Source organism: Triticum urartu, chromosome 6, assembly GCF_003073215.2.
Source record: "Triticum urartu cultivar G1812 chromosome 6, Tu2.1, whole genome shotgun sequence".
Classification (NCBI taxonomy): domain Eukaryota; kingdom Viridiplantae; phylum Streptophyta; class Magnoliopsida; order Poales; family Poaceae; genus Triticum; species Triticum urartu.
Genome location: NC_053027.1, coordinates 126,642,173 through 126,786,351, shown reverse-complemented (window position 1 = coordinate 126,786,351; position 144,179 = coordinate 126,642,173). Strand labels below are relative to the sequence as shown.

The 144,179-nt window shown below is 46.6% G+C and overlaps 1 long non-coding RNA gene across 1 annotated transcript; it reads left to right on the top strand.

The window, feature by feature from the left end:
- The first annotated feature begins 71,369 nt into the window (after positions 1–71,369).
- On the top strand, positions 71,370–71,810 carry LOC125512804. The gene is made up of 3 exons (XR_007285556.1): positions 71,370–71,400; positions 71,516–71,688; positions 71,773–71,810. It is a non-coding gene; the product is annotated as an uncharacterized LOC125512804 (long non-coding RNA).
- Positions 71,811–144,179: the final 72,369 nt, after the last annotated feature.

Sequence of the window (144,179 nt, the reverse complement as noted above, 5' to 3'; positions counted from 1 at the left end):
TTGTAGATAGATGGCCCGTGATGTTCTTCCATTGAATTTTAATGCGTTCCTTGAGAAAGCAAAGTTGAAAGATGATGGTAGCAATTACACGGACTGGGTTCGTAACTTGAGGATTATCCTCATTGCTGCACAGAAGAATTACGTCCTGGAAGCACCACTGGGTGCCAGGCCTGCTGCTGGAGCAACACCAGATGTTATGAATGTCTGGCAGAGCAAAGCTAATGACTACTCGATAGTTTAGTGTGCCATGCTTTACGGCTTAGAATCGAGACTTCAACGACGTTTTGAGCGTCATGGAGCATATGAGATGTTCCAGGAGTTGAAGTTAATATTTCAAGCAAATGCCCGGATTGAGAGATATGAAGTCTCCAATAAGTTCTATAGCTGCAAGATGGAGGAGAACAGTTTTGTCAATGAGCATATACTCTAAATGTCTAGGTATAATAATCACTTGATTCAATTGGGAGTTAATCTTCCAGATGATTGCGTCATTGACAGAATTCTCCAATCACTGCCACCTAGCTACAAGAGCTTCGTGATGAACTATAATATGCAAGGGATGAATAAGACTATTCCCGAGCTCTTCGCAATGCTGAAAGATGCGGAGGTAGAAATCAAGAAGGAGCATCAAGTGTTGATGGTCAACAAGACCACTAGTTTCAAGAAAAAGGGCAAAGGGAAGAAGAAGGGGAACTTCAAAAAGAACATCAAGCAAGTTGCTGCTCAAGAGAAGAAACCCAAATCTAGACCTAAGCCTAAAACTGAGTGCTTCTACTGCAAGAAGACTGGTCACTGGAGCGGAACTGCCCCAAGTATTTGGCGGATAAGAAGGATGGCAAGGTGAACAAAGGTATATACGATATAAATGTTATTGATGTGTACCTTACTAATGCTCGCAGTAACACCTGGGTATTTGATACTGGTTCTGTTGCTAACATTTGCAACTCGAAACAAGGACTACGGATTAAGCGAAGATTGGCTAAGGACGAGGTGACGATGCGCGTGGGAAATGGTTCCAAAGTCGATGTGATCGCAGTCGGCACGCTACCTCTACATCTACCTTCGGGATTAGTATTAGACCTAAATAATTGTTATTTGGTGCCAGCGTTGAGCATGAACATTATATCTGGATCTTGTTTGATGCGAGACGGTTATTCATTTAAATCAGAGAATAATGGTTGTTCTATTTATATGAGTAAAATCTTTTATGGTCACGCACCCATGAAGAATGGTCTATTCTTATTAAATCTCGATAGTAGTGACACACACATTCATAATGTTGAAGCCAAAAGATGCAGAGTTGATTATTTGTGGCACTGCCATTTAGGTCATATCGGTGTAAAGAGCATGAAGAAACTCCATACTGATGGACTTTTGGAACCACTTGATTATGAATCACTTGGTACTTGCGAACCATGCCTTATGGGTAAGATGACAAAAACACCGTTCTCCGGTACTATGGAGAGAGCAACAGATTTGTTGGAAATCATACCTACAGATGTATGTGGTCCGATGAATGTTGAGGCTCGTGGCGGATATCGTTATTTTCTCACCTTCACAGATGACTTAAGCAGATATGGGTATATCTACTTAATGAAACATAAGTCTGGAACATTTGAAAAGTTCAAAGAATTTCAGAGTGAAGTTGAAAATCATCGTAACAAGAAAATAAAATTCCTACGATCTGATCGTGGAGGAGAATATTTGAGTTACGAGTTTGGTGTACATTTGAAACAATGTGGAATAGTTTCGCAACTCACGCCACCCGGAACACCACAGCGTAATGGTGTGTCCGAACGTCGTAATCGTACTTTACTAGATATGGTGCGATCTATGATGTCTCTTACAGATTTACCGCTATCGTTTTGGGGTTATGCTCTAGAGATGGCCGCATTCACGTTAAATAGGGCACCATCAAAATTCATTGAGACGACGCCATATGAACTGTGGTTTGGCAAGAAACCAAAGTTGTCGTTTCTGAAAGTTTGGGGCTGCGATGCTTATGTGAAAAAGCTTCAACCTGATAAGCTTGAACCCAAATCGGAGAAATGTGTCTTCATAGGATATCCAAAGGAAACTATTGGATACACCTTCTATCATAGATCCGAAGGCAAGACTTTTTGTTGCTAAATTCGGAAACTTTCTAGAGAAGGAGTTTCTCTCGAAAGAAGTGAGTGGGAGGAAAGTAGAACTTGATGAGGTAACTGTACCTGCTCCCTTATTGGAAAGTAGTACATCACAGAAACCAGTTTCTGTGACACCTACACCAATTAGTGAGGAAGCTAATGATGATGATCATGAAACTTCAGAACAAGATACTACTGAACCTCGTAGATCAACCAGAGTAAGATCCGCACCAGAGTGGTATGGTAATCCTGTTCTGGAAGTCATGCTACTAGATCATGATGAACCTACGAACTATGGAGAAGCGATGGTGAGCCCAGATTCTGCAAAATGGCTTGAAGCCATGAAATCTAAAATGGGATCCATGTATGAGAACAAAGTGTGGACTTTGGTTGACTTGCCCAAAGATCGGCAAGCAATTGAGAATAAATGGATCTTCAAGAAGAAGACTGACGCTGACGGTAATGTTACTGTCTACAAAGCTCGACTTGTCGCAAAAGGTTTTCGACTAGTTCAAGGGATTGACTATGATGAGACCTTCTCACCCGTAGCGATGCTTAAGTCTGTCCGAATCATGTTAGCAATTGCTGCATTTTATGATTATGAAATATGGCAGATGGATGTCAAAACTGCATTCCTAAATGGATTTCTGGAAGAAGAGTTGTATATGATGCAGCCGGAAGGTTTTGTCGATCCAAAGGGAGCTAACAAAGTGTGCAAGCTCCAGCGATCCATTTATGGACTGGTGCAAGCCTCTCGGAGTTGGAATAAACGCTTTGATAGTGTGATCAAAGCATTTGGTTTTATACAGACTTTTGGAGAAGCCTGTATTTACAAGAAAGTGAGTGGGAGCTCTGTAGCATTTCTGATATTATATGTAGATGACATATTACTAATCGGAAATGATATAGAATTTCTGGATAGCATAAAGGGATACTTGAATAAAAGTTTTTCAATGAAAGACCTCAGTGAAGCTGCTTACATATTGGGCATTAAGATCTATAGAGATAGATCAAGACGCTTAATTGGACTTTCACAAAGCACATACCTTGACAAAGTTTTGAAGAAGTTCAAAATGGATCAAGCAAAGAAAGGATTCTTGCCTGTGTTACAAGGTGTGAAATTGAGTAAGACTCAATGCCCGACCAATGCAGAAGATAGAGAGAAAATGAAAGATGTTCCCTATGCTTCAGCCATAGGCTCTATCATGTATGCAATGATGTGTACCAGACCTGATGTGTGTCTTGCTATAAGTCTAGCGGGGAGGTACCGAAGTAATCCAGGAGTGGATCACTGGACAGCGGTCAAGAACATCCTGAAATACCTGAAAAGGACTAAGGATATGTTTCTCATATATGGAGGTGACAAAGAGCTCATCGTAAATGGTCACGTTGACGCAAGCTTTGACACTGATCCGGACGATTCTAAATCGCAAACCGGATACGTGTTTACATTAAACGGTGGAGCTGTCAATTGGTGTAGTTCTAAACAAAGCATTGTGGCGGGATCTACATGTGAAGCGGAGTACATAGCTGCTTCGGAAGCAGCAAACGAAGGAGTCTGGATGAAGGAGTTCATATCCGATCTGAGTGTCATACCTAGTGCATCGGGTCCAATGAAAATCTTTTGTGACAATACTGGTGCAATTGCCTTGGCAAAAGAATCTAGATTTCACAAGAGAACCAAGCACCTCAAGAGACGCTTCAATTCCATCCGGGATCTAGTCCAGGTGGGAGACATAGAGATTTGCAAGATACATACGGATCTGAATGTTGAAGACCCGTTGACTAAGCCTCTTCCACGAGCAAAACAAGATCAGCACCAAAGCTCCATGGGTGTTAGAATCATTACTGTGTAATCTAGATTATTGACTCTAGTGCAAGTGGGAGACTGAAGGAAATATGCCCTAGAGGTAATAATAATGTTATTATTTTATTTCCTTATATCATGATAAATGTTTATTATTCATGCTAGAATTGTATTATCCGGAAACATAATACTTGTGTGAATACATAGACAAACTAAACGTCACTAGTATGCCTCTACTTGACTAGCTCGTTAATCAAAGATGGTTATGTTTCCTAACCATAGACATGTGTGTCATTTGATTAATGGGATCACATTATTAGGAGAATAATGTGATTGACATGACCCATTCCATTAGCTTAGCACCCGATCGTTTAGTAAGTTGATATTGCTTTCTTCATGACTTATACATGTTCCTATGACTATGAGATTATGCAACTCCCGTTTGCCGGAGGAACACTTTATGTGCTACCAAACGTCACAACGTAACTAGGTGATTATAAAGGAGCTCTACAGGTGTCTCCAAAGGTACATGTTGGGTTGGCGTATTTCGAGATTAGGATTTGTCACTCCGATTGTCGGAGAGGTATCTCTGGGCCCTCTCGGTAATGCACATCACATAAGCCTTGCAAGCATTGCAACTAATGAGTTAGTTGCGAGATGATGTATTACGAAACGAGTAAAGAGACTTGCCGGTAATGAGATTGAACTAGGTATTGAGATACCAACGATCGAATCTCGGGCAAGTAACATACCGATGACAAAGGGAACAATGTATGTTGTTATGCGGTCTGACCGATAAAGATCTTCGTAGAATATGTGGGAGCCAATATGAGCATCCAGGTTCCGCTATTGGTTATTGACCGGAGACGTGTCTCGGTCATGTCTACATTGTTCTCGAACCCGTAGGGTCCGCACGCTTAAGGTTTCGATGACAGTTATATTATGAGTTTATGAGTTTTGATGTACCAAAGTTAGTTCGGAGTCCCGGATGTGATCATGGACATGACGAGGAGTCTCGAAATGGTCGAGACATAAAGATTGATATATTGGAAGCCTATGTTTGGACATCGGAAGTGTTCCGGGTGAAATCAACATTTTATCGGAGTAACGGGAGGTTACCGGAACCCCCGGTAACCTAATGGGCCTTAATGGGCCTAGCGGAGAAAGAGGAGAGGAGGCCTAGGGGCTGCCGCGCGCCCCTCCCCCCCAAGTCCGAATTGGACAAGGAGGGGGGGCGGTGCCCCCCCTTTCCTTTCTTCCCTCTCCTCCTTCCCCCCCAAGTCCTAATCCAACTAGGGAAAGGGAGGGGAGTCCTACTCCCGGTAGGAGTAGGACTCCTCCTGCGCGCCTCCTCCTAGGGCCGGCGCACCCCCCCCCCCCTTGGCTCCTTTATATACGGGGGCAGGGGGCACCCCTAGACACACAAGTTGATCTCTAAGATCGTTCTCTTAGCCGTGTGCGGTGCCCCCTTCCACCATAGTCCTCGATAATATTGTAGTGGTGCTTAGGCAAAGCCCTGCGACAGTTGAACATCAAGATCGTCACCACGCTGTCGTGCTGACGGAACTCTTCCCCGACACTTTGCTGGATCGGAGTCCGGGGATCGTCATCGAGCTGAACATGTGCTAGAACTCGGAGGTGACGTAGTTTTGGTGCTTGATCGGTCAGGACGTGAAGACGTACGACTACATCAACCGCGTTGTCATAATGCTTCCGCTGTCGGTCTACAAGGGTACGTAGATCACACTCTCCCCTCTCGTTGCTATGCACCACCATGATCTTGCGTGTGCGTAGGAAATGTATTGAAATTACTACGTTCCCCAACAGACTCCCACGCGTTCCGTTGCCTCCCGATGAACACAACGCATTCCGTTGCCTCCACATGAACACGACGCATTCCGTTGCCTCCCCATGAACACGATGATGACGCTGTTTCTCCGTTCCGACCCAGCCATGTACACGAGCCCTGGCCGTACGTATGCGCGAGTAGGCGTTCGAGACCCCGCCCGTATGTGCACATATGTGGCCGTATTTTCTTTCTTGCACCCTGGCCACTGTACGTACGTGTACATGCTACGTGCGCGCCTCTACTACGACACGTGCGCGCCTCTACATCGACCAGTATGTACGTACACGTTCGCGACCAGAATAACAATGCTACGTATGCTTTGACCAGGTGGGTCCCGACTGTCAGGCACTTCCTTGCCTGCTAAGATGTAGCTAGTGGGTCCCAGCAGTCAGGGGGCGAATCGTTTTTTTACCCGGATGAACTTCCTTGCGTGCGAAGGTGTAGCTGCTGGGTCCTAGCAGTCAGGGGGCGAATCGTTTTTTTTGCCCGGACGCACTTCCTTGCGTGCGAAGGTGTAGCTGGTGGGTCCCAGCAGTCGGGGGGCGAAACGTTTTTTTCTAGACGCACTTCCTTGTGTGCGAAGATGTAGCTGGTGGGTCCCATCAGTCAGGGGGGCGAATCGTTTTTTCGGATGCACTTCCTTGCGTGCGAAGATGTAGCTCGTGGATCCCAGTAGTCAGGGGGCGAATCATTTTTTTTCATGAAATATGCTGGCCTGTCCGGTGGGTCCCCGCTGTCAGGTGGAGGAATAATTATTTTGCGCGTAATAAGGAGGCACTTCCTTGTGGCTACCCTGGACCCAGCTGTCAGCCTCTCCACATACAGTCCATGTCCGATGGAAGTCGTTCCTTGATAACGTTGACCACGCCGCGCCGAGAGCACCAGGGCGGTGGACGACGGTGAGGCCTAGGAAGGGGACGACGCGGAGCCGGGGAAGACGCGGCAGTGGATGCACACGCGGAGAGGAGTACAAGGGTTCACTGGTTTGGCTGCGCTGCCGTCGCCGCAGAATAACAGGGGGTGTGGGTGAGTGGAGGGATGGCCTGGCCAGCGGTGGGAGTAGTAGGGGGCGGTGAGGCCTCTGCGGCAACACAGCCGGCCACGGGAGGCAGGAGCAGGCGGCACGACCGGCGCTGCTTTGGGCGGCTAGAGCAAGAAGACCAGAGGTTGAAGAAGCACGACGGCCGTTGGATGGACATCGTACGGTCACTGCAGCTAGAATCATTTATATTGACTAAGTTGACAAAGCCCTTGGTACGTCAACTTAGTAGGCCCATAGGTTAGTTTCTGAAACGGTGCGCCCCAGATGTCAGGGGGAGGAATCATTTTTTGGGCGGGTGAAGCTAGAATATCCGAGATTGAAGAAGAAGCAGGACATCCGTTGGATGGACATCCAACGGCCACTGATGCTAGAACCGTGTGTTGACTATAATTTGACAAAGCCTTGCATACGCGTCAACTCTGTTTTTTTAGGGGACGCATCAACTTAGTAAGGCCAGAAGTGTGTGTCAGAGAACTTATAGCCCATTTGAGATTTGTAAGAATGTGTAGCCAATTTTTGAATTCTAATGGAATTTACTACAGCCCATTTATAGTTTGTTAAAATTACAGCCCATTTGAACCAACCGTTCAAAACAGAATTCGATAAAATTTCCCACATTTTGATGGGATCCGAAATATTTTTATCCCGAAATTTCTAGTCAGATTAAATACAATTTCAATATAATTTTATATTACGTAAAAATCCAATGAAACATTGCGCTCGCAACAATTAATGAAATTAAAATTTTCAATATCCAAAAATAATATTTTATAAAGTAATCACGTGTTTGGTGCATTTTTTTATAGTTACTACCTAGTTTTTATAACTACATCCCATTTATTATTTCTTAAAGCCCATTTTCTTGTTAAGCCTAATGCATCCCTCCTAGGAAAGATTTGCAGCCCAGCGGGGCGGAGAATAACAACTTGACCTTGCTTGGGTATTCCTAAAAAAAGTATAGCTGGGCTAGCCATTTTCAGCTTGAAAAAAATTAATATCTGGGCTGGATATCTGGCCTGGGCTAGACGGGCCACAGCCCGCCCAATTAATACCTGCAGCGATGTTTTCGTTGTTGTTCAGAGGAGAAAAATTAATATCTGGGCTAAACATCGAAAAACTCTGCAGTGCTCACACCTCGAAAACACAAATACTGCTCGAGCTACTTGGTCCCAGCTGTCGGCCCCTTCTTGTGTAATTCTCTCGTTTATTGACTACTACATAGGTTGACAATGGTGTGGGACCGTGATGTCAGGAAACCAGGAGGAGGCAAAATAAATTATAGTTATATATATATATAATAAGGAGGCACTTGCGTACATGAGGCTATGGACCTGGTGGGTCCCCATTGTCATCCTCTCCAAGTAAAGTCATCTCCTCGCCCGCGCATGCTTTCCGCTCGAAACAGTCAGCGCCGCCCGCCCCGCTTCCCGGTGCAGGCAATTGCTCCACCTTCATACGACACAAGTGTCGTATGTCCGTCCATCTGCCGCCCACATTAATGATACACGGTTGCCGAGGCGGCTACTCTGGCGCCACACGTCCGTCCCTCCGCCCGCCCACCATTGCTATATAAACTGCTACGCCGGCCATAGCCGCAGTCATCCGCATCCGTTCCCTTTCTCCTGTCCACACCACTACTGCCCACCATGGCTGCCTCGCGCTCCAGCGCTCTTCGGGATGGGCAGACGACGGACCACAAGGAGATGGCAGGCATTGCTGCCGACCGGCTGGCCGGCAGGCAGCCAGAGGACGACGACGTGCCAATGGAGAACATGGTAGTCGATGATCCGGCGCCAACCCCCTCCTCCGCGCCATCCTCGCCGGTCCATTGCACCATGACCATCGGCGAGGCACGTGCCCAATATATGGACAGGGTGAGGCAGATGCGTGAGGAGCAGTTCCGGGAGGCGCAGGCCGACGCCGCCTACAACCACCATCTCCTCCAGGAGCACCTGCAGGCGGAGGAGCAGATCGCCACGGAGTGGGCGGAGCAGGAGGTGCTGCTCGACTCATACCGCTCCGCCTGCAAGGGCCGCCTCGAGCGCTGGCGGTACCGCATGCGGGTGGCGGAGGCTGCGGCCGCCTACAAAGAGGCTAGCAAAGAGGGCGATGAAGCGGGCGAGGCGCTGTTTGGCGAGACCGAGGACGAGGCAGAGGACAATGCCGGCTCTGATGAGTCCCCGCTCCGCTGGCGTCGACGAGGCCCTGCTCCGCCAAGGCCCCGCGGCACCAACAACGAGGCAGAGGACACCGCCGGCTCCGTCGAGGCCCCGCCCCGCCAACAATGAGGTAGAGGACATCGCCGGCTCAGCCGAGGCCCCATCCTGCCGGCAACGTGGGGGAGGATTTCCACCGCTCCGCTGAGGCGCCGCCCGCCAGCAACGAGACAGAGGAAATCGTCGGCTTCACTGAGGCCCCGCCCCACCACCAACGAGGCCGCGCCACACAGAAAACGAGGAAGAGTAGAACACGGTAGGTCACCGCCGCTCGGATCCAAGTAAGGCTACCGCTGCTACCCTCCGGTTGAAGCCAAGCTAGGCGGGTTGACCATTAACGGCCGGTTAGCTTCTTGGCGGCGACGTGGAGTCGGAGAGCTGCGCTAGAGAAGAACGCCGCTTCTACTTAACTGCTGGTGCAGTTGGCTGACTGACACATGGGCCCAACAGGCCACATGTCAGTTACGCAACTGCACCTGCAGTTAAGTCACTGAAGCTTTTGTTCGGCTCAGCGGGACATGGGTGGGTAGCTTCGGTTAATTAATTATACCTCTAGCGCACCCCTTTTTAGTTGAAGAATGTATGAAATGTAATGAAATCCAGCATGTTTATATGAAATCCGACCGTGTATGAATGAATTTATTTTGATTAGTTCGAATTCCTATATCACTGGCATTGGATGAACATGCAAAACAATACGTACTAGCATTATTCCCAGGGTGATCACCTCGTTTGCAGCAGTTTCACATGTACTCCCTCCGGTCCTTTCTAGTCTGCATACAAGTTTTGTCTGCAGTCAAAGTATCTCTACTTTGACCAATCTTATACAAAAAAGTATGCACTTTCACAATGTGCAAAGTAAAAAGGAACAGAAGGAGTACAAAGAGTTTGAGCAGCTTTTTAGCGTTTCTGTACATTGCAATCAAACACACAGGCCTGGCAATTCATAGAGAACATTCAAAACAATCGATGATTATGCATCTCAGCGACTCACATGTCAGAGGCAATATTTACTTCACAACTAAAGAATAAAGAAAAAATTGATCGACGCTACTGACAGCAAAGGGCGTCCCATTCGAAAATATCAAACGCATGTGTTGCTAAAACCAATGAGCAAAATATGACAAGGTTGTCCCATTCCAAAATATCACATGCCTAAGATTGTGGAATGGGCAGGGTTTGCCATCAGTCCGGACATTGACATGGAACCTCGTGCTAAATAAACCAGCTGTTCTTTTTGTGAAGTTCCACCAAAATCAACCAAATTCGTGCGTAGCTTGTATGATTTCGCCCTTATAAGTTGCAACACCTTGAACTTATCAGCACCTCCTTTCTTGTGGTGGAAATGAATGATTCGATGTATTCATGAACATTTTGTGCAGTTCCCATTGAAATCAAGCTGAGCACCCCTATTTGTACAAATACAAAAAAGTGATTAGTATAAAGCAAACTGTACTATGAATTGGCAGTTTCAACAGGCACATACATGGTCCATGTAGAGCACACTTTTAGAAAAAATGGAACTCACCAGAAAGAATCCTAGAACAACATTGTACTCGTGCATCACAGCAAAAAATGGAGATTTGTCAGTCCTTCTAAGATGAAGTTAGTTTGGTCTTGTGGGGAGTAATGTAACCATCCTTCAACTACTCCTTCTGATGAGAAGATAGACATGGCTTCTTCATCCTGGCATAATCGGAACTAGTCACTTCACGTACTCCATATTCTTCTTCAGAGGAAGATGATCCTGTTGTGCAAAGACAAGAGGACTACTAAATGCTAGCATCCCTGTTTGCTCGAAAAAAAGGAAATGAAATATTTAAAACAGCACAGATGAAGCACTACTCAAGGACAATACCACTTTTTCATGACAGTAATTAAACAGTAGCACAACACCAATAGAGATGACAAAGCTCAATCATATGGATGAAATCAGTGGGCGAGTACCAACCTTTGTCAGGAGGCTTATTGTGTAGAGCATACAGATGAAGCACTTCTCCGGAACCATCTGTTGCTATCTACGGTGGTGGCCATGCTTACTATATACTCCTCGATTAGTTTAATGTTTCCAACATCTTCTTGTGCAGTTCCACTAAAATATATGGTATCTTCAAAGAAGATCCCTGTTTGCACAAGTAGAGATAATTACATATTACATTAAGAGTGGCATCAAATCAGTGGCAAAACAATTGCTCGTTCCAGCCATAGCAATAAATTAAGATGCAAAACTATATCATTACTTGTGTCATCACTGTTCCAGTGCTTCATTATAGCACCGGGAGTTGATTTTTGTTTTTCTTCCGCTTGTTCTTCCCCTTCATCACTTGGTTCAATAATAGACAAGCTTCGCCTTCAATGTAAGATTTGGCATGTTAATTAGGGAGCACAAGTATAGTACTAAACTTAATTTTCTGATGAAAGTGGCAAAATACAGGCCAGCAGTTGTGAAATATCCTTATCTTACCTCAATGGGATATTACCGTGCACATATAGATTGGAAGTCTTGTCTCCATTTGTGCAGTTCACTAAAATCAAGCAACATTATCGTACAAGTAGCACAACATATGAAAGCACACTACAGAATCATGTGAAAGAAGGCTAGTACTGACCTCTCATGATGCGGAATTCAAACAACTCACAAGAAGAAGATCTGAACCAAATTCGCCTTAACGGATAGGAAGTAAGATCTCCTCTTGTGCAGTTCCACTAAGATCAAGCAATCAAGCAACATTGTTGGTGTGACATTTTGGTTGAACTGCACAAAACACTCTTAAAACAAAAAAGTGTTTTGTGCAGTGCAACAAAAGGTCACAATGGCAACGAGGTGAAGTAGATAACCCTGTTTACACAGAGGTGCAAAGGAAACAATTAGTGGTCAATAACGGTGGATGACACAGAAGCCAACAAAAATAAGCATCTACCTTATCTAAATGGGAAAGAAATTAAGACAGTAGCATTTCTCAAATGGTGGCATTGATTAATATTAACAGAGAGATTATATTAACAATAAAATTCGTTAAACATGTAATTTGCTTTTAACTATGGCATTGCATCAATTTTCCAGCGGCATTATTAGAGGGTGTTTGTTTACAGGGACATTTTGGTGTAGGGACTAAAATAACTCCGTGTCAGTCCCATCTAAACCAAACAGGAGGCACTTTTAGGGACTAAAAGTGGGCATTTGGGACTAAAGAAAGAAGACCCCGAGAGAGTCTTTTTGGGACTTTTTTCCAATAGTTGCCCCTGCCACGCATCTCACCTTGTCTCTATTAGTTCATTACTAGGGGTAACATGGTATTTTAGCATATCATTTAATAACCTCTAGTCCATGTTTAGTCCCTGGAACCAAGCAGGTAGGGACTAGGGAGTTTTAACCAAATAGGGCCTTAGATTAACAACAGCTAATGAGTTGCACGGGACAGTGGATGCACCAGCACCATGTGCATCTACCGATGTACTATGGTCACGCACAGTCTGTTGCAACAAAGAACAAACAACCAAGGAGCATATTTGTGTTGGTCCTAGTTTTGTTATCTTTAGACACCTTTCCCTATGTGAGCGCAGCAAATCTAGTCATGCTCAAACTCTACAGCCTTGTCCCCTCCTTTCCTTTTTGAACTAGTACTTTCGTCCCTTCCATTCCTCTTTGAACCATGTCCTAGATTTATGCGATACAACTTTCCCCACAACTTTCCCCCATTCCTTTCCTCTTTGAACCACGTCCTAGATTCATGCTATACAACTTTCCCCCTTCATTTCCTCTTTGAACCACGTCCTAGATTCATGCTATATACAACTTTTCCCACTACTTTCCCCCACTCCTTTCCTCTTTGAACTACGTCCTAGATTCACGGTATACATGCAGCTAGAGCAATGCATGTGGGGTAAGTAAATTATACCTTAAGGTTCTTGGGGCGTGGTTCGGTGGGCGACGGGACGGCGGCGAAGAAGAATGGGTCGGAGGCCCTCCCGCGCCGCTGCTGGGTGGAAAGTGAACAGCTGTGCCGGTTGTCCCTCGCCGACGGCGACAGCGTTAAGCCTCCTTCCCTTCCCGGCGGACGGATCCTGCCGGCTCTTTGAGCAGCAGTGAGGGGAGAGAGAGTCCAATGAAGTATTGTTTAGATCTGGAGAGGGCGAGAGAGTGTGAAGAGAGCAACTACAAGCGCTGAGGCTCCAGCGGGAGAGGGCGAGAGAGTATGAAGAGACCAACTACAAGCGATGAGGCTCCAGCGTGTATATATATACTGGAGAGAGTGTGTGAAGCGTGCAAACCCTAGAAAACATTTTGACCAATCAAAGAATCCTCCTGGCACAAATTATGCTCAAGTGTAGTTATCGAACCCGAGACCTCAAGTTTGATGAGCGAACAGGCTAACCAGCTACACAACCCTCTCGTTATGTTCAACGAGAGGGAAATAACCTTTTATACATTCCTGCATTCGTGTGACAAACATGCCGTGTTTTTTTGTGTGTGTGGGAGTCATTGGGATTTCAATCATAATCGTGTCATGTGCCTTTGGTGGTAAGACTATCCACAGTGGTGCAGAAATAATGCAGCCTTAGTCACCTTACCTCTCTCCACGTAGTATGTTGGGTCCCACCAGTCAGAGGGTGAAACAAACAAATTAATAAGAAAAATTAAAAGCGCCAGCGGTGTATCTTACCTCACACATCTCGCTACTGCTCGGGAACACTGTCCAATTGATCCCTCTGTTCGCTCATATACTATTTTAAGTGAATCCTTATGATAACATGCACACAAATTTTGGGCACTTGTATTCGACTTAAGTCAGTGTGCCACCGTATATCGTATACTTACTACTCCCTCCGTCTAGGTGTAATAAGTCACGTTAGAAGGTGCAACGGGACCAAGGTGCATGTGTGTGTGTGTGTTTAACAAAACTGTGTGTTAGAGAGAGCGACAGATCGACCTACTCCTACAGAGAGATGTTGTGTAGTGTACGATTTTATCCGCGAGAGTCGGTGCATCCTCCCGTTTCCGGGCGTGTCCGGTAGGGACATGCGGACAGCTGCCACACCCGCTCCTGACCAGCTTGGCCCACCCAAAGCCCCTCCATCGCCCGCATGCGCTTCCGCCTGAAATGGTCAGCGCCGCTCCAAAGAATTGGTGCCGCATTCATGCCCGGGCAAAGCGGACGCGACCTCTCACTGGCGCAAGAGTGATGGTTGCTTCGCCCGTCCAACTTACTATTGGGTCTATGTGATTTGACGGCTCATTGGTCTTTATTACTGAGGTGGTAGGACTGCTGGATGTCCCACGCTTTCGGCGAAAGGAGGTACTACTACTAGATTACAATTTTCTCCATTCTTACAGCGGAGGCATGCAAGAGCAGTGAAAACACGCAGGCTCAGTGATTACATGGCCCACCTCACACTATCACCGTGCGACACCTAACTCTTTACATAGTACTCCCTTCGTTCCTAAATATTACTAGATGAGTCCCGCGCGTTGCCGCGGAACAATAGTATATCTCTCTGCGCAAGATTATCGATTTCATAGAACTAAAAAAAACTCTATAACCTCATGACAAATGTGGTAGCCAAACTAAATAAACACCCATCATCATTTAGATCATCCGACTCCTACTGCATAATGGGATTATAATTTTCTTTTTGACATGTTAATGAGACTTAAAAGCTCACTTACATGCATGCTACTGGTGCATGCAGACATGTTGATGTGATTTAAAACCCACTCACATGCATGTGCCACTGTATCTCTACATGCTTGCATGTGGCTTAGTGGGGAGCCTCTCAACGTCTAGATCAGACGGCTATTATGGACTGATTTACTTCATCCAACGGCTACATCAATTTTGATGATGTGGATCAAGGAGAGGATACAGAATTCCTAGTAGTGGGGCTAGCTATTACTAGTAGATAAGTCTTTATAGAGATTCCACTACATACGGAACAAAATGAATGAATCTACACTTAAAATGCATCTATATACATCCGCATGTGGTTCATGGTGAAATCTCTACAAAGACTTATATTTAGGAACGGAGGAAGTACTAGTATAGTACGTACTGTAATTTATCAGCGAGATAAATTTGTACAATGCTATGAAGCTTCCAACTTCTGTTACATGTATCTTGCGTCCAAGGTTGCCCGTTGCAACATTTCATCAAATACAAAGGAGACTAACATGCATGCTATTGCATCTCAATGATTGACAGATCATAGTAAGTATGTACCTACCTCCGTTCCAAAATAAGTGTCTCAACTTTGTGCAAACTTTAGTACAAAGTTGTGCTACTACTAAAGTTGACACTTATTTTGGAACAGAGGCAGCTAATGAAAAAAAGATCCATGCAGTCCCTAGCCCTTGAACCGTGAACCCTGACCAGGCTTCAATTTGCTGGCAACGTTCGAGCTTCCTAATAAATGAAGTTTGCAACTTTTGACCATCGGATCGTTTTGTGCAGTTTCACCAAAATCGAGATGAGCATCCCTGTGGCAAAGAAATTGAAGAAGTGTGATTAAAATAAGATTACTGGGACTAGTTGATGAGACATAAACTCATCACAAATACAGTACGTAGAAGCCAGTAGAGGTATGTGCGGGGGAAAGAAGTAGAGAAATATCCACAGGGACTGATGTGGGCAGCTGGAGCAGTGGTGCAAGCCGGCTGTAAAGGGAGTTGTACCTGAGGGACGTAGCTCAACCTTGAGGAGGGCGGCGGGAGGCGGCAACTTCCCACGTCGTGGCAGTGAGCAAGGGACGAAGGCAACCTCACCGGCTTTGTGAGAGAGAACGGCGGGGACCCCTGATCAGGACGTGCCGACAGTGGGTTTTTGCCGTCGGCGACGGCCACCGCATCTACACTAAGCATCCACCCCTTCCCTAAGCGGACGTGATCCGCCGGGATGTTAGAGATGTGGCCACAGTCGTTTTGTGCGAGAGAGCGTGAAGAGAGCAACCCCAGCAAGCAACTGTGTAGGCTGGCCCGACCTGACTATGTATATAGTGGAGCGGTTTCCTTTTCTCTCCATATGAACCTATCATATTGCGTACGTGCCACTGAAGAAAAAAAACTTTATTTATAAATGACGCGTCACCTACTACTCGTTCTCCTATAACCTTGCGCTTGGCATCTACAAAATATTAACCTTGCGATTGGCTCTTCGCCTCTTCGGGAAGTCGAGCAATAATGGTAGTGCAGTATATATCGTTCTGGATATATGAGACCGAATGAATTGCTGCACATCCTCCACGTGGGCGAGGGTCGAGGTGCGAGGGAGAGTGCTACATACGGAGCAAAATGAGTGAATCTACACTCTAAAATACGTCTATATACATCAGTGTTTGGAGTATGTACTAGTAGTTCATATTGAAATCTACTAAAGGACATATATATTCCAAACAATATGATATAATCACTATAACCAAGGTAGTAGGGGCGAGGAGTAAACAGAGGGAGTAGTAAATTTTTCTCCTCGTCCTACGAGCCACCGCGTGCATGGGCGAGGGAGCGGGCGTAAGGCGGAGCAAGCTTCACCTCATCCTGCGAGCCACCACGCCCGTGGGCGGGGGAGACGGCGTACTAAGCAAGCTTCTCCTCGTTCTGCGAGTTGACGGGACACATCAAAAGTACTCCAGTGTATAGAGTCTTGTCTCTAAGGTAGGCCCCACATGGTTTGCCTCTTTTTTTAACATAACACGTCAAGTCGCAATTTGTTTGTTCACCCGTGGTAGAAGATCCTCCCTCCACCAAGTGGAAAACCAGTACACGTGCCAAATTACCACGTGGGCTGCCTTTTTCGTACAAAAATGAGCTCCACTGTGTACCCGCGCGGGTGTGGTTGGGAAAGAGACGGGAGTACGTGCACCGTGCATGCACCTCTTCTCTTCGTGCACGTCCCCCACCTACGTGGGTGTGTGTGATAGATACAAACCATGTTCGTGTGTGTTTTTTGTTTTGGGGTGGGGGTGGGGTGGGGGGTTGATTTCGTGAATTATTTGTGGGAATATGTGTCGATGACATCTCAAACAAAATTTTGCATGCAATGTGTGTGAAATGGAGGCCTATCCATATCATACATAGAGGGTCAGGCAATCCATGAGAAGAGAGGGAGGGGTCATAGATATCGATAGAGTCGAAGAGAGGATCAAGTGGGTGGGTGCGAGATCGATGAAGAGAGCCATCGAAATTGTGTGTGTGTGTGCAAGTCAAAGATATAGGGCGACTAGCCTACCGGAACGTTAGAGGGCACATGTCAAGTTTGTGTGTGGCAGGGAGACATGACTAGAGCGCTCGATGTATCGGTGTGTGTGTGGGAGGGAGGGGGTGGGGGGAGGGGTAGGCAGAGGCCTAACTATAGAGGTAGAACGACTCGTATATGTGTTGAGAAGGAGAGACCCAGCTATGTCTTGAGGGAGATCGGTCGACATCCATACATAACTGAAGGACGGGAAATATGATGGGACAGAGAGTGAGAGAGAGGGAGGGAGAGGGAGGGAGAGGGGTAGAGTGATGGATGGGTGATGGAGTTGCTTCTCGAAGATGGTGGGAGAGGCCTACTAGACAAACTGAGGGTGGAACCGCAATGTTATCAATAAGAGTGGGGATGTGTTTCTGTGTGTGCCTGTGCATGATAGATCTGTGGGGACGCATCCATGGATGATGAAGGGGAACCATGTGTTTGGTAAGAAAACCTAACTAGATCGGTAGATCAATTGTTGTTTGTCAAAGGAAGGGAGAGACATAACTAATGAGGTAGATCGATTGACGTGTGGGTAAAAACAAGTTATAAGGACCTAGCTAGCTCGGTCGGTGTACGTCCATTTGTTAGAGGCAAATAAGGCCCAGCGAGACGGATAGATAGAGAGAATGGAGCTAGGAGGTGGTGCGAGAGGCCCAACTACTAGCTAGATAGGGGGAGGAGTGTGCGGTCGTGAGATCGATGAAAAGAGGGGCGAGATTTTACACGTGTGTGTGACCGTATGAGAGACACGACGCAAGGACACATAAAGGAGGAGATTGAAGGTGTGTGTGTATGTTGTAGGCAGGCATCACTGGAGAGGTTTATCGATCGGTGTGTGTCGGAAAGGAGTTGTGGAGACTCTGGGAGAATGACCTAAAGAAAAAAAATGAATGTGCCCGGTGGATAGAATGCCGAGGGAGGGGGAGGGCGATGAGGGTGTGTGCATGCACGAGAGAAAGTTAGTGGTAGCTACAAATGTTAGAGGATTGTGTGGGTGTAAGAGACTAACAAAGATCATAATTTGATATGAAAGCGGATTCATATATTTGAATAGGAGATCATAGTGTTTTAAACATTGCATGCATGAATATAGCGGCAATACACGTGGTGTGCACATGTTATACCATAATGTGATAATGCATGGCGTTTGCAACTCACAGCTAAATGCCGAACAATCTAAACCATACTATACATCAAACAATCTCACATTTTATTTGAATTTGTGATAATGTGTGGCGTTTGCAGCTTACAACTAAATATCGAACAATCAAACAATACTATATATCGAACATTCTCACATTTTATTTGAATTTGTGGTAATGTGTGGTGTTTGCAACTCACATCGAAATACTTGTAGGCGTAGGGGGCGGGGCACCATACATAATGTGATAAACACATTATACATATGAGACATGGTTTAGATTATGAAGATCTAGCTAGAGCTAGAAATGTAATGTGATTTGAAATCAAAATAAAGTGGATTCAAAAAATCTAGTTCGAGTTCATATAGTACACATAGTTCATATGTAACTCGAGACTAATCATGTGGTGTGCTGTGAAGATAATACACAAACAATGGTTTAGCTTAACAATAATGATGATTGTAGATCTTACTAAAATGGAGAAACGAATTCAAATGCTTTGACTTCACAACAATCATTACTATAGATCTTATTCAAATAGAGAAACGAATTCAAATTTAGTTCATATTGAAGCGGTAGTATATAAGTTTGGAATGCACTAAAACGTTCATTTGAGTAGTAGGTTGCATGCATTATACACGTAGCGAAATATTTTACTTGAACATAACATGAATTCAAAGTTTTGAATGACATTTTTAGTGCGCATTGATTTGGTACAGTACATGTTAGGCTTGTCTGGAAATTTCAACCCGCGCCTTGTTAGCCCGAAATATTCAAGATATATCTTTGTCTCATTGTGCTCCGACAACTCCCTCCATCTCAACCCGCGCCTTGCTATTCTGAAATTACAACGCGTGCGAAAACTCCCACCTCCTATGAAATCCCGACATGCGAAATGCCCGTGGTACCCCTGAATCGAAAGAACCGCCTCAAATCGGTGGGGGTACATTCGTAACTTACCCCGCATTTCAGACAAGCGCGTCTCTAAGACATGGTTCCCCACTGCCATCCCAACCGCCCACCCATTCATACACCGAGGCCGCGAAAACCCGCGACGAAACCCCACACCCTGCTTCATCCGCCACCCAGCCGGAGCCTCTTCCCCGACGACGTCGTCCACAGCAACACCTCGACGTCCCTCATCCACCGTACCGGATGAGGATCCGTCGTCGATCTCATCGTCCCGCCGGTTCAGCCACCCCGTCCTCCACCTCCAAGGAGCTGCCCCGATGTTCCCCTCGTCTTTCGCGCCACCTCCATTCCCACACCGCCGTCTTCACCTGCACCATCGGAAGAGCATCATCATCACCATTTCCTCAAATGAAGCTGCGGCCTAATCGGCGCCACCAAAGAGGTTGTACACTAATCGCCGCATTTTCTTCTTGATTCGATCTCATGGTGCTACCAACGCTCGGTCCCGAGCCGACACGGCGCGGCTCCATCCACGGCGGCGTCGCCGGCCACTTCCTACACGGCGTCGCTCCCTCAGCGGCGACGTCCACATCAGTAGGAGCTGCTGCTGCTTTAGCTCTTGCTTGCGCTGTTGCACTGCTCTTGCTCTCGGTCCCCTGCCTAGTCTGCTCTTGCTATTGCTCTTGCTCCGATTTAGCTACACTTCAGTCGACTGAATCGACTTTTGGGTTAGTCAATTTTCAGGGGGTGGGGGGCTCGCCAGGGTGAAGGAAGAACCAGCCGCAGCGGGGAGGGGGGCTCGCCGGAGAGGTACCCCACTATCTATCTTAGGGTTCAGGACGAGGGTGGTGGTCGCAGGCGGTGGCGAGCATTGGCGGGGCGGTGGCGTGGGGATCGCGGGAGAAAAAACACGGCACGGGGGAGCCTAGCGGGATGGCCGGGGAGGCGGCGGACCGGCGGTGGGGAGTGTTTTTGGGGCGGGCGGGGCGGCGCACCGTCGGCCCCGGGCGGCGGGGGGCTGCTGTTTGGCCAATGGTGGCTGGCGGCTCAGGGGGGTGGAGGTTGAAGATGAACCGGAGGCCCTTGATTTTGTATCCAACGGCTGCAAAATCGACTGACCAGAGATGAAAAAGTCAATTGACCGACATGTAGCCTCACCTTGCTAGTGCGGTCAGTTTCGACAGCAAAATTCAGTTTCGACAGTTAAGTTCAGTTTCGACAATTAAGTTCAGTTTCGACAGTTAAGTTCAGAGATGAGCGGCTGATGTATTTTACATCTAGCACTTTGTGGTTATGTATTTTACGTCATGTATTGGAGATGCTATTAGAATTCCACTCAGGTTAACGTTGTTCGTTGTCTCTCTTGTCCTGCTTCAGCCTCGACATCGTACAACTCACCGGAGCTGCTCCAACGACGAAACCCTCCATCACAGTGGAGTAGTACCTCGGGCTCCATCTCCAGACGCCTAAGATCTTCTTCCCCTCCTCCGACAGCAAAGTCAGCCGGAGCATCCTCACCGGCCAACCCAATCACGCTGAGATCGACATGGCTTCGCCAAAGAGGCTGTACACTTGTTGCATCTCTTTTTTACTCTACATGTTATATATATTGTCCACTGAGCACACGGATTTGTTCCTTTAGTGTCTCCTTGAAAGAAAAAAACGTAGGAATTTTAATTTTCACTTGTCCTCCTTTTCAAATTCCTATTCATGAAGCACAAGACTAAGAGATAGTAGCATAATAGCATTATAACCGTACATTTTCTTGTGGTTTGACTTAATCTCACCATGCTTCTTTGCATCCTATGATCTTCCAATTTTTGTGAATCAAACACAAAGACTGGCATAAATTCTGTGTTTTTAAATTCTCTATTTTGCACGTGCATTCCTATCCGATTCCTGTCTATTTCCTATCCCTGCATTGTTGGAATCCTCCAATTCAAACGAGCCCTTACAGAATTACTTCTCTTACAGATAGTTGTCAAAGAAAACATTGCGTGGTTTGTCCCGCTCCTGCTATGCCGTCGTCCACCCCAGCTCAGCTACTCCAACAACAGGGGGGTCCAGCACAGTAGGGATCTGGCCTCCAGACTATCTTTCGCCGCCTCAGATCTTCTTCCCCGCCGCTGGCAGCCATGAAAACTGCATTACCATCATCAACCGAGCAGATGACCTCGAGGACTACACGGGTCCGCAAGAGAGGTCGCACTCTTTCATGTCTTCTTACGTTATGCATCGCTTAATATTACATGCTACTTTATCGTCCTGTTCACCGATTAGACTCGGAGTCAGCTCCAAACTAATGGTCAAACTTGAGTTTTTAAATGGTTGTGGGGTACATATCGGGGCCGCTATCAATAGTATCTATCTACTATCTGGTTAATCTCCGGTGTCTACTATGAGTTTCATGTTGGGTGGGAAACAAATAGTAAAGAAGCCATTATCTGTATTTTTAACTGAAGCCATTATCTGCCTGCTATTATTGGTTTTGCGTCTATCCATAGGTTGCTACCATGGATTTCTGCATGCACTCCTTACATAATCTCACTATGTTTTATTCCTATGCATGACAGTTATTGTAAACAATGGAACTCAACATGTAGAGCAAAAGAGACGAGCCTTGCATGGCAATAAAATTTCATGCAGATGTCGCTCCATGGTAGGCGCAAAGGCAGCCCCCCTCCACGCATTTCGGATTGTAATCGAGAGGAAGATATCTGTTCTGAGGGGGATTCAGAAGGAGAAGACAACTCCTATTTACCCCCTGAGGTCTTCGCTCTAACTTGGCATGCTGATGCTGGTTATATCATGCATATGGTGTCTTGCATTTCTTACTTTATACATCAAATATGCCATCTGCTTAGTTTAGACATCCTTTGTGCGAATGCCATCTGTTTAGTTTATTCATCGTTTATGTGAATTATGCAACGCCATCTTGTTTAGCCAGGCATCATATATGTGAATTTTGCAATGCCATCTTGCTTAGCCAGTCATCTTATATGTAAATTATATTAGGCCATCCTTTTTTTCATTACATATTACATTTGTCAACAATGTTAGTACATTCAACTTCTCTTCGTGTGCATCAGCCATTTGACACGGTGATGGAAAATTCTGGAGTGAAAACAAGGTCTTCAGAGCAGACTATGCTATCTGACAAAGCGCATATCTCGCTGGTTACGGATAGCTCCTCAGAGGAGGATTCAGAGACAGATGACCAGTCCTATTCCCCCCCCGAGGTGTATGCTCTAACTTGGCAGGGTTATGTTGCTCATATCGTGCGTATGGTGTCTCGCATTGCTATGTCATTTGATTAGTTTAGACATGATTTGTGTGAATGCCACCTGTTCAGTGTCTAATTACCATATATGTGAATTATGCATTGCCATCTTGTTGCAAGACATTATATATGTGAATTATACAATGCTATCTTGTTGCAAACGCATTATATATGTGAATTATGCAATGTCGTTCTGTTTAGCCAATCATCATGTATGTGAATTATATCATGCTATCATTTTTTTGTATTACGTGTTCCATTTGTCGACAATGTTTGTATATTCACCTACTCTTCCTGTGCATCAGCCATTTGAAGCGGTGATGGAAGTATCTGGAGTGAAAACAAGGTATTCAGAGCAAACAATGCTACCTGCTGAAGCAGACATCTTGCTGGTTACACAGAGCTCCTCAGAGGAGGATTCAGAGACTGATGACCAGTCCTATTTCCCCCATGAGGTCTATGCTCAAACTTGGCAGGGTTATATTACCCATGTCATGCATGTTGTCTTGCATTGCTTAGTTTTTACATCATATATGGACTGCCATCTGCTTACTTGCTTACTATATAAATCATATATTTGAATTATATCATGCCATCATGTTTACATAGTACATACACATCATCTATCTGAATTATGGCATGGCAACCCATTTAATAAAGACATCATATAGTTATATCATCTCATCCTGTTTATTATTTATAGTCATCATATTTTGAATTATGGCATTCTATCCATGAATGTATGTGAATTATGGCATGCCAACCTATTTAATAAACACATTATATAGTTATGTCATGTCATCCTGTTTACATAGTCTCATATTTTGAACTATGTCTTTCCATCTTTTTTAGTTAGCCATCATAATGTGAAATTGTGTCATGCTATCCTGTTTAGTTAGCCACCATATATGTGAAATTGTGCCATGCTATCCTGTTTGGTTAGACAACATAAATATGAATTATTTCATGCCCTCTTTTATTCCCCACTATCCATTGCACCTGTCTATCATACAATGTCTATACTTTCAATTACTTTTCTTGTTTATCAGCCATTTGAACTGGAGAGCATGATGGCAGTATCTAAGGGAGTAACAACACGGTCTTCAGAAAAGATAGTGCTACCAGTTGATGCAGCTAGAACCACGGTTGTACTTTCCCAAGGACCAGATCCACCACACATAACCCAGACTCTCGCATATTGTACCCCTACCCAGTTGGATAGAGAACCAGCTACACCCCTTCTAACCCCAACCCCGGCAGATAGTAACCCAGTTCTAGTTGACACACCACCGTCTCCACCACAGAGCACCCAAACACGAGCAGTTAGTAAGGGAACTACAGTGCCCAAAGCATGAGGACCACCACTCCGAATCCCAACTCAACGCTTAAAGGAGAAGAAGATTTGTTCTCAGGTCAGGTTCTGTAGCTATGGTTCATACTCCTTTGCTCTTGCATTACTGTATTTACTCATACCAACTATTTTCAAATTTGGAGGATGGAATTGAAACTCCAATGGCGCAACAGGTATGTTTTAAACCTGTTTCTTTAACTGGTTTGCTGTTGTAACCTGCTCTATGTTCATTTCAGTTTCAATTGAATAAACAGTTATGTTCTCATGTCATGGACATTACAAGTGTTGTTATTGCTCTATAGTTACCCACACTTATATTTTGTCTATTCTGCTTTGCCTTGAACAAATATTATTTGAACTGTGTCTCTATCTTGATTTGTCAACAAAAACTAGAATGATATAGACCATAAAGTAACCATGGTACATAGATATATGTTTGTTTCATGTTGTTATCCTGTCCACTTTACTACTGAACTCATTTACCAAAATGAGTTTCATATCCAACATTGTAAACATGTCATGTGTCTGCTTGTTTCTCTTTTAGAATGCACACAAAATATTGGAGAACAGTACCGCGTTATCCAATCGTAAAGCAAGTAATGTAGATAAGGTTCAAGATAGTGAGACATCCCTGTTGGTCCCTAAGAAAGCTGATAAAAACTATCTTGACGACAGTGAGGGAACCCAAAAGTCCTATCTTGATGTAGTGTTCGAGTTACTTGCCACTACTGCTGGGACAAGCTCTACGAACTTGCTGCCTGAATCAGTTCATCCTCTTGAGTCTCAACTTCAAGTTGAAAGACATCGATCAGATGTGCTGCGATAGGAAGCTGAAGGACTGAGGAAGTCCCTGCAGAATTCAGATGCATATTTTCTGGTGCAACATCAAGCGCTGGAGGATTTAAGCGTCAAACAAGAGAAAGTTAATAAGCTTGCTAAGAATCTTGCCAGCATTATGGGTACCCAGGATATTGTTTCTTGAGATCTTCTGAAGTGGTTTCAGTTCTGTATTTGTTTTGCTGCGGCGTTTATTTGCACTGGTCGCCAACTTTGACAACCAGTGTATATGATATGCTGCTTTGTTCCCTATATTTGCACTGGTGGCGAACTTTGATGCCCAGTGGATGTAATATGTGTAATAGTCGTGATAGCCTAGCGTTAGTTGCTTGCTTATTTATTTCCTTGTTGTCTTGTTTATTTGTTTGCTTGTAGTCATTGTAGTTCTTTTTCCGCGGTTAGCTAGTGGCTGCAATAACCTATTTTTTAAAACTAGGCCACAATAACCGTGGGCTAATATTTACTGTAGTGACACTGGTACTCCTACTGGCTGTAGAAATAGTGGGCCTTCTACGGGCCGTAGAAACAGTAGGCCTTCTGCGGGCCGCATCATCAATGGGCCTTATACGGGCCGTATGATTGATTGGCCAAACATGGGCCAAACAGACCGCATTATGGCCGTAAATGGGCTAGAGTTGGAATCGTTCGTTCATGGGCCGACCATAACGGGCCATTGTTAATAGGCCATATCTGATGACGCTATGAAAACAGCCCAACGTATTAACGGACCATAAACGGGCCGACTGTAACCACGGGCTGAATTTGGCCCACAAGCAGAAAATGACAGTAACGGGCCGTAAGTAAACGAATGCTGGAAATGAGCCCAAGAATAAATGGGCTCTGAGAAGGCCGAAAGATAACATGGGCTGGAAACGGCCCAACGGAATAACGGGCCGTTAATGGGTATAAAGTGATACACTATTCCTTACGGGCCAGTTTCACCACGGGCCGTTAATGGGTGTAAAGTGATACACTGTTCATTGCGGGCCAGTTTCACCACGGGCCGTTAATAGGCCAAGAGTTACATAGGGCCTCATATGGGCCGAAAGACATCATGGGCCATACATGGGCCAGAAGTGAAAACGGGATGGAATCATATTGGATGGCCCAGATGACACTACTGGGCCTAATTCGGATAGGGCGTAACGGGCCTTGGGTTAGCGGGCTGTAAATGGGCTATATGCGAATAGGCCGTTAACAGGCTTTTGATGGGCCGGCCCGCCACCTTTTGACCAAGTCAAATGGGCCGACCTTTTCATAGGAATGGGCCTCTGTTGGGTCGTGCCACGTGTCGATGTATCATAGGCACCTTCCGTCCAATGAGTGGATGACATCTGTCCCAACGATGAGTCGATACGTGTTTCCTCCAGCCAATGATGATTTTACACGTGGAAAATCCCCATTGGTCGGGGCTGTTAATGGGTTATCAGATCCAAAACCCGACCTGATAGCTTAACGGTATTCCGTTATGGTGGATGCCACGTGTCGGTCACCCTTGACGAAAGCACTTCTGTGACGCATGATTTATCATCATGGAAGTGGACACTTCCATGATGATAATTTTGGTAATGTCATGGAACACTTCTAAGACAGCACAGGTATGACTATCTTGATTCTGTCATAAATTTGTCATGGATGTACATGCATGAAAAAAAACGTGACCTACTGTGACAAACACGTATCATCATGGAAGTGTATTTTTTTTGTAGTGTTGCAATCCGGTTTCTATTGTCCCACTCTCTTTAAGGATGCCCGTAAGTTTGCCTTTTCTTGTGATGAATGCCAAAGGATTGGTAATATTAGTAGATGTCAGGAAATGCCCATGAATTATTCACTTGTTATTGAACTATTTGATGTTTGGGGCTTTGATTATCTGGGACCTTTTCCTTCGTCTAATGGGTATACACATATTATAGTTGTTGTTGATTACATTACTAAATGGGTAGAATCTTTTCCAACTGGTAGTGCTTATCATAACACTTCTATTAAAATGTTTAAAGAAGTTATTTTTCTGAGGTTTGGAGTCCCTAGATATTTGTTGACTGAAGGTGGTTCTCATTTTATTCATGGTGCTTTCCGCAAAATGCTTGCTAAATATGATGTTAATCATAGAATTGCATCTCCATATCATCCTCCGTCTAGTGGTCAAGTAGAATTGAGCAATAGAGAGATTAAATTAATTTTGCACAAGACTGTTAATAGATCTACAAAGAATTGGTCTAAGAAACTTGATGATGCTTTGTGGGCTTATAGAACTGCTAATAAGAATCCTATGGGTATGTCTCCATATAAAATGGTATATGGAAAAGCATGTCATTTACCTCTTGAACTAGAACATAAAGCATATTGGGCTATTAAAGAGCTCAACTATGATTTCAAACTTGCCGGTGAGAAGAGGTTGTTTGACATTAGCTCACTTGATGAATGGAGAACCCAAGCCTATGAGAATGCCAAGCTGTTTAAAGAAAAAGTTAGAAGATGGCATGACAAAAGGATACAAAAGTGTGAGTTTAATATAGGTGATCATGTTTTTCTATACAACTCTCGTTAAAATTTTTTGCAGGAAAACTTCTCTCTAAATGGGAAGGCCCTTACATTATCGAGGAGGTCTATCGTTCCGGTGCCATAAAAATCAATAATGCCGAAGGTGGTAAACGGTCAAAGGCTCAAACATTATATCTCTGGTACTCCCATAAATGTTGAGACCAATATAATTGATACCGTGGCACCGGAGGAGTACATAAGGAACACTTTCCAGAATGTTTCAGACTCCGAAAAGGAATAGGTATGTGGTACGGTAAGTAAACCGACTCCAAAACGTTTCCAATGATAAATTTTCTCCATTTTGGAATATTTAAAAAATTAGGAAAATTAAAAGTAGTCCGAAAGAGACACGAGGCCACCACAAGGGTGGAGGGCGCGCCCTACCTGGGCGCGTCCCTTGACCTTGTGGCCACCACGTGTGCCCTCCAGACTCTGTTTTCTTGCAGAATACTTCATATGGTCGGTAAAAATTCATTATATAATCTCCCGAAGATTTTGACCACCGTACCACGACAATATCTCTTTTTTTGTTTTGAGCTGTTTTCTGCGAGAGTTTTCAAGGCTAGGCATCATGTCGTCTCCCTCCTCTAACAGCGGGGGTGACGATGCTTGACTAATGAAGATAGATATGAAGAGAGAAGAACTTGGGGAGATCAACAAGGGTGATAAAGATCAAGAAGGCCGCGGGAGATCAAGTTTTGGCAGTAGAAGAAGAAGACATCCTGCAACCTTACTATAATCATCTTACTCCTACTAAAATTGAAGCTTTCAAGATGATTGAGATAGTTTGGGTGCAGAACTAGTATCTAACTCGTGAAAATATTCTATTGCAAGCATATCACCACACTCAAGGGCATTATTTGTAAGCTGGAGCACCTCCTGCATTCGATGTTGGAAGACAAGCCTGCTTCATCAACAACTCCATCATCACCACCTCCGAAGAAAGAGATCTAAATACATGGGTATGGGCACTCCCCTTGGCAACTGCCAAGCTTGGGGGTGTGCCCCGGTATCGTATCACCATCACATCTTTATCTTTATCGTTTTTATTAGTTCGATCCTTTTGGTTATATCTTGATCTAGTGGAATAAAGTTTTGAGTTTGATCTACTTTTGAGTTTTGCTTTATGCTCTATCTGTGTAATCGAGTCTATGAGATATAATAAAGAGTAGTTTTGAGTTCAGAGCTTTGCTTTCTTGCTGTGATCTTGAGGGAATTAAAAAAAAGAATAAAAGAAATAAAAGATCTTATGGAGAGTAATGACTTCACATATAAAGAGTATGATGAATAAAAGTTGTTGAGACTTGACAAATTTAGTTTTGGTCATTTGTTGCAATTAATAGGAAGTAATAAAAAAAGAGGCCTCACATATAAATATACTATCTTGGACATCTTTTATAATTGTGAGCACTCATTAAAGTATGACATGCTAAAAGGTTGATGTTGGACAAGGAAGACAACATAATAGGTTATGTTTGCTTATATCCAGATAGAAGTTATATTGTCATGGATCATCCAACATGTTGAGCCTGCCTTTCCCTCTCATGCTAGCCAAATTCTTTACACCAAGTAGAGATATGTGACGCCCCCAATTCAATCATACACTAATCATGCACGCAAATGTGTACGATCAAGATCAGGGACTCACGGGAAGATATCACAACACAACACTAAAACATAAATAAGTCATACAAGCATCATAATACAAGCCAGGGGCCTGGAGGGCTCGAATACAAGTGCTCGATCATAGACGAGTCAGCGGAAGCAACAATATCTGAGTACAGACATAAGTTAAAAAAGTTTGCCTTAAGAAGGCTAGCACAAACTGGGATACAGATCGAAAGAGGCGCAGGCCTCCTGCCTGGGATCCTCCTAACTACTAATGGTCGTCGTCAGCGGGCTGCATGTAGTAGTAGGAACCTCCGATGTAGTAGGAGTCATCGTCGACGGTGGCGTCTAGCTCCTGGACTCCATCGTCTGGTCGCAGCAATCGGGTAAAGAAAAGGGGAAAATGGGGAACAAGACAACCATGAGTACTCATCCAAAGTACTCGCAAGCAAGGAGCTACACTACGTATGCATGGGTATATGTGTAAAGGACCATATCGGTGGACTGAACTGCAGAATGCCAGAATAAGAGGGGGATAGCTAATCCTATCGAAGACTACGCTTCTGGCAGCCCCCGTCTTGCAGCATGTAGAAGAGAGTAGACCGAAGTCCTCCAAGTAGCATCGCATAGCATAATCCTACCCGACGATCCCCTCCTCGTCGCCCTATTAGAGAGCGATCACCGGGCTATATCTGTCACTTGGAAGGGTGTGTTTTATTAAGTATCTGGTTCTAGTTGTCATAAGGTCAAGGTACAACTCCAAGTCGTCCTGTTACCGAAGATCACGGCTATTCGAATAGATTAACTTCCCTGGAGGGGTGCACCACATAACCCAACACGCTTGATCCCATTTGGTCGGACACACTTTTCTGGGTCATGCCCGGCCTCGGAAGATCAACACATCGCAGCCCTACCTAGGCACAATAGAGAGGTCAGCACGCCGGTCTAAACCTAAGCGCACAGGGGTCTGGGCTCATCAGCCTTAGCACACCTGCACGTTGCGTGGGCGGCCGGAAGCGGACCTAGCAACCTCCATTACAAAGGAAGTCACGTTATGCGGTCCAATCTGGCGTGCGCCGCTCAGTCGCTGACGTCATGAAGGCTTCGACTGATACCACGACGTCGAGTGCCCATAACTTTCCCGCGTAGTTGGTTAGTGCGTATAGGCTAGTAGCCAGACTCAGATCAAATACCAAGATCTCGGTAAGCGTGTTAAGTATCCGCGAACGCCGACCAGGGCCAGGCCCACCTCTCTCCTAGGAGGTCTCAACCTGCCCTGTCGCTCCGCCACAAAGTAACAGTCGGGGGCCGTCGGGAACCCAGGCCCACCACTACCTGGGTGGAACCACCTGCCCCTTCAACCCCCATCTCCGAACAGTATCATAGGTGATGTAACAGTGTAAAGTATATAGTATATGCCCGTGATCACCTCCCGAAGTGATCACGGCCCAGTAGTATAGCATGGCAGACGGACAAGAGTGTAGGGCCACTGATAGAACACTAGCATCCTATACTAAGCAGTAGGATAGCAGGTAAAGGTAACAGCAGTAATAGCAAGGACAGGCTATGCAGCAGTATAGGATTAACTTAAAGCAATAACATGCTACACTACTCTAATGCAAGCAGTATAGAGAAGAATAGGCGATATCTGGTGATCAGGGGGGCTTGCCTGGTTGCTCTGGCAAGAAGGAGGGGTCATCTTCAATGTAGTCGAACACACGGACATCGGCAACAGTCTCGGAGTCCACCGGAAAGAAGTAACGGAGGGGGAACACAATAAATAATAGAGCAATCAATGTACACAAAGTAATACGCGGCAATACGTTGTGCCAGGGGTGACCTAACGCAGGGATTGCTGATACCGGCGAAAGGGGAAACATCCGGGAAAGTATCCCCGGAGTTTCACGTTTTCGGATAGATGAATCGGAGGGGGAAAGTTGCGAGTTTGTGATACTAGGGATGTGTGGCGGACGAACGAGCTGCATATCCGGATGCGTCTCGTTGTTCTGAGCAACTTTCATGTACAAAGTTTTTTTCATCCGAGCTACGGATTATTTTATAATAATTTTTAAAGTTTTTATTCATTTTTAGAATTAACAGAATTAATTAAATCAGAAATCATTTTGTGACGTCAGTGGTCAACTCTGACCGTTGACTGGTCAAACTGACACGTGGGTCCACTCGTCAGACTTAGATTAACTAAACCGGGTTAATTAGACTAACTAAGCAATTAGGTTAATTCATTTTAACTAGATTAGTTAAACATGATTAATTAACTTAATTAACTTAATTAACTCATTAATTAATTAAATAATAATTTATTTATTCTAACATTTTTTATTCTTTTTTTTGTTCTGGGGCCCCCCTGTCATAGGGCCTGTGGAGGGGGCTTAACAGGCGGTGGGCATCGGGCAGATGGGCACGGCCACATGCGCCCGACGGGGCGAGCCTGCAGCACGGGCGCTGGCGAGGCAGGGCGCAGCTGCGGCGGGGGCGACGGATGGCGCACGGGTCGGAGGCGAGGCCAAGGGTGACCAGCAACGGCGGTGGGAAGGCGGAGCGCAGGGGGGGGGGGAGAGCGCGGCGCATGCAGGCGTGGCGTGCGGGCGGAAGCGAGGACGCCGGTGGGCAGAGGCGGCTAGCGGGTGAGGTGAAGCAGCGGGCAGCGGCAGCGGCCTCGGCTACGAGCGGCGACGGCGCCGCGAGCAGGAGCGGTAGCAGCAGAGCAGCGTGGTCGTGGGGTGCGCGGGGTCGAGCGGGGAGTGGTCGTGGCCAGGTCGGCCAGTTCGTGGGCGGGGCACGGCCAGAGCTGGAGCCGACGGGCGCGGACGTGGCCAGGGGCGGCTCGGTGAGTGTGAGGTCGTCGCGAGCTTCGGGCGCGAACGGGACAACGCCAATCAGCGGTGGGATTGACGGGGAAGAGGGGAGTGGACATGGCTCACTGGGAGGAGGTCGATGGAGAGCTCGGGACGGTCAGAGTGGTGTCGGAGAGGTGGGCCGACGCGGTGGTGGTGGTGGCCGAGGCGGACGGGGACGACCGACGAAGGAGAGGCAGGGACGGGGAGAGTTGGGGAAGCGGCGAGCGACGGCGTCGGGGGCGGCTCCGGGATGGCATGGCGGCAGACGAGGGCGAGGTGGAGGGGTCGAGCACGATCCCTATTGGATCGGGGAGAGGGGGAGTGGGGGCGCGAGTGGGGGTGTGGGTGGTTGCTAGGGTTGCGGGAGTGAGGGGATAAGGAGAGGAGTGGGGTTTGGGCCGGCCGGTTGTTGGGCTGGCCGACTGTGTGGCTAGTTGGGCGACCTGGCCAAGGGGAGAGGGGGTTCTCCCATTTTCTGTTTCTTTTATTTTATTTTTCCTGTTAAATAGTTTTTCTATTTTATTTACTATTCATTTTAGTTTTGTTCACTATAAAGCAACACCTAATGTAGTGTTACTAGTTATACCATTGCCAATACTAGTTAGGCATTAAAAAAACAGTTTGTAATCTTATAACTTGAAAATGTATTTAATTAATTGTTCTACTAGTTGTTTTGGTTAATTTAGAGCATATAAACATTTTATAAAAATGTGGTTTCTCCATCATAATTACTTATGCATTATTTGACACAACCCGAACAATTTAGTTTTGATGTTCGAAAACTTTTGTTGTTCGCCATATTTTAAGTTTGAATTTTGAATCTGTTTTGAACTAACGTGAGGTTAACAACAGTAACCGTGGTGACGTGGCATCATTAGCAGGGAATTACTGTAGCTTAATTATCCGGGCGTCACAATTCTCCTCCACTACAAGAAATCTCGTCCCGAGATTTAGGACCGGGTGTAAGGGGGAAAGGGTCTGGTTAGGTAATTCTAACGAATCTCCTCGGTCTTTGTTGCTTTTCTCGAAGAGGTCAATCCATTACATTGATGTCTTCATTCCACTACTTCAGGTCATCATTATGAAGTCTTCATCCTTTCTTCGGGGGTTCCATCGTTCTTACAAATAGGTAACGGGGCAGACTGCCAACGACAGAATGCTACAAGGGTAATAATCTGGGATTAACCCATGAATGATCATACGAGTGCCTCTCGAGTTGAACAATTAAAACACATCGAGAGTAAAGTTCGAAGGTACAATAAGATGTTTCAAGCAGATAGATAGTTGCTCGAAGTCTGAACCTGAGTGAGAAAGGGGTTCAGAGTAGCGAGAGTAAGTATTGCGTCTAATACCAGAATAGAGCACTAGGAAGGTGGTCCATGAATTAAATACGAAGCCAAGCATGGGGAATAACCATTAGAAACAGGTTTGTACATGAGAGTCAGGTTTCGATCCTGTGGAACTATGGGTTATGGGCCCACCATGTGGGTTAAAAGTAGGAAGGGCGGAGATGTCTTGCATGATCATGCAAGAAAGGCATGTTAGAGGGTAGCATGTCGATTATGTCAGCAACAACGTCGATACCAAGGGCGAGGGACTGTCGGCGTTCTGGGAATGGGGGTCCCCAGACTTGCCTGCCTGCGGCCTGCGGCGTGGCTCAAGTGGGGGCCCAGCACGGCCCATCTTCATCAGCTCAAGCTCAAGACCCTCGCGAGGGGCCAAGCCTTGCGGGGCGGACGACGGAAAGCTTCTTCAAGAGCGGCCTCATCAGGCAGGCTCGCGAGGAGGCGGAGAGATCAATGCAAGGGTACCTCGCGAGGATCCCGTGATGCAAGCCATGATGATCAAGGCCAGGCGGGCGCCGGCCTGCGCAGAGTCCTTGTTTCCCCTTTGGTGCAAAGGGGGCAAGCACAGGCCGAGGCATCTGGCAAAGGTTACCATTCCGATGCAACGAGACCAAGACTGGCCGGATGGCCGGACGGAGGTCACCATGGAGCCCAAGACGGTGTCACCACCAGAGCTTTTGGCAGCCGAAGACCGCCTTTGGTCAGGATAACTTGTACTAGATGTTCCCCTTCAAAATGGCCAATTGTTGGCGCCCTTCCCGCTCAATTATTTAGGGAGAGGCCCAGGGCCTCTATAAATAGAGCTAGCCACCACAAAGTAGGGGCAATCTGACCAGATTAGACAGAGCCCTACCAGAGAGAGAGGCGATTGAACTCACCCAAGCAGTTCATCGCACCAGCTTAAGAACACCTCTCGCGAGGCTGTTCTTCCTCTGTACTGTTCATCTTCAGCCCCTGAGGCAATCCACCACACCACACACTGGAGTAGGGTATTACACCACAATGGTGGCTCGAACCAGTATAAACCTCGTGTCCCTTGTGTTGTTTATCATTTTCATCTTAGTTCGCACGAGAGGATCGGGCGTAGATCGGTAGGGGAGAGATCTCGGCGCGCACCCCAGTGTTCGAACCTAAAGGGTGTGCCGGAACCCGAAATCCGACATTTGGCGCGCCAGGTAGGGGTGCGCCGAAATCTTTCTTCCTCCGCATCGCCTTCCGCCGCTTCACCACCCAGATGTCAAGCAACCCGGCTGCCAACGCCGACCGCTAGGCTGCTTGGCCCGCCCATGCCGTGTCGCCGTCTCAGGGCGACCTCAACCTTGTGCCTCAGGCAGCGCGCGTTCCGCAGGGCGCTGCGGGGCGCGGGCGACACGGCCAGACGCTGCCTGCCCTCACGCTGTGGCAGGTGCGGGCCACAGCAAGGGCCTCGAACCACGCCGCTGCCATAGCGCCATACACCTGACGGGAGCAGGCGAACTCCAGGGCCGCGCTCACGGTGGCCAGAGAGCTACTACGGTGCCGCTTGTTGGAAGGCAGCTGTGACGTGTTGTTGTAGCAGGTGGCCGAGCTCCTAGACGCCGCCGCCTCAGGAGCGCCTCCTTTCTGTGTCCAGCTGCCGCCCCAGGTCCAAGACGGGTCGCACGACGGCACTACACGCGCCCACGCGACTTCAGGCGGGCCCCAGGGCAGGTCCGGTGCCGACACCTCCGCTAGTACCGGGCGGCTGGTCGCACCGGCCCTTCCCCAGGCCGGCGAAGGGATGCGTGCCGCGGCCTTTGGTCCCGGCGGACCACCACGTCATCACCTGCAAGGCGACGCTCCAAGCCAGACTGCATGGCGTGCGGGGCGCTACAGCGAGGTCCATGAAGTGGTCGCCCCGGAGGCTTATGTACCTCACATGGTGGATCAAAGGCGCGAACTGGAAGAAGACCACGGCTCGTTCCTCGGGCCCGGCTGGGACGAGGAGGCGCCGGAAGCCGAGCTCTTTCAGGAACCCCAAGGGAGCATCGACAACTGCGCCGATAGCAGCATCTATCGGGTACAACTCCTCCCTCAGGAGCAAACTTACGCTAACCATGGGTCGCAGGAGGTACAGGTCGCCGCAGCGGATGGCTGCCCCAATGCTGCAGGCTCTCACCCCTCAGGACGAGGGTGCAGGGGGCTGCAGGAGAGGGGCCGAGATCCAAGCTCACCCTTGCGGCGGTCGGATCAAGGTGTTCTAAGGAGGGAGGCCCTCTGCCGGGGAGGTGCCCCATGGCCTGCCTCCGGCAGAGGACCCGTGGTGGATTGCCTCAGGGGCTGGAGATGAATAGTACAGGGGAAGAACAGCCTCGCGAGAGGTGTTCTTGAGCTGGTGCGGTGTGTTCTACTTGGTCTGGATCTCCCTCTCTACCAGTTCGATGGATGCCACTCGATGCCTCTACTCTGTGGTGGCTAGCTCTATTTATAGAGGCCCTGGGCCTCTCCCCAAATAATGAGCGGGAAGGGCACCAACAATTGGCCATTTTGAAGGGGAACATCTAGTACAAGTTATCCTGACCATAGGTGGTCTTCGGCTGCCAAAAGCACTGGTGGTGACGCCATCTTGGGCTCCACGGTGACCTCCGTCCTACCGTTCGGCTGGTCTTGGTCTCGTTGCACCGGAATGGTAAACTTTGCCTGATGCCTCGGCTTGTGCTTGCCTCCTTTGCACCGAAGGGGAAACATGGACACTGCCAGGCCGGCGCCCGCCTGGCGCCCGCCTGGTCTCAATCGTCATGGCTTGCGTCACAGGCTCCTCGCGAGGTGCCCCTGCCTTGATCTCTCTGCCTCCTCGCGAGCCTGCCTGATGAGGCTGCCTCTGAGGAAGCTTCATGTCGTCCGCCCCGCGAGGCTTGGCCCTTCGTGAGGGTCTTGAGCTTGAGTTTATGAAGATGGGCCGCGCTGGGCCCCCACTTGAGCCACGCCGCAGGCCGCAGGCAGGCAAGTCTGGGGACCCCCGTTCCTAGAACGCCGACAGTAGCCCCGGGCCCAAGGCGCGCGCAGTCTTGGCTTAGCAGAGAAGCGAAGGGGCAAGCGCAAAGTGCCGCGGGCCCCAATAGCCTACAGCCTTGGGCGCCGCGTGGCGATTGATTGGACGTGGGCGTCTGTGCTTCCCCACGACCCCTTGTTACGCGCCCGGCTAAGCGGACTCGTAGTTGCACACAGTTGTTCCTCCTTTCCGCTGCTCTCTTGCCTCCTACCTTTCCTTCTTCTTCGAGCTCCAACCTCCGCCGCCAATCCGGCTCGAGTTCTTCCCTCTCTCCACCGCCATGGCGCCGATGAAGAAAGGAAAAGGAAAGAAGCCCGAGCCTTCGCCTTGCACACCTCCGGCGGTGGCCCCCGCCGTTGATCGGTCGATTATACTCAATCTAGAAGCTTTGGACAAGGTCCGCTCCGCCCTTGCTACTATCTTCAACGAGTGCGGTAGGACCTCAGTTTGGCCTGCATCCCATGCCTCCCTTGTTAGGATTGCCACGGAGGTCCGATTCTTTGCCGATGCCTTATGGGCGGGTCTGGTTCCTCCCTTTTTCGTCTTCTTCAATGTGGTGCTTTCCCATTATCAGATCTGCATGATGCACCTCGGGCAGGAGTCCATTACCCTTCTGGCTGTCTTTGCTTTCGTTTGCGAGGCGATGATAGGCATTCCTCCTTCCGTTGCAAAGCTACGCCACTTCTTTTCTTTGCGCCTGAGCGACTCCACTCAGTGCTCAGGGTGTGTGAGCTTCTTTGCCGTGCCAGAGACGGCTGCTTCGGGGATCGACTTTGGCCTTCCTCCTCCTGAGGCCAGTTTCAGAGAGGGGTGGCTGTACGTGGGCGTCGGAGTGCCCAACCCCTTGCTCTCGCATCTGACCTCGCCTGCTGTTCACAACCCAGGCTGGGATCATGAGGTGCTCGCGAGCCCCCGGCTCGCCTTCGTCTGGCCCTGCTTCCAGAGTTTGAGGGCGCTCAATGTGTCAGCACCCAAGGTGGTGAAGGAGTTCTTCCAATGTCGCATTGCTCCTGTCCAACGCCACTCTCGCCGCATGTGGGACTTTGCGGGGCACAGAGACCGCATGCGGCTTCAGGAGGAGGACTTGGCGCCTGAAGCGCTGCGGACGATGCTCAGGGTCTTGACTGACGATCCTTCTCCAGGTAGCCTTCGGCATGGTGGTGTCCTCTTGTATCTTTGCTCTGGCAGGGCCGATTTTGTGAGGCAGATGCCCAGCTTTGACGAGTGGGGGATGCGCCCGGCTGGCTTCATGGGGCCCCGCAAGAATCCAGTCGATGTGGTTGCTCCCCCTGCCGCCCATAGCGGTCCTTCCTCAGGCGACAGGGCGGGGAGACGAGAACCGGCTGGAGCTAAGGCGACTGATGTAGATGTGTCGATGCCGCGAAAAACTCCAAAGACGGCGTCTCCCGAGGCCCGCACTGGAGCGGCGGCAGGTGCGGAGTTGCGGCCTGTGGTTCCTGAGGCCGGGTCTCCCAAGGCCCCAGCAGCTCCTCGCGAGGCGACGCCTGACGGCGCCCCCCAGGCAGACCCCTCTGGCGCTGATCATCTTGAAGCTTCTTTCGTGCCACAGGCCGCCCCTTGCCCCCCGCGCTTGGGCCGGTTCCGCGTAGACTTCGAGGCCCTCCGCAAGAGGAAGGAGGCCTTGGGTGGCAAGGACCGCCCTTGTCCCTTGTTGAAGCGCAGGAAGTACTTCGCTATGGACGAGTAAGTCTTCTTCTTTCTCTGCTCATTTACTTTTCTACCCCTGCGACTGATTGTGGCCTTTCAGGCCCTGCCCTGCCAAACTCGTTGAGTCGGCCAGGGAGCCATCCCCCCGAACTTCGCCTTCTTCACTGGCCTTGGGTGCACCGAGCTCGAGCGGCACCCCTGCAACCGGACCAGTTGGTGGAGTGGTCCATTCCATAGGGCACCTCGAGCCTGCACCCTCGCTGTCTTTTATTCATGAGTCCTCCTGGGGCACATCCGGCTTGCCCCGCGTTCCTCCTCTGGTCATAGATGGTGCATGGCTGAAGTCTGTCTTTGGCTCCTCCGTGGGTGGACCGACGCCCGGTTGGATTCCCAGAGAGGTCCATTCGGCGATGGCTAGGGCGCCAGCCCCCAGCCCTGCGCTGGGAGGGGGCGTGCCGCCTCGGGGCCCTCCGCATACCCCGGTGGAAGAGGGTGATGCTGAATACGTGCTCAGGCGCGCTCGGGAGCGTCGCGCCCTTCGCGAAAAGTTCCTCCAGGGGGGCAGCGGATGCGGTGAGCTGGATCGGGGCAGAGCTTGCCGTCGAGGATGCGCGCCTCGAGGCCGAAGGTTTGCGCCTTGCTGAGGAGAGGCACAAGCTGAAGGTAGCCATCGCCCTCGCGCGTCACCAACGTGATCTCGACAACGCGAAGGCTGAAGCGTCGCTGGCGGCTTCGCGGGAGGCCTGCTCCCAGGCCGTCGAGGAGGCTCGGGAAGCAGACCGACGGCGCAGGGACGCGGAGGAGCGCGCATGGGAGCCTCGAGCCTGGAGCAATTCCCTGGAGCAACAAGTGGAATTGCGCCAGGCGACCCTTGAGTCGATGCAGGGGGCCTCTGTTGAGTGGGCGGAGCTCTTGAAGCGCGAGGAGGCGCTGACGCTGGAGGCCGCCGAGCACAATCTTGACCTCGAGCGGTTGGAGACGAGGGAGCGCTTGGTGGCCCAGGCGGAGGACGACGATGCTGCGCGTGAGGCCCAGGTCCAGGAAGAGGTCGACCGTCGCGTGGCGGAAGTTCGCTCGGCCTTCGAGCACGAATATGAAGTGAGGTTGGGGCTGATTAGGGCCGAAGCTGAGGGCAGGACCGCGGCCCTCAAGGCCAAACTGGATGAAGTGACGCGGTGTGCGGACTCCTCCGCAGCCGCCCTCGGCGCAGCGCAGGCGGAGCTGACCTCTTCCCAGGCTGAGCTGCTTCTTTTCCAACAGAGGGTTGATGACGCCGAGGCCATCGCGCAGCGGAACGAGGACGAGATCCGTGAGTGGAGGGTTCTGGAGCATGAGCATGTTCCCATGCTTCGAACGCCTAGGGAGAGTGCCAACTCAGCTTTGGGCAACATTTGCGAGGCTGCCGCTGAGGAGCCGCATGAGGCCAACTACGCCAGCAACCTTCAGTTTTTCACCAGTGTGGTGACGCTTCTGGAGAACCGCTCCGAGAGGTGCCGTTGGCTTGTTGAAGAGAGGAGCCGAGCCTTGCTCGGGCGCGCCTTCTCTCGTGTCTTCAACTATCTGCAGGAAAGGGACACCCACTTCGACTTCGATGCTGCCATCGCACCCGTGCCCATAGCCGTCCAAGGCGACCTGGCGCAATGGGTGGAGAACAACGTGGACGCCCTCGTCAGGGCCTTTGCGTCTCATGATGACGGCGTGATCGTGGCCGCCGATGAAGGCGGCGTTGTGGATGAGCCTGGCGCTGGCGGAGATGCTGGCGGTGGCGGCGACGATGTCAGCGACGCCAGTGACGCCTCCGAGGGTGCCCCAGAAGACGTGGAGAGTGATATGCCTGACTGATTGCGTGTCACTACTGTTTATCCTGCACGAAGAAGGTTCGGGCTCGGCCCTGAAGAATGTAAGAGCATTTTGGGAGGGGAGGCCCCTCATGTAAAGATCTGTGATTAGCATCCTGGTAAATATAACGTTGCGTGCGAGCTTAGCCGCTAGCCCAGCGATGGTTCAGCTGATTTGTTTACCTTTCGACCCCGACGAGTCCTGAGCGGGCCCACGGGGGCCGCCGTGCCTCGGGCTTCTTCTGATTAACCTGTTGATCCTATGATGAGAACCTCCGGAGAGGGTGTGGCGACAGCGGTCCCGGCTGTAGACGTGCCTGGGCCGGCCCTGGCTCGCGAGGGGCTCGTGAGGGGGGGGGGCAGCCGACGCTAACTTTGGACGTAAAGCCAAAACCAGAACACGAGAGATTGCTCGAATGAGACTAAACACCCCTTCCCCAAACACACGCAAGTCTTGAGCTCAAATCCAACTTAAATCCAAATCAAAGAACCTTGTCAACAAAAAAGAAGCAAAAAGCAAAAGGCTGCGTCCGGCACCTAGTCTAGTCTTCGACGTCTTCTCACCAGCGTGGAGCTAAGTGCTACCACTGGGCGTGGGCGGGAGCCCTCGAAGCCCGAGGGCGGCTCTCCAGAGACTTCGGGGCATGTACAGCCCCACTCATTATTACGTGAGAGTGTCACGGGGTGGCGAGCTTCACAGGCACTAGGCCTTCTTCACGGGTACCGGCCTTGCTTCATATCGCCAGGCGAGGGCCCCGCCTTGCGCCTCACTCTGCCGCCATTGACGGCGACCGGAAACCAGGACGACGCCAATGGGGTAGAGCGGTCGCCAGCGGTTCCCCAGACGACCACGGGTCCTCTGCTGGGGGCAGGCCCTGGGGCACCTGCCCGGCAGAGGGCCTACCTCTTGAGAGCGCCTTGCTCCGACCGCCGTGGGGACGAACCTGAATCTCAGCCCCTCTCCTGCAGCCCCCTGCGCCCTCCTCCTGAGGGGTATGAGGCTGCAGCATTGGGGCAACCATCTGCTGCGGCGACCTGTATCTCCTGCGACCCATGGTTAGCATAAGCTTGCTCCTGGGGGATGAGTGGTACCCGATAGTTGCTGCCACCGGTGCGGTTGTCGAGGCTCTCTTGGGATTCCTAAAAGAGCCCAGCTTCTAGCGTCTCCTCGCCCCAGCCTGGCCTGAGGAATGAGCCATGATCTTCTTCCAGCGCGCACCCGTGATCCACCATGCGGGGCACATAAGCTTCTGGGGCCACCGCCCCATGGGTCTCGCCGAAGCGCCCCACATGCCACACAGTCTGGCTTGGAGCGTCGTCTTGGGAGTGATGGCGCGCCGGTCCGCCGAAGCCAAAGGCCGCGGCGTGCACCCCTTCGCCGGCCTGAGGAGGGGTCGGCGCGATTTGTCGCCCGGTGCTGACGGAGGTGTTGGCGCTGGACTGGCCCGGGAGTCCGCTTGAAGTTACGTGAGCACGCATAATGCCACCATGTGGCCAGCCCTGGATCTGGGCGGCAGCTGGACGCAGAAAGGGGGTGCTCCTGAGGCGGCGGCGTCCAAGAGCTCAGCCACTCACTCCAACAACACGTTGCGGCTGCCTTCCAGCAAACGGCACCGTTGCAGCTCTCGGGCCACCGTGAGCGCGGGCCTGGAGTTTGCCTGCTCCCGTCGGGTGTACGGCGCTGTGGCCGCGGCGTGGTTTGAGGCCCTTGCTGTGGCCCGCACCGGAACGCGGGCTGCCTGAGGCGCAAGTTGAGGTTGCCCTGATCCGACGATACGGCGTGGGCGGGCCACGCCGCCCAGCGGTCGGCGTTGGTGGCCGGGTCACTTGACATCTGATTACAAGGCGACGGAACGCGATGCGGAGGAAGAAGGATTCCAGCGCACCCCTACCTGGTGCGCCAAATGTCCGATTTCGGGTTCCGGCAGACCCTTGAGGTTCAAACACCGGGGTGCGCGCGGAGATCTCTCCCCTACCGATCTACGTCCGATATCCTCGTGCGATGTAAGCTAGAAACGATGAACAACGTAAAGCACACGAGATTTATACTGGTTCAGGCCACCGTTGTGGTGTAATACCCTACTCTAGTGTGTGTTGTGGTGGATTGCCTCAGGGGCTGGAGATGAATAGTACAGGGGAAGAACAGCCTCGCGAGAGGTGTTCTTGATCTGGTGCAGTGTGTTATACTTGGTCTGGATCTCCCTCTCTACCAGTTCGATGGATGCCACTCGATGCCTCTACTCTGTGGTGGCTAGCTCTATTTATAGAGGCCCTGGGCCTCTCCTCAAATAATGAGCGGGAAGGGCGCCAACAATTGGTCATTTTGAAGGGGAACATCGAGTGCAAGTTATCCTGACCAAAGGTGGTCTTCGGCTGACAAAAGCACTGGTGGTGACGCCGTCTTGGGCTCCACAGTGACCTCCGTCCTGCCGTTCGGCTGGTCTTGGTCTCGTTGCACCGGAATGGTAACCTTTGCCTGATGCCTCGGCCTGTGCTTGCCCCCTTTGCACCGAAGGGGAAACAAGGACACTACGCAGGCCGGCGCCCGCCTGGTGCCCGCCTTGGCTCGATCATCATGGCTTGTGAGGGAGTCCTGGATTAGGAGGTATCCGGACAGCCGGGGTATAACCTTTGGCCGGACTGTTGGACTATGAAGATACAAGATTGAAGACTTCATCCCGTGTCCGGATGGGACTCTCCTTGGTGTGGAAGGCAAGCTTGGCAATACGGATATGTAGATCTCCTTCCTTGTAACCGACTCTGTGTAACCCTAGGCCCCTCCGGTGTCTATATAAACCGGAGGGTTTAGTCCATAGGACAGAACAATAACAACAATCATACCATAGGCTAGCTTCTAGGGTTTAGCCTCTCCGATCTCGTGGTAGATCTACTCTTGTACCACCCATATCATCAATATTAATCAAGCAGGAGTAGGGTTTTACCTCCATCGAGAGGGCCCGAACATGGGTAAAAACATCGTGTCCCTTGTCTCCTATTACCATCCGCCTAGACGCACAGTTCGGGACCCCCTACCCAAGATCTGCCGGTTTTGACACCGACATTGGTGCTTTCATTGAGAGTTCCTCTGTGTGGTCATCATCAGGCTTGATGGCTCCTTCGATCATCGCTAGCGATTCAGTCCAGGGTGAGACTTTTCTCCCTGGACAGATTTTTGTATTCGACGGCTTTGCACTGCGGGCCAATTCGCTTGGCCATCTGGAGCAGATTGAAAGTTGCGCCCCTAGCCGTCAAGTCAGGTTTGGAAGCTAAAACGACACGGCCGATATCCGCGGAGACTTGATCTTCGACGGATTCGAGCCCTTGCCGAGTGCGCCGCACTATCAGGATGGGCATGATTTAGCTCTGCCGTCGGACAATGTTCAGGAGGTCGCACCTGCAACCGCTCCGACCTTCAATTCGGAGCCAATTGCGTCATCCATGGACGGGTGGTTGAGCCCCATCATGGAGGCCGCAGCCTCGATGGCGATCGAGCCGAATTCCAGCCTCACCCCTCGCGAGGTCAATGACTCCAAATTGCCGGACTCCCTTCCGGACTCCGAGACGCCCGCGCCCCAGCCAATCGAATCCGATTGGGTGCCGATCATGGAGTTCACCGCCACGGATATCTTCCAGCACTCGCCCTTTGGCGACATACTGAACTCATTGAGGTCTCTCTCCCTGTCAGGAGAGTCCTGGCCGGATTATGACCGGCAGGATTGGGATGCGGATGACGAGGAAATTCGACGCCCACCCACCACCCACTTAGTAGCCACTTTCGATGATCTGACCAACATTCTCAACTTCGACTCCGAAGACATCGACGGTATGGACGACGATGCAGGAGACGAACAGGAACCACTGCTCACAGGGCACCGGACAGCCATCTCATCCCACGATGTATACCTGGTAGACACACCAAAAGGAAGCGACGACGAGGAACGTAAGGACGCAGCAAAGGATCGTTCGCTAGAAAAGCACTCAAAGCGGCGGCGCAAGCGCCGCCCCAAACCCCGCCTCGACAGAAATAGTGGTCATGCGGACCCAGCGATAGAGTAGGGTAAGCCGGCGGACGACGAACATGGCATCGAACAACCGTCCGACCAGGGCGACACGGATAATCAAACCGAACTACCCGTCTCCGGTGAAGATAACAGCCCAGATGACCTAACGCCGGACAAGCTCACGAAGTAGCAGAACCTCCATAAAAGGCTCGTCGCCATAGCGCGTAGCCTGAAAAAGCAGAAGTGGAAGCTCAAGACTGTGGAAGATGCACTCAGAATCAGATGGAGCAAAGTACTCAAACCCACAGACAAATATGGCAGCAGTCACCACATCAAGAGCTACCCAAAGCGAAAGCTACTGCCTGAGTTCGATGAGGAGGCCTTAGAGCCCCCGCAATCAAAAAACCAAGCAGCCATATGGTCGGATAGACGACCTCATGGCCAACATAGGGAGGCAAATAATGCTGCACACAGGCCAGCACACGATCCACATAAGGGCTTGCATCCAAAAAATGGCCCAACTAGATCTATCTACGGGCCAAGAAGGCATGCTCCAGCAAGCAATGCAACACAAAGAAAATCCGAACACCTCGGTACACCCAAATACAGGGGTGCCGCCCATCCCCTATGTTTCACCGATGAGGTGCTGGACCATTAATTTCCAGAGGGATTGAAACCCGTAAACATAGAGGTATACGACGGAACGACAGACCCTGGGGTCTGGATTGAGGACTACATCCTCCATATCCACGTGGCTCGAGGAGATGACCTCCACGCCATCAAATACCTACCCCTCAAGCTCAAAGGGCCAGCCAGGCATTGGCTCAAAAGCCTCCCCAAAAACATTATTGGAAGTTGGGAAGAGCTCGAGGACGCCTTTCGGGCAAATTTTCAAGGGACCTATGTCCGACCACCGGATGCAGACGATTTAAGTCACATAACTCAGCAGCCCGGAGAGTCAGCCCGAAAACTTTGGAACATGTTTCTTACTAAAAAGAACCAAATAGTCGACTGTCCGGACGCCGAAGCCTTAGCGGCTTTCAAACACAGCGTTCGAGACGAATGGCTCGCTAGACACCTTGGCCAGGAAAAGCCAAGAACAATGGCCGCATTAACAAGCCTCATGACCCGCTTTTGCGCGGGCGAGGACAGCTGGTTGGCAAGATGTAGCACCAGCGACCCAAGTACATCCGAAGTCAGGGACGGAAACAGGAAGCCACGACGCAGCAAAGACCAGCGTCGGAATAAGGAAAACAGCCCGAAGAGCACGGCCGTTAACACCGGATTCAAAAGCTCTCAGCGGGGTCAGCAAAAGCTGCCTCTCAAAGACAACAGAGACGAACTATCTAGTCTCAACAAAATTCTGGACAAGATATGTCAAATCCACAGCACCCCCGATAAACCTGCAAATCATACCCATGGAGAATGTTGGGTATTCAAGCAATCCAGCAACCTCAACGCCGAACACAAGGGGCTGGATACACCAAGTGAAGACGATGACGAACCCCGTAAGCAAAGCACTGGGGAACAGAAGAAATTCCCATCAAAAGTAAAAACAGTAAACGTGCTACGCGTGACAAAGGGGAGAAGCAAAGTGGTGCCCATAGAGATATGTGCCCTAGAGCCTATCACAATGGAGTTCCGCCACTGGTCATCCAAACCGATTACCTTCGACAGTCGGGATTACTCTGCAAGTATCCGGCACGCAGGATGGGCTGCCCTGGTGTTAGACCCAATAATTGACGGATACTACTTCACACGAGTCCTGATGGATGGCGGCAGGAGTTTAAACCTGATATATCAGGACACGGTCCGCAAAATGGGTGTAGACCCAACAAAAATTAGCCATAGAAATATTTCCTTTAAAGGAGTAACACCAGGCCGAGGGGCTCATTGCTCAGGCTCCCTCCTACTAGAAGTCATATTCGGCTCTCCCGATAACTTCCGTAGCGAAAAGCTAACCTTCCACATCACTCCGTTTAAGAGTGGCTATCAAGCACTATTTGGACGCGACACTTTCGCTCGCTTCAACACAATACCGCACTATGCGTCTCTCATGCTTAAGATGCCCGGTCCACAAGGCATCATTTCAGTAAAGGGAAATATTGAACGCTCCTTACGCGCGAAAGACTGTGCGGCTGCCTTGGCAGCCACACACTAAACTGCCTCACCAACCAGAACGCCTAATAGGTCGTTAAGACCACGGACACGGCTGGACGAGTCCGGCGTAACTGTATAATTATTAAAGGTTTGATGGTTATACACCCCTATACAAGGCGCTCCGCGCATATAAACAAGCAGCAATAAAACTCAATTCTTCCCACCTTGGATCATACTTTGTTTACTTATTATAACACACATTTCGCACGACTACTTTTTCAACTAAGTTCCTCTCTTTTACAGATGAACATCATGCTACACCTGTCTAGGATACGACACAACGGAGACACAGGCGCAGACGTGTAGCAGGGACCCGTTCCAAGGATTATTTTTATATTAAGGCCCTGCGTAACCCTTTTTTTACTGTCTCTCATTGATACACATCTCCCGTATTCTCAGAATGACCGCGGGGGAGGCTGGCGTTTTGGCATGTGGCCACGTTAGAGTATTGCATGTACCTGGACACCAGGGGCTTATTGCAAAGGGCGCCGTTCAGCCCGTTTTATATCAAAAAAGACCGAATACCCTAGGGAGTATTCGGCGTCACGAGTTTGGCCTTATATGCATCAGCTCCGAATCATGTCTTTGGTCAAATGTTGGGTTTGCCCGGCTCCTGTGTTTTGCTGCCTTATGTTCCGCTCTATCGGCTAAGGCGGCACCAGGAGAACTACTGCGATTGTGCCCCGGTTCAGCCAGGCGAGCACCTCAGTAGAGAAAGCCAAAAACTGACTGTCATGATATAGCGTGAGACTGGTCAACCACTTAATGACCTCACGGAATCTTCGAGATTCCTCCGCCTTAACGAAGGGCCGTTTCCCGACCAGGCAAACACGCGCCCCGAATCCGGGTGAGCGCGGAGCCACCAGGGGCTATATAGTAGCCCCACTTTCAAACTCCTATGGCTAAGTGAAAGTGATAAAGCATCATAGTCTGATTGCCTAGTTCGGTGCGCTATCACCTCCTTAGTGGACCAAGACGTTGGATCAAGTGTGAATGTGCATCTTCTGCGAACACCCCCACATTATATGCGTGGGGGCTGAAGCCGACGACTACCATCTTTCAGGTTATATACATATATACATAAACGGCCGCACAGGAGGTATAATAATTCTTGAAGGCACAAGTATAAAATAGCCTTTACATATTAGCAAAACATTGTTTTCAATGGGAATACATGGCATTAGAACATAATATTCTTCGAGCACTGCGCCTCTATCGAACGAGCGCGCTCCAAAACTTCTTGAAAGTAGTGCTCGGCAGGTACACGGCTTTTGACCGAATGATGGGCTGCAATGGCGGTGGCTTCCTTCTCTGCCCAGTATGTCTTGACACGGGCAAGGGCCATCCGCGCGCCCTCCACGCACGCTGACCTCTTCATCGCGTTGGTATGCGGCACTACACCAAGGAACTGCCGCACCAAGCTAAAATAACTGTTCGGCTTTGGCCTTTCTGGCCACAGATGATCCACAACATACCTCATGGCAATTCCGGACAATCTATTCAGCTCGGCCCATTCGGCCAGCTGATCAGTCAATGGAAGCGGACGCTCCGGATCATTAAATTGCGACCAGAACAGCTTTTCCACTTCGCGATCCTTTTGATCTCGGAAGTGTTCGGTCGCATCAGCAGCACTCACTGCTAAGTCCAGATATGTGTCCGCAGAGCTCCACATCCGGTCCAGAGGAGCATATTTAGGATCGCCGAACTTCATCCGCAGCATAAAGGGCTTCCCGGCCGCGATATCTCCGGCCTGACGCGGCTCCTCCTTCAATGCTCTCATCGCAGAGCGAGTATCCTTGGCTGCCACCGTGGCCTTCTCTAGGTCCGACCTCCTCGCTTGATCTTCCTTTTCAAGAAGCTCGTAACGGTCAGTAGCACTCTTCAACTCCACAGCCATTTTGGCCATTTTCCCCTTGCTTCGGCGGTGAGCAGCCTGTTCGGCTTTCAGCTCCTCGATTGCCTTTAGGGTAGCCGCATCGCTTCTCTTTGCTTGTTCCTTGGCTCGGGCAAGTTCCGCCCGAAGGTTCTCCATGGCCGCAGCTCCATCTGCATTTAAAACATATGTTATACATACTGGCATCATGCTCCTCTTATCATGTGTCACCGGAGAATTACATACCTTGCGCCTCGTCAAGCCGTTTGTTGACAAGTACGATGTCGGCATCCGCCACGTCAAGTTGCTGCTTCAGCTCGGCAAATTCGTCAGTCCGGCTGGCCACCGGACACTTCGCTGCCTGCACATTAAGGCGGCAGGATCAAACCTGGGAATATGATCCTCTGCGCACTGTCGTCTACGACAGCACCCAGAGTCTCAGGGGCTACCATCTACACAGGACGCATCTTAAAGTATGCGGCATCACCAAAAAGGTACAGCATTTCACGTACCTCAAAACCTGTCAGTAGACTCATGACAGCTTCATGCAATCCGCTCTCCGCGGACGAAATTCTTTCAGTTACTATACACATCAACGTACCGTGCTCTTCTGAGATGGACGCTCGGCCTAGCAGATCCCTCAGCACTCCCGACCATGCACCATACAGTGCCAGACTCATTCGGCTGCTTCTTCCGACAGCCGGATATTGAGGGCTTCAGGTGGCCATATGACTGCCTTCTGGCCTTGCCGGATCAGGAGAAACCCTCCGTGACGACACCTCGGGGTCGCCCGCCTCATGAGGCGGTACGGTAGGGGGAGGTGTTCCGCTCTCCATCATCTCCGGAAGAAGATCCCCCAAAGACGAGCTCTGCTGAGAAGGCCTAAGATCCGAACTGCAAGATAAACGCTTCGGTTATTTTCCTCAGAAGTAAAACAAGGGTCTCTCTCATTATTAAAACACCCTTTTACTTACGGCTCGGTGGAGGGCTGACCCCCTTGAGGGCATAGTACGGCTGGGATATCCCTCGGTGTAGGACCCTCTGGCGAAAATTTCATCCCCCGCTTTGAGACCATTGTCTCCGGGTCTTCAAAGGTGGTCCTCTTTTTCCCCTGAGGAGGGGAATTTTTGATTCCTCCCTTCTGGTGAACCCCCTTCGCAAAGGCGGTAGCTTCCTTGTTCCCCCCTTCATCTTCTCCCGAACGTGCGATCTCCAGCATCCTGGTTAACACGGGATCCATCGAGGTCTCAGGGAGGGGGGCCGGACACCTGATCATCTTTGCCTTCGCTATCCACTCCTGGTTCAAGAGCGGATCTTTTTCATAGAAGCAATGTTGCGGTAAATGAATGAATAGTGTGTTCGGACACAGAGCTACTTACTTGGGTATCCGGACGGTTGCAGCTTAGGCCTGCATCCTCAGTAGAGTCCGGACACATAGTTTGTGGTCCTAAGAACAATTGGTGCATCTCCGCGGGCGTCATACCGAGGAAATGCTGAAGAGCTCGCGGTCCCTCTGGATTGAACTCCCACAAGGAGAGGGGCCGACGTTTGCAGGGGAGAACTCGGCGAATTAACATAACCTGCATCACCACGACCAGACTGACATCTCTCTCCAAGAGGTCTCGGATGAGGCTCTGCAATATAGGAACGTCCTTTGCCAGCCCCTAGTCTAATCCCTTGCTGACCCATGACGTTAGTTGTGGCGGGGGACCCGAGCGAAAAATAGGCGGAGCCACCCACTTGGTACCCCTGGGAGCTATGATATAAAACCACTCTTGTTGCCATAAGCTGGACTCCTCTAGGAAAGAGCCCTCGGGCCATGGGGCGTCAGCATTCTTGCTTATTACGGCGCCTCCGCACTCTGCTTGCCGTCCCTCGACCGTTTTCGGCTCCACCTTGAAGGTCTTGAGCCATAATCTGAAGTGAGGGGTAATACGGAGGAAAGCTTCGCACACGACTATGAACAATGAGATGTGGAGGATAGACTCCAGGGCTAAGTTGTGGAAGTCCAGCCCATAATAGAACATGAGCCCCCTCACGAAGGGATCCGGCGTCAAGCCTAGCCCTCAGAGGAAGTGAGAAACAAACACGACGCTCTAACCGGGCTTGGGAGTGGGAATAACCTGCCCTTGAGCAGGTAGCCTATGCGGGATTTCGTCGGTCAAGTACCTGGCCTCCCTTAGCTTTATTATGTCTTCCTCTGTGACGGAGGAAGGCATCCATCGACCTTGGAGGTTGGATCCGGACATGATTGAAGGTCCGAAGCGTCTGAATCTGAAGCTTCGGGTGTTGGAACTCGAGGTGGCAGGCGGATTCGATTGAGATCGAGAGAAAAAGTAAGGCCTTGGTCTCTTTATAAAGAGGTGGAATACCGAGAGCCCTCCATATGACCGTTTGGGACTTACCTTCGATCGAGGAGACATACCAACGGGCACGGCTGGGTTACCCACGTCCGTATTGATGAGAATCCCGTGATAAGGGGACACGATCTCTGCTTCGACAAAACGTGCCAACGAAACCGCCTCGCAAAACGCACTGAGGTGGAACAGTAAAAAACGATTCGAATAAAGGCTTGGCTGTGGTGTGATGTCATGCTACAGAATACGTCAGCATATTAGATTTGTGAGAATATTACTCTCTCTACGGTGGTATGTGGAACTTGTTTTGCAGAGCCGGACACAATCCTCGTGTTCAAAATCTTCTATGAAGTATTCGGAGGAGGAACCCGCCTTGCAATGCCGAAGACAATCTGCGCGCCGGACTCATCTTCATTGAAGCCTGGTTCAGGGGCTACTAAGGGAGTCCTGGATTAGGGGGCATCCGGACAGCCGGACTATAACCTTTGGCCGGACTGTTGGACTATGAAGATACAAGATTGAAGACTTCATCCCGTGTCCGGATGGGACTCTCCTTGGCGTGGAAGGCAAGCTTGGCAATACGGATATGTAGATCTCCTTCCTTGTAACCGACTCTATGTAACACTAGCCCCCTCCGGTGTCTATATAAACCGGAGGGTTTAGTCTGTAGGACAGAACAATAACAACAATCATACCATAGGCTAGCTTCTAGGGTTTAGCCTCTCCGATCTCGTGGTAGATCAACTCTTGTACTACCCATATCATCAATATTAATCAAGCAGGAGTAGGGTTTTACCTCCATCGAGATGGCCCAAACCTGGGTAAAACATCGTGTCCCTTGTCTCCTGTTACCATCCGCCTAGACGCACAGTTCAGGACCCCCTACCCGAGATCCGCCGGTTTTGACACCGAGAGCTTGCGTCATGGGCTCCTCGCGAGGTGCCCCTTCCTTGATCTCTCCGCCTCCTCGCGAGCCTTCCTGATGAGGCTTCCTTTGAGGAAGCTTCCTGTCGTCCGCCCCACGAGGCTTGGTCCCTCGCGAGGGTCTTGAGCTTGAGTTGATGAAGATGGGCCGCGCTGGGCCCCCACTTGAGCCACGCCGCAGGCCGCAGGCAGGCATGTCTGGGGACCCCCGTTCCCAGAACGCCGACACCATCATATGCATATCATATTTTATTTGCATTTTGGTTGCGATCCTAAAAATCCTAAGCAACTCAAGGACCCACGGAGAGAGTTGGGGATTTCATTTATTTTCATATTTGAATTTTTCTCACATTGGAAAAAAGGATCATTTTGATTTTAATAAATTTTCTCTCCGAAATATTTCTGATATTAAAATAAAAAGAGAGAAGATAATATGAATTCTTCAAAAAGAGAGAAATATTGGAGGAAAGAATTTTAAAATCAAATAAATATTTTATTTGGATTATATTCGAGATTTATTTGAATTAGAAAAAAAATATGCATTTTGCAAAATTGCATTTTTAGGCAAGAAAAATGTTCACTTTGTTCTAAATATTTTATTTAGACGGTGAAAATTGTTTTTGGTATTTTTAGAATTTTTCTTAAATTTATTTAGGATTTTTCTTCGGCGGAATTTATTTTTAAAAAAAGTTCTCGACCGGCCCGAGCCGAGCTGAGCCAAGCCCAGCCGCGTCGCCGCCTTGCCCGCGTCGCCCGCCGTGGAGTCGCCGGACTCCCGAAGGAGTCCAACTCACCGTCGCCTCGCCGACCCCCTCTCCAAGTTGGAGAACGAGGGGGGCTTTATAAGCAGCCCCGAGGCCGCCGCCTCCTCCTCGTCTCGCACCGCAGCCCCGCCGCCAGCGCCGCCACCGCTGCCTTGCGTTGCCGCCTAGCGCCGCTGCCCACGCCGCGCCGCCGCTTCCCCGCACCACCGCCCCGCCTAGCCGCCGAAGCCGGAGCCGCCGGATCTCGCCGCCACCCGCCGGATCTCGCCGCTGGTTTTCTCCCGTTAAACAGTATAAAATTAGTTTGGTTTTTTTGGTTTATTTTTTTAGATCGGTTTAGGTTAGATCATTTTTTTTATTTGTTCATTAATTAGCGAACGTTCGTCAGATTAGTTTCTGTAATGAAGGAATTCGTTCATTTAGTTCTGTTAGCGAACGTTCGGTCGTTAGTCTTTTTCTTTTTGTTTTATTTTCGGCCAGGGACTTATCCGTGATTATTTTTTATCGCAGATTAGCCCCTAATCTTCAAACCCTCGCAACTTTTTAACCATTCGTCCAAATCCAGTGAAACCAACGCCAAAATATTCGACTCGAACCCCTATTTCCCGTTAATCAACTTGAAAATGATTTTGACAATTTAAAATTTTCTTGCAAGCAAACTTGAATTTGAACTTCTTTTGATCGTAGTTTGAGTTTCGTAGCTCCGATTGGAGTGATTCTTTTTTCACATCGAAGCTCTTTAGTTGAACTTTCAGTTTAGACTTTCTCATCTGAGCTTTACCCTTGCATCTATGCTTGAGTGCGTATGTATGCTATTGTTTATTTGTGATAGAATTTCTAGAGTGCGAAGCATGCTATTACGAGTCTCTAGGGTTTGCGAATCATCAGCAAGGCAAGTAACACTTTGATCATACCCCGTTTTTACCCAAGTTTTTATGCATTAGTTTCAACCCTCAAACATTGCATGAGTAGGATTGATAACATGTGGGTATTGGGAAGTAGATGATGAGGTAGAACCTATTGTCCTTTATATCAAACCCTGGGAGTTACTTCTATGTTATGCTTATACTGCTATGCTATGCTCGTAGACTTGGTTTGGTTTAAGTGATCCATGACAGATGTGAGAGATGTTAATTAATGGTTAACTTAAGGTGGCTACTTTAATACACATCTGGGTGGATTGGTTGCGGGCACCTGGAGAATCTAGTGTTGTCCTAGGATATCCCGGAGTAACCGTGTGATCATCCTATGGTTCGCCACCCAGGCTCAAAGGGATCATAAGATTATTCATGCTAGAAACTTCCGTGTGCAGCCACAAGCCATTACGGGCTCTGACATAGTTGAGTATGTTGTGTGACCTCTTTCAATGGTAGGCTAGCAGATGTAGAGGATGTAGGTGGTACTATCTACCCAGAGTAAAGATTTAATGCTTCTGAAAGACTGTGTTTTGGTCATTCGTTTCTCAAACACCATGTAGTGTGAGAAAATCCAACAGAGGAGATCGAGTCTTGTGGGGAAAAGTGCGCAAACCTCTGCAGAGTGTACAAACTAATCATGATTAGCCATGTCCCCGGTTATGGACATCTTGAGTATCTGGTTCTTGAATTATTGATTTTGATCTCATCACTTTAAATTAATTTGTTGGGTACTAAATACTGTTTAATTGGGATTGAGTTGGAGGAACCTTCTCAATGTTTATCAACTACCATGATCATTAAACAAAATATATTCCTTTGTTGTAGGGAAAAATTGGCTTTATGCAAAAATTTAACTTAGAGCTTTCACCAGCCAAATATGCATGCAGTGATAGCTATTTTTCATCATTATCTTATGGTGTGAATTTGCCAATACATTCAATATACTGACCTATATGGCTGCAACGTCTCATGTTGCAGGAATCTTACGACAAGTAAGTGATACGTTAGGGTTACGATTTCTACACTCAACTTTGCCGTTGGTGTTGATGGGAATCCACAACCTTGTTGTTACTTCCGCTATTTGGATTGAGCTAATAGTATTTACGTTATTTCATACATGTGATTTATCTCTGTTATAAATCCTCGAGTATTGTGTGTGTCAGCATACCGATCTAGGGATGACACTTAAGCATAGAGACTTGACCCATTCGGGTCGGGTCGCTACAAAATTGCTCTCTCTAAATATGTATGATCTATTAGTGTGAAGAAGATAAGCTTTATACGAACATGTGATATGTAATAAATAAAAGCGATGGACTGCATAATAAAGGTCTTTATCGCAAGTGGCAATATAAAGTGACGTTCTTTTGCATTAAGATTTTGTGCATCGAACCATAAAAGGGCATGGTAACCTCTGCTTCCCTCTGTGAAGGGCCTATCTTTTATTTTTATCTCCTACCCGTATGCAAGAGTCATGGTGATCATCACCTTTCCTTTTTACACTTTTTCCTTTGGCAAGCTCTATGTGTTGGAGCGATCCGGATATATATATCCACTTGGATGTAGGTTATCATAAAGTATTATTGTTGACATTACCCTTGAGGTAAAAGGTTGGGAGGCAAAACTATAAGCCCCTATCTTTATCTGTGTCCGATTAATACTTTGTACCCATAAGTATCACGTGAGTGTTAGCAATTGTGAAAGTTTATATGATAGTTGAGTATGTGGACTTGCTGAAAAGCTATTATATTGATTGTTTTCGATGTTACGATAAACTGCAATTGCTTCAATGATTGAGATCATAGTTTGTTAGTTTTCAATGAAGTTTCTGATTCGTAATTCGCCTTGTGAATGAATTGTCACTTTATCATAAGAAATTATATGGCAATATATGTTGTTGTTCTAAAGATGATCATGATGCCCTCATGTCCATATTTTATTTTATCGACACCTCTGTCTCTAAACATGTGGACATATTTATCGATATTGGCTTTCGCTTGAGGACAAGCGAGGTCTAAGCTTGGGGGAGTTGATAAGTCCATTTTGCATCATGCTTTTATATTGATATTTAACACATTATGGGTTGTTATTACACATTATATCACAATACTTATGCCTATTCTCTCTTATTTTACAAGGTTTACATGAAGAGGGAGAATATCGGCAGCTGGAATTCTGGACTGGGAAAGGAGCAAATATTACAGACCTATTCTGCACAACTCCAAAAGTCCTGAAAGTTCACGGGGCTTATTTTTGGAATATATAAAAAATATTGGGCGAAGAAAGAACTAGAGGGGGCCACCAGCCAGCCACAAGGGTGGAGGGCGCGCCCCCCGACCTTGTGGGCCCACTGGCAGGCTTCCGGTGCCCATCTTCTGCTATATGTTGTCTTTTACCCTAGAAAAAATCATAAGGAAGCTTTCGGGATGAAGCGCCGCCATCAAGAGGCGGAACCTGGGCAGAACCAATCTAGGGCTCCAGCGGAGCTGTTCTGTCGGAGAAACATCCCTCCGGGAGGGGGAAATCATCGCCATCATCATCGCCATCATCATCGCCATCATCATCGCCATCGATCCTATCATCAAGGGAGGGTCAATCTCTATCAACATGTTCACCAACACCATCTCCTCTCAAACCCAAGTTCATCTCTTGCATTCGATCTTGGTCCCAAAACCTCAGATTGGTACATGTGGGTTGCTAGTAGTGTTGATTACTCCTTGTAGTTGATGCTAGTTGGTTTACTCAGTGGAAGATCATATGTTCAGATCCTTAATGATAATTAATACTCCTCTGATTATGAACATGAATACGCTTTGTGAGTAGTTACGTTTGTTCCTGAGGACATGGGAGAAGTCTTGTTATAAGTAATCATGTGAATTTGGTATTTGTTCGATATTTTGATGAGATGTATGTTGTCTTTCCTTTAGTGGTGTTATGTGAACATCGACTACATGGCACTTCACCATGATTTGGGCATAGGGGAAGGCATTGGTAAGTAATAAGTAGATGATGGGTTGCTAGAGTGACAGAAGCTTAAACCCTAGTTTATATGTTGCTTCGTAAGGGGCTCATTTGGATCCATATGTTTCATGTTATGGTTTGGTTTAGCTTAATACTTCTTTTGTAGTTGCGGATGCTTGCGAGAGGGGTTAACCATAAGTGGGAGGCTTGTCCAAGGAAGGGCAGCACCCAAGCACCGGTCCACCCACATATCAAATTATCAAAGTAATGAACACGAATCATATGAGCATGATGAAAACTAACTTGACAATAATTCCCATGTGTCCTCGGGGGCGCTTTTCTTTATATAAGAGTTTTTCCAGGCTTGTCCTTTTCTACAAAAAGGATTGGGACACCTTGATGCACCTTGTCTACTTCCATTACTTGTTACCCGTTATGATTTATCCTATCACAAAACTATCTGTTACCGATAATTTCAGTGCTTGCAGAGAATACCTTGCTGAAAACCACTTGTCATTTCCTTCTGCTCCTTGTTGGGTTCGACACTCCTACTAATCAAAATGACTACGATAGATCCCCTATACTTGTGGGTCATCAACCACCTTTGGATCTGTGCCTTCGGCGTTGTTGATTTTTATGGCACTGGAACGATAGACCTCCTCGATAATGTAAGGGCCTTTCCCATATAGAGAGAAGCTTTCCTTCAAAAAATCTTAAATGAGAGTTGTATATCAAATCATGATCACCTACATTAAAGTTGCACTTTTGTATCCTTTTATCATGCCATCTTTTAACTTTTTCTTTAAACAACTTGGCATTCTCATAGGCGTGGGTTCTTCATTCATCATGTGAGCTAATGTCCAATAACCTCTTCTCACCGGCAAGTTTGAAATCATAATAGAGCTGTTTAATAGACCAATATGCCTTATGTTCTAGTTCAAGAGGTAAATGACATACTTTTCCATAAACCATATTATATGGAGACATACCCATAGGATTCTTATAAGCAGTTCTATAAGCCCACAAAGCATCATCAAGTTTCTTAGACCAATTCTTTCTAGATCTATTAACAGTCTTTTGCAAAATTAATTTAATCTCTCTATTTCTCAATTCTACTTGACCACTAGACTGAGGATGATATGAGATGCAATTCTATGGTTAACATCATATTTAGCAAGCATTTTATGGAAAGCACCATGAATAAAATGTGAACCACCATGAGTCATTAAATATCTAGGGACTCCAAACCTTGGAAAAATAACTTCTTTAAGCATCTTAGTAGAAGTGTTATGATCAGACACTACTAGTTGGAATAGCTTCTACCCTCTTAGTAACGTAATCAACAGAAACTAAAATATGTGTATACCCATTAAAGGCAGGAAAAGGTACCATATAATCAAAGCCCCAAACATCAAATGGCTCAATAACAAGTGAATAATTCATAGGCATTTCCTGACATATACTAATATTACCAATTCTTTGGCATTCATCACAAGACAATACAAACTTACAAGCATCCTTAAAGAGAGTGGACCAATAGAAACCGGCTTACAATACCTTGTGTGCAGTTCTATCTCCAGCATGGTGTCCTCCGTAAGACTCGAAGTGGCACTTGCGTAGGATCTGTTCCTGTTCATGCTCAGGTACACAACGTCTAATAACACCATCTACTCCTTCTTTATAAAGGTGTGGATCATCCCAAAAGTAATGTCTTAAATCATAGAAAACCTTTTTCTTTTGCTGGTATGTGAAACTAGGTGGTATAAATTTAACAACAATATAATTAGCAAAATTAGCATACCATGGAGTATTCCGAGAACCATTTATGACATTTAGTTGCTCATCAGGAAAGATATCATCAATAGGTACTGGGTTATCAGGAACATTTTCTAACCTAGACAAGTTGTCTGCAACGGGGTTCTTAGCTCCCTTTCTATCAATAATATACAAATCAAATTCTTGTAGCAAGAGAACCCATCTAATAAGTCTAGGTTTAGCATCTTTCTTTTCCATAAGATATTTAATAGCAGCATGATTAGTGTGAACAATTACTCTGGGATCAACAATATAAGGTCTGAACTTATCACATTCAAATACAACTGCTAAAAATTATTTTTCAGTGGTAGCATAATTTCTTTGAGCAATGTCTAGAGTTTTACTAGCATACTGAATAACATTCAGTTTCTTATCAACTCTTTGACCTAGAACAGCACCAACAACATAATCACTAGCATCACACATGATTTGAAAAGGCAAGTTTCAATCAGGTGGCTGAACAATAGGGGCAGAAATCAAGGCTTTCTTTAGTATTTCAAATGCTTCCACACAATCATCATAAAAAACAAAAGGAACATATTTTTGTAAGAGATTAGTGAGAGGCCTAGAAATTTTAGAGAAGTCTTTAATAAACCCCCTACCTCCTATAGAAGCCAGCATGACCAAGGAAACTTCTTATACATTTGATATCTTTAGGACATGGCATCTTTTCAATAGCATCTACTTTATCTTTATTAACTTCAATACCTCTTTCAAAAATTTAATGCCCCAAGACAATGCCTTCATTAACCATAGAGTGTCACTTTTCCCAATTCTAACTACTGCAGGATGCTGCTAACGTGACACTACGATCAGAGACCCTTCAATGAAACTGTGTGCGATGCAATAATCGTAAATGGTGGTGTAAAAGAACCATCAAAAAGGTGCAAAATGTTTGCTATGGCGGAGCCATCAAACACTGTTCATATTTTAGTTGCGTGTGCGATCCAGGGCATACGGTTCAGTCCAATGAACTGTTTGCGATGAGGCAGAACAAAAGAAACGGGCAACCTGATGAAGGCGTGTGCGATATAGAGCATACAATTCACTCAGATAAACTATTTGTGATTAGGCAACACAAAAGAAACGGTCAGCTAGGTCAAGGTGTGTGTGATTGAGGGCATACACTTCAGAAGGATTAACTGTTTGCAATTAGGCAACATAACAGAAACGGGTCAGCCAGATCAAAGTGTCTGCGATTGATGGCTTACACTTCACATGGATGAACTGTTTGTGATTGGCCACAACAAACTGAAACAGCTAGATAGATCAACGTGTGTGCGCTAGACGGGCACACACATTCTAATTAAAAGAAGCATGTGCGATGGTAATAACGAGCATGCACGGTTGTTGGAACAAGACGTGTGTTGACTAATGTCTACTACACAACCTTCTTCTTGTAGACGTTGTTGGGCCTCCAAGTGCAGAGGTTTGTAGGACAGTAGAAAATTTCCCTCAAGTGGATGACCTAAGGTTTATCAATCCGTGGGAGGCGTAGGATGAAGATGGTCTCTCTCAAGCAACCCTGCAACCAAATAACAAAGAGTCTCTTGTGTCCCCAACACACCCAATACAATGGTAAATTGTATAGGTGCACTAGTTCGGCGAAGAGATGGTGATACAAGTGCAATATGGATGGTAGATATAGGTATTTGTAATCTGAAAATATAAAAACAGCAAGGTAACTAATGATAAAAGTGAGCGTAAACGGTATTGCAATGCTAGGAAACAAGGCCTAGGGTTCATACTTTCACTAGTGCAAGTTCTCTCAACAATAATAACATAATTGGATCATATAAATATCCCTCAACATGCCACAAAGAGTCACTCCAAAGTTACTAATAGCATAGAACAAACGAAGAGATTATTGTAGGGTACGAAACCACCTCAAAGTTATTCTTTCGGATCGATCTATTCAAGAGTTCGTAGTAAAATAACACGAAGCTATTCTTTCCATTCGATCTGTCATATAGTTCATACTAGAATAACACCTTAAGACACAAATCAACCAAAACCCTAATGTCACCTAGATACTCCAATGTCACCTCAAGTATCCGTGGGTATGATTATACGATATGCATCACACACTCTCAGATTCATCTATTCAACCAACACAAAGTACTTCAAAGAGTGCCCGAAAATTTCTACCGGAGAGTCAAGACGAAAACGTGTGCTAACCCCAATGCATAAGTTCACAAGGTCACTGAACCCGCAAGTTGATCACCAAAACATACATCCAGTAGATCACGTGAATATCCCATTGTCACCACAGATAAGCACATGCAAGACATACATCAAGTGTTCTCAAATCCTTAGAGACTCAATCTGATAAGATAACTTCAAAGGGAAAACTCAATCCATTTCAAGAGAGTAGCGGGGGAGAAACGTCATAAGATACAACTATAATAGCAAAGCTCACGATACATCAAGATCGTACCACCTCAAGAACACGAGAAAGAGAGATCAAACACATAGCTACAGGTACATACCCTTAGCCCCGAGGGTGAACTACTCCCTCCTCGTCATGGAAAGCACCGGGATGATGAAGATGGCCACCGTTGAGGGATCCCCCTCCGGTAGGGTGCCGGAACAGGGTCCCGATTGGTTTTTGGTGGCTACAGAGGCTTGCGGCGGCGGAACTCCCCGTCTATTCTGCTCCCCGATGTTTTTAGGGTATATGGATATATATATATAGGCGAAAGAAGTCGGTCAGGGGAGCCAGGAGGGGCCCATGAGGGTGGGGGGCGCGCCCAGGGGGTAGGGCGCACCTTCCTGCCTCGTGGTATCCTCGAAGCTTCCCTGACGTCTACTCCAAGTCTCCTGGATTGCTTCCGTTCCAAAAATAACTCTCCCGAAGGTTTTATTCCTTTTGGACTCCGTTTGATATTACTTTTCTTTGAAACACTGAAATAGGCAAGAAAACAACAATTTGGGTTGGGCCTCCGGTTAATAGGTTAGTCCCACAAATAATATAAAAGTGTATAGTAAAGCCCATTAAACATCCAAACAGGAGCCTATTACTACTCGGTTATAAATACTACTACTCCAAGATGACTGCACATACCTCCTCAACTCCTCATCCACAAAAACAAACAAGTCATTCATCATCGTTCCCTTGCGTCCGCCATGGCCAGCGTGAGGTTGCCACCAGGGGGAGGCGAGTCTGGAAGCAGGATCACGAGAGATGTCTCGTCTTGCCGCGAAAGCAACCAACATGTCCCGCTGCGCGGCCGTAGCACCAAAGAGGTCCCGCCGCGCCGCCGAAGCAGTAGGGAGGTCCCACTGCGTCGTCGATGCAGCAGACTGGTCCGGCCGCACCGCAGAAGCAGAAGAGATGACCCGCCACGCGGCGAATGCAGCAAAGATGTCCTCCCGTGCCGCGGCAGCCTGGGAAAATGTCTCGTAGGTAGGCGAGGACTCTTACAGGCGCATGCGTGCCCTCGTCCTTAGGCAGCTGGACTAGATCTCCAGTTGGGCGAGGTTGCAGGATGACCTGAAAGCCTCGTTTGAACAGTCTACGGCGTCATCCGACAACTAAATGAGAGCAATGTGAAGCTCCGGGCCGAGCGCGACCTGCTGAGGGCGAAGATCGTCGGAAGTGTGGAGCAGCAGGAGCAGACCACTGCCTTGATGAAGAAGACCGGCGTAATCATCGAGAAACTTATAGACGAGAATGCCATGCTGCGCATCGAGCGCAGAAGGCTGGTGGAGGAATCCGTGGATGCTCTCAAGCAGCATCTGGAGGACAAGAAAGAGCTCATCACCGCTTGCCACGGAGACTAGTTCCCGCGGCCTGCAGCAAGGCATCAAGGAAGTAGAGATCAGCGAGCCAGATCGTTCTCTTCCTTCTTCTTTTCCCTTGTGTATTTCGGGCGTCACCACATGTGGCTTTTTTAATTATGTTCCTAAATATGTAAGACAATTATTATCCACTGTCATCGTCCTTATATTCATCATGCTTGCTATAAGTCGCAGTCGATGCTATATAGGTCCGTCGGATCTTACATCAAGATCCGTGCAAACCTTTCTTTTCAGATTTTCATTTTTCTCTCTTAAATCTCAGTCCAGTGAGACATATAGACACGCCGTAGAACAGGTGCTCGGGCGCCATTAATGCAGACGTTGGGAGGGAGGTGCGCGGCGGGTAGCGGTCAAAGGGCTCTCCTCCCGATGTGCACACGCAGGGGTCTGATCGCACGCCCCCCGTACTCAAATAGCTACCCCACACGGCACCTCCTAGCCAATAAAAAAAGGGGACGCGTGGCGGCACGTAATTGGTAAGTAGAACGCCCACGGTTTCAATAATACTTGTTTTTCCGATTTGTAACGTGACAACACTTGTTCCAAAATGACTTTGTGATTGTTAATGTGTGCGCCTTCACAAATCGGATAGAAAAATTACCACAACATGTTGCTGCCATGTCATGACACCATGCCAAGTTTCATGACTTTCAAGCGTGTTTTGGGTTTATAGGAATTAAAAAACCAAGTTTCACAATCTTTCCGGCCGAGCCACAACGCTTAGTTGTTTGAATTTCATTCCCATCTCTTGCATACGACCTAGAAATTCACCCAAGGACACCCATGTGATTTTTCAAACAACTTTGGTGCACTGGAGCATGTGCTTGTAGTTCCAAAATTTGAATTATGCACATTAAATGCGCAGAAACTCAATTAATGTATAAAAAGGCCAAACGAATCCGGAATAATTCCAAAATTTAGCACGATACTTCTATTCGGTCTAATATGCCTGTGTAAAAAAATTAAGGCGGGAGAAGGCAGTGTACGTATGTCGTTTCGCACATGGAGGTGACATGTTCCCTCTTGGAACCATGAGCCTTCTTGAGGGAAGCTCCAGTTTGCAAGAAGCTTACGCGAAAGCTTGTCTCAATTCGGCCAAATAAATTACCGCAGCATGTCGGTGCCATGTCATGACACCATGCCAAGTTTCATGATTTTCGGGCGTGCTTTGGATTAATAGGAATTAAAAAACCAAGTTTCTCAATCTTTTAGGCCGAGCCACGACGCCCAGATGTTTGATTTTCATTCCCATCTCTTGCATAGGACCTAGAAATTCACCCAAGGACACACATGTGATTTTCAAACAACTTTGGTGCACTAGAGCATGTGCTTGTAGTTCAAATTTGAATTATGCACATTAAATGCGCAGAAACTTAATTAATGTATAAAAAAGGCCAAACGAACCCTGAATAATTCCAAAATTTAGCACAATACATCTATTTGGTCTAATTTGCCCGTGTAAAAAAATTAAGGTTGGAGAAGGCAATGTATGTATGTCGTTTCGCACACGGAGGTGACATGTTCCCTCTTGGAACCACGAGCCTTCTTGAGGGAAGCTCCGGTTTGCAAGAATCTTACACCAAAGCTTGTCCCAATTTGGCCAAAAAAATTATCGCAGCATGTTGGTGCCATGTCATGACACCATGTTGAGTTTCATGATTTTCGGGCGTGTTTTGGATTTACAGGAATTAAAAAACCAAGTTTCTCAATCTTTCCGGGCGAGCCACGATGCCCAGATGTTTGAATTTCATTCCCATTTATGGCATGGGACCTATAAATTCACCCCAGGACACACATGTGATTTTTCAACCAACTTTGGTGCACTGGAGCATGTGCTTGTAGTTCAAATTTGAATTATGCACATTAAATGCGCAGAAACTCAATTAAAGTATAAAAAAGGGCAAACGAATCCGGAATAATTCCAAAATTTAGCACGATACTTCTATTTGGCCTAATCTTCCTGTGTAAAAAAATTAAGGTAGGAGAAGGCAGTGTACGTATGTTGTTTCGCACACGAAGGTGACACGTTCCCTCTCGGAACCACGAGCCTTCTTGAGGGAAGCTCCGGTTTGCAAGAAACTTACACCAAAGCTTGTCCCAATTTGGCCAAAAAAATTACCGCAGCATGTTGGTGCCATGTCAAGACACCATGCCAAGTTTCATAATTTTTAGGCGTGTTTTGGATTTACATGAATTAAAAAACCAAGTTTCTCAATCTTTCCGGCTAAGCCACGACGCCCAGATGTCTGAATTTCATTCCCATTTCTGGCATGGGACCTATAAATTCACCCAAGGACACACATGTGTTTTTTCAACCAGCTTTGGTGCATAGGAGCATTTGCTTGTAGTTCAAATTTGAATTATGCACATTAAATGCGCAAAAACTCAATTAATGTATAAAAAAGGCCAAACAAACCAAGAATAATTCCAAAATTTAGCATGATACTTCTATTTGGTCTAATTTGCCTATGTAAAAAAGTTAAGGCGGGAGAAGGCAGTATACGTATCTCATTTCGCACACGGAGGTGACACGTTCCCTCTCGGAACCACAAGCCTTCTTGAGGGAAGCTCCGGTTTGCAGGAAGCTTACACCAAAGCTTGTCCCAACTCGGCCAAAAAAATTACCGCAACATGTTGGTGCCATGTCATGACACCATGCCAAGTTTCATGATTTTCAGGCATGTTTTGGATTTACAGGAATTAAAAAACAAAGTTTTTCAATCTTTCCGGCCGAGCCACAGTGCCCAGATGTTTGAATTTCATTCCCATTTCTTGCATGGGACCTATAAATTCACCCAAAGACACACATGTGATTTTTCAACCAACTTTGGTGCACTGGAGCATGTGCTTGTAGTTCAAATTTGAATTATGCACATTAAATGCCCAGAAACTCAATTAATGTATAAAAAAGGCCAAACAAACCCGGAATAATTCCAAAATTTAGCACGATACTTCTATTTGGTCTAATCTGCCAGTGTGCAAAAATTAAGGCGGGAGAAGGCAGTGTACGTATGTCGTTTCACACACGGAGGTGACACGTTCCCTCTCAGGACCAAGAGCCTTCTTGAGGGAAGCTCCGGTTTTCAAGAAGCTTACACCAATGCTTGTCCCAATTCGTCCAAAAAAATTACTGCATCATGTTGGTGCCATGTCATGACACCATGCCAAGTTTCATGATTTTCAGCCGTGTTTTGGATTTACGGGAATTAAAAAACCAAGTTTCTCAATCATTCCGGCCGAGCCACGACGCCTAGATGTTTTAATTTCATTCCCATTTCTTGCATGGGACCTATAAATTCACCCAAAGACACAGATGTGATTTTTCAACGAACTTTGGTGCATTGGAGCATGTGCTTGTAGTTCAAATTTGAATTATGCACATTAAATGCCTAGAAACTCAATTAATGCATAAAAATGCCAAACGAGCCCGGAATAATTCCAAATTTAAACACGACAATCATGTACTAGTTGCATGTTCACTGTAGGTAAATGTTCTAGCAATTCAAACACCATCCTTCCCCTCTAACACCATTTTGTCTTTCAAAACATAATGAAAAAAATCAGGTATACCATAAACAGTTTACTTGAAGGAATCATGTGGGATGCGATATAGAATATATTGGCACACCGTCTTGTCTGGCTTACGCAGGAAGCTTCGTCGTCTACAGTCCATCGCCCCCGCTTGAACCACACTTGCGCGCTAGTTTCTCGTGGCACCGAGCGAAGTTTTTTTTCCACCACGGATATATCTATCTCCCCGCCCCCTCCCTCCTACCAAAAGCCACATTTCCATTGTTCCTCCTTGCTTTCCAAGTTCAAACCTTCACTGCTGCTTACTGGCAGCTCAACCTCCTCACCGGCGATCCTTCTTCTTACAGCGCTGCCTCCTCGCCGGTGACCCTTCTTCTTGTTGCACGGCCTCCTCGCCGCCGACCCTTCTTCTTGCTGCGCGGCCTCGTCGATATGGTCAGGTAATCCACACCCCACCCACACCATCCTCCTACTTTCCCGTCCCACATGCCCCGACCGACGGAGCGACACCTTCTACCAAAATCACTGCCCCCCATCCAATTAAGCGCTGCCCACAGCCATTTTGCACGCAGTATAACATGGAGCTCAGTAGCATGCGGCTACACATGCGAACGAGGTCGCTATGGCTGCCATGCGTGTTGACCGCCAGATCTTGGAGGAGCACCCCGTCTTCGAGGCCACCGCCGACACAGCCATGCGGTTGTCTACTTTATAATACAGTTCGTGATGATTTCTCGAGGCCACCGCTGGTGCCTTCTAGTGATTTGTCCTCTGTAATGTTAATACGCAATCTAATGTTCAGTTAACAGTTTGGTCCTCTGAAATGTAATGTTTAGTTAACACTTTAGTCCAACAATTGCTACATTTCGTAGTATTGTTCTCAAGCATTCTTTGGTTTGCTAACTGTCTTATCTTCTAGTACATGTTTCTATTCTGCAATGTCGTGCTCGGTTAACTATTTTGGTTCATTTGGTCTGTTGTCCATTTAACTGTTTGGTTTAGTTCTGCAATTTGATTTTCATTTGCTATGGGTACAATTTTGTATTGTTATGCATGTGACACCAACCGAATTTGGTTGTACTCAATATATATTCTACTGATAGTATGGAAACTCTCAGTTAACCTGATCAAGATCTTCCTTATGTGTGTTGAAGGGAAAAAATGGGAGACACTGCGGTTTACCATCGAGGTTTGTTCAAGCAGGGTCCTTTGGCTAATATCACATTATTGTGCAGTTGCAGGAATCATTCTAATATTTAGATTTCTTACAATCTGGTCTTGCACATGTAGGTCCTGCTGTCAGAGGCTTGGACCCACTATTCGACCCATTTTGCATATGCGGAAATGAGATGTCCATGGATATCAGTCAAGTCAAGAAACTCAGAAAGATTGTTAGGATGAAGAAACTTGCGACAAATAATAGCAAGATCTTTGTTTGCACAATGAAGAAGACACCAGTCAACTATAGGATGGTACGAACTCTATTACCTTGTTTTTACCCCATGCACCATTTCAAAATTTACAACAGTGATTTATGCATAGCTTTGTTTTTAGTACTTTTCAAAGTAGTTCACCAATGATTACCTCTCAAACCACCTGCATGGTCAAGAGGCGAGGAAGGTATTCATTCAACACCCACGGTACAATATTGAAGTCTTGCTGAAGAGGACGAAGGTTGGGCGGGCAATTATCCATAGCCACTGGCCTAAAGTTGCAAGGACATTCAACGTCACTGAAGGCTCAATATTTGCCTTCCGCTTCTGTAGTTTCCAAGATGAGATTCATCTGTCTATTTACCGTGTATGATGCTACTTTCCAAAGGTTTTTGATGCTGCATGTGAAACTTGGTGCTATTCTGTAATGGCGTAACTGAGTGCCGAAGCTATCTGATGTAATTCGATTATGAAATCCTGGTTGCTTTTATACGAATATGAAATATTTGGCGTGTTTTGTAAGAAATATCAGTTTGATTAGTACATGGATTATCAATAATAGGCTAATTACCCTGCTTATTGGGATTTTCTATTGCAAGCGGTTACTCAGACAACACTGTGGGCGTTGAACTGAAACAACCTGCATGGTTTCTAGAAAGTAGGCATGTTCGATCAACTAACAATCACACATGGCTTCCGGCAGCGAACTGTTTGCGTTAGACCACCTTGCACAAACGTTTCCACACAAAGAACTGTGTGTGATATACATACCTACGGAAATGTTTTTCTAGGATTCACCATGTGGGATGTACATACCTACGGAAATGATTTTCTGGGATTCACCATGTGGGATGTACATACCTACGGAAATGATTTTCAGGGATTCACCGTGTGGGATGTACATACCTATGAAAATGATTGGGTTTTGATGCCTCGCCCGATCGCACACGGCCCCAGCCTGGGTCCCAGGAGGGCCTATCCCCAACGATTTCTGGGTCATGTGGGAAGGACCCCCTATCGCCCACACTCACTTGGCGATGGTTCCAAATGCCGTCACCGAAAGGGGTTAAAAACTATTTGTTTAGCACGTTGATGTACTAGTGTCAAGACAAGATTAGTTTCTTCACATCTCTGCAAAACTCGATCAAGGTTGCTTAAGAAATCATCAAAAGAAGTTCCGTAAACGGAGAAATCATCCATGAAAACCTCAACAATCTTTTCACAAAAGTCAGAGAATATAGCAGTCATACATCTTTAAAAGGTAGTAGGTGCATTGCATAAACCAAAAGGCATACGTCTATAAGGAAAGGTACCGAAAGGGAAAGTGAAAGAGGCTTTCTCTTGATCCTCTTTTGACACAGGTATTTGAGAGAAACCAGAATAACCATCTAGAAAGCAAAATGTGTATGCTTGGATAATCTTTCTAACATTTGATCAATAAAATGTAGAGGGCAATGATCTTTTCTAGTGGCTTTATTTAATTTGCAAAAATCAATTACCATTCTATAACCTGTAACAATTCTTTGAGGAATCAATTCATTCTTATCATTAGAAACAATAGTGATACCTCCTTTCTTAGGGACACAATGAACAGGACTTACCCACTGACTATCAGCAATAGGATAAATTATACCTGCCTCCAGAAGCTTTAGTATTTCATTTCTTACCACTTCTTTCATCTTAGAATTTAACAGTCGTTGATGATCAACAACTGGGTTAGCATCTTTCTCCAATTTTATTTTGTCCTAACATAAAGTGGGACTAATGCCCTTAAGATCATCGAGAGTATATCCAATAGCGGCACGGTGCTTCTTCAGAGTTTTCAATAATTTCTTTTCTTCATGCTCTGAAAGGTTAGCACTAATAATAATAAGATATATCTTCTTTTCATCAAGGTAAGCATATTTCAAGGTATGAGGTAATTTTTTAAGCTCAAACACGGGATCACCCTTGGGTGGAGGAGGATCCCCGAGGATTTCAACAGGCAAATTGTGCTTCAAAATAGGCCCTTGATTAAAGAATACTTCATCTATTTCTCTTCTTTCATTCATAGACAAATCATTCTCATGGTCTAGCAAATATTGTTCTAAAGGATCAGAAGGAGGCACGACAATAGAAGCAAGACCAATAATTTCATCTTTACTAGGCAATTCTTTATCATGAGGTTGTCTATGAAATTTAGGGAAATTAAAATCATGAGACATATCTCCTAAACCAACAGTAGCAATATCTTTCTCACTATATATCTTAGCATTAACAATATTCAAGAAAGGTCTAACAAATATAATGGCACAAAAATTATCTTGTGGGGAACCCGGAACAAGAAAATCAGTAGGATATTTAATTTTTCCCACACAAGACTTCAACATATCTAACAATCCCAATTGGTGATATGGTATCTCTATTGGCAAGCTTAATAGTAACATCAATATCTTCTATCTCCGCAGGTGCAATATCATTCATAATTTCTTTATATAAGGTATAAGGAATTGCACTCACACTAGCACCCACATCACATAAGTCATGATAACAATGATCTCCTATTTTAACAGAAACAACAGGCATGCCAACAATAGGTCTATGTTTATCTTTAGTATTAGGTTTAGCAATTCTAGCAGCTTCATCACAGAAATAAATAACATGCCCATCAATATTATGAACCAGGAGATCTTTAACCATAGCAATACTAGGTTCGACTTTAATTTGCTCAGAGGTTTTGGGAGTTCTAATATTATTTTTGTTATCCACAATTGAAGCATTAGCATGATCCTCTATTCTAACAGGGAACGGTGGCTTTTCAATATAAGTAGTAGGAACAATAGGATCAACATTACAAGTAATAGTTACTTCTTCAACTTTAATAGGTTCAACTACTTTAACTTCAATGGGAGGACGATATTTAAACCACTTCTACTTAGGGAGATCAACATGAGTAGCAAAAGATTCATAGAAAGAAGCTACTATCTCAGAGTCAAGTCCATATTCACAAAAATCAACCCCTTATGAAGCAACGCATAAACTAGGGTTTAAGCTTCTGTCACTCTAGCAACCTGTCATCTACTTATTACTTCCCAATGCCTTCCCCTAGGCCCAAATCATGGTGAAGTGTCATGTAGTAGACATTCACATAACACCACTAGAGGAAAGACAACATACATCTCATCAAAATATCCAACGAATACAAAATTCACATGATTACTTATAACAAGACTTCTCCCATGTCCCCAGGAACAAATGTAACTACTCACAAAGCATATTCATGTTCATAATCAAAGGAGTATTAATTATCATTAAGGATTTGAACATATGATCTTCCACCGAATAAACCAACTAGCATCAACTACAAGGAGTAATCAACACTACTAGCAACCCACAGGTACCAATCTGAGGTTTTGAGACAAAGATCGGATACAAGAGATGAACTAGGGTTTGAGAGGAGATGGTGCTGGTGAAGATGTTGACGGAGATTGACCCCCTCTCGATTAGAGGATCATTGGTGATGACGATGGCTCGATTTCACACTCCCGGCGGGATGTTTCCCTGGCAGAATCGCTCTGCCGGAGCTCTAGATTGCTCCTGCCCAGGTTCCGCCTCGAGACGGCGGCGCTTCGTCCCGAAAGCTTCCTTCTTATTTTTTCCAGGTCAACAGTACTGCAGGATATCGCTAACGCGACACTACAATTAATGACCCTTTGCCGAAACTGCGTGCGATGCAATAATCGCAAACGGTGGTGTAAACAACCATCAAAAAAGGTGCAAAACATTTGTTGTGGCGGAGCCATCAAACACGGTTCAGATTTTAGTTGCTTGTGCAATGCAAGGCACACGGTTAATCCATTCCAACTGTTTGCGATGAGTCAGAACAACAGAAATGGGAAGCCAAATGAATGTGTGTGCGTTGCAGGACACACGGTTAATCCATTCGAACTGTTTGCAATGAGGTAGAACAACAGAAATGGGCAGCCATATCAATGTGTGTGCGATATATGACATACGGTTCACTCGGACGAACTGTTTTCGATTAGGGAACACAAGAGAAATGGTTCAACTTAACAAGACGTGTGTGATATGCGGCATACAGTTCACATGGATGAACTGTTTGCGATGAGCCAAGAGAACACAAAGGACTCGTGTAAACAAGATGTGTGTGGTACGGGGAAAATAGCTGACTCGGATGAACTGTTTGCGATGATTAATTACAACACAAACGGTCAATACAGTTACTTCGTGTGCGATTCTTTGTGTAAAAAAAACTTTGAAAAATGCAAACTAGTTGCTTGCGGTGGCTAGGAGTATCACACACGATGCGTCTACGAGTACTTGTGTGCGATGCTTAGTATGCTACACATACGTTTTCTTATGTTAACATGTGTGTGAATTTGCAATATGGACAGTTAATATGCAAATGCCTTCTGGACATCGGGCACACGCTTAAACTCAATGAACTGTGTACGATACTAATACTTTCCATGAAAATTTATGAACTTGGGTAACAACATTTGAGTAACATATATATAGTGGTTACACTATTCGACAAAAGGAGGATCTTCATAACAGGGTTTTGACAACCATATGGTCCATATCTACATACTTAACATAGTAACAACTATCACATTTTAAGAGGCTAAGGGCCAACAACCATATGGTCCATATCTACATACTTAACATTAAGGATAGTAAAATTGAGCCTAAACCGAGCTCTCTCAGCGAATTAGCTTCTTCGGCCGTCCGTTTCATGATCTGATCTTTCCTGACCGTCAGATTCCGTTTAAAAGCCAATCTGTCCCATAATCTGGGTAACTTGGGCCAGTTGTCCTATGGGCTGCTGCTCCAGAGGCTGAAACGAAGGCCTCCGGTGCACTGGGCCGTCGGCCAGCCCATTCTACCACTAGGCCTCGAGGGATGGGAGCAAAAAGCTGCCGATGCGAGCCGCACAGAGGAGCCACCGGTTTCATCGAGTACTGCTGCAGGCGCACAGAGGAGACGTGGGCGATCATCCGACGCTGGTGGAGATTAGGCCAGGTTCGCGAGGGATTCCGGCGAGGTGGGAATCGACTCGAGGCGAGGCATCTAGCCCGGATCGACCGGACGTGACGTGCGCGAGGGTGCGGTGCGGCGAACCCTAGCGCCGCCGGGTTGCCCTCCTACTCACGAAGGTCACCCCTCCTCCAAGGGAGGCAAATCTCTGATAGCTATTGTAGGTCAGTGTTTGATAATTTGTTTATTTGGCAAATAAATCTGTCGTTGTATGCTTATACTTCCACTGCTTCCCATCCACAATTATCCACATCGACTAATATGACTATTTTCGTACAGTCTTGCTCTCGATGCCATATCAGATTGACTATGCATACGCGGGAAGACACCTAGCGGACTGTAGACCTTCCTTTCTATCGGCTGGATCTTCAGCAGCAGAAGACAGTGCTGCTTCCAGCCTCACCTCGTTCCGCTGGTGTTTGTTTTACCGTTGCCCCACCCTGCCTACCCAGGTACCCAACAAATCATTATCATTAGTACTGGTTATTGTTGACTAGACAACTTTCAGAATTTGAATTGTAAGGGTCACATTACAGAGCAAGTAGCAGAAGCAATAATGGCTTACATCTCTCAGTTGTGTTCTTTCCTTTGAGAATTGAGGTTCCAATTCCAATGAACAAATAGCTCCACATTTGGTGTTATGAGGAATAGTAGATATCTTAATGGTGGCAATTGTCGGTGTTCTGGGAACGGGGGTCCCCAGACTAGCCTGCCTGCGGCGTGGCTCAAGTGGGGGCACAGCGCGGCCCCTCTTCATCAACTCAAGCTCAAGACCCTCGCGAGGTGCCAAGCCTCGTGGGGCGAACGATAGGAAGCTTCCTCAGAGGCAGCCTCATCAGGCAGGCTCGTGAGGAGGAGGAGAGATCAAGGCAGGGGCACCTCGCGAGGAGCCCGTGACGCAAGCCATGACGATCGAGACCAGGCGGGCGTCGGCCTGCGCAGTGTCCTTGTTTCCCCTTTGGTGCAAAGGGGGCAAGCACAGGCCAAGGCATCAGGCAAAGGTTACCCTTCCGATGCAACGAGACCAAGACTAGCCGAGCGGCAGGACGGAGGTCACCGTGGAGCCCAAGACGGCGTCATCACCAGTGCTTTTGGCAGCCAAAGACCACCTTTGGTCAGGATAACTTGTACTAGATGTTCCCCTTCAAAATGGCCAACTGTTGGCGCCCTTTCCGCTCATTATTTGGGGAGAGGCCCAAGGCCTCTATAAATAGAGCGAGCCACCACAGAGTAGAGGCAGCTAGATCTAATCGGATAGAGAGACCAAGTAGAACACACCGCACCAGCTCAAGAACACCCCTCGCGAGGCTGTTCTTCCTCTGTACTGTTCATCTTCAGCCCCTGAGGCAATCCACCACACCACACACTGGAGTAGGGTATCACACCACAACGGTGGCCCGAACCAGTATAAATCTCGTGTGCTTTGCGTTGTTCATCGTTTCCAGCTTACATCGCACGAGGAGATCGGATGTAGATCGTTAGGGGAGAGATCTCGGCGCGCACCCCAGTGTTCGAACCTCAAGGGTCTGCCGGAACCCGAAATCCGACATTTGGCGCGCCAGGTAGGGGTGCGCCGTGTTGGAAATATGCCCTAGAGGCAATAATAAATTTGTTATTATTATTATATTTCATTGTTCATGATAATCGTTTATTATCCATGCTAGAATTGTATTGATAGGAAACTCAGATACATGTGTGGATAAATAGACAACACCATGTCCCTAGTAAGCCTCTAGTTGACTAGCTCATTGATCAATAGATGGTTACGGTTTCCTGACCACGGACATTGGATGTCGTTGATAACGGGATCACATCACTAGGAGAATGATGTGATGGACAAGACCCAATCCTAAGCCTAGCACAAGATCGTGTAGTTCGTTTTCTAAAGCTTTTCTAATGTCAAGTATCATTTCCTTAGACCATGAGATTGTGCAACTCCCGGATACCGTAGGAGTGCTTTGGGTGTGCCAAACGTCACAACATAACTGGGTGGCTATAAAGGTACACTACAGGTATCTCCGAAAGTGTTTGTTGGGTTGGCACGAATCGAGACTGGGATTTGTCACTCTGTGTAAACGGAGAGGTATCTCTGGGCCCACTCGGTAGGACATCATCATAATGTGCACAATGTGATCAAGGAGTTGATCACAGGATGATGTGTTACGGAACGAGTAAAGAGACTTGCTGGTAACGAGATTGAACAAGGTATCGGGATACCGACGATCGAATCTCGGGAAAGTATCATACCGATGGACAAAGGGAATTGTATACGGGATTGATTGAATCCTTAACATCGTGGTTCATCCGATGAGATCATCATGGAGCATGTGGGAGCCAACATGGGTATCCAGATCCCGCTGTTGGTTATTGACCGGAGAGTTGTCTCGGCCATGTCTGCATGACTCCCGAGCCCGTAGGGTCTACACACTTAAGGTTTGATGATGCTAGGGTTATAGGGAATAGATATACGTGGTTACCAAATGTTGTTCGGAGTCCTGGATGAGATCCCGGACGTCATGAGGAGTTCCGGAATGGTCCGGAGGTAAAGATTTATATATGGGAAGTCATCATACGGTCACCAAAATAATTCGGGGGTTACCGGTATTGTACCGGGACCACTGGAGGGGTTCCGGGGGTCCACCGGGAGGGTCCACCTGCCCCGGAGGGCCTTATGGGCTGTGTGTGGAGAGGGACCAGCCCCTTAGTGGGCTGGGCGCCTCCCCCCTAGGGCCCATGCACCTAGGGTTTGGGGGAACCCTAAAGGGGGGGCGCCCCCCTTGCCTTGGGGGGCAAGGCAACCCCCCTGGCCGCCGCCCCCTCCTCAGATTGGATTTGAGGGGGTCGGCCCCCCTCTCCCTTGCCCCTATATATATGTGCGGGGTGGGAGGGCAGCCGCACCCTAGTTCTGGCGCAGCCCTCCCCCTCTCCCAAGTCCTCCTCCTCTCCCGCGGTGCTTGGCGAAGCCCTGCAGGATTGCCACGCTCCTCCTTCACCACCACGCCGTCGTGCTGCTGCTGGATGGAGTCTTCCCCAACCTCTCCTTCTCCCCTTGCTGGATCAAGGCGTAGGAGACGTCACCGGGCTGCACGTGTGTTGAACGCAGAGGTGCCGTGGTTCGGCGCTTAGATCGGAATCAACCGTGATCTGAATCGCTATGAGTACGACTCCTTCATCCGCGTTCTTGCAACGCTTCCACTTAGCGATCTACAAGGGTATGTAGATGCACTCTCCTTCCTCTCGTTGCTAGATTACTCCATAGATTGATCTTGGTGATGCGTAGAAAATTTTAAATTTCTGCTACAATCCCCAACGGTGGCATCATGAGCTAGGTCTATGCGTAGTTTCTATGCACGAGTAGAACACAAGTTGTTGTGGGCGTCAATTTTGTCAATTTGCTTGCCGTTACTAGTCTTATCTTGATTCGGCGGCATCGTGGGATGAAGCGGCCCGGACCGACCTTACACGTACTCTTACGTGAGACTGGTTCCACCGACTGACATGCACTAGTTGCATAAGGTGGCTAGCGGGTGTCTGTCTCTCCCACTTTAGTTGGATCGGATTCGATGAAAAGGGTCCTTATGAAGGGTAAATAGAAATTGGCATATCACGTTGTGTTTTTCGCGTAGGTAAGAAACGTTCTTGCTAGAAACCTATAGCAGCCACATAAAAACTTGCAACAACAATTAGAGGACGTCTAACTTGTTTTTGCAGCATATGCCTTGTGATGTGATATGGCCAAAAGGATGTGATGAATGATATATGTGATGTATGAGATTGATCATGTTCTTGTAATAGGAATCACGACTTGCATGTCGATGAGTATGACAACCGGCAGGAGCCATAGGAGTTTTCTTAATTTATTTATGACCTGCATGTCAACATAAATGTCATGTAATTACTTTACTTTATTGCTAAAGCATTAGCCATAGTAGTAGAAGTAATAGATGACGAGACAACTTCAAGAAGACACGATGATGGAGATCATGATGACGGAGATCATGATGATGGAGATCATGGTGTCATGCCGGTGACAACGATGATCATGGAGCCCCGAAGATGGAGATCAAAAGGAGCAAAAATGATATTGGCCATATCATGTCACTATTTGATTGCATGTGATGTTTATCATGTTTTACATCTTATTTGCTTAGAACGATGGTAGCTTAAATAAGATGATCCCTCACTAAAATTTCACGAAAAGTGTTCCCCCTAACTGTGCACCGTTGCGAAGGTTCATTGTTTCGAAGCACCACGTGATGATCGGGTGTGATAGATTCTAACGTTTGAATACAACGGGTGTTGACGAGCCTAGCATGTACAGACATGGCCTCGGGACACATGCGAAACACTTAGGTTAACTTGACGAGCCTAGCATGTACAGACATGGCCTCGGAACACGGAAGACCGAAAGGTCGAACATGAGTCGTATAGAAGATACGATCAACATGAGATATTCACCATTGATGACTAGTCCGTCTCACGAGATGATCGGACACGGCCTAGTCGATTCGGATCATGTTTCACTTAGATGACTAGAGGGATGTCTATCTGAGTGGGAGTTCATTAAACAATTTGATTAGATGAACTCAATTATCATGAACATAGTCTAAATTGTCTTTGCAAATATGTTGTAGATAAATAGCTCACGTTGTAGCTCCCTGTTTCAATACGTTCCTAGAGCAAGATTAAGTTGAAAGATATTGTAAGCAATGATGCGGACTAGGTCCGTAGTCCAAGGAGTGTCCTCACTTCTACACAAAAGGCTTACGTCTTTGATGCACCGCTCGATGTGCAAACCCCTACAACGTCGTCTGTGGATGTTGTGAACACCTGTCAGACACATCCTGATGACTACTTGATAGTTTAGTGCACCATACTTTCCGGCTTAGAATCGGGATTCCAATGACGTTTTGAACGCCATAGAACATATGAGATGTTCCAAGAGCTGAAATTGGGATTTCAGGCTCATGCCCGTGTTGAGAGGTGTGAGACCTCTGACAAGTTCTTTTGCCAACAAGATGGAGGAGAATAGCTCAGCTAGTGAGCTTGTGCTCAGAATGTCTGGGTGCTACAATCACTTAAATCAAGTGGGAGTTAAACTTCCAGATAAGATAGTGATTGATAGAGTTCTCTAGCCACTATCACTGAGCTACTAGATCTTCGTGATGAACTATGACATGCAAGGGATGGAGTTGATCCCGGAGCTGTTCGCGGTGCTTAAGACCGCAAAAGGTAGAAATCAAGAAGGAGCATCAAGTGTTGATGGTTTAACAAGACCACTGGTTTCAAGAAGGGCAAGGGCTAGAAGGGAAACTTCATGGATGGCAAACCAGTTGCCGCTCCAGTGAAGGAACCCAAGGTTGAACCCAAACCCGAGACTGAGTGCTTCTATTGTAAGGGGAACAGTCACTGGTAGCGGAATTACCCCAAATGCATGGTAGATAAGAAGGCTGGCAACTTCAACAAAGTATATACGTGTTATTAATGTGTACCTCACTAGTACTCCTGGTAGCACCTGGGTATTGGATACCGGTTCAGTTGCTATTATTGGTGACTTGAAGCAAAAGCTACGGACTAAACGGAGACTGGCTAAGGGCGAGGTGACGATGTGTGTTGGAAGTGTTTCCAAAGTTGATGAGATCACCATCGCACGCTCCATCTGCCTTCGGGATTAGTATTGAACCTAGATAAATGTTATCAGGTGTCTACGTTGAGCATGAATATGATTAGATCATGTTCATTGCAATACGGTCATTCATTTAAGTTAGAGAATAATGGTTATTCTGTTTACATGAATAATACCTTTCATGGTCATGCACCCTATGTGAAAGGTTCATTGAATCTCGATCGTGGTAATACACATGTTCACGCCAAAAGATGTAGAGTTAATAATGATAGTACCACTTTCTCATGGCATTGCCGCTTAGGTCATATTGGCGTAAGATGCATGAAGAAACTCCATGTCGATGGATGTTTGGAGTCACTTGATTTTGAATCACTTGACACATGCGAGCCATGCCTCATGGGCAGGATGACTAAGACCCCGTTTTCAAGTACAATGAAACGGGCAAGTGACTTGATGGAAATCATGCATGCTGATGCGTGTGATCCAATGAGAATTGAAGCATGCGGTGGATATCGCTATTTTCTCATCTTCACTGACGATTTAGGTAGATATAGGTATATCTACTTAATGAAGCACAAGTCTGAAACGTTTGAAAAGTTCAAGCGATTTTAGAGTGAAGTTAATAATCATCATAACAATAAGATCATGTTCCTACAATCTGATCAAAAAGGGATTTTCTGAGTTATGAGTTTGGCAATCACTTAAGACATTGTGGAATTGTTTCACAGTTGAAGCCAACTGGAACACCACAAGGTAGTGGTGTGTCCGGACGTCGTAATCGAACCCTATGAGATATGTTGCGATCTATGATGTCTCTTACCAATCTACCGTTTTCATTTTGAGGTTATGCGTTAGAGACAGCTGCATTCACTTTAGATAGGACACCATCTAAGTCCGTTGAGATGACGTTGTATGAACATTGGTTTGGCAAGAAACCAAAGTTGTCGTTTCTTAATGTTTGGGGCTGCGATGCTTAAGGCTTCAGCCGGAGAAGCTCGAACCCAAAGCGGACAAACACATCTTCATAGGATACCCAAAGGTGACAGTAGGGTATATCTTCTACCTCAGATCCGAGGGAAAATTGTTTGTCACTAAGAACGGGTCCTTTCTCGAGAAGGAGTTTCTCTCAAAAGAATTGAGTGGGAGGAAGATAGAACTTGATGAGGTTGTCGAACCTTAACTTCAACCAGAGAGTGATGCAACACAGAAAGATGTTTTCTGTGGCGCCTACGTCTGTTGAATAGGAAGTTAATGATAGTGATCATGAAGCTTCGGATCAAGTTGCTATCGAACCTCGTAGGTCGACAAGGATATGTCCTACTCCTAAGTGGTACGGTAATCCTGTCTTAGATATCATGTTGTTAGACAACAATGAACCTACGAGCTATGGAGAAGCGATGGTGGGCCCCTATTCCGACAAATGCTTAGAAGCCATGAAATCCGAGATAGGATCCATATAACAGAACAAAGTATGGACTTTGGTGGAGTTGCCCGATGATCGGCAAGCCATTGAGATAAATGGATCTTTAAGAAGAAGACGGACGTGGGCGGTAATGTTACCGTCTATGAAGCTCGACTTGTGGGAAAGAGTCTTTTCACAAGTTCAAGGAGTTGACTACGATGAGAATTTCTCACCCGTAGCGATGCTTAAGTCCGTCGGAATCATGTTACCATTAGCTGTATTTTTCGATTATGAAATCTTACAGATGGATGTCAAAACAAGTTTTCTTACCAGTTTTCGTAAGAAAAGTTGTATGTGATATAATAAAAGGTTTTGTCAATCCTAAGGATGCTAAAAGGTATGCTGGCTCCAGTAATCCTTCTATGGACTAGAGCAAGCATCCCGGAATTGGAATATTTGTTTTGATGGAGTGATCAAAGCTTTTAGGTTTATACAATGTTTGTTAAAAACTTGTATTTACAAGAAAGTGAGTGGGAGCACTACAACATTTCTGATAAGTATATGTGGATGACATATTGTAGATCCGAAATAATGTAGAATTTCTGGAAAGCATAAACGGTTGTTTGAAGAGTGTTTTTCAAAGGAAGACCTGGATAAAGCTGCTTACATATTGGGCATCAAGATCTATAGAGATAGATCAAGACGCCCGATGATACTTTCAAAGAACGCACACCTTGACATGTTTTTGAAGGAGTTCAAAATAGATCAGTTAAAGAAGGGGTTATTACCTGAGTTGTAAGGTGTGAAGTTGAGTAAGACTCAAAGATTGACCATGACAGAAGAAAGAGGAAGGACAAAGGTCGTCCCCTATGCTCTTGTCATAGGCCCTATACGGTATGCCATGCTGAGTACCGCAACTGATGTGTGCCTTGTCAGATGTCTGGCAAGAGGGTACAAAGGTGATCTAGGTTTGGATCACCAGATAGCAGTCAAAATTATCCTTAGAGGAATAAAGAAATGTTTCTCGGTTATGGAGGTGATACAGAGTTCGACATAAAGAGTTACGTCGATGCAAGTTTAACACCTATCTGGATAGCTCTGAGTAGAGATATCGGATACGTATAATGGAGCAATAATTTGCAATAGCTCCAAGTGGAACGTGGTAGCAGCATATACGATATGACATAAAGTTTTGCGAAATACATAGGGATCTGAATATGGCAAGACCCATTGACTACAACCTCTCTCACAAGCATAACATGATCAAACCCAGAACTCATTAAGTGTTAATCACATAGTGATGTGAACTAGATTATTGAGTCTAGTAAACTTTTTGGATGTTGGTCACATGGCGATGTGACCTGTGAGTGTTAATCACATGGCGATGTCAACTAGATTATTGACTCTAGTGCAAGTGCGAGACTGTTGGAAATATGCCCTAGAGCCAATAATAAATTAGTTATTATTATTATTATTATATTTCATTATTCATGATAATCGTTTATTATCCATGCTAGAATTGTATTGATAGGAAACGCAGATACATGTGTGGATAAATAGACAACACCATGTCCCTAGTAAGACTCTAGTTGACTAGATCGTTGATCAATAGATGGTTACGGTTTCCTGACCATGGAGATTGGATGTCGTTGATAACGGGATCACATCATTAGGAGAATGATGTGATGGACAAGACCCAATCCTAAGCCTAGCACCAGATCGTGTAGTTCGTTTGCTAAAGCTTTTCTAATGTCAAGTATCATTTCCTTAGACCATGAGATTGTGCAACTCCCGGATACTGTAGGAGTGCTTTGGGTGTGCCAAACGTCACAACGTAACTGGGTGGCTATAAAGGTACACTACAGGTATCTCCGAAAGTGTCTGTTGGGTTGGCACGAATCGAGACTGGGATTTGTCACTCCGTGTAAACGGAGAGGTATCTCTGGGCCCACTCGGTAGGACATCATCATAATGTGCACAATCTCTACTTCTCTACTACTAATCTCTATCTCTACTACTAATAAACAATCAAACATAAATTTTTTTAAACGCACCCCATAAATATACACGAACCCATTACTACCGCAGGATTAGGCCCATTAAACTTAATCCAACCGCTAGGCTTCATCTAATCCGTTCTACGTGTGCATTTAGCAATTTATGTTGGCTGACCATACTCCACCATCCGCTACCTCTCTTCCGTGATTAGCGCCGACCTTCGCTACCTCTCCCGTGATTAGCGCCGACCTTCTCCACTCAATCCCTCCCGGTAGAAACCCTTCCGCCGCTACTATGCAAGCTATCACCGAGGACGCACGAGATGCCTGTCGTCACCACGGACACGAGCCACGATGGGAGAGACCGAGAGAGGGAGAGGTGGCCAGCCATGGTAAGGTGTCGTTCATCCGGCGAGCATGGAGAAATTGGGACGGGAGGAAACAAAGAAGCCCCCACGCGCCCATGCCCACCACTGGAACCGTCGCCCCGCACCAGATGCCTACACGGATGGTGGCCGAGCGGAGGAGGGGGAGGCCGAAGTGCTCGCCGTCCCCTTCCGCAGTTCGGCGCTACCAGCACGCTGAAGGGGGTCCCCAGCACAGACCGGATCCCCGTCTATGGTCGGACGCTTCGACCTCCTGGGTAGGCATGGCAAGTCCCGCATCCGCGTCTGACACCGTCCCGCCGCGGCCGAAGGCCACCTCTTCGCCGAGTGGAGCGTCGCTGTCAGTGTCGTCTCCGACTGCCATCGTCGTCACCGACTCCATCAAGAACACCGTATGCCCCCCTCTCTCCCCGTGCCCCGTGGTTCTCTCCCCCGGTGCTCCCTGTCCTGGTTCCTTGATTGATTTGCCATGGCTTTTGTTTGCTTTGTCAGGTGTATGTGAAGGCAAGGAGTGTTTCCTGGGAAGGCATTTCACCTCACTATACCCACAGGTAGGTTCCTCCCCACACACCCGCCGCCGCCTCATGTCCATCTCGCTGCACCCTTCCCATTATGGTGTTTCACTTTCACGTCTCTCCTCTGAGGCACGGGCGTAGCGAGGCGCGATGGCCACTGTGCGGCGTGCGCGGCTCGGAGGGCTGAGGGAGCACGGGGTTAATGGCCAGAGGGAGTGCAGCGGCCGGAGGTGAAGGGCGAGCGCGAACTGCGGTCGAGGTTCGTGTGTGGTATGGACGAGCTGTCGGTTGGCTGAATGCGTGGTGCAGAGGCAGTAGTAGCAGACACGAGCTGTTTACGCTGCTTTTCTCTGTATTTTTCCTGCACAGAGGCAGTAGCAGGGTCAGGGACAGGACCAACAAATCTCTCTGAATTTTTGCAGGTCCATACTTGCATTCCCCCCTGTTTTTTTGTGTCAACTAGCTGCCATCTATTCGCCAACATGTGCTGTTGTGCGCAAGATTTAGTTATCGTAGTGCGCACACCATGTGCTTGTGTTGCTATTGTGAGGCCATGGTGGAGGAGGGGGTGGCCCTGTTCTATGGCGGCGCCGTCGGGGAGAGGCTGGTGGAGGACGTGCAGATTGCGGTGACTCAACTGAGACAGGCAATAAGCATCGGATTATACATCGTATTCGGAGCTATAGCTTTTAATATTAATGTATTTTCAAAGTTGCTAGCCTATGCTTATATGGGGAGCTACAGCTTGTAGATGTATTCAGAATGATTTTCACGAAGTTGTGACATTGTCTAACAATTTGACATTTGCTCACTAGGAATTGAATGAAAACATCTACTAAGAAATTAAATGTGTATACAAGTGAGCATTCATCTCCTTCTTTATGTTCTCTTCCGAAATGTGTTTTTTAAGCTTATCAATTTCGTCAGTATAGTTGGAGAGTTAGTTTATGTGCTTATTCCCAGTTGACTATGCCCAATTCACTTAACATGATTTTTGGATTCAATTTTCAGAAATAACTCATATGAAGAACTGAGGCTTTGGTGTGGTCATTGGCCTCCTGAACTACCAAGCTGTAAATCTTCAGGTATTTAGATAGGTTGATACGAGGATTTGCTTTCATGGAGCCAGATCTTTGATTCATGGTGATTTGTGTTGATTAATGACTAAATGCAAAATGAAGCTAGGTACTTGTGTCCATAGCAAGACATTAATTTGTCTCCTTCTCTAAAATATGTGTTTTATACTCTTGTGATGTACTTCATACAGAGGTTGTTCATGCCATATGACATGGAGAAGCTTGGATCATATTAGTATAGTTGTGATCTGTGTACAGTTCATTTGCAGTTCATTTTTACACATCTTGTTTGAAGCACCGCGGCAATTACATACAACACATTTCGTAAATTGATGTGAACTATGTAAATGACAATAGAACATTATATTTTCTTGTTATCATCCTTTCGTCACACATACACTTCATTGTTATACGGTATAATGTGAATGTCATGACGAACTAACATCTCACTTATGTGGCTTTCTGTATGCTTTATATAAATAATGACGTGCAGTGAAGAAGTCTTTTCAGAAGGTCAACAATTCATATTCAATAGTTATCACGGACCACACATGATAATTTTTCAGTTTGTATTTTTTCAGCCCTCTTTAGTTGTTGGCAGGGAACATTGTGATTAGTTTGCATGATATATCAGCTGCGAGGACTTGAGAAAATCTTGTTAGAGTGGCAACAATGTTTCGAGATAGGAAATAACCATAAACAATATATATCCTTCTATTATGCAATAGCATCAAACTTGAGAGAAGATGGCATGGATAATTTGATTAAGCGCGGCTGCTAGATGCACAAGATGAGAACAACGGTGGGTGAGCATCAACAAGTAATTTCTAGGTGTTTCCTATGTTTCAAAATTTGCCTGCCTTTCAGGTGGTACTTTTTTTATTTGTGATATATTTCATGACTGTATCTCTGGTTGTGTAGTTCTTATTTGTGGCTCCCTTTCTATTTTTTCCTTTTTTTGTAATGTCAATGGATGTCAAGTAATCTATGTTTGATTTACGATATATTTGTAATGAGAGCTCCAAGAATCGGTGAGATTTATCGAGTGTACTCACATTGAAGAGTGTTATTGGTACTATAATGAATTGTTGTTGGCTAATTTTGGTGCATGGCGTGCGATAGGCGTGGGCCAAGTGATGATCGGATTAGCCGCCCCGGCAGCCATTGGATGGCAAAAATGATGAGATTTCGGAAGGAAGAGGGGACCAAGGAGTGGTGGTGAAATCAACATGCAACATGATTATAATAGGGAGGTGTGCTGCCATGGGCACCCTCTTTGTGACAAAGGAGACGAGGGAGAGAGAAATGTGTGTAGGAGATCTATGCTAAAGAGAAAATATGGGGAACGAGCAATGGGAGGGCTTCACTTGGGCACGTGTAGTGCAGGAATGTCGATATACACAAGCGATGCTATACGTTAGGTGATGCCAAGCGTTTCCCTTGCAACACATGGCATCCATGGGTAGACTCATGGAAGGACCGCTGTAAGAGGTTTACTTCAACAAGTGTGATTGCGCCCATAAGAAAGAAACAAGTATGATTGTAATAATCACTCTACCCACGAGGCTACGAGCACTACAAGGAAGAAACTCGGATGTTTGGAAGAGGGCGGTGATAATATAAAAATGTTTCAACTTTTTTAAACACGGTACACACGCAAATGTTCATATACATGCGCGTACACTCACCCCTATGAACGCACACACGCACACCCTACCCCTATGAACACCTCCGAAAGATTGAGCCGGCATATCATCTTGAAATTTACGAAGTCAACGTAGGCACCTCGTTATCGACGGGAACGTCTTCTCCCACTGAGTGCACATCGTCGGAAATCCTGAAATAAATCTAGGAATAAATACGAGCACCAGGATTTGAACCCTGGTGGGCTGGGGATACCACAGTCCCTCTAACACCTGAGCAGCAATACCAAGATGGTCTATTTTGACACACGACAATGAAACCTTAACCATGAAGTGGTAAACAATTACGTAATTACGTGCATTGCACGTGCAAGCTTACTAGTGTGATCAAGGAGTTGATCACGGGATGATGTGTTAGGAACGAGTAAAGAGACTTGCCGGTAACGAGATTGAACAAGGTATCGGGATACCGACGATCGAATCTCGGGCAAGTATCGTATCGATGGACAAAGGGAATTGTATACGGTATTGATTGAATCCTTGACATCGTGGTTCATCCGATGAGATCATCGTGGAGCATGTGGGAGCCAACATGGGTATCCAGATCCCGCTGTTGGTTATTGACTGGAGAGTTGTCTCGGCCATGTCTGTATGACTCCCGAGCCCGTAAGGTCTACACACTTAAGGTTCGATGATGCTAGGGTTATAGGGAATAGATATATGTGGTTACCGAATGTTGTTCGGAGTCCCGGATGAGATCCCGGACGTCACGAGGAGTTCCGGAATGGTCTGTAGGTAAAGATTTATATATGGGAAGTCATCATACGGTCACCGGAATAATTCGGGGGTTACCGGTATTGTACCGGGACCAATAGAGGGGTTCCGGGGGTCCACCGGGAGGGTCCACCTGCCCCAGAGGGCCCTATGGGCTGTGTGTGGAGAGGGACCAGCCCCTTAGTGGGCTGGGCGCCTCCCCCCTAGGGCCCATGCGCCTAGGGTTTGGGGGAACCCTAAAGGGGGGCGCCCCCCTTGCCTTGGGGGGCAAGGCAACCCCCCTGGCCGCCACCCCCTCCTCAGAATGGATCTGAGGGGGCCGGCCCCCCTCTCCCTTGCCCCTATATATATGTGGGGGGTGGGAGGGCAGCCGCACCCTAGTTCTGGCGCAGCCCTCCCCCTCTCCCAAGTCCTCCTCCTCTCCCGCGGTGCTTGGTGAAGCCCTGCAGGATTGCCACGCTCCTCCTTCACCACCACGCGCGTCGTGCTACTGCTGGATGGAGTCTTCCCCAACCTCTCCTTCTCCCCTTGCTGGATCAAGGCGTAGGAGACGTCACCAGGCTGCACGTGTGTTAAACGCGGAGGTGCCGTGGTTCGGCGCTTAGATTGGAATCAACCGCGATCTGAATCGCTACGAGTATGACTCCTTCATCCACGTTCTTGCAACGCTTCCGCTTAGCGATCTACAAGGGTATGTAGATGCACTCTCCTTCCCCTCGTTGCTAGATTACTCCATAGATTGATCTTGGTGATGCGTAGAAAATTTTAAATTTCTGCTACGATCCCCGAAATCCGACATTTGGCGCGCCAGGTAGGGGTGCACCGGAGTTCTCCCTCCCGACCACCTGCTCTCCACCAACATCGCGTTCCGCCTTCATGGCGGGCAACGCGCCGCCCTCTCCGGCTATAGATGTCGGCACTGGGGTCAGGGGGCTCCAGGCCTTGGCCCCCGCCTTGCGACAGGTGCAGTGGCCGTGCAAGTTCAAGCCCGAGATGCCACCGCGCTACAATGGCGCAACGGACCCGCTGGTCTTTTTGCTGGCGTACAAGGAGGTCGTCCTCAGAGCCGGGGCCGATGACCGGGTGATGGCCAACTGGTTACCCATGGCCCTCACCGGCATCCCGTGCATGTGGCTCCTCCACCTGTCGACGGCTTCTATGACCTCCTTGGAGGAGCTGCGCGACCTTTTCCTCGCTCGTTTTGCTGCACCAGCGCCGCCCGTCGTCGCAGCTCTCCTGGGTGGCTCCCAAGCACCACCCTCGAGCCATCACGTCAAGCCGTTCACCCGCCGGATCAGTACCACCTCCAAGCGTCGAGAAGCCCCCCCCCGGGCTGGGCGGCGCCCGAGGCCGATCTGACCTTCGACTCGGATGATCACCCCTTCAACCACATCGGTTCGGGCGCGCTCCAGATGTTGTGCACCCCCACCATCTGCCAAGTGGCCGTCACCAAGACCCTCATCGACGGTGGTGCCGGCCTCAACGTGCTCTCGGTGGAGGCCTTCAGCCTCCTCCACGTGCCGCTGGAACGGCTTCGGCCCAGCAAGCCTTTCTTGGGTGTCGGAGTCGGCTCCACCGCCTCCTTGGGACAGATCCACCTCCCAGTGACCTTCGGCACCTATGACAACTTCCGCACGGAGCTGATCTAATTCGACATCTGTCAGGACCCCGATTCCAAGTCACATCGATCTAGCCGGTAACACCTCATATCACTTTGCGGCCTCACGCACGGTATTCCCACGGGTGTCGCCTTACCATGGCCCGGGACCGTTTGCGCCTTTTGGCTCACGTATATGATAATGTCGCTAGCATCCATATGACAGAGAACCCGGGCCGACATGGCTAGTCGTGAACCCAAAGCGGCACTAACCTATGGGGACAGGCATACATGAATCACATCGAGCATGTCGGTCAGTAGCGTGTGAATCCGGGCTTTAGCGCTGGGCTAACAGGACTCCGGATGTCACCGCATGACATTTCCCCGAAGGGACAGACACAGGAACGAAGTGAAACACATGCCGGCCAGTCAAGTGATCTGAGCAGTAGTGCTGGGCTAGCAGGACTCCAGTGAACCGGGCTGTAGTGGACTACTATGGCTCAAGGAAGCACTGGACTACATTTCCCCATAAGAGAGGCTGCCAAGGATAAACAACTAGATTGTCGGATCCCACACATACCAAGCATTTCAATCATACACACAATATGATCGATATGTGTAAATACAACATGGCATCACAACATAACTCTACGACTCAAAGTATTTATTCATTAGGCTCCGAGGAGCGAGATATTACAAACATGGGTCTTATGACCCAACATACAGAGCACACAAGCAACAAGCACATGCGGAAGCTTAACTTGTATGAGTACAGACAACTACAAATGAAGAAGGCTGAGAAGCCTGACTATCTACCAGATCCTGCCAAGGGCACAAGATCGTAGCTAAGGTATCAAGCTAAACGTCGAAGTCCACGCGGAACTACTAGCGAGACTGACGTCTCTCTGCAAAACATAAAATAGGAAAACGTGAGTACAAATGTACCCAGCAAGACTTACATCAGAAGTAGCTACATATGCATCGGTATCAACAAGGGGGGGTGGTGGAGTTTAACTGCAGCAAGCCAGCTTTGACTCAGTGGCTAACCTGAACTACGACTGCAAGCAACTCTTTTGAGGTGGCGCACACGAGTCCACATATTCACCATTCAATACACCACTATGGATCCACTCCCGTCTCCCTACGAGAAAGCCATCCATAGCACTCACACTTATCTTGCGAGTTTTAGAGTATCCACTTTCACTTATCTATGAACTGTTATAGGCAACCCAGAAGTCCATTACCACGGACGCGGCTATTCGAATAGATGATGTTAACCCTGCAGGGGTGTACTAATTCACACATGCCCTCACCACTTACCGTCGTTTACACGACATGTACTCGGCAACCTTCAAGCGGAAGCCCAACGAGGGTGTCGGCCACGGCCTACCTAAACACTTAAGTCTCTAGTCCAGGTTTATCGCCTATCCAGGTTCCATCCGCAGGGAGTCCGGCCGAAGTTTCCACATACGGCCCCGAACGATGTGAACAGGGTTCCCGAGACACCAAACGGGCGCCCGGTACACCGTGCCACGGTGTATCTACCGCAACATAGCCCACCCCTAGGGTCAGCGCTATGCACGGCCGCCAACACATAACCTACAAACACCAGAAACTATTTGTAACTCCTGGACAGAGTACTAGGGTGATTAAGAAGCCGAGAGGGTCCATTGGTTTCGGGCCCAATGCGTGGTAGTAACTGTTTCATGGATCACAAACACAGAACTCAGTTCCTGAGGACGGCTTCAATGAGACAACCCACCATGTACTCCTACATGGCCTCTCACCGCTACCTTTAGCAAATCGTGTTCACGCACTTAGCCCTCAACAGTAGGACATGTTTACACACCTCCGATTCATCCCCGATGAATCAGAACTGACTCAACTCTAAGTAGTAGCAGGCATGACAAACAAACAATAATGAGTAGGCACATCAGGGCTCAAACAACTCCTACTCATGCTAGTGGGTTTCATCTATTTACTGTGGCAATGACAGGTCATGCAGAGGAAAGGGGTTCAACTACCGCAGCATGTAATAGTTAAATCATTGTTGTCCTAATGCGGTAAAATAGAGCAGGAGCGAGAGAGTGTGATTGTATCGGAATGAACAAGGGGATTTTGCTTGCCTGGCACTTCTGAAGATAGCACTGAGTCTTCATCAGTGTCAACGATCACAACGTCGAAACAACGTCTATCGAGAGGGGACAAATACCGGCAAGAGAGAAAGAAACACAATCAATGCAATGCACAATATGATGCATGATCATGACATGTCAATATGCTGTGGTTTGAGCTAATGCATCTGGCAACATGTTAAATGGAGTTGGTTTGAACCCTAGGTTCAAATTCAAATTCAAACTATGAATTCAAATAGTGCATTATCATGTTTTGGACTAAACAGTGAGGTTAAGTTGTCCAAACATGCATGAAAATGCCATTTCAGATTCCTTGGATTTTTCTGATCATTTTTCATATATAATTTATTTCATTTGGAGTTACGGTTGAATTTCTATGAATTTTAGAAGTTTATACTAATTCTGGAATTTTCAGAATTATTTTTAATCCAGAAAACGAATAACTGCGTCAGCAATGCGTAAGCATGACATGAGCGGGTCAAAGGGCTGGTCCAAGTCAAACCTGACAGTGGGGTCCACACGTCAGTGACACAGTTAACTAATAAGGTTAATTAAAATTAAACTAAACCTAACCTAGTTTAGTTAAGGCATGGACCCACATGTCAGAGGCTAATTAACTAACTAAATAATTAGCACCAACCTGGGTTAATTAGCAGGGCTGGCCCCATGCGTCAGTGACCCAGGGTGGTCAAACCCTGGTCAGACGGGGTCAAACCCCCGGTCAGCCGGGGCTAAACCACCGGCGTTTAGCCGCCGGCGATGACCAGACGCGGCGGAGGCCGTGGGAATGGGCTCTGGGGCCCCGTTCGCAGTGTGGTTGGGCTCGTTCGAGAGCCCAGACCAGCGCGCGTCGGATGGTAGCGCCAGCCAGGCCTGGGGCGGCTGGAGGCGACGGCGGGGAGCTCGACCGCGGCGGCCGGAGCTCGGGCGTGCTCGGGTTCGGCGCTGGGATGCACAACAGGGGTGTGGAGAGGGGTTACGGCCTCCTGGGAGTGTGGCAAACGCGGTGACGCGCTCAGTTTCGAGCCCGCATTGCTGTGGCCACGACGACGGCGTCGCCGGCGGAGCAGAGTGCTCAGGCTCGGTGGAGATGGCGGCTAGGGGGCGCAACCGAGGCGTAGAGGAGGGGGGTTAGGGGCAGGGGCTCACGGTGGATGCAGAGGTGGCCTCGGCGTGCTCGGGGAAGCACCGGAGTGAGCGGGGCGGCGAGAGGCATCACCGGTGGACAAAGGTTGAAGAAGACCTCGAAGGCGACGCTGCAGGGCTTCCGGCGGGGCGTGGTTCGGTGAGGGGGTCGAGGACGACGTCGCGGAACTCGTGGGCACAACAGAGGGGCGAGGGGGTAGCTGTGGCCGTGGTGGTTCTCGTTGGCGGCGGCGGCCGCGTTCGGTGGTGCGAGGGAGAGAGACAGGGGAGGGGATGAGCACGGGGGGGGGGGGGGGGGGGGGGGGGGGGGGAGGAGTGAGAGGGCCGGGGGGTGCGTGGCCGTCTCCGTGGCGCTGGAAGAGAGCCTCAGGGGCGCGAGGTAGGCAGGGAGGAGGTGGCGGCCTCAGCGCGCGCCGTGCCCGCCTTCGCCTCTGCCTACTGGCAGAGGTTGAAGATGACTGGCACTGGCTAGCTGGGCTGGGCCGGCTGGAGGAGCTGGGCCACTACAGTAACAGGCCAGGTGGGCTTTGCCAGGTAGGTTCCTCTCTTTCTAATTCTGTTTCTGTTTTCTATTTTTCTGTAATTGTTTTGACTTAATTAAAATGCTTAGGCATTTTCTAAAACCATGAAAATAATTGTGGGCTCTGTATGGAATATTTCCAACAGCCCTCACTTAAGTTCAGAATTATTTGGACATTTAATATATTATATAGCATTTTATTGTCCAAATGCAAATACGTATGAATTAACTCCAAAATCCAGAAATGTCCTAGAAATGTGTGCATCATTTTTGGAAGAAGTTTTCACCCATTCGAAAATTGATGAACTTTTCTAAAAGCCATTTTGGGTAGATGGAAAAGATTTAATTTGACCCTAGTTGTATTTCACTTGCTGCTAGGGTTTATCAGTCCCCATTTCAAAATTAATAGAATTTAGACATGATGCATGGAGGCTAATGCAAAGGCAGGCAAGGCCTGAACTGGGGCTGTGACAACATCGCCCCCATCAGCCTCCCTTACAACGCCATCCTCGGCTATCTGGCCTTGGCCCGGTTCATGGCAGCAATTCACCCGGCGTACAACCTCATGAAGATGCCCGGGAGCAGCGGCATCCTTACCGTGTCAGGAGACACAAGGGTTGCGCTGCATGCGCTCTAGCTTGCTTTCAGGACAGTCGCGGTGGCGCAGCCCGCCAGCGCCGACGCCCTTGAGCCCAAGGGGGCTGCGCCTGCTAAAAAGAAGCAGTTGTTCACCCAAGACAAGTCGGAAACCAAGCAGGTACCGGTCGACGAGGACGGGTCCACTGATGCCACCTTCACCATAGGAGCCAACCTCGAGCCAGAGCAGGAGAAGGCCCTAGTGAGGTTCCTGCGCGCGAACGAGAAGGTGTTCGCGTGGGAACCTGATCAGTTAGCAAGGGTCTCGAGGAGCGCATGACCTCAACGTGTGCCCCAACGTGCGCCCCATGAAGCAGAAGGCGAGGCGACATTCCACCGAGAAACAAGCTTTCATCGTTCAAGAGACCCGGAAACTGGAAGCGGCAGGGGTTATCCGCGATGTCCGCTACCCTGATTGGCTGGCTAATCCGGTCGTTGTCCCAAAAAAGGGAGGAAAGGAGCGCATGTGTGTCGACTTCACCAACCACAACAAGGCTTGCCCGCAGGACCCATTTCCGCTCCCCTGCGTTGACCAGATAGTCGACTCCACCGTAGAGTGTGACCTATTGTGCTTCCTAGATTCCTTCTCGGGCTATCACCAGATCAAGATGGCGGTAGAAGACGTGGAAAAGACGGCTTTCCTGACCCCGTGTGGAGTGTACTGCTATACGTGCATGCCATTTGGGTTGCGCAACGCAGGCACAACCTTTCAGCGGCTGATGCACATCACCTTGGGCCGGCAGCTCGGGAGGAATGCTGAAGCTTACGTCGACGATGTTGTGGTCAAGTCTCGGGAGGCAAAAACCCTGATACAGGACCTGGAAGAGACTTTTGCGAGCCTCAACGAAGTGGACCTGAGGCTCAACCCGGAGAACTGCGTGTTTGGAGTCCCCTCGGGCAAGCTCCTTGGTTTCCTGGTGTCCCATAGGGGCATCGAGGCCAACCCAGAGAAGGTCAAAGCAATCAAAGACATGAGTCCACCAAGGACCCTCAGAGAAATGCAGAAGCTCACCGGGCGTGTGACCACGCTAGGGCGCTTCATCTCCAAGCTGGGAGAATGAGCGCTGCCCTTCTTCAAGCTGATGAAGAAGAGGGGCCCCTTCGAATGGACTGAAGAGGCTGACAGGGCATTCCAAGATCTCAAGAGGTACCTTACCAGCCCACCGGTGATGGTAGCTCCGCGTCCTCAGGAGCCCCTGGTGCTCTACCTTGTGGCCACCCCCTACTCCGCTAGCGTGGCCCTGGTGGCGGTTAGGGAGGAGCGCCGAGCCATGGCCGCATCGACCGCCTGAACTGAAGCAGAGAAGAGCCAGGAGGGCCTCGCGAAGGCCGCGACCGCAGCCGGAGAGGAAAAGCCGCAGCAGGAGAGCGCACCCGGAGAAGGAGAGGCCCCATCAAGCGACCAAGCGCTGGGGGCTCCCTCATCTCACGAGGTGTCTCGGCCTCAGGAGGATGCAAGCTGCGCCAGCACCCTCAACCTCGTCGAGCATCCCGTATACTTTGTCAGCACGGTGCTACAGGACGCAAGGGCGCGGTACCCCATGCCTCAAAAACTCCTCCTCGCGCTATTAGTGGCCTCACGCAAGCTGCGGCACTACTTCCAAGGCCATCCCATCAAAGTCGTCTCAGCATACCCCTTGGAAAGAGTGCTCAGGAGCCCAAACTCAGCTGGAAGAGTCGCCGAATGGAACATCAAACTACAAGCGTTCCAGCTAGAATTCATTACGACCAGAGTCATCAAGGGAGCAGCACTCGCAGATTTCATGGCGGAATGGACAGAGGCACCGGGTCTCGAAGCAGGCGAGGACCGATCTCTTTCCCCGGGAAGCGAGGCCCCGGATGGCTAGGTCATGTACTTCGACGGGGCATTCTCCCGGCACGGCGCGGGAGTTGGAGCAGTGCTCATATCCCCTACTCAGGACAAACTCTACTACACCGTACAACTCTGTTTCCAGCACGAGGAAAAGGTCTCCAACAACATAGCAGAGTATGAAGGCCTGATAGCCAGCCTGAAAGCCGCAGCCGCCCTAGGGGTAAAGCGCCTCATCATCAAGGGCGATTCGCAGATCCTCGTCAACTTCTCCAACAAGGTATACGAACCGAAGGACGAGGACGTGGAAGCCTACCACGCTGAGGTTCGCAAGATGGAGAAGCAATTCTGGGGGCTGGAGTTGTAGCATGTGCCTCGAGGCACCAATCAGGAGGCTGATGACATCGCCAAGAGGGCATCTAGGCGGCTGCCTCAGGAGCCTGGCGTCTTCGAGGAGCGGCTCTTCAAACCCTCGGCGGTGCCCTCATTGTCGAGCATGGCGCAACCAAGGGAGGGGCTCCCCCAGCCGCCTACTTCAGGAGCTCCGGTCTGCGGCCCAGCCTCAGGGGCACGCCTGCTCCTGATGTTGGAGCACCAGGAAGGATGCTAGATCGCAGAGCTCAAGAGTTACCTGATACAAGGGACCCTGCCGAAGAACGAGGAGGAGGCGGAGCGTGTAGCACGGCAGGCCACTGCTTACTGCATAAGGGATGGAGAGCTCTACCGGAAGCGACCGAATGATGTGTCCCTGCATTGCATCTCCAGAGAGCAAGGGAAGGAGCTGCTGGCAGACATACACGGCGGAGACTGTGGGCACCATTCATCATCACGAACTCTCATCGGCAAGGCATTCCGTAGTGGATTCTACTGGCCCACGGCACTAAGCGACGCCGTTGAGTTGGTGAAGGCTTGCGAGGCCTGCCAGTTTCACGCTAAGGAAATCCACCAGCCTACGGGGGGTCTATAGACTATACCCCTCTCATGGCCATTCGCAGTTTGGGGGCTGGACATTCTGGGCCCGTTTCCTCGGGCGCCAGGGGGGCTATCGCTACCTCTACGTCGCCGTGGACAAATTCACCAAGTGGGCTGAGGTGGACGCTCACAATCCCGGCAGGCTCCGCAGTCAAGTTCATCAAGGGCCTCGTGAGCCAATTTGGGGTGCCTAACCGCATCATCACCGACAACAGTTCGCAATTCACCAGTAATCTCTTCAAAACATACTGTGCTAACCTTGGAACGCAGATATGCTACGCTTCTGTAGCGCACCCCCGGAGCAATGGCCAGGCCGAACGAGCCAACGCGGAGGTCCTGAGGGGCCTCAAGGTCAGGACCTTCAAGAAGAAGTTGGAGGCATGTGGCAGGGGCTGGTACGACGAGCTCCAGTCCATGCTGTGGTCAATCCGCACAACTGTGACCAAGCCGACTGGCGAGACCCCGTTCTTCCTCGTCTACAGAGCAGAGGATGTTCTCCCTCACGAGGTCAGGCGTCGTTCCACACGGGTCCTGGCATTCGACGAGACGCAGCAGGACGCCATGCGGGGGACGGATCTCGTGTTGGGGGAGGAACGCCGTCGAGAAGCTGCACTGCGAGCGGCAAGGTATCAATAGGCGCTGCGATGATACCATTGCCGCAACATCCACCCCAGAACTCTTGAGGTAGGGGATCTCATTCTCAGACGGGTCCTCTCCAGGGAGGGGCTGCACAAGCTCTCTCCCATGTGGGAGGGCCCGTTCAAGGTTGTTCATGTTTCCAGGCCTGGCTCCGCGCGCTTGGAGACCATGGAGGGGGTACCCATCCAGAACGCGTGGAACATTCAACATCTCCGGAGGTTCTATCCCTGAGCGAGGCCTAGCATTTTGGGAAAGGCCGGGTGCCTATGAAGAAGGCCAATGCCTGTGAAGCTGCCGCGTTTTGGGAAAGGCCCGGTGCCTGTGAAGAAGGCCAATGCCTGTGAAGCTACCACGTTTTGGGAAAGGCCCGGTGCCTGTGAAGAAGGTTAATGCCTGTGAAGCTGCCGCGTTTGGGGAAAGGCCCGGTGCCTGTGAAGAAGGCAAACGCCTGTGAAGCTCGTCGCCCGTGACACTCTCATGTAATAATGAGTGGGGCTGTACACGCCCCGGAGTCTCCGGAGTGCCGCCCTTGGGCCTCGGGGGCTCCCACCCACGCCCAGTGGCAGCACTTAGCTCCACGCTGGTGAGAAGACGTCGAAGACTAGAATAGGTGTCGGACGCGGCTTTTTCATTTGATTTCTGCAGTTGGCTTGTTTATTCCCATTTGAGGTTTTATTGGAGCTGTTGCCGTTCCCAACTTGTGACTCTTTACCTTTTTCACTCGCTTGCCTCGCTTTCTCTCGCACAAGTCTCGCGAGGGAGGTTCGCGGGCGCCCTCGCGAGTGTTTTCTGCCCCGATCGTTTGGAACTTTCCTCTCCGAGTCCACTGCGGGAGCACCCCTCCCGGTCCGTGCCCCACGGGCATCGCGACACGGGCGCAGGGCCTGGGCCAATCGTCCCCACAACCAAGACTGAAATCCACCCCTCCTACTAATCCTTGCAGGGCATGAAGCGCACGGCAAGGCCACGGCCTCGGGAGGCGAGGACCTTGTCAAGCCCCACCGAGCTAAAATAATCCCCGCACATGGGCGCACGGCGCGGAAACATAGCGCAGAAATAGTGGAAACAGCGTGATGGTTAATAGCAACAGTTCTAACACGCCCCCGCGGGGCCCTATACTACCTTCTGTTTCTGCGCAGGAAAAGGAGAAAAACAAAATGGGCGCGACTCGTCTGGCACCAACCCACAGCGAGAGTTCGAGCTGCTCCTGAGGCTCAAGCAGATCCCTTCTCTCGCTTCACCGGGGCGCGACGGCGGGCTGACCCGCTACCTTCACCCAGGCGAGCGCGGCGGCGCGGGGGCTGGTCATGGCCACCGCTGGAGGAGCTGCTGCCTGAGAGGGAGCCGCCGAAGCTTGGCGAACCCCGAGCACCGCCGCCTGTACGCCTGTCGCCGTCTTCATCCCGGTCGGTACCGGGGCTGGGCAGGCGGCCGCGGTCATCATCTTCGGGGCAGCACCCAGCACGGCGACCATCTTCCCCGAACACCCTCACATAGAGGGTGGTGTCACCATCGAACTTGAAGTGCAGGGTGCACCGCCGGCTCAGGCCGCGCGCGCGGGCAAATGTTTGCCAGCCGCGGGTCAAGGCCCCGCTCCTAGAAGCAGAGACCTCCAGCGAAGCCCAGGAGGCCCTGCTGCACCAGCCATCTGCCTGGAGCCAGAAGCCGCACCGGGCGCTGGCCAGCAGTTCATCTATGAAGAAACGGGGGAGCTAGAGCCAGGTGCTGGTCGGGTGCGCCGACCATACGACGAACCCCGGCAGCACCTCCGCCGAGCGAAAGCGCGGCCTGGGGGGCCGCGCGGTCACGACGTGCCTCCCCTCGGCAGCCGGGCGTTCACCACTGCGCACGGCGCCGCCTCCATGGCCGCGGGAAGCCACTGCGGGGACCACGGGATGCTTGCGAGGGCGCCCCCGGCTACGCTTGGTCAGGGGGGAGTCAGGCCCTGCCTGGCGGGCCTTTCCTTTCTCTGTGGCCGAGAATCTCTTCGGAGCCATGGGAACGGCGAGTAGCCAAGAAGAAGGAAAGGAGTAGCAGGAAGGGATGGACTGAAGGGGCTCACGTAGTCCCGTACTTATAGTCGGAGAAGGCCAACCGTCGAGCACCACGATCGCAGGTAATCATGACCCATTTCTCTGCATGCAGGGACTTGTCAAGTCGTGCGGTTGCCGAGGCATCGTGGGAAGCGCAGACGCCCACGTCCCATCAATCGCCACGCGGCGCCCAAGGCCGCAGGCTATTGGGGGCCCGCGGCGCTTCACGCTTGCCCCTTCGCTTCTCTGCTAAGCCAAGCCCGCACGCGCCTTGGGCCCGGGGGCTACTGTCGGCATTCTGGGAACGGGGGTCCCCAGACTTGCCTACCTGCGGCCTGCGGCGTGGCTCAAGTGGGGGCCCAGCGCGGCCCATCTTCACCAACTCAAGCTCAAGACCCTCGCGAGCGGCCAAGCCTCATGGGGCGGACGATAGGAAGCTTCCTTAGAGGCAGCCTCATCAGGCAGGCTCGCGAGGAGGCGGAGAGATCAAGGCAGGGGCACCTCGCGAGGAGCCCGTGATGCAAGCCATGACGATCGAGACCAGGCGGGCGCCAGGCGGGCGTTGGACTGCGTAGTGTCCTTGTTTCCCCTTTGGTGCAAAGGTGGCAAGCACAGGCCAAGGCATCAGGCAAAGGTTACCCTTCCGGCGCAACGAGACCAAGACCAGCCGAGCGGTAGGACGGAGGTCACCATGGAGCCCAAGACGGCGTCATCACCAATGCTTTTGGCAGCCGAAGACCACCTTTGGTCAGGATAACTTGTACTAGATGTTCCCCTTCAAAATGGCCAATTGTTGGCGCCCTTCCCGCTCATTATTTGGGGAGAGGCCTAGGGCCTCTATAAATAGAGCGAGCCACCATAGAGTAGAGGCAGCTAGATCTAATCGGATAGAGAGACCAAGTAGAACACACCGCACCAGCTCAAGAACACCCCTCGCGAGGCTGTTCTTCCTCTGTACTGTTCATCTTCAGCCCCTGAGGCAATCCACCACACCACACACTGGAGTAGTGTATTACACCACAACGGTGGCCCGAACCAGTATAAATCTCATGTGCTTTGCGTTGTTCATCATTTCCAACTTACATTGCACAAGGAGATCAGACGTAGATCAGTAGGGGAGAGATCTCCGCGCGCACCCCAGTGTTCGAACCTCAAGGGTCTGCCGGAACCCGAAATCCGACAGCAATATTTCTTGTTGTGGCTTTATTTTATTAGAGTTTAAAGTTTAAAACTTGCTTGGTTGAGGCTTAGATTGCCTCTTTTACCATTTTTCTTCATTCTGGGGATATCAGCCACAGTTGACAGTCATGCATGGGCTTTTCTTTAATTCTTCTATATACATGTGGCAATAAGGGGTTCATGCAGGTGCACAGGGTCAAGGGCTCACACCTTCCGGTGACCTACCTGCATGTAGGTGAAACCTACATCCTCTCTTTTCTCATTGGTGTTTAATCTGTTGTCCTAACGTAATGCTCTGAAATTGTACCATGATGTGCAAGTTTAACAGTTAGTGGAATGAAGTACTATTTAAATAAATACACATACATGATTAGTACTTGCAACTTCTCCTTCTACCCATATTTACTTATATACAATACCAAAATTCAAATAGACATGCACAAATATTACCTATGACTTATGATTTGTCCATGACTATCCCGTGCGTGGCTGTGTACATGGCTCCAATATTGCTATTTATCATGTAATTATGGTGTATATTTTTGGCTAACAATCGTTTTTCATATACGATCAGTAGAGATTGACTTGGTGTCCTGCTGAATTTCCAAAAAGCACGTCCTACTCACCACTCTGGAGATATTTTAAAATTTTAGGCAGTTTAACTTGTTTTCGACCTATTTTATCCTGTAACTTTAATTTTTCATAACATGGAAAGATATGACATGCCCAAGTCTTATGGAATTTAATTGTAGTTTAGACATTTTCACTTTCATTATCTAATATAGATCAGTAAACTCCATGTTTCATTCCATATTGTTATTTAATTTCCTACCATTATATGGGGAAAATGTACGGGCATGACATTGCGTGAGCTGACCGATTTAACGTTTTGGTTGTTGTTGGTTGTTGGATGCATATATCTAAACAAAACCGTCTCTGATACATGGGATTAACATCATAGGGCGGCTATTCCCGTGCATTTTTTGAGGGTTTTGATTAGTTGGCCTACATGGGCTGTTCTATGTACAAAGCCCAGCCGTGGAAGGAACTTATGTGAGCAGCCAGGCAACCGATGGAATCCAAGTGCATGTGATGGAACAAAAAAATGTAGCCCAGCTCATATGTGTGCACTGCAACAAACTAGGTCAAGAGAACACTGAGCACATGTAAAAAAAAGGGCAGCCCGGTGCATGTAGCTCCCGCTTGCGCAGGGTCCGGGGAAGGGTCCGACCACTTTGGTTCTATTGTACGCAATCTTTCCCTACATTTTTGTAAGAGTCTGTTTCCAGGACTTGAACCCGTGACCTCATGGTCACAAGGCAGCACCTTTTACCACTGCGCCAAGTATATACAAGGCAGCAGCACATGTACAACGAATAAATTAGGCAAAGTATTCACTGACAAGTATATACACATTAGCTAATGCTAATTCTCAAACAAAGAAAATTCATTTATATATTTCTTCAATTACTAACACTATAGTGTAAAACGGAGGGGTGCAACAACGCGCACCATCAATGATTTAGTATATAGTAATAGCTAGCACATTTTAAGAGGCTGAGGGCCAAAAAATACAACTATCCACTGGAAGCAGCTTGATCACGGTGACTTGGCATCCCGTCAATGAAAAGGAAGAGCCCTCCTATGCCTTGGTAGAGCATGAGTAGAACAGTGTCTCCAATTTTCCAATATGCTGCATTGCCACAAGAAGCGAGAACTTGTTAATTTGAATGGTTCAATTTCTGCGGGAAATGCAATACCTTGCAATCACTTTGGCGTTATTAGCAAGCACAAGTGTAATTCAACCACGCCGGGAAATCGATCTAGGAACTGCTACAGGGGGCAATTTCTGTTGACATGTAGAATAAAAACCAATTGTAACATATCATTGAAGATATATATAGTTTATGAGCATCAACATTAAAATAAGACTTTTTACCAGCATTTTGTGCACACAATTGGTCTTGTTCAGTGTGTGCACCATAGTCTATTTAATCCCATCCAAAATCCAGCGTTCATACATTGTGCTATCTTTGTTAGGTTATCAACAAAGTTTATGACATGCTTCAAGTCCTTCATGTGAAATTTGGTACGCTTAGTAACATACATATCGTTCACTATGCATCCAACATATCCTACTTAAAAGGTGGAAAGGTATTATTTATTCAGAACATGGCAGAAGAATATATAGTGCGCATAAATTGGTAAATAGAATTTGTTACTGCCTAGGAACGGAGTCAGAATATGATATCACAATTGGTTGCTTAAATAGTGATCAATTAGTCAGAACAAATACCCCGAGTTTGCTAAGTAATATGACAGCATGGAGAAAGTTGAAAGGACACTAATCTCGATCAGACTTTGATCGGCTGATGACGTTGGGGAAGTAAACATCCATGTTAATTACACCAGGTTGTGGTGCATGCACTAGAATTTTATTGTCAGCTTTCAGTTCATAGCACTTAGACATTTTTCTCCAAAGGTCCGCATTAAAATAGAAGTGACCATCTTTATCAAGTTTTACGCTAACCGTCATTGTAAATCCATGCTGCATTGTTAATATGACATCTTGGGACTCATCAACAAAGTAAAGCCCAAGATTTCCTTCTACTCCTATTCTTGCAAAGCAAGGGATGTACTGCTTGAAATGAAAATTAAGATCATAAATTAGATATAGAAAATAACAGAGCAAGATGCAAATATGGGAGTAACTGATAGAATAGATCAATATATAGATGAAAGCAAAGTACAAAAATATAGATTTAAAAATAGATAATGTAACAAAGATTTGATGCAAATATATAGATAATGTAGCAACGGACGGTATATGTTCACAAATATAGGCCATGCTGACCGTGGTAGGTTGAGATTGAACATACCGACGCTCCCTGAAGTCGTCAGGAATGGCGAGATAGAACTTTAATGATTCCGACTGGCCATGGCCACAGTTGCTCGATTTGTGCTCGCACTGTGGACACATGAATGAACACCCATGAATCAGCTAGAACAAAAATGATTCCATGGCGATTTCTGTCGGTTGATTAACAGCGACGGACGGACCGCGATAAGAGATGAGTGAATATTTCGCTAAATTGATTACCTTCTACATGAGAAAAATCCCCGGCCCAATCCAGCAGAAAACCCCAGTCGACAAGAATCTAGAATGTTGGTGCAGATAGGCGGGAGAAAGCGGTAGGGGCAAAATATCGTGTTGTTTGGAGCACGACCTACGTCCACCGCCAACAGCCGTCGAGCTTAGGGTGCAGAGTTTTGGAGGAGTCCGTGGTGAGTGAGTGGGGATAAAGTGGGTGAGGGTTTTATTTTTTCCTTTTGCATGTGTGAGTGAACACACACGGTTCGCAGAGGCGACGGAGATGATTCGTGTGCGATAGTAAATCACCGACATTGAATGGGAATCCAAATTTCCTTTGTCCTTCATCCATGAGTTTTTTTCTATAATGAACATAAACCCTCCTAATCACTGTGTTCAAATTTGACACTTTTCCGGGTTCATTTACAATATTTAGGGGGATTATGTGCATTTTGTAGGCATTATTGCACATAATTCAAATTAAAACAATTGGTGCTTGAAAAGGTGTGCTACCTCTTGAGAACTGCGTTGGTTTCCCCTTGAAGAGGAAAGGGTGGTGTAGTAAAGTAGCTTAAGTATTTCTCTCAGCTTTTGAGAACCAAGGTATCAATCCAGTAGGAGACCACACTCAAGTCCCACGCACCTACACAAACAAATAAGAACCTCGGAACCAACGCGATAAAGGGGTTGTCAATACCTTCACGGCCACTTGCAAAAGTGAGATCTGATAGAGATGATAAGATAATATTTTTGGTACTTTTTATGATAAAGACTAAAAGTAAAGAAAGCAAAATAAATGGCGCCAGAAATAGCTTGTTGACGGGAGATTAATATGATGGAAAATAGACCCGGGGGCCATAGGTTTCACTAGTGGCTTCTCTCAAGATAGCATAAGTATTACGATGGGTGAACAAATTACTGTCGAGCAATTGATAGAATTGAGCATAGTTATGAGAATATCTAGGTATGATCATGTATATAGGCATCACGTCCGTGACAAGTAGACTGACTCCTGCCTGCATCTACTACTATTACTCGACACATCGACGGCAGTCCATCATGCATCTAGAGTATTAAGTTCATAAGAATGGAGTAACGCTTTAAGGAAGATGACATGATGTAGAGATATAAACTCATGCAATATGATATAAACCCCATCTTTTCATCCTCGATGGCAACAATACAATACGTGTCGTTTCCCTACTGTCAGTGGGATCGAGCACCGCAAGATTGAACCCAAAGCTAAGCACTTCTCCCATTGCAAGAAAGATCAATCTAGTAGGCCAAACCAAACTGTTAATTCAAAGAGACTTGCAAAGATAACCAATCATACATAAAAGAATTCAGAGGAGATTCATATATTGTTCATAGATAATCTTGATCATAAACCCACAATTCATCGGATCTCGACAAACACACCGCAAAAGAAGATTACATCGAATAGATCTCCAAGAGAATCGAGGAGAACTTTGTATTGAGATCCAAAGAGAGAAGAAGCCATCAAGCTAATAACTATGGACCCGAAGGTCTGAGGTAAACTACTCACACATCATCGGAGAGGCTATGGTGTTGATGTAGAAGCCCTCCGTGACCGATGCCCCCTTCGGCGGAGTGCCGAAAAAGGCCCCAAGATGGGATCTCACGGGTACAGAAGGTTGCGGCGGTGGAAATAGGGTATTTTGCTCCTCCCCTGATGTTTTCGGGATACGTAGGTATATATAGGAGGAAGAAGTAGGTCGGTGGAGCTACGAGGGGCCCACGAGGGTGGAGGGTGTGCCCGAGGGGTAGGCACGCCCCTCTGCCTCGTGGCCTCCTTGTTGATTGCTTGACGTCCACTCCAAGTCCTATGGATCACGTTGTTCAGAAAATCACGTTCCCGAAGGTTTCCTTCCGTTTGGACTCCGTTTGATATTCCTTTCCTTCGAAACACTGAAATAGGCAAAAATCAGAAATTTGGGCTGGGCCACCGGTTAATAGGTTAGTCCCGAAAATAATATAAAAGTGTATAATAAATCCCATTGAACTTCCAAAACAGATAATATAATAGCATTGAACAATCAAAAATTATAGATACGTTGGAGACATATCAAGCATCCCCAAGCTTAATTCCTGCACGTCCTTGCGTAGGTAAATGATAAAAACAGAATTTTTGATGTGGAATGCTTCTTAGCATTTTCAATGTAATTCTTTTTATTGTGGCATGAATATTTAGATTTGAAAGATTCAAGATAAAAGTTTAATGTTGACATAAAAACAATAATACTTCAAACATGCTAACCAAGCAACTATGTCTTATCAAAATAACATAGCCAAAGAAAGCTCATCCCTACAAAATCATATAGTTAGGCCATGCTTCAATTTCATCACACCAAACGTTCTCATCATGCATAACCCCGATGACAAGTCGAGCAATTGGTTCATACTTTTTAACGCTCTTCAGCCTTTTCAACCCTTACGCAATACATGAGCGCAGGCCATGGATATAGCACTATGGGTGGAATAAAGTATAATGATGGGGGTTATGTGAGAAGACAAAAAGGTAGAAAGTCTCACACTAGCGCGGCTAATCAATAGGCTATGGAAATGCCCATCAATTGATGTCAATGAGAGGAGTAGGGATTCCCATCCAACGGATGCACTAGAGCTATAAATATATGAATGCTCAACAAAAGAAACTAAGTGGGTGTGCATCCAACTTGCTTGCTCATGAAGACCTAGGGCATTTTGAGGAAGCCCATCATTGGAATATACAAGCCAAGTTCTATAATCAAAAATTCCCACTAGTATATGAAAGTGACAACATAGGAGACTCTCTATCATGAAGATCACGGTGCTACTTGGAAGCACAAGCGTGGAAAAGGGATAGTAACATTGTCCCTTCTCTCTTTCTCTCTCCTTTTTTTCTTTTCTTTTTTTTCTTTTCTTTGTTGGGCCTTCTCTTTTTTTTTTTTTGCCTCTTTTTTTTTTTTGTCCGGAATCTCATCCCGACTTGTGGGGGAATCATAGTCTCCATCATCCTTTCCTCACATGGGACAATGCTCTAATAATGATGATCATCACACTTTTATTACTTACAACTCAAGAATTACAACTCAGTACTTAGAACAAAATATGACTCTATGTAAGTGCCTCCGGCGGTGTATCGGGATATGCAATGAATCAAGAGTGACATGCATAAAAAAGTATGAAAGGTTGCTTTGCCACAAATACGATGTCAACTACATGATCATGCAAAGCAATATGACAATGATGGAGCGTGTCATAATAAATGGAACGGTGGTAAGTTGCATGGCAATATATCTCGGAATGGCTATGGAAATGCCATGATAGGTAGGTATGGTGGCAGTTTTCAGGAAGATATAAGGAGGTTTATGTTTGATAGAGTGTATCATATCACGGGGTTTAGATGCACTGGCGAAGTTTGCACCAACTCTCAAGGCGAGAAAGGGCAATGCACGGTACCGTAGAGGCTAGAAAATTGTGGAAGGTTGAGAGTGCGTATAATCGATTTACTCACATTAGTCATAAAGAACTCATATACTTACTGCAAAAGTTTATTAGCCCTCGAAGCAAAGTACTACTACGCATGCCCCTAGAGGGATAGATTGGTAGGAAAAGACCATCGCTCGTCCCCGACCGCCACTCATAAGGAAAGAAATAAAAGAACACCTTATGTGTCAAAATTGTCACACAACTTTTATCATACGTGCATGCTATGGGACTTGCCAACCTTAACACAAGTATTTCTCAATTTCACAATTACTCAACTAGCACACTCTAATATTACCACCTTTATATCTCAAAACACTTATCAAGTATCAAACTTCTCATGATATTCAATGAACTCAATATGGAAGTTTTTATTATGCTCATCTTGGATGCCTAACACATTTGGATTAATTTCACAATTAAAGCAAATTACCATGCTGTTTAAGAATCTCCAAATAATATAAGTGAAGCATGAGAGATCAATAGTTTCTATAAAATAAAATCACCACCGTGCTCTAAAAGATATAAGTGAAGCACTAGAGCAAAAACTATATAGCTCAAAAGATATAAGTGAAGCACATAGAGTATTCTAACAAATTCTGAATCATGTGTGTCTCTCTCAAAAGGTGTGTACATAAAGGATGATTGTGGTAAATTATAAAGCAAAGACTAAAATCATACAAGATGCTCCAAGCAAAACACATATCATGTGGTGAATAAAAATATAGCCCCAAGTAAAGTTACCGATAGACGAAGACGAAAGAGGGGATGCCTTCCAGGGCATCCCCAAGCTTAGGCTTTTGGTTGTCCTTGAATTTTACCTTGAGGTGACTTGGGCATGCCCCAGCTTAGGCTCTTGCCAATCCTTGTTCCATAATCCATCAAATCTTTACCCAAAACTTGAAAACTTCACAACACAAAACTTAACAGAAAATCTCGTGAGCTCCGTTAGGGAAAGAAAACAAAACACCACTTCAAGGTACTGTAATGAACTCATTATTTATTCATATTGGTGTTAAACCCACTATATTCCAACTTCTCTATGGTTTATAAACTCTTTTACTAGCCATAGATTCATCAAAATAAGCAAACAACACACGAAAAACAGAATCTGTCAAAAACAGAACAGTCTATAGTAATCTGTATCTAACGCAAACTTCTGGATCTCAGAAAAATCTACCAAAATAGGACGACCTAGATAATTTGTTTATTGATCTAATTCAGTTGTAATCAGTATTTTATCACGTTCTGGTGATTTTAAACAATTGTTTTTGTGCACAGAAAGTTTCTGGAATTTTCAGCAAGATCAAATAACTATCATCCAAGAAGATCTTATAGGTTTTACTTGGCACAAACACTAATTAAAACATAAAACACATCTAACCAGAGGATAGATCAAAGATGTATTACTAAACATAACCAAAAGCAAGAAAATTAAAATAAAATTGGGTTGCCTCCCAACAAGCGCTATCGTTTAACGCCCCTAGCTAGGCATAAAAGCAAGGATATATCTAAGTATTGCCATCTTTGGTAGGCAATCCATAAGTGGCTCTCATAATAGATTCATAAGATAATTTAATATTCTTTCTGGGGAAGTGTTCCATGCCTTTCCTTAACGGAAATTGGAATCTAATATTACCTTCCTTCATATCAATAATTGCACCAATTGTTCTAAGGAAAGATCTACCAAGAATAATAGGACATGAAGGATTGCAATCTATATCAAGAACAATAAAATCTATGGGCACATAGTTCCTATTTGCAACAATAAGAACATCATTAATTCTTCCCAAATGTTTCTTGATAGTGGAATCCGCAAGATGCAAGTTTAAAGAACAATCATCAAAATCACGGAAGCCTAGCAAATCACACAACGTATTTGGAATCGTAGAAACACTAGCACCCAAATCACACAAAGCATAGCATTAATGATCTTTAATTTTAATTTTAATTGTAGGTTCCCACTCAAGTTTTTCTTCGTAAGATTGCATCAAAGCATCAACGATATGTTTAGTAAAGGCTTTATTTTGGCTATAAGCATTAGGAGAATTTAGCACGGATTGCAACAAGGAAATACAATCTATCAAAGAGCAATTATCATAATTAAATTCCTTGAAATTCAAAATAGTGGGTTCATTTCTATCTAAAGTTTTAACCTCTTCAATCCCACTTTTACCAATTTTTGCATCAAGATCTAAAAACTCCAAATTTTTGGGATGCCTTTTAACTAAAGTTGACTCATCTCCAGTCCCATCATTATCAAGATTCATATTGCAAAACAAATATTTAATAGGAGACACATAAATAAGTTTTATATCTTCATCTTTATTCTCGTAAAAACTAGAAGAACACGCCTTCACAAAGCAATATTTCTTAGGACGCTTCCTAGTGGTTCTTTCTTTGCACTCATCATTAGAAATTCTCATGGCTTTGAGAGACTCATTGATATCATGCTTAGGTGGAATAGATCTATGTTTCAAAGAATCAGCATCAAGAGAAAATCTATCCACGTTCCTAGCCAATTCGTCAACCTTAAGCAATTTTTCTTCAAGCAAAGTATTGAAATTATTTTGTGAATTCATAAACTCTTTAACACTAGTCTCAAATTCAGAGGGCATCTTGTTAAAATTTCCATAAGAATTGTTGTAGGAATTACCATAATTTTAGAGGAATTACTAGGGAAGGGCTTAGGATTAAAGTTTCCTCTATACGCGTTGTTACCAAAATTATTCCTACCAACAAAATTCACATACATAGATTCATTATTATTCTCAATCAAAGTAGACAAAGGCATATCATTAGGATCAGAAGAAACACTCTTATTAGCAAACATTTTCATAAGTTCATCCATCTTTCCACTCAAAACATTAATTTCTTCTATCACATGCACTTTTTATTAGTAGATCTTTCAGTGTGCCATTGAGAATAATTAACCATAATATCATCTAGGAGTTTAGTAGCTTCTCCTAAAGTGATTTCCATAAAAGTGCCCCCCGCGGCCGAATCTAAAAGGTTTCTAGAAGCAAAATTCAATCCGGCATAAATTTTTTGTATAATGATCCACAAATTCAAACCATGAGTACGGCAGTTACGTATCATTAATTTCATCCACTCCCAAGCTTGTGCAACATGTTCATGATCAAGTTGATTAAAATTCATAATATCGTTTCTAAGAGAGATGATCTTAGCGGGAGGAAAATACTTAGAGATAAAAGCATCTTTGCAGTTATTCCAAGAATCAATACTATTTTTAGGCAAAGATGAAAACCAAGTTTTAGCACGATCTCTAAGAGAAAAAGGAAATAGCTTTAATTTAACAATATCATTATCCACATCTTTATTCTTTTGCATATCACACAAATCAACAAAGCTATTTAGATGGGTAGCGGAACTAGGAAGGCCGGCGAATTGATCTTTCATGACAAGATTCAGCAAAGCAGCATTAATTTCACAAGATTCAGCTTCGTTAAGAGGAGCAATCGGAGTGCTAAGAAAATCATTGTTGTTGGTATTGGCAAAGTCACACAATTTAGTATTGTCTTGAACCATTGTGACAATCAAGCAATCCAACACACGAGCAAACAAGAACCAAGCGAAAAAGAGGCGGACGAAAAGAGAGGGCGAATAAAACGGCAAGGGTGAAGTGGGGGAGAGGAAAACGAGAGGCAAATGGCGAATAATGTAATGCGAGGGATAAGAGTTTGTGATGGGTACTTGACTAGTGCGTAGACTCCCCGGCAACGGCGCCAGAAGTCCTTCTTGCTACCTCTTGAGCACTGTGTTGGTTTTCCCTTGAAGAGGAATGGGTGATGCAGTAAAGTAGCGTAAGTATTGCCCTCAGTTTTTGAGAACCAAGGTATCAATCCAGTAGGAGACCACGCTCAAGTCCCACGCACCTACACAAACAAGTAAGAACCTTGCAACCAACGCGATAAAGGGGTTGTCAATCCCTTCACGACCACTTGATAAAGTGAGATCTGATTGAGATGATAAGATAATATTTTTGGTATTTTTATGATAAAGACTAAAAGTAAATAAAGCAAAATAAACGGCACCAGAAATAGCTTATTGACGGGAGATTAATATGATGGAAAATAGACCCGGGGGCCATAGGTTTCACTAGTGGCTTCTCTCAAGATAGCATAAGTATTACAGTGGATGAACAAATTATTGTTGAGCAATTGATAGAATTGAGCATAGTTATGAGAATATCTAGGTATGATCATGTATATAGGCATCACGTCCGTGACAAGTAGACCGAGTCCTGCCTGCATCTACTACTATTACTCCACACATCGACCGCTATCCAACATGCATCTAGAGTATTAAGTTCTTAAGAACGGAGTAACGCTTTAAGCAAGATGACATGATGTAGAGGGATAAACTCATGCAATATGATGTAAACCCCATCTTTTTATCCTCGATGGCAACAATACAATATGTGTCGTTTCTCCTACTGTCACTGGGACCAAGCACCGCAAGATTGAACCCAAAGCTAAGCACTTCTCCCATTGCAAGAAAGATCAATCTAGTAGGCCAAACCAAACTGATAATTCGAAGAGACTTGCAAAGATAACCAATCATACATAAAAGAATTCAGAGGAGATTCAAATATTGTTCATAGATAATCTTGATCATAAACCCACAATTCATCGGATCTCGACAAACACACCGCAAAACAAGATTACATCGAATAGATCTCCAAGAGAATCGAGGAGAACTTTTTATTGAGATCCAAAGAGAGAGAAGAAGCCATCTAGCTAGTAATTATGGACCCGAAGGTCTGAGGTAAACTACTCACACATCATCGGAGAGGCTATGGTGTTGATGTAGAAGCCTTCCGTGATCGATGCCCCCTCCGGCGGAGCGCCGGAAAAGGCCCCAAGATGGGATCTCACGGGTACAAAAGGTTGCGGCGGTGGAAATAGGGTTTTTTGCTCCTCCCCTGATGTTTTCGGGGTACGTAGGTATATATAGGAGGAAGAAGTAGGTCGGTGGAGCTACGAGGGGCCCACGAGGGTGGAGGGCGCGCCAAGGGGGGCGGTCGCGCCCCCCTGCCTTGTGGCCTCCTCGTTGATTGCTTGACGTCCACTCAAGTCCTCTGGATCACGTTTGTTCAGAAAATCACGTTCCTGAAGGTTTCATTCCGTTTGGACTCCGTTTGATATTCCTTTCCTTCGAAACACTGAAATAGGCAAAAAACAGCAATTTGGGTTGGGCCTCCGGTTAATAGGTTAGTCCCAAAAATAATATAAAAGTGTATAATAAAGCCCATTGAACATACAAAATAGATAATATAATAGCATGGAACAATCAAAAATTATAGATACGTTGGAGACGTATCAAGGTGCACAAGAACGGTCTGGAAAAACCATACTCGTTGTATTTAGTAGTTTCTCAAGTCTTTTACAAGGAATGGGTAGAGATTTCAATGGAATGCGTGGCAATAGTGTAACATCCCAAATTTTCAATTTAGAATGTTATACATCGATCATTCATGCATATCATATTTTATTGCATTTCGTTTCGCGATCCTCGAAATTCTAAGCAAGTCAAGGACCCTCGGAGAGAGTTGGGGACTTCATTGTTTTCATATTTGAATTTTATCAAATATTGAAAGGAGGATTATTGTTTTTAATTATTTTTCTCTCCAAAAATATTTCATATTAAAATATATGAGAGGAGATAATACGACTTCTCAAAATAATTGAAATATTGGAGGAAAAATATTAAAATCAAATATTTGATTTTATTCAGATTTTATTGCTATTTTATTTGCATTAGAAAAATTGCACGTTTTCCAAATTGCATTTTAGGGCTAAGAAAATGTTCATCTTGTTCTAAATATTTTTTTTAGACAGTGAAAATTTGTTTTGGTATTTTTAGATTTTTATTTATTTTTCTAGGATTTATTTAAGTTTCGGCGAAATTATTTAAAAAAACTCTAGCGCCCGACTCGGCCGAAGCCCGGCCGAGCCAGGCCGGCCCGCCGCGCCCCCACCGCCTTCCCCCGCGCGCCCGTGCCCGCACCGGACTCCGTCGGAGTCCGGGAGTCTGCCGCCACCCCGGTTTCCCCTTCCCCAAGCCGACCCCGCCCCCACTTTATATGCCGCCCCACCCCGCCGCCACCACCCCATCCCACCCGCCGCCCGCAGCCGCAGCAGCAGCAACCGCCGCCGCCCGCCGCTTGCAGCCGCCGCCGCTTTCCGCGTCGCCGCCCTCCGCCGTCTCCGCCAACGCCACCCAGCCCCACCAGATCCGACGAGGTAGCCACCGCTGCCGGTTTTCTTCAGAAAACTGATCCGTTTTTTTAGAAAACCCTAGTTTTCGATTTTTAATAGACCGGTTTTTTTCTCGGTATAGTTTATTTAGCGGACGTTCATCCGTACGTTCGTTTTAACGAACGGTGTTCACTCGTTAGCCGCAGACAGCAAACGTTCGTTGTTAGCCTGTTCGTCAGCTTTTCTTTTTCACAGATTTTTCGCGATCATTTTCGATCGCGATTTCTGATCCGATTTTCGTTTCTGTTTATCTTTTCGCTCGTTTATTGCAATTAGGCGATTCAAGCGCCTAGATCTTCGTCTTGAAACCCTCTTTCTATTTAATCAACTTGAACAAGATTTTGGTACTGTAAAATTTGACTTTAGTTCAGATTAGTAAACTGATCTTGTTTCTTTCGTAGTTTGAGTTTTTTTGCTCCGTTTGATTTGATTCTTTTCGCAAACCGGAGTTCTTAAGTTGAACTTTCTGGTCAATTCTTCTTATTTGAGTTTTGCCTATGCATCTTTGCTTGAATGCTTACGTATGCTATTGTTGTTGGGTAACGTAGTAATTTCAAAAAAATTCCTACACACACGCAAGATCATGGTGATGCATAGCAATGAGAGAGGAGAGTATTGTCTACGTACCCTCGTAGACCGAAAGTGGAAGCGTTAGCACAACGCGGTTGATGTAGTCGTACGCGTTCACGATCCAACCGGTCAAGTACCGAACGCAAGGCACCTCCGAGTTCTGCACACGTTCAACTCGATGACGTCCCTCGAACTCCGATCTAGCCGAGTGTTGAGGGAGAGTTTCGTCAGCACGACGGCATGGTGACGATGATGATGTTCTACCGATGCAGGGCTTCGCCTAAGCACCGCTACGATATGACCGAGGTGGATCATGGTGGAGGGGGGGCACCGCACATGGCTAAGAGATCAATTGTTGTGTCTATGGGGTGGTCCCTGGCCACGTATATAAAGGAGTGGAGGAGGGGAGGGGCCGACCCTCTCTATGGCGCGCCCTAGGGGAGTCCTACTCCCACCGGGAGTAGGATTCCCCCCTTTCCTAGTAGAACTAGGAACCCTTCCAAGTAGTAGGAGTAGGAGGGAAGGAAAGGGAAGGGAAAAGGAGAAGGAAGGAAGGGGGTGCCCCCCTCCCTAGTCCAATTCGCACCAGCCCTTGGGGAGGGGTGCGGCCACCCTTTGAGGCCTTTCTCTCCTTTCCCGTATGGCCCATTAAGGCCCAATACGAATTCCCGTAACTCCCTGGTACTCCCGAAAATACCCGAATCACTCGGAACCTTTCCGATGTCTGAATATAGTCATCCAATATATCGATCTTTACGTCTCAACCATTTCGAGACTCCTCGTCATGTCCCCGATCTCATCCGGGACTCCGAACTCCTTCAGTACATCAAAACACATAAACTCATAATATAACCGTCATCTAACTTTAAGCGTGCGGACCCTACGGGTTCGAGAACTATGTAGATATGACCAAGACACGTCTCCGGTCAATAACCAATACCGGAACCTGGATGCTCATATTGGCTCCCACATATTCTATGAAGATCTTTATCGGTCAGACCGCATAACAACACACGTTGTTCCCTTTGTCATCGGTATGTTACTTGCCCGAGATTCGATCGTCGGTATCTCAATACCTAGTTCAATCTCGTTACCGGCAAGTCTCTTCACTCGTTCCGTAATACATCATGCCGCAACTAACTCATTAGTTGCAATGCTTGCAAGGCTTATAGTGATGTGCATTACCGAGTGGGCCCAGATATACCTCTCCGACAATCGGAGTGACAAATCCTAATCTCGAAATACGCCAACCCAACAAGTACCTTTGGAGACACCTGTAGAGCACCTTTATAATCACCCAGTTACATTGTGACGTTTGGTAGCACACAATGTGTTCCTCTGGTAAACGGGAGTTGCATAATCTTATAGTCATAGGAACATGTATAAGTCATGAAGAAAGCAATACCAACAAACTAAACGATCAAGTGCTATACTAACGGAATGGTTCAAGTCAATCAAATCATTCTCCTAATGATGTGATCGCGTTAATCAAATGACAACTCATGTCTATGATTAGGAAACATAACCATCTTTGATCAACGAGCTAGTCAAGTAGAGGCATACTAGTGACACTCTGTTTGTCTATGTATTCACACATGTATTATGTTTCCGGTTAATACAATTCTAGCATGAATAATAAACATTTATCATGATATAAGGAAATAAATAATAACTTTATTATTGCCTCTAGGGCATATTTCCTTCAATTGTTTGGTTGCGATAGAATTCCCGGAGTGAGAAGCGTGCTACTATGAGTCCCTAGATTTTGCGGATCGTCAGCAAGGCAAGTAACACATTGATCATACTATGAGTCCCGGAGTGAGAAGCGTGCTACTTTATTATTGCCTCTAGGGCATATTTCCTTCAGTCTCCCACTTGCACTAGAGTCAATAATCTAGTTCACATCGCCATGTGATTTAATACCAATAGTTCACATCACCATGTGATTAACACCCATAGTTCACATCGACATGTGACCAACACCCAAAGGGTTTACTAGAGTCAATAATCTAGTTCACATCGCTATGTGATTAACACCCAAAGAGTACTGAGGTGTGATCATGTTTTTCTTGTGAGAGAAGTTTAGTCAACGGGTCTGCCAAATTCATATCCGTAAGTATTTTGCAAATTTCTATGTCAACAATGCTCTGCACAGAGCTACTCTAGCTAATTGCTCCCACTTTCATTATGTATCCAGATTGAGTTTAAACTCATCTGGATCAGTGTCAAAATTTGCATCAACGTAACCCTTTACGACGAACCTTTTGTCACTTCCATAATCGAGAAACATATCCTTATTCCACTAAGGATAATTTTGACCAATGTCCAGTGATCTACTCCTATATCACTATTGTACTCCTTTGCCAAACTCAGGGCAGGGTATACAATAGGTCTGGTACACAGCATGGCATACTTTATAGAACCTATGGCTGAGGCATACGGAATGACTTCCATTCTCTCTCTATCTTCTGCCATGGTCGGGTTTTTGAGTCGTACTCAACTTCACACCTTGTAACACAGGCAAGAACTCCTTCTTTGACTATTTCATTTTGAACTACTTCAAAATCTTGTCAAGGTATGTACTCATTGAAAAACTTATCAAGCGTCTTGATCTATCTCTATAGATCTTGATACTCAATATGTAAGCAACTTCACCGAGGCCTTTCTTTGAAAAAACTCCTTTCAAACATTCATTTATGCTTTGCAGAATAATTCTACATCATTTTCGATCAACAATATGTCATGCATATACTTATCAGAAATGCTGTAGTGCTCCCACTCACTTTCTTGTAAATACAGGCTTCACCGCAAGTCTGTATAAAACTATATGCTTTGATCAACATATCAAAGCGTATATTCCAACTCCGAGATGCTTGCACCAGTCCATAGATGGACCGCTGGAGCTTGCATATTTTGTTAGTACCTTTAGGATTGACAAAACCTTCTAGTTGCATCATATACAACTCTTCTTTAATAAATCCATTAAGGAATGTAGTTTTGTTTATCCATTTCCCAGATTTCATAAAATGCGGCAATTGCTAACATGATTCAGACAGACTTAAGCATAGATACGAGTGAGAAACTCTCATCGTAGTCAACACCTTGAACTTGTCGAAAACCTTTTTGCGACAATTCTAGCTTTATAGATAGTAACACTACTATCAGCGTCTGTCTTCCTCTTGAAGACCCATTTAATCTCAATGGCTCGTCGATCAATAGGCAAGTCACTCAAAGTCCATACTTTGTTCTCATACATGGATCTCATCTCAGATTTCATGGCCTCAAGCCATTTTGTGGAAGCTGGGCTCATCATCGCTTCCTCATAGTTCGTAGGCTTGTCATGGTCAAGTAACATGACCTCCAGAACAGGATTACCGTACCACTCTGGTGCGGATCTCACTCTGGTTTACCTACGAGGTTCGGTAGTAACTTGATCTGAAGTTACATGATCATCATCATTAGCTTCCTCACTAATTGGTGTAGTAGTCACAGGAACAGATTTCTGTGATGAACTACTTTCCAATAAGGGAGCAGGTACAGTTACCTCATCAAGTTCTACTTTCCTCCCACTCACTTCTTTCGAGAGAAACTCCTTCTCTAGAAAGGATCCATTCTCAGCAACGAATAACTTGCCTTCGGATCTGTGATAGAAGGTGTACCCAACAGTTTCTTTTGGGTATCCTATGAAGATTTACTTCTTCGATTTGGGTTCGAGCTTGTCATGTTGAAACTTTTTCACATAAGCATCCCAGTCCCAAACTTTAAGAAACGACAGCTTAGGTTTCTCGCCAAACCACAGTTCATACAGTGTCATCTCCACGGATTTAGATGGTGCCCTATTTAACGTGAATGTAGCTGTCTCTAATGCATAACCCCAAAACGATAGTGGTAGATCGTACTATATCTAATAAAGTACGGTTATGACGTTCGGACACACCATTACACTTTGGTGTTCCAGGTGGCGTGAGTAGTGAAACTATTTCACATTGTTTTAACTGAAGGCCAAACTGGTAACTCAAATATTCTCCTCCACGATAAGATCGTAGAAACTTTATTTTCTTGTTATGATGATTTTCCACTTCACTCTGAAATTATATGAACTTTTCAAATATTTCAGACTTTTGTTTCATCAAGTAGATATACTCATATCTGCTCAAATCAGCTGTGAAGATCAAAAAATAATGATACCTGCCGTGAGCTTCAATATTCATCGGACCACATACATCAGTATGTATGATTTCCAACAAATCTGTTGCTCGCTCCATTGTTCCAGAGAATGGAGTCTTAGTCATCTTGCCCATGAGGCATGGTTCGCAAGCATCAACTGATTCATAATCAAGTGATTCCAAAAGCCCATCAGCATGGATTTTCTTCATGCGCTTTACACCAATATGACCTAAATGGCAGCGCCACAAATAAGTTGCACTATCATCATTAACTTTGCATCTTTTTGGCTTGAATATTATGAATATGTGTATCACTACGATCGAGATCCAACAAACCATTTTTGTTGGTGTGTATGAACATCAAAGGTTCTGTTCATGTAAACAGAACAACTATTGTTCTCTAACTTAATGAATAACCGTATTGCAATAAACATGATCAAATCATATTTATGCTCAACGTAAACACCAAATAACACTTATTTAGGTTCAACACTAATCCCGAAAGTATAGGGAGTGTGCGATGATGATCATATCAATCTTGGAACCAATTCCAACACACATCGTCACTTCACCCTTAACAAGTTCATGTTCATTCTGTAACTCCTGTTTTGAGTTGCTAATTTTAGCAACCGAACAAGTATCAAATACTTACGGGCTACTATAAACACTAGTAAGGCACACATCAATAACCTGTATATCAAATGTACACTTTGTTCACTTTGCCATCTTTCTTATCCACCAAATATTCAGGGAATTTCCGCTTCCAGTGATCATTTCCTTTGTAGTAGAAGCACTCGGTTTCAGGCTTTGGTCCAGCTTTGGGCTTCTTCACGGGAGTGACAACTTGCTTGTCATTCTACTTGAAGTTCTCTTTATTTCCCTTTGCCCTTTTCTTGAAACTAGTGTTCTTGTCAATCATCAACACTTGATGCTCTTTCTTGATTTCTACCTTCGTCGATTTCAACATCACGAAGAGCTCGGGAATCATTTTCGTAATCCCTTGCATACTATAGTTCATCACGAAGTTCTAGTAACTTGGTGATGGTGACTAGCGAACTCTGTCAATCACTATCTTATCTGTAAGATTAACTCCTACTTGATTCAAGCAATTGTAGTACCCAGACAATCTGAGCATATGCACACTGCTTGAGCTATTCTCCTCCATCTTTTAGCTATAGAACTTGTTGGAGACTTCATATCTCTCAACTCGGTTATTTTCTTGAAATATTTAACTTCAACTCCTAGAACATCTCATATGGTCCATGACGTTTAAAACGTCTTTGAAGTCCCGATTCTAAGCCGTTTAAGCATGGTGCACTAAACTATCAAGTAGTCATCATATTGAGCTAGCCAAACGTTCATAACGTCTGCATCTGCTCCTGCAATAGGCCTGTCATCTAGCGGTGCATTAAGGACATGATTCTTCTGTGCAGCAATGAGGATAATCCTCAGATCACGGATCCAATCCGCATCATTGCTACTAACATCTTTCAACTTAATTTTCTCTAGGAACATATCAAAAATAAAACAGGGGAGCTAAACGCGAGCTATTGATCTACAACATAGATATGCTAATACTACTAGGACTAAGTTCATGATAAATTAAAGTTCAATTAATCATATTACTTAAGAACTCCAACTTAGAAAGACATCCCTCTAATCTTCTAAGTGATCACGTGATCCAAATCAACTAAACCATAATCGATCATCACGTGAAATGGAGTAGCTTTCAATGGTGAACATCAATATGTTGATCATATCTACTATATGATTCACGCTCGACCTTTCGGTCTCAGTATTCCGAGGCCATATCTGCATATGCTAGGCTCGTCAAGTTTAACCTGAGTATTCTGCATGTGCAAAACTGGCTTGCACCCGTTGTAGATGGACGTAGAGCTTATCACACCCGTTCATCACGTGGTGTCTGGGCACGACAAACTTTGGCAATGGTGCATACTCAGGGAGAACACTTTTATCTTGAAATTTAGTGAGAGATCATCTTATAATGCTACCGTCAATCAAAGCAAGATAAGATGCATAAAAGATAAACATCACATGCAATCAATATAAGTGATATGATATGGCCATCATCTTGTGCTTGTGATCTCCATCTTCGAAGCACCGTCATGATCACCATCGTCACCGGCGTGACACCTTGATCACCATCGTAGCATCATTGTCGTCTCGCCAATCTTGTGCTTCCACGACTATCGCTACCGCTTAGTGATAAAGTAAAGCATTACAGCGCAATTGCATTGCATACAATAAAGCGACAACCATATGGCTCCAGCCAGTTGCTGATAACTCAGTTACAAAACATGATCATCTCACACAATAAAATTTAGCATCATGTCTTAACCATATCACATCACAACATGCCCTGGAAAAACAAGTTAGACGTCCTCTACTTTGTTGTTGCAAGTTTTACGTGGCTGCTACGGGCTTTAGCAAGAACCGTTCTTACCCATGCATTAAAACCACAACGATAGTTTGTCAAGTTGGTGCTGTTTTAACCTTCGCAAGGACCGGGAGTAGCCACACTCGGTTCAACTAAAGTTGTAGAAACTGACACCCGCCAGCCACCTGTGTGCAAAGCACGTCGGTAGAACCAGTCTCGCGTAAGCGTACGCGTAATGTCAGTCCGGGTCGCTTCATCCAACAATACCGCCGAACCAAAGTATGACATGCTGGTAAGCAGTATGACTTATATCGCCCACAACTCACTTGTGTTCTACTCGTGCATATAACATCAACGCATAAAACCTGGCTCGGATGCCACTGTTGGGTAACGTAGTAGTTTCAAAAAAAAATCCTACGCACACGCAAGATCATGGTGATGCATAGCAACGAGAGAGGAGAGTATTGTCTACGTACCCTCGTAGACTGAAAGCGGAAGCATTAGCACAACGTGGTTGATGTAGTCGTACGTCTTCACGATCCAACCGATCAAGTACCGAATGCACGACACCTCCAAGTTCTGCACACGTTCAACTCGATGACGTCCCTCGAACTCCGATCCGGCCAAGTGTTGAGGGAGAGTTTCGTCAGCATGACGGCGTGGTGACGATGATGATGTTCTACCGACGCAGGGCTTCGCCTAAGCACCGCTACGATATGACTGAGGTGGATTATGGTGGAGGGGGGCACCGCACACGGCTAAGAGATCAAGAGATCAATTGTTGTGTCTATGGGGTGGCCCCTGGCCACGTATATAAAGGAGTGGAGGAGGGGATGGGCCGGCCCTCTCTATGGCGTGCCCTAGGGGAGTCCTACTCCCACCGGGAGTAGGATTCCCCCCTTTCCTAGTAGAACTAGGAACCCTTCCAAGTAGTAGGAGTAGGAGGGAAGGAAAGGGAAGGGAACGGAAAAGGAGAAGGAAGGAAGGGGGTGCCCCCCTCCCTAGTCCAATTCGCACCAGCCCATGGGGAGGGGTGCGGCCACCCTTTGAGGCCTTTCTCTCCTTTCCCGTATGGCCCATTAAGGCCCAATACGAATTCCCGTAACTCCCCGGTACGTCTGAAAATACCCGAATCACTCGGATCCTTTTCGATGTCCGAATATAGTCGTCCAATATATCGATCTTTACGTCTCGACCATTTCGAGACTCCTCTTCATGTCGCCGATCTCATCCGAGACTCCGAACTCCTTCGGTACATCAAAACACATAAACTCATAATATAACCGTCATCGAACTTTAAGCGTGCGGACCCTACGGGTTCGAGAACTATATAGACATGACCGAGACACGTCTCCGGTCAATAACCAATAGCGGAACCTGGATGCTCATATTGGCTCCCACATATTCTACGAAGATCTTTATCCGTCAGACCGCATAACAACATACGTTGTTCCCTTTGTCATCGGTATGTTACTTGCCCGAGATTCGATCGTCGGTATCTCAATACCTAGTTCAATATCGTTACCGGCAAGTCTCTTCACTCGTTCCGTAATACATCATCCCGCAACTAACTCATTAGTTGCAATGCTTGCAAGGCTTATAGTGATGTGCATTACCGAGTGGGCCCAGAGATACCTCTCCGACAATCGGAGTGACAAATCCTAATCTCGAAATACGCCAACCCAACAAGTACCTTTGGAGACACCTGTAGACCACCTTTATAATCACCCAGTTACATTGTGACGTTTGGTAGCACACAAAGTGTTCCTCTGGTAAATGGGAGTTGCATAATCTCATAGTGATAGGAACATGTATAAGTCATGAAGAAAGCAATACCAACAAACTAAACGATCAGGTGCTATGCTAACGGAATGGGCCAATCAATCACATCATTCTCCTAATGATGTGATCCCATTAATCAAATGACAACTCATGTCTATGGTTAGGAAACATAACCATCTTTGATCAACGAGCTAGTCAAGTAGAGGCATACTAGTGACACTCTGTTTGTCTATGTATTCACACATGTCTTATGTTTCTAGTTAATACAATTCTAGCATGAATAATAAACATTTATCATGATATAAGGAAATAAATAATAACTTTATTATTGCCTCTAGGGCATATTTCCTTCAATTGTTTGGTTGCGATAGAATTCCCGGAGTGAGAAGCATGCTACTATGAGTCCCTAGATTTTGCGGATCGTCAGCAAGGCAAGTAACACATTGATCATACTCCTTTCATACCCAGTTTTTATGCATTAGTTCCAATCCTCAAACATTGCATGACTAGGATGTGATTAACTTGTGGGTATTGGGAAGTAGTTGATGAGGTAGAACCTATTGCCCTATTATATTCAAACCGTTGGGAGTTACTTCTACGTATTGCTTATATTGCTATGCTATGCTCGTAGACGTGGTTTGGGTGAGTGAATCCATGACAGATGTGAGATGATTTAATTAATGGTTCAACTTAAGGTGGCAACTTTAATACACATCTGGGTGGATTGCTTGTTGGGCACCTGGAGAATCCAGTGTTGTCCTAGGATATCCCGGAGTACCCGTGTGATAATCCTAAGCTCCGCCACCCAGGCTCAAAGGGAACTGAGATATTTTCATGCTAGAAACTTCTGTGTGCAGCCACAAGCTATTATGGGCTCTAGCATAGTTGAGTAGGTTGCATGAGCTCTTGAAGAGGTGGACCAGCAGGTTGACGGATGTAGGTTGGTATGGTCTGCCCGAAGTAAAGAGTTAATGTTTCTGAAAGACTGTGTCTCGGTCATCCGTTTCTCAAACACCATGTAGTGCGAGAAATCCAACGGAGGAGATCGAGTCTTGTGGGGAAAAGTGCACAAACCTCTGCAGAGTGTACAATCTAATCATGGTTAGCCATGTCTCCAGTTATGGACATCTTGAGTATCTAGTACTTGGATTATCCTAAGTATCTCATCACTCTAAATTAATATTGTTGGGTTGATAATTACTTTTAATTGGGATTGAGTTGGAGGAACCTTCTCGATGGTATTTCAACTACCATGATAGTTAAAATAAAACTTATTCCTTTGTTGTAGGGAAAAATTGGCTTTTCGCAAAACTATAACCATAGAGCTTTCCACCAGCCAAATATGCATGTAGTGATAGCATTATTCTGTTCTTTCTCTACTGTGTTATATTGCCAGCACATTCCATGTGTTGACCCGTTTCCGGGCTGCAACATATTATGTTGCAGACTTTTCGGACGAGGAGTAAGGTTCGTTAGGTCATTGTCGTGCAGCTCAGCTATGCCGTTGGAGTTGATGGACTCACTTTATCTTCCAAGCCTTCCGATGTTATCATATTAGATGGCCTTAAGCCATATTTATTGTAATAAGTTCTCTTCTGAGACATTCGATGTAATAAGTGTGTGATTGCTACTCTGTTATAAATCCTTCGAGTACTGTGTATGTCAGCATTACCGATCCAGGGATGACACTGAAGCATAGAGACTTGACAGTTTGAGGTCGGGTCGCTACAAGATGGTATCAGAGCACACGCTGAGTGTAGGACACGACCACTAAGATAAGCCATAGGTCAGTCTTCTCTACTCATTTCTGACTCCTCTCCATTTTCTACTCTTTAGGATGGCAGATTCGAAGAACAAGTTTGCACAACCGGATGAAGACACACCCTTTGGACGCCATTTGAAGGATGTAACTAGGTACCTGAACATCGGAATACCAAGCTTCACCGGGACTTACAACGCCACTTTATCAAAAGAGGAGCGCTGGATGATTCAAGTTCAAGTTCCAGGAAGGACGTTCTCGCCAACCACTAAGCCCATAGAATTTTCTTTTGAAGCACCCACCTGGAGTCTAGGCAAGAGCATGGCAGCCCACATTACCATGGGACGCATTGGAGAAGTCTACAACAAGGATCTCAAGGACACTGTCTATCAGATATGTGGGCGCCGAGATGAGCAATGGGAGATGATCAGCACCAAGAAGGACAGATCCATTGCAGCTTTCACCCAGGAGTTAAACTAGCACATTCGACGGCAGGAGAATCAGATGTGCGCAGACATGATAGATTTGATGAAGGCGAAGACAAGGATCATCGGGCTGGAAGAACTTAAGTCTACACGCGATGGATATGAGGAGGAAATTACAACACTATTGGAGAAGAATGATGACTTGATAAAGAAGATCAGAGTATTCATGGGAGACCCCGCGCCAGGAGGAGAGGACGACGATTCCACTTGCCCAGAGAACTACATCATCATCGACGACACCTACTCCGACCCTAGTGAAGATGACTTTGAAGACGAAGCTGGAGCAAACATTATGGAGTCCTCTACCGATCAAAAATTTTAGATGACCACCAAATAATTAGTAGTATTTCCTCCATGTATATAGTAGTAGTTGAGCACTTTCAACAATAGTTCTAGACCGTTTGTATGCCTTGCTTGATTGAGTGAAATGATTGTGTTTGTCTCATGTGCATATGGGTAGTACTTTCTCACTAGACCCCTTTTCTATTCTAATCTCTCCCCTCTAAACCCACCAGATGCCTCCGAGACGTGACACCGGATTTGCTTTCCCGCCAGAGCTTACTCAGTTGATCCAGGAGCAGAATGCCTTGATTCAATTGTTAGTCCAGAACCAAGGCAATAACAACCATAATAACAACCCGCCTCCAGTTGACAACTGAGCTCGCTTTCCGAGGTTGCAGCCACCAGTGTTTTCCAGTAGCACCGAGCCTATAGTTGCTGATGATTGGCTACGCCATATTGGAAGGGAGTTAACCACCGCAGGTTGCACAGATGCTGAGAAGGTGCACTTTGCCGCACATCAATTGGATGGACCAGCAACCTCATGGTGGGACAATTATACGACCACTTTCCCCATAGCCAACATCACTTGGGATCAGTTTCAGCAAGCTTTTCGCACAGCCCATGTCTCAACTGGAGCTATGAATATGAAGAAGCGTGAGTTTCGCAACTTACGCCAGGGGAACCGCACTGTAGCTCAGTACGTGGATGAGTTTAGCAAGTTATCTCGCTATGCCCCTGATGATGTGGCCACAGATGCTGCAAAGCAGGAGAAGTTTATGGAAGGGCTGAATGATGAGATGAGCATGCAGTTGATGGTGGAAACATTCAACAACTACCAGGAGTTGGTAGATAAGGCTCTTATGATTGAAGGGAAGCAGCGGCAGATTCAGAGCCGTAAGAGGAAGTATGGGCAAGCGAGGTATAACTCAGGAGCTCGGCAGAAACCTCGTCTAACCCTGAACTCGGGAGGACTTGTTCATAACCATGGAGGTCATAACCACACAGGAGGAAGTTCGCATAACCACAATGGTTCTAAGAATGGGACTGGGAACGGAAAAAGTAACAATCAGAACCGCTCCAATCCAGCCACACCCGCCAAGAGAGAACTAAGTCACATTACTTGCTTTAAGTGCGGGAAGACTGGACACTATGCCACAGACTACCCTAAAGCGAAGGATGGAAACGGCAATGGGAGTGCTGGGAAGAAGCCCAATCCATTAAACAAAGGACAAGTGAACCACGTTAATGTGGAGGAGGTTGAAGAGCAGCCGGACGCGGTTATCGGTAAGTTTTTGGTTAAACCTTTTACCGCCCTTGTTCTTTTTTATACTGGTGCATCGCATTCAAACATATCAAGGGGATTCGTGGAATAGTTTAAACTACCAACCCAAACCCTTAGGACCCCTCTGTTAGTGAGTTGACCTGGAGCAGAGTATATGGCTAGTCGATGGTGCGACCAGATACCACTAACCATTGGTAGCCACATTTTCCCGTCAGACCTAATAATTTTGGAGTCACAAGGATTGGATGTGATATTAGGCATGGACTGGATGTCAAAGTATGGAGGAAGCATTGACTGTGCTAGTAAGTCGATTTATCTCACCACCCCAGAGGGAAAAGTATTAAGTATGTATCTAGGCATGCACCTAGGAGGAGCCAAGTAAATACCCTCGTGGGAGTTGTTCAGGAGGAAGTGCCTATAGTGAAGGATTACCCGGATGTTTTTCCAGAGGAGTTACCAGGCATGCCACTAGATCATGACATCGAGTTTTTGATAGAGCTATTGCCAGGTACTGGGCCAATATCAAAGAGACCCTATCGGATGCTCGCAAATGATATGGAGGAGATTAGGAAGCAGATCAAGGAGTTATTGGAGAAAGGTTACATTCGACGGAGTTCATCACCATGGGGAGCCCCAGTGCTTTTGGTTGAGAAGAAGGATAAGCCTCTAAGAATGGTTGTTGATTATTGTGCGTTAAATGAGGTGATGATCAAGAACAAATACCCACTGCCGATGATCAATGATTTGTTTGACCAACTACAAGGAGCTCAGGTGTTTTCAAAGATCGATCTGCGATCAGGATATCACCAGCTGAAGATTCGAGAGAAGGATGTACCAAAGACAGCATTCACCACACTGTACGGGCTGTATGGATATACGGTCATGTCATTTGGACTGACTAACGCCCCTGCCTATTTCATGAGCATGATGAACAAAGTGTTCATGGAATATTTGGATAAGTTTGTTGTGGTGTTCATTGATGATATAATGGTATACTCTAAGAATGAGGGGGAGCACGAAGAGCATTTGCATTTAGTTCTCGAGAAACTCAAGGAACACCAGTTGTATGCCAAGTTCAGCAAACGTGAGTTTTGGTTGAAGGAAGTCGGATTCCTTGGACATGTTATATCAGGAGAAGGTATAGCAGTTGACCCCACCAAGGTTCAGTCATTCACTGAATGGTTGGCACGCACTTCAGTTAGCGAGATCCGCAGTTTTCTTGGACTCGCAGGATACTATCAAAGATTCATTGAGAATTTTTCCAAGATTGCAAAGCCAGTGACGGGTTTATTGAAGAAGGATACCAAATTTAAATGGACGGAAGAATATGAGGAAAGTTTTCGAGAGTTAAAGAAATGTTTGACTACAGCCCTAGTGCTGATTCTGCCGGATATCTACAAGGATTTCCAAGTGTATTGCGAAGCCTCTCGCCTAGGACTTGGAAGTGTGCTTATGCAGGACGGAAGAGTTGTTTCGTATGCCTCACGACAACTAAAACTGCACGAATTGAATTATGCCACGCATGATTTGGAGTTAGCAGCAGTAGTGCATGCGCTCAAGACTTGGAGACATTACCTTATTGGAAATCGTTGTGATGTGTACACGGATCATAAGAGTTTGAAGTACATTTTCACACAGAAGGATCTGAACCTTAGGCAGAGGAGATGGTTGGAGCTTATAAAGGATTATGACATGAAGCTGCACTATCATCCAGGAAAGGCCAATGTCGTAGCAGACGCCTTGAGTCGGAAGAGTTATGTAAAACACCCTAGTGACCACAGGATTGCCAAAGTAGTTAGCAGAGGATCTCAGGGAACTTCGATTGGAGATTGTTCCTAGAGGTTTTGGTGCAACAATGGAAGTTCAGTCTTGTAACGCCCCGAGACCGATGTGCCAGGTGTCTTCCAGTTATTCGCTGTCGTTGTCATGTCTTTTGCTTGCAGGTTGCATCTTATCATGTCATCATGTGCATTGCATCATCATGTTTTAAAACTTGCATTCGTCCGGGTTCTCTGAGTTCTCTCTGTTGTCCGTTCTGAGTCCTACCACACTTGCACGCGCCCGCGGCATGTCCGAAATAGTATTTTATAAGTGGCCAGTAAATGTTCGCAGAATGGGATGAGAGTTGACGTGTGGTCTTATTTTAGTGTAGCTAGACCACCTGTTAAGTTTCATCGCATTCGGAGTTCGTTTGATAGCCCACCGTTAAACTATAGCGGCAACATAGCCGGTCAAACGTCGGATGTTTTCGGTCTCCAGAAATAGTTGCCGGGCTGCACTCCTCTCCTCTCATGTCAGTCCAACCCATTTTTCACAACCCACCTGCAGCCCAGCTAAACCCCCTCCGTTTCGGACCGTCAGATCGCGATCGGAGGCCCCGAAACTCTTCTAAAACCCCTCCTAACCCCCTCTTTCTCTAGACCTAGCTATAAAAGGAAACCCCTTCCATTTTTGGCAGCAGGCAATCCCTCCTCGTTTTCAGCGCACCGCCAGCCACCTCCCACCTCCACCTCGCTTTCCGCGCCACCTAAACCCGCCACCGGCACTTGGCGTTGCCCCAGCGGGCGAGCCGCCACCAGCGCCGCCGCCCAGGGCCTAATCCCCCGCCTCCACGTCGTCCCTGGTCACCCCGCGCTACCGCGAAGCCCGCGAGCCCGCCAAGACCGGGGATAGGACCCTGGGAAGCCCATCGGGGCCCGAGCGCATCCACCGCCGCTCCGCTGGTTCCTCCCCGCGCTAATTACTCCAGCACCGCTCCAACCTCGTCGCCGGTCCTCATCTTCACCGGAACCTCTCCGCTGTCGTACTCCGCCTTGTCGCCGGCGCCCCACAGGTCGTGTCCCAGGCCGCCCCTCTCCTTTCTCCCTCCTCGTTTTCCACCCTGTCTCATCTCTCTCTGCTTCTTCCTGCAGAGCCTCCATGGCCTCGTATCTGCGCCGCCGTTGCCGGAATATGCCGCCAGTCGCCCGATCCGGCCTCCCTGCTGGCAGATCTGGGAAGCCCGCGCCGCCCCGCATCCATTCAGGCTGGATCCCGGTCCTCGCCGACCCTCTCCGCGCCGCCCCTCGCCGGCGTTTGACGCGATAGCCGCTGCCCCTGCTTCCTGCTCGAGCAGGTTCTCGAAGAGACCGAGCGCGTTGACCTCGCACTCAAGGCCCAGATCCAGTGATGCATGGGCCTCAGACAGGCCGGCCCAACCACTGCCCCATCCAGCGTCCTCTGCTTCCTACTGGGCCGAGCTCATGGGTGAGAACGCGCCCAGCACCTCCCCTGTTCCTGTTGGGCCAGGAAGATTCAGCTCGTAGTGTTTTTTTTCGTTGCTACAAATTTAGCTATTTTCGACAGGATTGCTGTTTTACAGAAAACCCTCCTAACTTCATGCATTTAATAACTTCACAACTATGCATCAGATTAAAATGTTTTATATATGAAACTTGCTTAGAATTTTGTCTAGATTCATAATATCCAACTTTCATCTATGTTTGAAATGTTTAAAATGTTGTTTGATTAAATTTGCTCCTATGCCATGTTAAAATGCTTTAATTCATAACTAAATAACCGTGGCTCCAAACCTAACAAATTTTATATGTAAATGGGGTAGAATTTTGCCTAGTTTAACATGGTGGTTTTACTTTGCATGTTTAACAAATCTAAAATTGTGTTTAGGGCAGAGCAGTACCAAACCTAATATATGCTTATGGGGATTTACCGGAATTATTGTTCATTACTTCCGGCCTCATTTAAACTTGCCTAGTTAGGTAGTTTTATTATGCTTCACCCTCTTGCCATGTTAATCAACATTTAGTCTTGTTGGGTACATAAATGAGAGAGAACTAAATAAGTCATGTGGTGTTTTCACTTAAGTTGTAGTGTTGTTTGTTGCACTTTGCCATGCCATGCCGTGTATCATTAAACCGGACATGCATCATACTTGGTTGTGCATCATGCCATGTCCATGTGTTGTTTATTTACTATGTTGTTTGCTTCTTTCCGGTGTTGCTTCTTCGGGTTGGTTCCGATAACGTCGCGTTTGTAAGGAATTGTTCAACTACGTCCGTTTGTCTTCTTCATGGACTCGTTCTTCTTCCTTGCGGGATTTCAGGCAAGATGACCATACCCTCGAAATCACTTCTATCTTTGCTTGCTAGTTGCTCGCTCTTTTGCTATGCCTATGCTGCGATACCTACCACTTGCTTATCATGCCTCCCATATTGTTGAACCAAGCCTCAAACCACCTTGTCCTAGCAAACCGTTGTTTGGCTATGTTACCGCTTTGCTCAGCCCCTCTTATAGCGTTGTTAGTTGCAGGTGAAGATTGGAGCTTGTTCCATGTTTGGAACATGGTTATTTGTTGGGATATCACAATATCTCTTATTTAATTAATGCATCTATATACTTGGTAAAGGGTGGAAGGCTCGGCCTTATGCCTGGTGTTTTATTCCACTCTTGCCGCCCTAGTTTCCATCATATCGGTGTTATGTTCCCGGATTTTGCGTTCCTTACGCACTTGGGTTATAATGGGAACCCCTTGACAGTTTGCCTTGAATAAAACTCCTCCAGCAATGCCCAACATTGGTTTTACCATTCGCCACCTAGCCTCTTTTTCCCTTGGGTTTCGCGGACTCAAGGGTCATCTTTATTTTAACCCCCCCGGGCCAGTGCTCCTCAGAGTGTTGGTCCGAACTGAGCTGCCTGCGGGGCCACCTCGGGGAAACTTGAGGGTTGGTTTTACTCGTAGCTAGTCTCATCTGAGTGTGCCCTGAGAACGAGATATGTGCAGCTCCTATCAGGATTTGTCGGCACATTCGGGCGGTGTTGCTGGACTTGTTTTACCATTGTCGAGATATCGTGTAACCAGGATTCCGAGTCTGATCGGGCCTTCCCGCTAGAAGGAATAACCTTCGTTGACCGTGAGAGCTTGTGATGGGCTAAGTTGGGACACCCCTGCAGGGATTTGAACTTTCAAAAGCCGTGCCCGCGGTTATGGGCAGATGGGAATTTGTTAATGTCTGGTTGTAGAAAACCTGAAGTTGATCTTAATTAAAATGCACAAACCGCGTGTGTTACCATGATGGTCTCTTCTCGGCGGAGTCCGGGAAGTGAACATGGTGTTGGAGTTATGTTTGACGTAGGTTGTTCTAGGATCACTTCTTGATCATAGTTGTTCGACCGTGCTTTTGCCTTCTCTCCCCGCTCTGTTTTGTGAATAAGTTAGCTACCATATACGATAGTCGCTTGCCGCAGCTCCACCTCATACCTTTACCTTACCCATAAGCTTAAATAGTCTTGATCGCGAGGGTGTGAGATTGGTGAGTCCCCGTGACTCACAGATACTTCCAAAACCAGTTTGCAGGTGCCGATGATACCGTGCAGGTGGCGCAACCATACTCAAGGAGGAGCTCAATGAAGATCTTGTCCTTTGTGTTGTTTCATTCTAGTTGATCAGTAGTGGAGCCCAGTTGGGGTCGATCGGGGATCTGTGTAGCTTTTGGGGTAGTCTTCTTTTATTTTGGTTCTGTAGTCGGACCTTGATTGTTTTTGGATGAATGTAATGCTTTATTCATGTATTGTGTGAAGTGGCGATTGTAAGCCAACTATGTATCTCTTTTCCCTTATGTATTACAAGGGTTGTGTGAAGATTACCTCACTTGCGACATTGCTTTCAATGCGGTTACGCCTCTAAGTCGTGCTTCGACGCGTGGGAGATATAGCCGCATCGAGGGCATTACAAGTTGGTAATCAGAGCCTTCCCCGACCTTAGGAGACCCCTGCTTGATCGAATCGTTGGTGTTGTTGAGTCTAGAAAAATGTTTTGACTCATTTAGGATTATATATATCAGAGAGTTAGGAATTCTTTTTACTCCTCAGTCCCTTCATCGCTCTGGTGAGGCATCCTGACGTAGAGTTTTGACTCTTCTCTTCTCAAATTTCACCAAATTTTTTTAGGATCACGCGGGTATCTTGGAATCGTTCCGATGATTTTGTGACGAGAACATTGTTCTTGGTGCCTCCTGTCATTTAGGGGTTGTGGCAGTGTCCCGGGGAGTTGAGCTCCGAGGTGTTGTCATCACAATTTTATCGTGGTAGTTCTGGAATACCTGAGAGTAGTTTCGCCGACATCGGAAATCTCTTTTATGCAGTTGTTGGTGAGATAACCTCGACGCCACCCAGTACTGGGGTGGGAGATTGGGAGTATTGCCATAACTTGTATAACGGATGCTTTTCGAAGGTTGAGGTAAACGATTTCTGAAAATTTCTTGGTTATGTGTTGAAGGATGGATACAGATGGATGTAGGATTTGTTAGTTTTGGGTGAGATATTATGCTTCCCCTGTATCCCCAACACCTGATTGCATAACCGGAAAGTTTCGGGAGTTTATAAGTGGGAATTCAAGTAGCTCCTAGGATATCTTTCTGACAGATGTATGATATGAAATTGGGGTTCGACGTCTAGTGGTCCGCCTATCCACGGTTGGTTTTACAGTGGTCTCGTTGTGTCTTAAAGAGTCCTTGGCTATGCCGACTCGGGGACGCTTCGTATGTCATGTGCACTGCCTTGTACATGATGGTGTTGTACGATCGAGCCCGTGTAGGTCCCACCACGAAAACTTCGAACGAAATCTCTATCATATGTTTGTTCCGGCTTATTCTGCAAGCCAATCCTTTGTTTTGTTTTGAGTTGTGGTATTCGAGTTGCTTCGAAGTCAAATGTTGATTCCATACCTTTTCCAAGCGGTGTTCTCATATTTCTATGTGAATACAAATCCTTCTTGATCATCGAGATTGTCATCTAAATTTCTTTTCACCGGCGTGTTTCTCTTCAAGTGGATCCGATCATTTCAACATTTGCAAGATCCAATCTCAGTTCTTTTCAATAGTGTTTGTTTCATTCGTCCCAAGCTGCCTTTGTTTTTCGCGCCCACCCACCCCTTTTTTCTTCAAGGACTCAGATTTCTTATTCAAGTATCCTTTTATGGATGAGAAGTCTCTCCATTCTTTTCCCTTCAATATTCTTACCCGGTGGTTCTCATGAAGATGTTCTTCTAGTTCTTCATTCCTCATTCCTTTTCTTCTTCGGTGGATCTAATTCAAACTTTGTTGACCATATTCCTTTTTCCCTCATTTCTAATGCTTTCTCTTGCCGGTGCACCTCTTAATCATCCACTTCTCACTACTCAATTGTTCCAGAGTGCTCAAGATATCTCGAAGATTCGTGTTTCCACTCTGCAGTTGTTCAATATCTTCGAGGACGTTCTCTCATTTAAGCCGTTTAATTCAACCGGTGCAACCTCTCTTTTAAATCATTTCAACGGTGTTTATTTTGAGTGGGCCCTAACCCACAGGTCTTTACCCAGGATCTTACCTGACTCTTCTTATTTTCCTGGAGCTATCCTAAATTCTTTTCAAAGTTTGACGTAAGAATGATTAATCATCAGTCAAATGCCTTTCTCCAAGATCGGTTAAATTCTTTTCATCGTTGGCTCAATCTCTTCGCTTTGATTATTCCGGAGCGTCTAAATAATTCATGGTGGTGTTTCTCGTCATCATTCTCTGCATTTGAGGACCGAAGAAGATTTTTCTCTCAATATTGTTCCAATCTCTTCAAGATTCGTGATTCTAGCTTATTGCCATCCTCTCATAATTTGTTTTGGTTGTGAGAATTCTTTTCATCCTTCCGGAACAATCTAGTAGTCTTTTCAGTCTGATTCTTCAGAGGCCATCATATCATAATTTTTCATTCTTCAGCTTTCAGCTCTTGTTCTCCAAATCCTACCGGTGCTTCTTTCATATACCCTCTTATTAGCTCGTGATCTCTTCGTGCTCATGGATCTAAAATCACTCAAGTATCTTCGTCTCATCTTCTAATTATTTCCGGTGATTTGTACTTTTGCTTTTTCCTTGAGCAATTCTTACCGTGGTTTTCCCAAGATTATATTCCATGGTTATCATATCAATTTATTCGTCGTTTCAACCCTTCCGGTGGATTCGTGGAAGATCTTCCCAAGTTCATGCTATATCTCTCTTCAATCCGTTGCAACTGGAATAAGCAGTATGCCAAATCCGTTGCTTGTCATCAACTTCAATTGGTGAAGGATACGCATAACATAATTCTTATTCTTGCTTCATCCAAATGATGGATTCGTTCCTCCGAAGTTCATTCACAATGACTAATTCTCGCTGTCAATTGTTCATCTTCTCTTTTTCACAGAGATCCAACCTTTTTTTCAATTATTTCACCACGAAGATTCATCTAAATCGTTACAAGGTTTCACCTTGTGTTTTCATCTTCTCTTCTTTTTGTTATTCTTTTGTACCGGAGTTCTTCATGGAGATTCTACATGATGTTTCATCAAGGATCTAATTCCTTCTCGAAGTGTTCATCAAGATTCTTTTGAGAGGAGCTCAAGCATTCTTCATCTTGCAATCTGAAGTGCAATTCTTTCTACCATACCATTTCATGTGGTATTATGTCATTCTTGATAATTTGAGTTCATGTTTCATGATTCACATGTTGTTAAGAATGAGATATTTTAAATCCATCTACCTTTTCGTTGGAGTTATCTTGTGTCATGTTTCACCTAAAGCCTTCCCTAATGATTGTTGCTATCTATGGTGCTTATAAATGATCCAAGTTCTTCATTTATCCTCCCGGTGATATAAGTCCTCGTCTCCTTTTGATATCAATCCAATCTATCGTTTTCATTAGTGGCAGAGTTTCACCTTAAGTTTTGAGATGTTCTCCATAAGCCCACTACAAGCTTATCTTTTCGTTGTTGATTTTCCAACAACTCCGTTCGAACATTCTCCTAAAGATGCTTTTGCAAGCTCATTCAAGGTAGAAGATGTTGTTTTCTCCTCCGTTCATTCCATTCCATTTCTCTCTTTTCTTCCAGAGGATTTGTGTTGTTGCTCTCTTCAACCCTTATTCTTGTTCTTGTCAGGACCTTGTTCTTTTCGTGCTTATCCAATTAACCGGAGTGTTGTGCCCTTTTGCTCGAGTTATTTCATATTATCAAGCCTTGCATATCCTTTCAACCGAAGTGTTACGCGAATCGGTTCTTTCTTATTCCTCTTTCTTAACGGAGTGCTTTCAACTTTGTTCTTCTCCGTTGCTTTCTTTCTTTCATTTTGCTCAACCTTTTCAAGGTTCTTTGGTCTCACTCTTTTGTCAAAGGAGCAACTTAGTTTTACCTCTTCTCTTTCTCTTCCGTTTTCCCTCCGGTGCCATTCTAGATCTCGGGACGAGATCCTCTCGTAGTGGTGGAGTGTTGTAACGCCCCGAGACCGATGTGCCAGGTGTCTTCCAGTTATTCGCTGTCGTTGTCATGTCTTTTGCTTGCGTGTTGCATCTTATCATGTCATCATGTACATTTCATCATCATGTTTTAAAACTTGCATTCGTCCGGGTTCTCCGAGTTCTCTCTGTAGTCCGTTCTGAGTCCTACCACACTTGCACGCGCCCGCGGCATGTCCGAAATAGTATTTTATAAGTGGCCGGTAAATGTTCTCGGAATGGGATGAGAGTTGACGTATGGTGTTATTTTAGTGTAGCTAGACCGCCTGTTGAGTTTCATCGCATTCGGAGTTTGTTTGATAGCCCAACCGTTAAACTATAGCGGCAATATAGCCGGTCAAACGTCGGATGTTTTCGGTCTCCGGAAACAGTTGCCGGGCTGCACTCCTCTCCTCTCATCTCAGTCCAACCCATTTTGCACAACCCACCTGCAGCCCACCTAAACCCCCTCCGTTCCGGACCGTCAGATCGCGATCGGAGGCTCCGAAACGCTTCTAAAACCCCTCCTAACCTCCTCTTGCCCTAGCCCTAGCTATAAAAGGAAACCCCTTCCATTTTTGGCAGGAGACAATCCCTCCTCGTTTTCAGTGCGCCGCCAGCCTCCTCCCACCTCCACCTCGCTTTCCGTACCACCTGAACCCGCCGCCGCCACTTGGCGCTGCCCTAGCGGGCGAGCCGCCACCAGTGCCGCCGGCCAGGGCCCAATCCCCCGCCTCCACGTCGTCCCTGGTCACCCCGCGCCGCCGCGAAGCCCGCGGGGCCGCCAAGACCCAGATTGGACCCTGGGAAGCCCATCGGGGCCCGAGCGCATCCACCGCCGCTCCCCTGGTTCCTCCCCGCACCATTTACTCCAGCGCCGCTCCTACCTCGTCGCCGGTCCTCGTCTTCACCGGAACCTCTCCGCCGTCGTACTCCTCCTTGTCGCCGGCGCCACACAGGTCGCGTCCCAGGCCGCCCCTCTCCTGCCTCCCTCCTCGTTTTCCTCCCTGTCTCATCTCTCTCTGCCTCTTCCTGCATAGCCTCCATGGCCTCGTATCTGCGGCGCCGTCGCCGGAATATGCCGCCAGTCGCCCGATCCGGCCTCCCTGCAGGCAGATCTGAGAAGCCCGCGCCGCCCCGCATCCATTCAGGCCGGATCCCGGTCCTCGCCGACCCTCTCCGCGCAGCCCCTCGCTGGCATTTGACACGGTAGCCGCCGCCCCTGCTTCCTGCTCGAGCGGGTGCTCGAAGAGACCGAGCGCATTGACCTCGCACTCAAGGCCCAGATCCAGTGCTGCATGGGCCTCAGACAGGCCGGCCCAACCACTGCCCCATCCGGCGTCCTCTGCTTCCTACTGGGCCAAGCCCATTGGTGAGAACGCGCCAAGCACCTCCCCTGTTTCTATTGGGCCATTAAGCTTTGGCCCGTAGTGTTTTTTTCGTTGCTGCAAATTTAGCTATTTTCCACAGGATTGCTGTTTTACAGAAAACCCCCTAACTTCATGCATTTAATAACTTCACAACTGTTCATCGGATTAAAATGTTTTATATATGAAACTTTCTTAGAATTTTGTCTAGATTCATAATATCCAACATTCATCTATGTTTGAAATGTTTAAAATGTTGTTTGATTAAATTTGCTCCTATGCCATGTTAAAATGCTTTAATTCATAACTAAATAACCGTAGCTCCAAACCTAACAAACTTTATATGTAAATGGGGTAGAATTTTTCCTAGTTTAACATGGTGGTTTTACTTTCCATGTTTAACAACTCTAAAATTGTGTTTAGGGCAGAGCAGTACCAAACCTAATATATGCTTATGGGGATTTACCGGAATTGTTGTTCGTTGCTTCCGGCCTCATTTAAACTTGCCTAGTTAGGTAGTTTTATTATGCTTCACCCTTTTGCCATGTTAATCAACATTTATTCTTGTTGGGTACACAAACGAGAGAGAACTAAATAAGTCATGTGGTGTTTTCTTCAATATGCAACTCCGTTGCATATTGAGCTCCACTTAAGTTCTAGTGTTATTTGTTGAACTTTGCCAATCCATGCCGTGTATCGTTAAACCGGACATGCATCATACTTGGTTGTGCATCATGCCATGTCCATGTGTTGTTTATTTACTACGTTGTTTGCTTCTTTCCGGTGTTGCTTCTTCGGGTTGGTTCCGATAACATTGCGTTTGTGAGCAATCGTTCGACTACGTCCGTTTGTCTTCTTCATGGACTCGTTCTTCTTCCTTGTGGGATTTCGGGCAAGATGACCATACCCTCGAAATCACTTCTATCTTTGCTTGCTTGTTGCTCGCTCTTTTGCTATGCCTATGCTGCGATACCTACCACTTGCTTATCATGCCTCCCATATTGTTGAACCAAGCCTCTAACCCACCTTGTCCTAGCAAACCGTTGTTTGGCTATGTTACCGCTTTGCTCAGCCCCTCTTATAGCATTGTAAGTTGCAGGTGAAGATTGGAGCTTGTTCCACGTTTGGAACATGGTTATTTGTTGGGATATCACAATATCTCCTATTTAATTAATGCATCTATATACTTGGTAAAGGGTGGAAAGCTCGGCCTTATGCCTAGTGTTTTGTTCCACTCTTGCCGCCTTAGTTTCCGTCATATCGGTGTTATGTTACCGGATTTTGCATTCCTTACGCAGTTGGGTTATAATGGGAACCCCTTGACAGTTCGCCTTGAATAAAACTCCTCCAGCAATGCCCAACATTGGTTTTACAATTTGCCACCTAGCCTCTTTTTTCCTTGGGTTTCGCGGACTCAAGGGTCATCTTTATTTTAACCCCCCCGGGCCAGTGCTCCTCTGAGTGTTGGTCCGAACTGAGCTGCCTGCAGGGCCACCTCGGGGAAACTTGAGGGTTGGTTTTACTCGTAGCTAGTCTCATCTGAGTGTGCCCTGAGAACAAGACATGTGCAGCTCCTATCGGGAATTGTCGGCACATTCGGGCGGTGTTGCTGGACTTGTTTTACCATTGTCGAGATGTCTTGTAACTGGGATTCCGAGTCTGATCGGGCCTTCCCGCTAGAAGGAATATCCTTCGTTGACTGTGAGATCTTGTGATGGGCTAAGTTGGGACACCCCTGCAGGGATTTGAACTTTCGAAAGCCGTGCCCGCGGTTATGGGAAGATGGGAATTTGTTAATGTCCGGTTGTAGAAAACCTGAAGTTGATCTTAATTAAAATGCACCAACCACGTGTGTTACCGTGATGGTCTCTTCTCGGTGGAGTCCGGGAAGTGAACACGGTGTTGGAGTTATGTTTGACGTAGGTTGTTCTAGGATCACTTCTTGATCATAGTTGTTCGACCGTGCTTTTGCCTTCTCTCCCCGCTCTCTTTTGCGAATAAGTTAGCCACCATATGTGCTAGTCGCTTGCCGCAGCTCCACCTCATACCTTTACCTTACCCATAAGCTTAAATAGTCTTGATCGCGAGGGTGTGAGATTGCTGTGTCCCCGTGACTCACAGATACTTCCAAAACCAGTTTGGAGGTGCCGATGATACCGTGCAGGTGACGCAACCAAACTCAAGGAGGAGCTCGATGAAGATCTTGTCCTTTGTGTTGTTTCGTTCTAGTTGATCAGTAGTGGAGCCCAGTTGGGGTCGATCGCGATCTTTGTAGCTTTTGGGGTAGTCTTCTTTTATTTTGGTTCCGTAGTCAGACCTTGATTGTTTTTGGATGAATGTAATGCTTCATTCATCTATTGTGTGAAGTGGCGATTGTAAGCCAACTATGTATCTCCTTTCCCTTATTATTACATGGGTTGTGTGAAGATTACCTCACTTGCGACATTGCTTTTAATGCAGTTATGCCTCTAAGTCGTGCTTCAACACGTGGGAGATATAGCCGCATCGAGGGCGTTACAAGTCTACATTGTTAGGAAAGATTCGGGAGGCTCAGAAGGATGACAAAGGGATTCCCGAGATAAAAGAAAGAATGAGCAAAGGAAAGGCCAAAGGTTTTCGTGAGGATGAGCACGACACTTATGGTTTGAGGACCATGTTTATGTGCCCAATAACACAGCGATCAGGAAGTTAATACTTCAGGAGGCTCATGACTCACCATACCCGATACACCCCAGAAACACCAAGATGTATTTGGATTTGAAGGAACGTTTCTGGTGGACCGATATGAAGAAGGATATTGCCGAGTATGTAGCCGTATGTGATGTATGTCAGAGAGTGAAGGCAGAACATCAAAAGCCAGCAAGATTGTTACAGCCTATGCCGGTACCCGAATGGAAGTGGGATAAACTTGGCATGGATTTCATCACTGGATTGCCCAGGACCAAATCAGGATATGATTCTATATGGGTAGTAGTTGATCGCTTGACCAAAGTGGCTCACTTTATCCCAGTGAAAACAACATGTACAAGTGCAAAGTTGGCCAAGATATACATGACCAGGATCGTATGTCTGCATGGAGTTCTGAGGACCATAGTATCAGATAGAGGAACACAATTTACCTCAAACTTTTGGCATCAACTGCACCAGACTTTGGGAACAAGATTGGAGTTCAGTACAGCATTTCACCCGCAGACGGATGGACAGACCGAGAAAGTCAACTAGATTCTGGAGGACATGTTGAGGGCTTGTGCGCTGGATTATGGATCTAGTTGGGATGACAATTTGCCCTACGCAGAGTTCTCATACAACAATAGCTACCAATCCAGTTTGAAGATGGCACCATTCGAAGCCATGTATGGACGAAGGTGCAGAACACCATTGATGTGGGATGAAGTTGGAGACCGACAGTTGTTTGGACCAGACTTGATCAAGGAGTCTGAAGAGAAAGTTAAGCTGATCCGAGATAGACTGAAGGTAGCTCAGTCAAGGCAGAAGAGTTATGCAGATTCTAAACGCAAGGAGGTAACCTATGAAATTGGAGATAGAGCATATCTGCGAGTGTCACCCTTGCGAGGAGTGAAACGTTTTGGAGTCAAGGGAAAGTTAGCCCCAAGATTTGTAGGACCGTATCATGTTTTGGAACGTATGGGAGAAGTTGCCTACAAGTTGGAGTTACCTGAAGGACTGTCAGGAGTTCATGATGTGTTCCATGTTACACAGCTGAAGAAGTGTCATGCTGAGATGGATGATATACCGTTAAGAGATACAGTACCCATGGAGGCGATTCAATTGGACAGTGTTTTGACGTATGAGGAGAAGCCAGTTGGGATTCTTGAATTTGCCAGCCGAGTCACCCGTAGCAAGGTTATCAAGTTTTGCAAAGTTCAGTGGAGCCACCATACCGAGGATGAAGCCACCTGGGAATGAGAGGATGATCTTTGCAAAGACCACCCACACCTATTTTCTAGCCAACCCGAATCTTGAGGGCGAGATTCACCTTAAGGGGGGTAGGTTTTTAACATCCCAAATTTTCAATTTGGAATGTTATACATAGATCATTCATGCATATCATATTTTATTGCATTTCGTTTCGCGGTCCTTGAAATCCTAAGCAACTCAGGGACCCTCGGAGAGAGTTGGGGATTTCATTGTTTTCATATTTGAATTTTATCAAATATTGAAACGAAGATTATTGGTTTTAATAACTTTTCTATCCAAAAATATTTCATATTAAAATATATGAGAGGAGATAATATGACTTCTCCAAAATAATTGAAATATTGGAGGAAAAAAAATTAAAATCAAATATTTGATTTTATTCGGATTTTATTACTATTTTATTTGCATTAGAAAAATTGCACGTTTTTCAAATTGCATTTTAGGGCCAAGAAAGCGTTCATCTTGTTCTAAATATTTTATTTAGACGGTGAAAATTTGTTTTGGTATTTTCAGATTTTTATTTATTTTTCTAGGATTTATTTAGTTTCGGTGAAATTATTTTAAAAAAACTCTAGTGCCTGACTGGGCTGAAGCCCAGCCGAGCCAAGCCGGCCCGCCGCGCTGCCACCGCCATCCCCCACGCGCACGTGCCCGCACCGGACTCCGCCGGAGTCCGGGAGTCCACCACCGCCCCGGTTTCCCCTTCCCCAAGCCAACCCCCCACCTTTATATGCCGCCCCGCCCCGCTGCCGCCACCCCGTCCCGCCCGCCGCCCGCAGCCGCAGCAGTAGCAACCGCCGCCGCCGCTGCTTGCCGCGCCGCCGCCCGCCGCTTGCAGCCGCCGCCGCCCTCCGCCATCGCCGCCGACGCCACCCAGCCCCGCCGGCGCCCCGAGCCCCGCCGGATCCGATGAGATAGCCGCCGCCGCCAAAGAAAACCGATCCTGTTTTTTTAGAAAACCCTAGTTTCGTTTTTTTAATAGACCGGTTTTTTTCAAATTTTTCTCGGTTTAGTTTATTTAGCGGACGTTCGTCCGTACGTTCGTTTTAATGAACAGTGTTCACTCGTTATCCGCAGACTGCGAACGTTTGTTCTCTAGCCTTTTCGTCAGTTTTTCTTTTTCTCGGATTTTTCGCGATTATTTTCGATCATGATTTTTGATCCGATTTTCGTTTCAGTTTATCTTTTCGCTCGTTTATTGGAATCAGGAGATTCAAGCGCATATATCTTCATCGCGAAACCCTCTTTCCGTTTAATCATCTTGAACAAGATTTTGGTACTGTAAAATTTGACTTGAGTTCAGATTAGTAAACGGATCTTGTTTCTTTCGAAGTTTGAGTTTCGTTGCTCCGTTTGATTTGATTCTTTTCGCAAACCGGAGTTCTTAAGTTGAACTTTCTGGTAAATTCTTCTTATTTGAGTTTTTCCTGTGCATCTTTGCTTGAATGCTTATGTATGCTATTGTTTGTATGTGATAGAATTCCCGGAGTGTGAAGCGTGCTACTATGAGTCCCTAGGTTTTGCGGATCGTCAGCAAGGCAAGTAACACATTGATGATACTCCTTTCATACCCAGTTTTTATGCATTAGTTCCAATCCTCAAACATTGCATGACTAGGATGTGATTAACTTGTGGGTATTGGGAAGTAGTTGATGAGGTAGAACCTATTGCCCTGTTATATTCAAACCGTTGGGAGTTACTTCTACGTATTGCTTATATTGCTATGCTATGCTCGTAGACGTGGTTTGGGTGAGTGAATCCATGACAGATGTGAGAAGATTTAATTAATGGTTCAACTTAAGGTGGCAACTTTAATACACATTTGGGTGGATTGCTTGTCGGGCACCTGGAGAATCCAGTGTTGTCCTAGGATATCCCGGAGTACCTGTGTGATAATCCTAAGGTCCGCCACCCAGGCTCAAAGGGAACTGAGATATTTTCATGCTAGAAACTTCTGTGTGCAGCCACAAGCTATTATGGGCTCTAGCATAGTTGAGTAGGTTGCATGAGCTCTTGAAGGGTGGACCAGCAGGTAGACGGATGTAGGTTGGTATGGTCTGCCCGAAGTAAAGAGTTAATGTTTCTAAAAGACTGTGTCTCGGTCATCCGTTTCTCAAACACCATGTAGTGCGAGAAATCCAACGGAGGAGATCGAGTCTTGTGGGAAAAAGTGCACAAACCTCTGCAGAGTGTACAATCTAATCATGGTTAGCCATGTCTCCGGTATGGACATCTTGAGTATCTAGTACTTGGATTATCCTAAGTATCTCATCACTCTAAATTAATATTGTTGGGTTGATAATTACTTTTAATTGGGATTGAGTTTGAGGAACCTTCTCAATGATATTTCAACTACCATGATAGTTAAAATAAAACTTATTCCTTTGTTGTAGGGAAAAATTGGCTTTTCACAAAACTATAACCATAGAGCTTTCCACCAGCCAAATATGCATGTAGTGATAGCATTATTCTGTTCTTTCTCTACTATGTTATATTGCCAGCATATTCCATGTGTTGACCCGTTTCCGGGACGCAACGTATTATGTTGCAGACTTTTCGGACGAGGAGTAAGGTTCGTTAGGTCATTGCCGTGCAGCTCAGCTATGCCGTTGGAGTTGATGGACTCACTTTATCTTCCAAGCCTTCCGCTGTTATCATATTAGATGGCCTTAAGCCATATTTATTGTAATAAGTTCTCTTTTGAGACATTCGATGTAATAAGTGTGTGATTTCTACTCTGTTATAAATCCTTCGAGTACAGTGTATGTCGGCATTACCGATCCAGGGATGACACTGAAGCATAGAGACTTGACAGTTTGAGGTCGGGTCGCTACAAGATGGTATCAGAGCACACGTTGAGTGTAGGACACGACCACTAAGATAAGCCATAGGTCACTCTTCTCTACTCATTTCTGACTCCTCTCCATTTTCTACATTTTAGGATGGCGGATTCGAAGAACAAGTTTGCACAACCGGATGAAGACACACCCTTTGGACGCCATTTGAAGGATGTAACTAGGTACCTGAACATCGGAATACCAAGCTTCACCAGGACTTACAACGCCACTTTATCAAAAGAGGAGCGCTGGATGATTCAAGTTCAAGTTCCAGGAAGGACGTTCTTGCCAACCACTAAGCCCATAGAATTTTCTTTTGAAGCACCCACCTGGAGTCTAGGCAAGAGCATGGCAGCCCACATTACCATGGGACGCATTGGAGAAGTCTACAACAAGGATCTCAAGGACACTATCTATCAAATATGTGGGCGCCGAGATGAGCAATGGGAGATGATCAGCACCAAGAAGGACAGATCCATTGCAGCTTTCATCCAGGAGTTAAACCAGCACATTCGACGCTAGGAGAATCAGATGTGCACAGACACGATAGATTTGAAGAAGGCGAAGACAAGGATCATCGAGCTGGAAGAAGAACTTATGTCTACACGCGATGGATATGAGGAGGAAATTACAACACTATTGGAGAAGAATGACGACTTGATAAAGAAGATCGGAGTATTCATGGGAGACCCCGCGCCAGGGGGAGAGGAAGACGATTCCACTTGCCCAGAAAACTACATCATCATCGACGACACCAACTCCGACCCCAGTGAAGATGACTTTGAATACGAAGCTGGAGCAGACATTATGGAGTCCTCTACCGATCAAAAATTTTAGATGACCACCAAATAATTAGTAGTATTTCCCCCATGTATATAGTAGTAGTTGAGCACTTTCAACAATCACTACTAGGGAAAAGGCTAGCAGCAGCGCGGGTTTTAGGCCTATCAGCAGCACGGGTGCCCGCGCTACCAATAAGGCGCTACAGATAACTCTTAGTAGTAGCGCTGCCTGTACCCGCGCTACTACTATTGACTATAGCAGCATCGCTTTTCAGGAACGCGCTGCTATTAGTTAGCTGTAGCGATTTCCTGGTCCCGCACTACTATTATATCTTTCACCATTTCCCCACTCCAGCTTCGATAAACTGCAATTTACAGATACTAGGACTACTAGATATCAATTTCATAAAGCATTATAGGTACTAGGTAGTACTCCCTCGGTTCGAAATTACTCGTCGTGGTTTTAGTTCAAATTTGAACTCAAACCATGACGAGTAATTTCGAACCGAGGGAGTACTAGATAACAATTTCATATATACTCAACATGCATCCTCAAGCAGTACAAGGTGACATCGATGACAATCATCATATTTTGTTCTAGATGATATCAACGATGATCATCCTATGTAGTTCTACATGATATCGACGACGATCATCATATGTAGTTCTAGATGATATAGCCACACACACATATGTAGTTCTTGATGATACCGACGACGATCATCATCCTCAAGCCTGGGCGGTGGGTGTTCCTGATAGTAATTAGGATGGCCTGTCCAACACAAAGATTCTTGCCAACGAGGAATCTCTTCCACCCAACCGAGTTCAAGTGTGTGCGACCATCTGTGTCCATGCGGTAAGTACAGGTGGTGACGGAGCCCCTTGCGGTAAGGCGTAGTCCAACTGAGCCTTCTTCATCAGGCTCGATACCACAACTCACAGATAGGTTCTTTGGCAATCTCTGAATAAGAAAAACATATCAATTAATAAATAGCCTCACACATACTCTTGCAAATATATTTCTATTAAGTCTAGATTTCTACACTATCAAAAGACACAGTACTACACATTTGTACTAATTAATCATGAATTCTACTAATAAGTATATATGGATTATCTACACTATTAATAGTTCCTTGGATTCTACACTAATAAGCATGTGATCAGACTCTACACTAAAGTATATCATCGACTAGATTCCACAAAGCATATCATTGGACTCTACACTAAGCATATCATCGGATTCACTAAGCATATAATCAGATAATTTGCATTTGTAAGTATAACAATAAAGCATATATATATCATCAAATTACTACATGAAGTACGTATAACATACCATTTCATCCTGATCGACCATGGTACTTGTCGGGCGGGTCATGAATGGCACCCCGACAAAGTCATCACATGGCGGAATTATGTCCCATAGGTTGCACACCTCCTCCTCGCTCAGCCTCATTCTTTGAGCTATGATGGCTTCATGAAGTGGGTTCTCATCATCTTCATTGAGTGGGTCCTCATTATCTTCATCATCTTCGTCATCTTCATCATCTTCCAATAGGTTGATATAAATGACAACCAGCTTGGGTCTTTCTGCTCTGAAGGAGAATCTGATCAACTCACCACCAGTAAGACGCATGCGAGTGAGGAAACGGGCCCATCCATCTCCTCCAATCTGCGACATATTGCGTCCTTTCTCGACCTCCATAGTGTACGGCCCCTCAGGAGCCTCAAATGTCACATTGTCTCCTGTCAGCTTGTTGAATTTCAACCTCACATTGCATGGGAAGATCTTTGTAAGAAAAGCAAAATGACACAATGCAGTAATGCCAACACTAAAAATAAAATAGTTGTTACATTTCATCTAATTTCTTACCGCCACATGACGAAAAATCGGATGGAAGTAGATGCCGAACAGCTTGCCAGTTGCAAGGCTGCTGGTGCACCTTGACTTGCACAGTCGACATAGTGGTGCTGGTGGTGGCGCCATTTTCCTAAAGCAATATGAGCAAAGGATTAACGATTCACTTCATAGGAAAGAAAAATAGTAGCATGTGATAGTTTTGGTTCTTCCGCGAGAAACAATTTTATGGACAATTATAATCCTAATTTGCCCCTATTGCCTAAGATAATTGTTTAAACAAACAAGTGGCAAATTTAACTAAATTGGCACCTACATTTTGCCAAAAAATAACTTACTACAAAAAAACTAAATCGAGCATACTAAATCAACTAAATCAACTAGCATACTAAATCAACTAGCATACTAAATCCACTAGCATACTAAATCCACTAGCATACTAAATCAACTAAATCAAAATGTTCCAAATCAACTAGCCTACTAAATCAACTAAATAAACTAGCCTACTAAATAAACTAAAACAAAATGTTCTAAATCAACTAAATCAACTAGCCTACTAAATCAACTGAATCATATCAACTAAATCAAAATGTTACATATTAAAGCCTACTAAATCAAAATGTATCAGGGAGGAGGGACAAGGAGGGGCGACTCGAGGAGGGAGAAGATAGTAGGACGGAGGAGGAAGGCGGAGCGAGGAGGGGTCGGCCGGCGGTGAGTGGAGGGAGGACGGATCGAGGAGGAAGGCGGTGCGAGGAGGGGCCGGCCAGTGGCGAGTGGAGGGAGGATGGAGGAGGAGGCCGGTACCGAGTCCAGCGAGGAGGATGAGGCGACGGCGGCGCAGATCGGGGGAGGGGCGACGGGGGATGACCGACGGCGCGGGGGGTGAGGAGGAGACCGAGTGAGTGTGTGTGAGTGTGATCTGTGGATGAGGCTAGTGAGTGGGGGGAGATGGAATGGCATAGCAGTAGCGCGCTATAGGGAAATGCGCTACTGCTAAACGACCTATCAGTAGCGCCTTTCGGCTTGAACGCGCTACTGCTATGTGTCAGTATGTAAAAATAGACATAGACATAAAAAATACATTGATCATCAATGGTCTTTTTGTGTACAATCTGATTTGTCAATGGGAATCCTCGCCGGTTGGTTTAAGAACTGGTGAGGATTCCTATTGTGGCCACAGATCCTACACATAGAGTTCAATGAAGACCAA